The sequence below is a fragment of the Myotis lucifugus genome, unplaced genomic scaffold, assembly GCF_000147115.1.
Source record: "Myotis lucifugus unplaced genomic scaffold, Myoluc2.0 scaffold_955, whole genome shotgun sequence".
NCBI classification, from domain to species: Eukaryota; Metazoa; Chordata; class Mammalia; order Chiroptera; family Vespertilionidae; genus Myotis; species Myotis lucifugus.
Genome location: NW_005872003.1, coordinates 1 through 120678, shown reverse-complemented (window position 1 = coordinate 120678; position 120678 = coordinate 1). Strand labels below are relative to the sequence as shown.

The 120678-nt window shown below is 50.9% G+C and overlaps 1 protein-coding gene and 2 long non-coding RNA genes across 25 annotated transcripts; 1 reads left to right on the top strand and 2 right to left on the bottom strand.

The window, feature by feature from the left end:
- The first annotated feature begins 14939 nt into the window (after positions 1 to 14939).
- PTK2 (protein tyrosine kinase 2) lies at positions 14940 to 116319 on the top strand. Of its 23 annotated transcripts, XM_014448912.2 has the most exons (35): positions 14964 to 15064; positions 21169 to 21459; positions 22394 to 22703; positions 29513 to 29739; positions 32219 to 32385; positions 38622 to 38709; positions 41999 to 42078; positions 42855 to 42917; positions 44553 to 44607; positions 47446 to 47586; positions 48067 to 48144; positions 49278 to 49385; positions 50756 to 50873; positions 52490 to 52520; positions 55441 to 55493; positions 61090 to 61107; positions 64592 to 64648; positions 67211 to 67308; positions 68334 to 68418; positions 69371 to 69471; positions 72432 to 72547; positions 73255 to 73355; positions 76546 to 76635; positions 79426 to 79630; positions 94347 to 94458; positions 97592 to 97678; positions 100080 to 100217; positions 101009 to 101140; positions 108146 to 108208; positions 110964 to 111003; positions 111295 to 111401; positions 113376 to 113384; positions 114381 to 114536; positions 115089 to 115169; positions 115324 to 116319. In XM_014448912.2, the coding sequence occupies exons 3-35, from the start codon at positions 22604 to 22606 to the stop codon at positions 115534 to 115536; spliced, it is 3318 nt and encodes a 1105-aa protein (XP_014304398.1). In that variant the 5' UTR covers positions 14964 to 15064; positions 21169 to 21459; positions 22394 to 22603; the 3' UTR covers positions 115537 to 116319. The 23 variants fall into 23 exon arrangements, 21 of the variants coding, with proteins under 21 accessions (XP_023603487.1, XP_023603486.1, XP_023603482.1 ...); XM_023747718.1 differs by lacking the exon at positions 97592 to 97678 and having other exon boundaries at positions 14962 to 15064; XM_023747714.1 differs by lacking the exon at positions 108146 to 108208 and having other exon boundaries at positions 14963 to 15064.
- Positions 89100 to 90908, bottom strand: LOC106695219. The gene is made up of 2 exons (XR_002827229.1): positions 90430 to 90908; positions 89100 to 90038 (listed from the first exon to the last, which is right to left on the bottom strand). It is a non-coding gene; the product is annotated as an uncharacterized LOC106695219 (long non-coding RNA).
- Positions 95149 to 97609, bottom strand: LOC111824134. The gene is made up of 2 exons (XR_002827230.1): positions 95611 to 97609; positions 95149 to 95508 (listed from the first exon to the last, which is right to left on the bottom strand). It is a non-coding gene; the product is annotated as an uncharacterized LOC111824134 (long non-coding RNA).
- Positions 116320 to 120678: the final 4359 nt, after the last annotated feature.

The following is a 120678-nucleotide window of genomic DNA, read 5'->3' as shown; positions in this document are numbered from 1 at the left end:
GTTCCCGCTGCCCGGTCTGGCGGCGGCGGCCTGCGCTGGCCTGGGCAGTGGGCGCGGAGAGCGGCGACGCTGCCGGGGCCGGGCCGGGCCGTACGCGCTGGAGCCTCTGCCGGGTGGAAGGGGCCTCTTCGGCGTTCTGCTCGCGGGTGCGCACGCCCGTGGCTGGGCAGGGGCCGCTTCCCCCGGACCGGGCGCAGGGCCTCGCCCCGTGTGAGAGACGGGCGGCGAGGACGCCTCTGCTCTCGGAAGTGACCGCGGGGGGAGAGCCCGGGAGACGGCGGCGCGCGCCCCGCGCGGTGCTGGAGGTGCGGCCCCGGTGCGGTGGGTCCGTGGCGCGCGGGCCGCGTTTTCAGGCCCGTCCCGTCCCGTGAAGTCAGACCGCGGAGCTCGTGGAGGAAGCTGGTGCGTCAGGGCGGCTGGGAGCAGGCTGCTCGGGTCTGCGCTGCCCTCGGGGGGGACGCGCCCAGCCCGCTGCTCACCCTCGTGGGCACCTGTGCACCCAGCGCCACGGGGTGGGCGAGGTCGGACGTGACAGGCCTCCCCTAGGGCACCTCCCCGCGTCCCAGGCCTCCCGCCCAGTCAGCACCGGGAGCGGCGGGGAGAAGCCATGTTCCCTGCCAGCCCCACGGACCGCGGGGCGCCCAGGCACCGAGCGAGGGGCGTGGGCAGCAGCACGAGTCCTGGGCGCAGGAGACACTGCGTCCCAGCCTAGCGCGCTGGTCTGGGCCGGGGCTGGAGGCAAGTGCTGGGCCCCAGAGCAGGTGGGACTGGAGCCTCTTCCGAGGCGGGCACCCCGGGGCGGATGTGGACGGGAGGCCGGCTGTGGGAGGGGTTCTCCCAGCGCGAGGATCGGGATGTTTTTAATTCTGCACTCCATGCCCAGTGTTGGAAAGCACAGAATGCAATGTCCCAATTCTCCAAACTAGTCAGATAATTTTCTTGTTAGGAAGTTGGAGAAATTGTTTAAATAACAAAATTGTATTCTTAAAGTTAGTTCCTTTAAAAAAAGATGATTAGCTTCCCCAGGAGAAATTATTATACTAATTTATATATGTGGGGTGTGTGTGTGTGTGTGTGTGTGTGTGTACATACACTGTGACATGGTAAAAACAATTTTGAAAATTACTATCCTTTCTTTGGATGTTATTTGGATAAGAGAAATAGGATCTTAGTTCCTATCTCTATTAAATTCTATAAAATACTATGGAAACCTTTTTCCCTATATTTTAAAATTTATTGGTTTTGAGAAAATAATTAAAAATTGTCACTAGGACAACAAAAGATTAGATTCAAAGTGTTAATATATTATGTAAATCTTTAACTTTTGAAATTAAATATTTGCAGTTAAGACATTTTCTGCTAGAATAAATCTTGTTTTAAATTTCAATAGCATTGAAAGTTCTGTTCTTGTTATATTTGTGAAATTAGTTTTTTTGTTAAAAATGATAAGAGCTTATTTCTGTAGTACTTTATCTTAAAGCTTGTTTTAAGAACATATTGTCATTACTGTTTCCCCTTAAAAAAAAACCCCTAAATAATTAGCAAAAAATTGCTGTGAAGGTCTTTGAGACTTTTTACTGATGCCTGTATTAATTACTTAAAACCCCAATTAAAAATTTGGGCAAAGTAAGTGACCTTGAGTCAATAGTAATAAAGTCCAGGAAGTTTCTGAATGCAAATAAGCATTCACACTGCAAGTTGCTTGTCAGTCCTTAGAAGGTGCCATTTACGAGGCTGGAGAGCAGTTGCGCTGAGCTCTGGGTGCACCTGGGTTTCACCCTCTCCCAGTCACACTGAGAGTGATTTTTTACTTCTCTTCTGTAAACAGTATTTGAACTCTCTCTTTTTTTATTTGCCTGAGCATATTTTTTTCCACTGATTTTTAGAAAGAGTGGGAAGGAGGAAGGGAGACAGAGAGAGAGAGAAACATCGATGTGAGAGACATGTATCCGTTGGTGGCTTCCCGCACACACCCTGGTACATGCTCTTCCAGGAATCAAAGCCGAGACCCTTTGTGCTCTGGCCGACGCTCTAACCACTGAGTCACACTGCCAGGGCTATATTTTTTTAAAAATATGTTTTTATTGATTTCAGAGAGAGGAAGGGAGAGGGATAGAAACATCAATGATGAGAGAGAATCATTGATCAGCTGCCTCCTGCACACACCCTACTGGGGATCGAGCCCACAACCGGGACATGTGACCTTCTGGTTCATAGGTTGACACTCAAACCACTGAGCACACTGGCTAGGGCTATTTGAACTCTTTATTGCTCTTTCCACCAATGTTTTGTGTTTCTGATTATAAAACAGCAGAGGAGCCCCCTCTGTTCCTGTCTATAATAATTGGATTACTTTTTTACTAGGCTCTCTGATGAAAATAAATCCAGATAAGCATATATAGTTCAACTTTCCGTTTAAATGAATTTTTAGCAAATGCTGTTAATTATAGTCTGATTTGTATAGACACTATTGACATGGTTTATAGACGGAAGTAGGAAATCGATGTTTTGCCCACGTGGCACCATTCCCACTCTAGCAGCTGGAAGCCTCAGAGGGAAATCCTGGAGGCACCACCGCAACCTTTACCTGGTTTTAAGAACATGAAGGTGTTTCCTTACAGACTTTGTATTTAATTAAAATAATTCTACCCAAACTTCATGTACATTGCCATTTACTGTAAACTCTTTTCAGAACCTGAAAAATGACCCAAGTTAATACATGTGAATATTACCCAATGCTAGGGGAAGACATGTGACATCACTGTGTGGGACGCAGGCTGTCGGTAGGCGTCACTGCCTTTGCACAGGTGGCTGGATCTGGGAGAGGCTCCGCACTGGAAGTTACATGGGCTAAGCCCGGCGGGCAGGCCTGAGCCGAGTGCTGTGATGCTTCCTCTCCTGGACTCCGCACAAGGACCAGAGCTGTCAAGCTGTTCACCCTCATTTTGTAGATGAAACACTGCGAGTTTGGGGCTAGAGTAGCTCACCCTCAGAGTAGCTCACCCTCAGTCTTCCGACCCCAAAGTGGTGGATCCTCCTTGGCCATGCCTGAGGGACTGACCAGAGAAGGAGCAGCCTCTGAACACCCAGCCTTCTGAACACCCAGCTTTCTGAACACCCAGCCTTCTGAACACCCAGCCTTCTGAACACCCAGCCTTCTGAACACCCAGCCTTCTGAAGGAGGAGTCAGTGTGCAGGAGAATGACCGGGTCGGGGAGGGCTGAGACTGTTGTGTTTTCTGTTTGAATCTGATGCTTTGAGAACTTGAAGTTCTGATGTGGCTAGCATAGTGTTGGTAAACATTGTAATGAAATACAAAATTGTGTAATTGTTTTAAATTAGAATCAGTTAAATAAAAATGGGTAGTGCCTTGAGCAGTGACTGACGCTTATTTGTCAGTGGACGTGCCTTAGTAACTTCTGTATTTACGGAGTTTTGTCATTGGTGACTTTTGGGGGTTCGTGTTAGGAATACAGTTTTGTGGGAAGCAAGGAGTAACAGAAGGCAAAAGCAATTGCAAGTGTCACAAAAATAAGCTCTGTGTAGTGCTCCTGGTATTTCTCATCTGTAACACGTTGCTGCTCTAAAAATGTCTCAAATGACTGCTCATTTTCACCAACTTAGAATTTCCATCTTGTTTTTACCGGTTGACACACTCTCTACTTTATTTGGCATCAATGGACCAAAACCAAGGCTTAGAAGAACCTACAAAGTCATGCCTGCGGGCTGTCTGTGCCCAGCATCTCCTCCTGCCTTCACGTTCTAGCCTAAAGGTCCTGCCAGCTGGTGGCTTGGATTCTGCTGTGAACTTGGGGTGCTTGTTGTGTCTACTCATGACCAAGACAACATGCTCTTGTCTTTGCTGCACTGGAGACTTCCACGATTTTACATGACATATTGTTAGTGGATTGTGTATCTTCCCACGAGGGCAGAAACTGGTTTACAGGCTATTGCATGCCCAGCGTCTGATCTGACGCTGACTGTTGGAGAACTGTGTCAGGAGGCTGTTGCTGTGAAGACCCTCATTTAAAGACCACATCGGACTGGATTCCAGGGAAGAACTTTGAATCCCGATTCCAAAATGAACAATTTTAAATGAACGGTTTTACATTGAAATAGTTTATGTGGCTCCTGGACTTTTGGCTTTTGGTTAATGGCAGGAGAGTGTGTATGTGTGAGTGCCTTAGCACGTGTTCCCTGGTGGTTGTGTTTTGGTGCTGAAAATTGGCTAGCTTCTGCTAGAGTCAGGGCGATGGCCAAGTCTTGGTGTGACTAATGGAAGTGTTGTGTGAATTGATTCTCTGCCTAGCCTTAGATTCATATCTAACTTTAATACATTTTGTTTAGCCTTTTGTTCTTTCCTTTTTTCCTAAGAAAAAGGCTAAATAAAAGTTTCATGGTACGAAGTTGGGATTGGTGATGTGCCTATCCCAGATGCAGAATCAGGTGTACCTCTTGGCAGACAGAATGGTGTGAGCTCAGGGACAAGGACTTTATCTTATCCTTCCCAGATCGTGGGTCCCCACAGCTTCCTCGTTCTACTAGCAGAGGTGGGTGGTCAGTGCTCGGGTTGATTGGAGACAGTCTCTCCTGCTGAGGTCCTGAAGGGAGTCAGCTACGAAGCCTGGAGTAGATCACTTGGTTGTGGGGCTTTGTGGGAAGGAGGGGTCTTTACCATATGAACGTTGTTACACAGGTAGAGAAGAAGAGTGAGGGACAGGCAGGTGGAATTGAGTGCAATCCCGAAACAGTGAGAAGGACGTTTCCACATGAATCTCCCACCCCCGCCTCTCTGCCCCACACCCCATGATCAAGCTTTCAGTCGACCGCACAGCTCTGTGAAGGCGAAAGAGAGAAATGAGCTGGTGGGAAAGAGCTTCTGGGACAGTGTCTTTCTCCTTAAAATTGGTCAAATGAAATTAAAGTTAGAGTTCAGTCAGTCACAGCCGTGACCCATGAAATGTGCTTCAGGTGCCTGGCCCAGAGTAGCTGCTCAGAGAAGGCCGCCCACGATTCTCCTGGTGCCGCCCCCGCTGCTCTGCTGCTTCCTCCCGCAGCCCTCTCCGGGCTCCTCGCCTTTCCTCCCCCACCGGCTGGTGGTTTCTGTAGTATTACCACTTTGTGGTTTTAAATAGCCTGTTCCTGGTTAGAATGAGGTTGCATATCTTTTTGTACATTTACTGGCCATTCACTGTTTCTCGAAGTGCCCATATTTTTCTATTTAAAAATTGATTGTGGACTTCTTTATTCAGAAGTCTTTTGTTAGTTATATATTTTGCCACTGTGTCTTCCCACTTTGTCATATGCAGTTTCACTGACTCAATGTTTCTGTTGGTTTTTGTTGTTGTTAATCCTCACCTGAGGATATTTTTGCATGATTTTTAGAGAGAGTGGAAGGGAGGGGGAGAGAGAAACATCGATGTGAGAGAGACACATTAATTGGTTGCCTCTCGCATGTACCCTTGACAGGCATCAACCCAGGGACCCTTCAGTCTGAGGGCTGATGCTCTATCCACTGAGCCAAACCAGCCAGGGCTTGTTTTGTGTGTTTTTCGATGACTAGAAGTTCTTAAGTCCTATCAGTCTTCTCCTTTATGGTTAGTGCTTTTCGTGTCTTTTCCTACCCTGATGTCATTAAGTAATTCCTCTGTTATATTCTAAATGCTCCATGGTTTTGCCTCCTCCTTTAACTTTGTAATTCTCTTGAATTGGTTTTGGTGCATAGTAGGGAGAAGGATCAGTTTCATTAACGTGTGGTGTGGTTAGTCTTTTAAATTTTAGCCATTGTAATAGGTGTCTAATGGTATTTCACTGTGGTTTTAATTTACATTCCCCAAATGCCTAATAATGTTGAGTATCTTTTCATATGCTTATTTGTCATCCCTAACATCTTTGGTGTTCAAATATTTTGCCCATTAAAAATTTTTTTGCCTTAGTGGTGCATTCTTTATATATTCTGTTACAGGTCCTTTATCAGATACGAGCAATGCTTTTGTCTTATGCTGTGGCTTGTTTTTTCATTTTCTTAACAGTTTCCTGAAGGGCAGAAGTTACATTTTGATGATGTCCCATTTATCAGTTTGTTTTATGGATTGTGCTTTTTTGGTGTCATATTTAAGAAATCTTTGCCTAATTTTGGTCACAAAGATTTTCTCCCATTTCCCTCTCTGTAGAAGATTAGTAGTTTTAGTTTTTACATTGAGGCTTATGATTCATTTTGAGATCATCCTTATTTATGGTGTGGCATATGGACCCAAGTTATTTAAGGCATGGAATAGAAAAGGTAGCTCCCTTCAGAGAGCATTTGATTTTGCGTCAACCAGTCTGCGATCACCTGAAACCAAGGTCCAGGCCTCAGGGTCTGTGGCCCATCCAGAGCTGTAATTCCACTAGACATGGCTCACTTCTGGCTGCGCTCATCCTGAGTGGGATAGTGAGGGGGCCCTGCTTCTTGAGGTTGGGTTAGACACTTGGGGACCCAGCCTTTATTTCTGTCTCTTTCCTGCGTGCTGTGGGAAGGAAAGTTGAACATGTCAGAATTGGCAAGTGACTTCAGGGCAAAGGTGTTTCTGTGCTTGTTTATCTCTGGTTCCTGATTTCACTTTAATTTTGTCCCGTATTTCCTTGTTGTCTTGTCAGTTTCTGGTTGCTTTTAAGATTAAAGTATTCCATCCATCTTTTTTAAGTCTTTTTTCAGGTAATATGGTCTTTTTCAAATAATATAGCCTGCTGTTAGGAACCAAGGAAACTTTTTTCATTTCTACTCCAGTGCTGTCTCTCCTATAGTAGCCACTAGCCCCATGTGGCTATTAAAATTAAAATGAAATTAAGGTAAAAGTTCTATTCCACAGTCACACTAGCCCCATTTCAAGTGCTTGGTCCCCACATGTGGCTAGTGGCTACTCCCTGGGACACTGCAGACACAGCATTTGCATCACTGCCCGAGATTCTATTGGACGGCACTGGCTACACTGAGCATGCCCCGGGGACTGGCCGTGGCGCACTGGTCGCCTTGAGAACCACGAATACAGGTGTCCTTGTTGCGTAAAGTTTGACTTTCTCTGCACTCTGCCTGTGGCTAGAACAGATGATCGAGCCCCTTTATAAGCTTGGCGTGAAGCCTCCCCGTGAGGTGCGTGGGGGTTCTCAGCCTGGGCAGGTGGTGCAGTGAGTAGAAACCACTGAGTACTGACAGTTAGCTTCCAAATGTCTGCCAGTGTCGCTGAGATTGGCTGAAAATATGTATGATGTGTTGACTTGAATCCCTGCCCTTGGGGGTTGTTGTCCGGTAAATAGGCAAGTTGCCATGCCATGTTTCAAGTGCTTTGCAAAGCTGCCGGGACTGCCGGTCTTGCAGGACGGCTGCACCCTCTGTGGAGGGTCAGCAGGAGCTCGCCTGGGGGAGAGGGGAAAGATGGGGGCTGTTCTAGGGAGAAGAAGAGCACAGGCAAAGATAGATGGTGGAGGGAACGTGCAGATTGGTTTACGGCACCGCACATTAGCCTCTTGTATCAAGAGAGGGGGCCGAAACCACAGATGGAAGAAAATGTCACGAGTGGAAAACCTGGAAGGGTGCTCCCTCCCTCCATTCCCGCAGGCATCCCTGCTACTTGTTAAGAATGTATAGATGAGGGATGGCTTGGAACCTCTGTAGCCACTGCGCTCCAGTCCGAGAGTGTTTGCGGGTAGGGGCGGGGGCATGTGGACCAGGGCCATGCGGAAGCGGCCCCGCTGTCCCTCTCTGCCAGCTTTCCATGCTGTGGATGGGCCCGGGCACTTATGGGCACGTTTCTAGCCTTCTTGTCAATCTGGAACTTTTGTTGTGTTTTGTTAATCTTCACCTGAATGGACTTTTTCCATTGCGTTTTCAGAGAGAGTGGAAGGGAGGGAAGGAAGGGGGTGGAGAGAGAGAGAGAGAGAGAGAGAGAGCAAGAAACATCGATGTGAGAGACACATTTATTGGTTGCCTTCTGCACACACCCTGACCTGGGATGGGGAGCAAACATGCAACCTAGGTACATATTCTTTTTTTTAAAAAAATATATTTATTATTGGTTTTTTTACAGAGAGGAAGGGAGAGGGATAGAGAGTGAGAAACATCGATGAGAGAGAAACATCGATCAGCTGCCTCCTGCACATGTCCCACTGGGGATGTGCCCGCAACCAAGGTACATGCCCTTGACTGGAATCGAACCTGGGACCCTTCAGTCCGCAGGCTGACGCTCTATCCACTGAGCCAAACCGGTGCTGACAAGGTACATATTCTTTTTTTTTTTTTTTTTTTTAAATATTTTTTATTGATTTTTTTACAGAGAGGAAGGGAGAGGGATAGAGAGTTAGAAACATCGATGAGAGAGAAACATCGATCAGCTGCCTCCTGCACACCCCCCACTGGGGATGTGCCCGCAACCAAGGTACATGCCCTTGACCGGAATCGAACCTGGGACCTTTCAGTCCGCAGGCCGACGCTCTATCCACTGAGCCAAACCGGCCAGGGCAAGGTACATATTCTTGACTGGGAATTGAACCCACACCCTTTCGGTGCTTGGGCAATGCTCCAACCATTGAGCACACCAGCCAGGGCTGAACTTTATACTAAGGGAGTGACACTATATGTGTTTTTACGACTTCCTCTTTGCACTCAGCTCTGATCCTGAGCCTCACCTGAGGGGTGTACACTGTCAGTGTTCATTCATTGTCACTGTTGTATAATCTGCCTACAGTTGGTGGGCATTTGGCCTCCAGCCTTTTGCTATTGCAGACGCTGCTGTATATGTTTCCTGCTGCCCACATGTGTGCAGATGTCCAGCCCATCCGTAGGAGCACCATTGCTGGCTCTGGGCTGGCTAGTGTTCAGCGGGACTAGTTGCTGCCAAAGTGCTTGTACCAATTTGCTCCCCCATGAATATGGGAAAGTGACTCCTGGCTCCACGTCCTTGCCAGTAGTTTATTTTGTCTGGCTTTTCAGTTGTGCCATTCTGTTGAGTGTGTAATAATATCTACTGTGGCTTTAAATTGAATTTCCCTCATTACTAATGCTGTTGAGCTGCTTTTAATCTATTGGCCATATCTCTTCTCTGTTTTAGGACGGACTTGTGAGGTCCTTGGCCTGATCTCCTCTCGGTTTTGCTTCCTGGCGGTAGCCCTTCTTTCTGGGTGTGGACCTCAGAGTCCTTTGTCTTCCATTGTTTGGTTTGTCTTCCTTTTGACGTGTCTTAGAACGAAATTTTTAATAATAAAATTCTTTATCAATATTTTCTTTTATGATTAGCATTTTTTGTTTCATTTAAGGAATCTTTATTGGAGGGCTACATTTTGATATGAAGTATTTTTATTTAGTTCATAAAGCATTTATTGTTCTATTCAGTAAGTTCATTATGTAGATATACTTTTTAATTTCCATTCAGATTCCTGATAAGTGTTTGATAAATTACAAATGAGTGTATTTTTTGATATACCTGGTTGTGATTTATTTCTAAAATTGGACTGTAGTCACAAAATTTGTTGTGTATGAAACTAGTTTTTTGAAATGTTATCTTAAATAGACCCATGTCATAGGTCACTTTGGCTACGATCTTGGTCTAAGAAACTTCTGGGCTCTGAGCTACTTAAGTAGTTTATACCTTGGTTATGCAAAATTGACTTAAGTAATAGATTAGCCTAAGTTTTTAGTTAATAGAGTTTCTGATATTTTATTTCTGCCTCTGGAAACGTGCTGGCTCCTGGCTCAGGCTGAGGTGTAAATAGCCCTGTTCTACCACACTGAAGCTTTCGGAAAAGTGACCAGAAAAGAGACCACCTCACCTGCCAGTCTGTTTGAGCTCAGCTGTCAGGCAAGGGCTCACGCTGGGCCTGCAGCTGCCTTCCTTTCACCGAATTTGTTAATTAAGCTGTTTAATTTTACTTTCTTAGGGACTGATTTTTAAAAAAAGGAAAGAAAGAAAATTTTTGGTTTGTGATTATGCTGAGGCCATTTAGTCTAGTCCTTATTTTGGGTGTCCTTTTCAATTTTATTTACTTTTTTACAAAAAGTAATATTAATGTGAAAAATTATAAAAATTAAATAATGAGTCAAAAATTAAATTTTGTCCCTTCCCCAAGCCTCATGAATTAGTAATTGAAGGTGTCTAGGTAGCCTGGTGTGTGTAGAGGGGCAGGTCTGTTTAGTAGAACGAGCATCTCATCTGGAGACAGAGACCTAGGTGCACAGGTTGGCTCTGTGCCTTTGGTCATGGGACTTTCAACAAGTTGTCTAGTTCTGTGATCCCAGTGTCCTTACCGATCAGGTCTGTGCTCGTGATCTCAGCCCTTGAGGCTGTGTGTACAGTTACCATGTTAAGTGGGTACAGATGTGAAGTGTTGGCATTGGAGCGTTAACAGACTTATGTAGTGTTTTGCTACTGAAGGCAACCCTTTGTGCTAAATGTGTTTCCCGAGCTTGTCTTTGAGCTGTTCTGTTCAGTTACTTCATTTGTTCAGCATCTGTTGAATGCCTGTCTTGTAACAGGTACAGACCTGAGGGGACCAAGCCGGACACAGTGCACTGTGATGCCCACAGTGCTCATGTCATAGCAGATGCTCTGAGGACTCAGAAGGCATGTCCCCAGTGTTGGTCAAATTCAGGTGTTGCCAGACAGTAAACACTTTAGACTTTGTGGGTCACATTTTTTTTAGCCCTTTATTTTATTTTGTTTATTTTTTTATATTTTATTGATTTTTTACAGAGAGGAAGGGAGAGGGATAGAGAGTTAGAAACATCGATGAGAGAGAAGCAGTGATCAGCTGCCTCCCGCACACTCCCCACTGGGGCTGTTCCCGCAATCAAGGTACATGTCCTTGACCGGAATCGAACCTGGGACCCTTGAGTCTGCAGGCTGATGCTCTATCCACTGAGCCAAACCGGTTAGGGCTTTTTTAGCCCTTTAAAAAGGTAAAGATCATTTTTAATTCAGGACCTCTACAAAAACTGGCTGCGGACTAGATGTGGCCACCTCTGCAGCATCTAGCTGAGTGAAAGGACCTGGAGAAGGTCAGTGGACAAGGGGAAGCAGGAAGGGCCTTCCAGACAGAGGACACACCTGTGCAAGAGCGCAGGTGTGAGAGGCTGGGCTCTGGGATTGAATGTTTTTATCAAGTTGAGAGTACAGGATGGGTTGTGCAGAGAAGGCGGCGAAGTTGATATTATAGACAAGATCAATGCAATTTGCACTTGATTCTGATACAGAGAAGGGTTATGGGGCGGGAGTGTGGTTGGACTGGAGTTACAAAGCTCAGCAAAGGGGTATTGCAGTAACGCACTTTAGAAGTCATTAAGGAAACAGCTGCCCAGTGCCGCCTCACTGGTAAAGTGGCGAGCAAAGTTCAGAGGGTGCGATATAATTATATAATTACTAGTGTCCCGGTGCACGGATTCGTGCACATTGAAAGGAAGTTAATTAGAAGAAATATTTTAATATCACTATTCACCCAATAGAAGTGTCAACCAAATTCACAATAGACAATGACAGATTGAAACACACGTGTGCGATTGGTGCCAGTGAGAGCTTTATATGTATCGCGCATGCGCTGGTCAACTTAGCCTATTATATATGTAGAATAAACTTGCTTAATTAGACCAGCTTTCTGATTTAGCTAAACTTTTTCCAGTCCAATGAAGCACTCCAACTTCTCTTTCAGGTAATTGTCAGCAACACAGCAGTAAATATCAACACAAAGCAGATTATTACTGTAGATCACGCAGGGAGAACAAAGAGTAAAATATTGAACTGTAGCAGTGTTTAATCTGTGCAGTGAGAAAACCTTAAGTCATTTTCAAGGTCTACCAGTTCTTTTCAGTCGGGTCAAGTTTCTAAACTTTCTAAATCTCTGTTTTCTGGCTAATGAAAAGAAAATAGGATTCTACCGAATCTCCTATCTACCTACTCCAGGACTTCTGTGAGGATCAAATGAGATGAGGCATGAAAAACGCTTCACAGACATTTGGTTAAAGTGTAAAATGTTTGCACCTGGCTATAAAACAAGTCGTGTTCCTGGGCTGAAGAAACTGCAAGGAGGCTAGTTGCTATGGAGAGGAAGCCGGACGTTGCTACGTGATGTCATCACCTGGTGCCCACAGCGACTGTTTCTGTGCTGGGCTGGGCTGTAGCCTGCATTTTGTGCTATGGGGTCTCAGCAGCATTAGCTGCGATTTGGTGGGGTGTTGCTCCGGGGTGGTGGCGGAGTCTGTGTCCCACTTGGGAGAAGCCGAGTGTTGGTTTGTTGGCGCCAGGTCCATGGTGCCATTTACTTTTAAATGGCCAGTGCGTGATGGCAGCTCCTGCATTGAGCGCCTGCCCCCTGGTGGTCAGTGCATGACATAGCTACCCGTTGGATTAACGGACACTTAGCCTTTTACATATATAGATGTTGTACAAATAAATGAAGAAAGCCTCAATTAAGGGTGCAGCTGAGGACTGGGAGAGAGGTATGTGAGGCCTGCTCTGAGTTCATCTCCAGGCCCTGAGCTGGTAAGTTCAGGGCATGTCCAGCATGGCTCCCAGATTTCCTTTTGGTGATAAGTTCATGAAGCTCTCTTTGCTCTTATGCAAATGCTAGTGATTGAACAACAGCTTTGAGGAGGAAACATTTACTTCTAGATTCATGAGTCCCAGAAATCTTAAGGGACTTGTGTGAGCACGTGAGCTGTTTCCCTGGGGAGCGACTCGGGGGCTTTCATCAGATCATTGAAGGACGCCCACCCCCCAAGGGAGCCAGTCCTTGTTAGATGGTGGACACCTGGTGCTCTTCAGCGATTTGGGGCCGTGAGCAAAGGCTAACCATCCAGATTACAGGAGTCTTACTTTAAATGTAATATACCCCAGACTGCCAAGTCAAACGCAAACAGATGCAGCTGCCTCCTAAATTGAACCATCTCAACCGGCAATTAAAATGTTTCCCCTGCTCTCCCCCACCCTCCAAAGTCAAAACAAGACACGTTTTGGTACATGGAGGCCAGCCAGGTATTTGGGACTCTAGTTAGCATGAAATATTTTCAACACAGTATTTTACATTTGACAAAGCTAACGTTTATATTATTAGGCATATCTTAATAGTCACGTGGCTACAAGAGATGGACAAGTGTCAGTGTTAAGGGTAGGGCATGCTAACACACAAAATGAGTGTAGTTCCTCCTGTGGAGTTAGAAATGTGTGAGCAGTGAGTTGTGGAGCAATACTTAAATCGTGCTGTTACTGCGAGCCCTCCGGCGACACGTGCAGGAGCAGCAGTGGGCGCTCAGTACACGAATAAGTAGCAGGAAACCTTGGCTGTTGTGTGTCGTCTTGTAGCAGGCATTCTGCCGGGCTCTGAAAGTGACGGCCAGGTGAGATGGGCCCTCTCCACCAGGTCTCTCAGTCAGCGAGGGAGAGAGAAATCAGCCACTGATCACAGGCGGTCAGTGAGGCCCGGGGTAGAGCTGTCACAGGGCAGGGGGTTGGAGAGTCACCTTTCTATGACAGCTCAGTTCCCCATTTCTGAGTTCTTTCATACCTATTGCTTATTTTCCCATACTCTCCGATAGCCTGTTGGCCAGTTTCCCATGAAGTCAGTCACACAGACTCAGGTATGCACAGTTCCTGTCTGGGAGACCATTCCTAGAGGTCTCTGTTCTCCTTTGCCGCGCTGGGTACTCCTCTGCCAGGCCTCTGTTGTCCGGATATTCCTGTGCTCTCATCCTGGGCTTTTCTCCAGAGCTGGGTGTGTGTTTATGTTACCTCATCCCTGTATTTCTTGGCCGACTTCTTGTGTTGGTAGGTACATCACCCGGCGGTGGATCCCCGTAAAGAGGTGGCGCGGGGCCGTTGGGCAAGGGAAGACAGCCTCCACACCCTGCTCGGCCGCCTGCCCCGGCTGGGCCTCAGTCCCGCTCCTGGTGCGCAGCTGCCCAGGGGATTCCTGCCCTGAGCTCTTCTCCGTTGGAGCTCATGTGTTCTTTACCCAGGTCTTCCTCATATTTGCTTATGCTCCTCACACGTTGGTGGAGGCTTTCTCCAGGGGCTTTTTGAGATAGGATGCTTGGAAGTAAAGTGTTAGAGACAAAATGCGTGATTGAAACCGTGATTGATAGTGTGTCTAGTTTCTCTTTCCACTTCCTTTCTTCCTTTCTCTCCCTCCCACCTCTTTCCCATCTCCTTCCCGCTCTCCTCTGACATGGGTGGGGGGACCTGGGAGTTCACTGTTCACTGTGGACCGTGATTAGATCCACCTCCGTTTTGTACAGCTGGGCTGGGTGACTCAGTCCAAAGACACTGCTTTTTCCAGGGAATGACCCTCCAGCCTTCTGTCCGAGGGAGGAGGGTCACATGGAGGCATGGTGTTGAGTCCTAGCTGCAGCTCAACGGCCTCTTCCCTCAGCTCTGCCTGCAGGGTGCTGCCAGGGGAGCCTCCTGGGGCACCGCTGGGCCACTGCAGCTTCTCCGTGTTTCCACTCTGGCTTAGGGCCTGGCTTTCTTGGCCTGTAGAGTCATTTATATGCTTCCAGTCTTTGTATAATTTGTTCCCTCCAAGTTTTTTCTCCTGCTTTTTTTCTATTTGTTTTGGTTTCTCTCTTCCATGTTAGAATTAGAACTAAGCTTTTCTTATAATTTCTAAAATTTTGTTCCTTTCTTTCCTTTCAGTTCTCCCTGTGCTGTTTTAAAATAATTTTTAAAAATACCACTTTAGTATAATTTTAGTGGGAGGGGGTGAAATAGATGTGTATATTCTGTTGCCATATGAATTTGTGATGATTATATGTTTCAGTAGTTTTCAGTTCCTTCACATGTATTTTCTTAGCTAGGATGTAGGTTTGAAGACAGGAACTTGACGTCAGATTTTTTACCCCTCATTCCACAGAGAGCAGGTTGTAGTGAAGCTGACTGAGGTGGTGGCCACAGCCGGCCTCTGAGAACCCAGTGCTGTAAAGTGGTCTCTCATGTGCCGTCTCTCTTGGCAGGTTCTCTTCGCGGCTATGGAAGGAGGGAAGAGAAGCTAGGGGTGTTGCCCGCACTGTCACTGACGCCTTCCAGAGCTGCGGGGCCTTCTGACCGTGAGTAGCGTTCTCTTGCTACGCTTTGCCTTGGGTTTTTGTTTTATTTGATTTCCCTTTCACCTGCCCTGGGTGACTTTGACTCACAGTAGAAACAAACCAAAGGCATTGGTTTTTGCGGAGCAGGTGAGGGAAGAAGTGCAAGGTGAGCTGTGTAGTGCCTTCTGTGTGTACATGCGTCACACGTGTGTGTCTCAGATGGGCAGCCTTACCATAATGGTAACAATGCTACTAGTAACAGTAACAGCACATGCTCTAGAATAGTGCCTGGTGCACAAGGAACATTCTCATCACCACTGCTGCCTGCGTCCTCACAGTAACCCTGGGAGTAGGGTCACTTTTCCCGCTTCACACTTGCATAACCAAAATACAGAGTGTTCAAGGTTACTAAGCTAGCAGACGCCCAGCTCGGATGCACACTCCATGTGGCTTCAGCGTGTGTGCTCTCTACTAATAGCCATTCTCGTGGGCCTGGGGTGCAGGCGTGGCTTCGCTTAGGAGCTCTTCCCTGACACCCAAGCCCAGCTTTCTCCTCGGGCAGAGCGTGTAGCTCTGGGACCTCCTGCCGGTGGGGAAGACGCCGTGAGGCGCGTGCATTGTGCTCAGCACTCACACCCGGTAGCGACGGTGATTCCGCGGGCTCGTTCCCATTCTGACCAGAGGAAACAGCCCCAGAGAAAGGGGCTCTTTTGCAGTTTGTGAATTTGGAACTTGTCTTTTGCTCACAGGTGGCCAGTTGTAGAGCGAGATTCTGTCCTAGTCTGTCTGAACCACACTGCTCTTCCCCGTAGGTTAGTGGTACATTGAGGACAGACAGTTGATAGAAGATTCGTAAACCTCGCTGGGGGTGTTTACCAATATGTTGGTATGGAAAAAGCCTCATGAACTTGGACTTCCTGGGCCCAGAATTCATAGTGATTTATAATTTATGTTGAACTTGGCTTTGGCAGTGTCTTTGTCTTAGATGTCCGAGGGGCAGGGCCCTGGATTGTTTTTTTCATTTCCTTTTGAGGGTCAGTTCACTTTCCTCCTTTGTTCTTCTTTCTCCCCCAGACCTACTTCTATTTCTACAGAGACTAGGTATGAGGGAAAGGAAATTATGTCATGCGGTTTCAGTTTCCTAGCAAGGCCTGGAAGTGTGACTCCTGCTTTTCCAGTTCCTGTTCGGTCCTGGCTGCGGGAGGAGCCTGCTCTGTGTATGTGCTGGGCGAGGTGTGATTGTGTTGCCGGGGAGAGAAGGTCACAGCTCAGCTATTTGCTTCCCTTGTGGAACTCCCCCTCCTAGTCCATAGAATGTGTTTCTTTGTTCAACAGTGTGTTTTGTGTATTTGGGGGTAAGTCTGTTTCTGAGAGTCTTTGAGGGCAAAGATTGTATTTCATCTCTGCATCTTTTCTGCTTAAGCCACAGTTAGTTTTCATTAAATGCTGAACAAAGAACTGTTTAATGCTTACCACAAAATAAGTTCTCTTTTCTTAGTAGATCCGAACAATTTCTTCACATCCTTGCCAACACTAGTTATTTTTTGTTTTGTTTTTTAAATAGTGATCATCTGAATAAGTATGAGGTTGGTTTTAACATAAGAATTTTGAGTAGAATTAGAAAAGTGACTGCATAAATTTCTTGCTAAGTTGGAATAGTATCTGTCGATACCAATATGACAAAACCAAAAGTGTAGGGGAGGGCAGTTGACAAAGAAAACCGGCCACTGTGTAGCTGTGTTCGGAGAGAAGTTACTTATGTCTCCTCCTCTCACTGGAGCAAGGGATGGATCCGCACCAGATGCTGCTGCTGTTTCAGGAAAAGAGTACGGAGTCAGATTGTAGAAACAGTTTGCTCTTTTAAGCCCCCACAAGGGATAGTTTAAAATGTAGTGTTGATTTTTCCCTCTTCATGGCTGAGAAATGTAGGTGGTAGAAGGGACTCACGTTCACCACCAGGGGCCCTCCTGACACTAGCATGCCTTCCTGCGGGAGCTGGCCGGCCACAGCTGATTTCTCGCAGGCAGCCTGGAGGCCGCAGCCCCGAGGCCTCTCTGCTTCCGTGTCTAACAGAGAGGCGCAGTCCTCTGATACTGCTGCGGTTTGCTAACTAAGGTGAGTGCTCACACCAGGGATACACTGGATTTATAGGGGAAAAAAGAAAATTGATGAAATGCTCAAGTTAGTTAGGTGTGTACATGCATGTTCAATAAAATAAAGTTTTATTTGAGCAGTGTCAACATTAAAGTAAATAACTAGTTGACTCTCTTTGGATGGTTGTGTTATTTTGATCAAAAACAAAAACCCCCCTGTTTTATGACATACGTAGTTAGGTTGAAATGTTTGCGCGTTTCTTGGCATGCACTGTGTCATCATGCCCCTCCCAGGATATTTGAAAACCTAAAGTGGCATCTAACAGCTTTCGGGGGCTGTTTTTTGGGTTTTTTAAAAATATATTTTATTGATTTTTTACAGAGAGGAAGGGAGAGAGATAGTTAGAAACATCGATGAGAGAGAAACATCGATCAGCTACCTCCTGCACACTCCCTACTGGAGATGTGCTTGCAACCAAGGTACATGCCTTTGACTGGAATCGAACCCGGGACCTTTCAGTCCGAAGGCCGACACTCTATCCACTGAGTCAAACCGGTTACGGCAGGGGCTGTTTTTTTTTCTCTTAAACTTGATGACAAGTAGCCTCCCAATAGTTTCTAAGCCTGGAATTTAGCTTTGATCTCCTGTATGGCGAAACAATTAGAGATAGCCATTAATTAGCGTCTGTAGAAGTGCTCTGGTCCAGTGATTTTCAGCCTTTTTCATCTCATGGCACACATACTCTAATTACTGACATTCTGGAGCACACCAAAACATATATCTTATTTTTTGCCGATCTGACAAAAACAAAGTATAATTTTGATTCATTCACCCGGGACGGCTATTGTTATGTTGACTGTTGTCTTTTTAAATTTGACAATCTACGGGAAAAGAGGTCAGTGCTCCTGACTAAATAGTCAGGTGCTACCCGATTAAAACATTCCTGCAGTGCCCAGTGAAAGCCTCCGCTCTGGTTCCGGATTGTTTAGCGTAAGAACACGCTCAGAATTTCCTGCCTGTTGGGTATTGTATTTTCCCTTCCGGGTCACACACCGCAGCGTGGCTCCCCTCCGTGGCTGTGCTTATTTCCTGGGTGTTTTGATGCACTTCTCTGCCACCAGCTGCGTGTCCAGCAGGTACTGCACTGGCTTTGTCTGAGTTTGTGCTGGGGCAGGAATGCCGTCACCAGGGGACGTCCCCTGAGTGCAGGGTTTGGTGAACATGGGTGTTGCGTAGGCCCCTGAGAGCAGCTCGCCTGTCTCATGCCCTTTCTGTGGTGCGTCTCTCCTCTTTCTCTGTCCCTGTGGTCCTCCCTGGTTCAGTCGCTCCATAGGCCCAGCAGGGCCTTCTTCCTGACGTGCTCTGGAGACCTGGCAGCAAGCGAGGTCGGCGACACTGTAGGTGGTGGGCTAAGTGTGTGGTCTGGTCTGGCTGGGGTCCGAGTGCTGGAGCCTGTCTAGCTCTGCCACTGACCAGTTAGCTGTGTATTGGGTGTGCCCTTCATTACTCTGTTCCTCATTCCCTTCCCATGCCACGTGGATTACAGCACCATGGACCTCATTGGCTGTTGGGAGTGCTCATTGAGAAAATAGGCGAGGAACACAGACTGTGGAGCTGGCTGCCCGAGGGGGAGCCCACCCAGCTTTGCTACTTAGAAGCTCTGTGACCTTGAACAAGTTGCTTAGCTCTCTGCTTCAGTTTCTTCATCTGTGAATCAGGGTAATAGAATCTACCTTGTGGGATTGGCTGTTAATAACGAAATGAGTCAATATTTTGAAAATACTTAGAACAGGGCTTGGCATGCAGTAAACATGAGCTGGGTGTCGTCATTATATCGTCCTTGTCCTTGTATTTGTATTGTTATCAGTGTGGCTGTTAGACGACTTTGTGACGGACTCTAGTTGCTGCTCAGTAGTGATAGCTGTTGTCATCGTCCTCCTTGTCAGCGTGGACAGACGGGTTCCGGAGAGTCAGTATTCACTCAGTGATCCTCATGCTGGATCCTGGGGCCCGGCTTCAGGGTTCTGGAACTGATCCTGTGGAAACCGAAGGAGGGCTGCACTTAAGTTTTGGGGCAGTCAAAGTTATGTGTGGATTTTCTTTTTTTAGAGAAAGTGGAAGGAAGGGAGGGAGATAGAGAGAGAAACATCTTTGTGAGAGAGACATCAACTGAATGCCTCCTGCATACACCCCGACTAAGGCTGGGGATTGAACCTGCAACCCAGGTATGTGCCCTTGACCGGGAATCAAACCCATGACCCTTGGGTGCACAGGCCGATGTTCTAACCATTGGGCAGACTGGCCAGGAGTATGTGTGGATTTTTGACTCTGCAGGGTTGGTAGCCCTAACCTCGTGCTGTTCAAGGGTTCTGCTGATGGATGCTTTGCGCCAGGAGACAGAGACGTCAGGATGACTAAGGTTTGCGTCTGAGTATCTTTCTTGTAAAGAAAAGTCTTTTAATTAAGACCTGTTAAGTAGGACTTAGCAGAGTTGCTTTTAACTATACTGATACTATAAAGAGTTTGTTTTTAAAATTATAGAATTTTGCCCTAGCTGGTTAGGCTCAGTGGATAGAGCGTCAACCTGTGGACTGAAGGGTCCCGGGTTCGATTCCAGTCAAGGGCACTTACCTCGGTTGCAGGATTCTTCCTGGTCCAGACCCTGGTCCGGGCGCGTGCAGGAGGCAGTCAGTCGATGTGTCTCTCTCACATTGATGTTTCTCTTCCCCTCACACTCTCTCTAAAAATCAATGGAAAAATACCCTCGAGTGAGGATTTAAAAAAAAAAATTATAGAACTTTTAATGAATGATGACCTTTATAAATTAGTGTATAGAATTCATAAGTCAGAAAGCATGAAGGACTGCTTACTTTTTTTGCTTATGTTGCCATTAACTGTAGGCTATTCCAGTTTTTTTCAAGATGTCACTGGCTGGGGAATTTAAAAGCATAAGTTCTTAATAGCAAGAAGAACATACGAGTGATGATACACCACCAAGCTGCCTGGTGCCCTGGGCATTGTTTAGCTCTTTGGGCAAGTTGCTCGACCTTTCTGCACCTCAGTTTCCTCTTCTCAGTGATGGGGGTGGTCTTACATATAAAAGCACTGGCACAGGTGAGCCGCTCTACTGTGGTGGTGGCACCTGCTTCCTGTCCCCTCTTCCCCCCCTCCCATCTCTCTCTCTCACCCTCACCGTCTGCTCTTTTTTCTTAGTGACTTGATTGGTTCTTAACGTTTGCATAGCTGCTGCTTCCGTGGGGTCTGCTTCCTGGCCTGGGGGGGTTTGTGATTCCTTATCTGCGGCCTCTCTAGGCACTCAGGACCGTGCACATTGGAGGGATATGTGGATATCCCCAAAGCTTGACGGGGTGGGAGAAAGCCGTCAGAGACCTGGCTTCGTCTCTTCCTCACTCACCACACTCACTTGCTACATCCTGTAAAGCTCCTCGTCTGCCCCTGACCCCCTCCACTGCCCTGCCTTCACCCCAGCCTCCGCCACTGCTCGCTCGCTCGCTTGCGCCAGCCCCTCTCTGCACAGGTGGTGCTTAGCTCATGTCCCTCTGGAGGCGCGCGTGCGTGCGTGTGTGTGAAACCCCTGTCTTCCTGGGTAACGGGTGGGCTCAGTGACCTCTTCCTGGTTGTGTGACACTGTCTTCACAGATGTGCTAGCCCTGCTTTGGCTGAGAAGATGTGAAAATGAGATGTCATCAGCATCTAGTGAGTAGAACGCCCAGGACTAGTAGAGGTAGCTTTAGTTTTCTCTTTTGGAGAGTAGTCCTAGCTCTAAGAGAGACTTAGAGTTTGCGAGGGTGGTTAGTGCAGTCTCTTACTTCATGGTTCAGATGCACCCCCCCTGCCCCGCCCCCCCCCCCCCCCCCCCCGAGTCCTCAGGGGTCTGATCAGACTTCAGACTTGCTACTCCCAGGGCGGCAGTCGCCTGCTGTCCTGCTCTCCTCGGAAGTGGTGGAAGCTGGGCGCAGTTTCATGGATGTGCATTGATCTGTCTGCTGTCTCTTCTCTTCTTTTTCTAGCTTGCTTGCCTGTGTTTTTCTGGAGCCCCTTTTCTTCCCAGTGTTACCTGGGGTCAGAGTTCACCTGGTGACTGATGTGTTTTCACTGGGGCACATACAAGGTCACTTGAGCCTCGCTGCTGTTAGGAGCCTGACTGAAGCCTGGAGACAAAGCCATCATCAAGAGCAGCGTGTTAGACATGAGACAGACTGCCCGGGCCTCACTGGACACAGATAGGCCTCTTGTTCTCAGCCTTTGCTCAGCTCCTTTTCACAAGTTAGTGAACGCATAAAGCCTCAGTCACGTTCACAGTTAAGTAAAGCACTTGATTTTTTTGTTAGTTCGTGGGATTGGCTACTAACACAATGACGTGGATATTTGGAAACCTACGCTCAGCCGGCAAGGGTTCCAGGAGCCTGGCTACTCTGACCCTGCTGCTGCGTGGGGTGCTCAGAGCGCTGCATTCTGAGATGGCCTTGACTCTCTCTCAGCTTGGATGCATGAGTTTGCAGTGTTGCATCTTAAAGACGTTGCTAGTCAGCTTGTTTTCCGTCCTGCTTCTCCACTGTGAGTTTCTTACATTTTGAAGCTAAGAAAAGCGATCAAGCATTTGGATCCCTTGAGATTCCTCAAAGCTAATTCTAAAACAAGTTGGCACCCTCAAATTTCTGTTTCTGTATGTTTTCTAGATAGTTTTATACATTTACAAACTTACTATGAAAGTATCAATTTGGAAACATATTTTACCTTAAAAAGATTTGGGCTCCTATGGACATATATTTATTTTACAGCTTGTTTTTTAATGACAATAAGAGTTTTGTTTTCAAAATGATTCTTATTTTATCAAGGTAATTATTTTAACTGTAAGATCAGAATTAGACTGGAAAATGCCCAAGGCATGACTTTGAAAGCAGCAGTGGTCTGAGGTGGCCCGTGCAGACACGGGCTCTGTGGGGCTTGATCCGCAGCTCACCCAGTGCTGGGCTCCCGCCTGGCCCTTGTGTCCACAGGCTGCTGGACGAGCTGACGAAGGCTGAGATTAGCATATTAATAAGGGGCTGGCTGCTGGCCTCCCTCCTCCCTCCTCCCTCCTCCCTCCTCCCTCCTCCCTCCTCCCTCCTCCCCTCCTCCCCTCCCTCCTGCCCTGAATGAATCTAGGAACACAGGCCCGTGGGTCACGTTACTGGTGACTGGCTGGTTTCTTTCTGTTCGGTGGCCTAATCTGGCCAGGATGGTCTGTTTCAGATTGCGGAAGCGGGAGGAGACTGTAGCAGAGGCATTCTTCAGCGGCTGCGGGCTGCACAGGAGCAGCACCTCCCGGGTGTGCCTCGAGCTCTGAGAGACAGAGACGGAGCCAGGGAAGCTTGGTCTCGCGGATGGAAGCACACGCTGTGGGAGCGCAGACCTGGGACTTTGTGTGCGGACTCCGGGCTTGGTCTTTGTAGCACTGAGTTGATGTTGCTGGAACTGGCGGGCCGACAGGCCCTGAAACCAGCAGGGGCCGGCTGTATGGAGAAGAGCGGCTGTAGCCCATTCCCAGTGTGTTGGGCTAAAGGTATAAATAACCTAAAAATCGGTTTGGTTTACATTTTATTTACATTCACACTTTGCACTAAAACGGTAAAGAGTTTTGTAGAATTTATTTCAAATAGATTTACAGTTAAATTGAAGGGGAAATGAACAGTGATGTGGCATGGGTTTGCAGCTACTGCAGGGAACCAATTAGATAGCTTTTCAAATAGTAAAAGGATTTTTGTGGAAATGCATTTTAAGTGTGTAAACTATCTTTTTTATATGCTCTGTCTGTTGTCTCTTGAAGTTGTATGTTTTATTTTTTATTTTAATCAAGACATTCATATCTGTTCTATGATGTGGAAATTTTAAAAGAATAATGAGACTAATTTTAACTTAAATAAGACTATAGAAAAAGAAGAGTAGCGTAGATTTTCTTGTTTTAAAAGTTGGTTACCTTCACTCCCGTAAAGACGGCATATTTATTTAAGTTGACAATCCTTGGGACTGTCAGGTGGGCTGGTCATTAGGGTCAGCAACACTGAATAGACGGCTTTCCATTCTACAGTTGTCAGGGGCTTTATTTATATAAAAATGTAAATAGAAAATGTAGCATGTTTATTATAATATTTAGGGCAATATTTGGGGAGCATGCTTAGAAGTTAAAAATGCCATAAAATCCATGCAGAAATAAGACCAAAACCTTTAGCTGCTTTGCTCAAAGTAGGAGTGAATATTCAGCCTGGAGACAAGTCCTCAGGGAAGAAGTTAATGAAAGTATTCTTATCTTACAATATACTATTTCAATATTATGGGACTGAGCTTAGGAAGTATTGTTACAGGAGGCTCCTGTGCTGGTGAAGAGCGGTGGGATTAGAGAGGTGCCGCCGGGAGATGGCGCAGCACCAGGCCACAGCGGCATTGTTAAATCGCTCTCCTTTCTGAGGGGCCTTTCATGTTCTATGAGTTCTTTTCTAGGCTTTTAGGCATCTAACACATATGACACTAGGACTGTTAGAGTATGGTGCTATCTGAACAAAGCACCTGTCACTTTGTTAAATAATTAGGTATTCAGAGTAAAGATTTTGCCGAGTTAATTCAAGCTCTTGAATGTTAAAGGGCTTTGAGTTTGGGAACCTTTGAAAACTGGGTTTGGGAACCTCAGGACTGCCTATTGAGCATGACCAGTAATGAGTATTCAGGGGCAGAGTTCTGTGCTTGTGGAACATTTTGGTCTTTTCCTAGACCTGCTGGGGCGCGTTTGCATGGAGCCACCTCCATTGTGTGGTAGCGCCTGTTGGTACTGACCCTTCAGAGTAAGGCTGGCACCTCACTCACCAAGTCTGGGCTGGATCTCAGACCTACGGATCCAGTAGCAATGGGGTATGAAATGGTCAGCTACTAGGTTTTTAAAAATTCAAAGTGACTTTAGAAATAGGAACTTTGAAGAGAGATTGCAGTGTTTTTGCTCATCCTAAAGCAGTTGAATTGAAGCAATCTATTTTTTAAAATTATTTTTGCTAACTGACAGAGCAAATGAGTAGAAGCATTTTAAACTGAAATACCATCTTAATAAGAGGTTGGGGTTGGGCAAGAGATGGAGCTTACGTGTGTAGAGGATGGGAAGAGGGACAGCTTCGGGTCAGAGTCAGTCTCTGTGGGGCTAGAACAGGTGTTTGGGCGGAATGGTCCTGCTTTTGGGTCCTTCAGGACGAAGGAGCTAGTCCCCTGCCCCCTTCTGGGGGCTGAGCATGGTCCTGCCCCAGTGAGCTGTGCAGGCATCGGTGCACCTTCTCCCCGCCGGGCTGTGTACTCCCCAGGACAGGAAGGCAGGGGAGCTCGGCCTCATGCTGGTCAGTTGTTGTTCTGTGATAAAGGCAAAGATGGGGTGGGGCATAGGAACTGGCTGCACTGGTGTTGTCAAGTATAGAAGCTACTGCTTTTAGATAAATACAGATCTAAAGAATATACAAATCTGTTTGCAGTTAGACATCCAAACCTCACTTTGATTTTATCAGTCACATTAACCTCAAAAAACAGCAGTGTCCCAATTTAGGAGGACGCATAAAATACTTACTAGATCAGGCTAAAAATAGTGGAGCAGACCTATATTGTACTCTGAACTGAAACTAAGGCATCCTGGGAGCCCTCTGGGGTCTCCTCGGCCATACAGTTCGCTGTGCTGTGAGTGTGGTGGGAGGGAGCCCTCTTAGGTCCTGCCCTCGGAAGATCAGATTTTCACATGTTTAAAAGGACTTTGTTCTAACGAGTTCAGCCACGTCACAGTGTCCTAGCTTAAAGAGTTTAATTCGGAGTGTGGAAGAAAATGTCACGTCCACAGGCTGGGCCAGGGCTGAATGCAGAAAGCCCTTTGATAGTATCAGTATCTGCATTGTTTGTTTCATGTTTTGAAACACTGGGAAGGATTACAGAGGCGCTAGAAAAAAAGGCAGGTGAAAACTGACAATAAAAAAGAAGGTAGTTTCCTTGAATTATGAGGTGAGGAAAGCGGAGGCTTGAAGGAAGTTGAGGAAGGGGGCTGACGGGCTGGAGGAGGAGGGATTTCGGTGAAGAAAGGGCAGCTCTGGTCTGGGAAGAAGTTCGGGGTGCTCCCCAGCCTGGGAAGAGTGAGGAGGGTCCCCGGTGGTTGGTGTTTAGGATGCAAACGCTGCGAACCCGAGCTCTGCTCATGCCCCCTGGCTTCTGCTGTTTCCGGGTGCGCCGCTGCACGAGGCCCGGGTGTGGGGCGACTAGAGCGGTCGCTTCCCAGGGCAGGGTCCCCGCTCCCTGCCACTTCCTTTTCAGACTGTCCAGGCGATTGTGAGGGCCTACACATTTCATGTGGATTTTGACTTGAGACTTTCACACATACTTTTGTTTAAAATGATAATGAGTTTGGGGGATGTAAACGTCCCTCTTCCTTACATTTGCATTGGCCAGCAGACATGGTGAAAGACGTGACTGCGTATGGAAACACCGGGAGAGAGCTGGGGCCGCTCACCAGGTTGACGCCAGCCTGTGTCCCTCCCGAGGTCTGCTTGGTTAAGTTTTTTTAAGAGACAAAGTACTGCTAGAATATCATCTATTAATTTTTTTACTGTAAAAATCTTACTGTTTTTTAAAGTAGACTCATTGAGAAGATAATCCCAGACTGTTGAATATTCTTTGCATTTCATCTTCTATATAAGTTCATGATGGGATGGTATATTGGTGGCATGTTTTCAGTTTTGAAAAATCCATATTTTTTTATAGGGCAAGGTTTAAGAGGAAATTTTAAAGGACCATGTGTGCTGGACTCGGTTTTGGATTTAATAACACGTTTCAAACATACCAGAGGCAGTCATAGTGAGAATGGTGGCCTGTGAGTGTCACCGGAAAGCTGCTGTTTTGGGCTGGGCTGGCCTTCTGAAGCACTGATGAGGGGGTGGCCTGAGGGTTTCGGTTGGGAGAGCAGTCCTGCGTCGTGTGCCCTTTCCTCGGCCTGGAGAATTCAGGTCACCCTTCTTCAGCGACTCATCATCTGTTGACCGCTACTCTCAGCTCACAGGGAGGTTTTCTACTTGCACTTACAGATAAGGAACCTTCGTAACCAGAGTCTCCTAGTAGTGAGTGGGGGGCCAGGCACAGTTCTTAACATTATGAAGCGATGTGTTCCCCTCTTTAATCAGATGTTGCTCAGATGGCACTGCTGATACCTCTGAGTTGTACCGCTGTCGTGGCATTTCCAGCCTGTTCAGTTCGAGTCTCTGAGGTTGTGTTGGGCTCATTCTTTTAAATGTTTATTCTGCGATTGAGCTGAAGTTTTAGCTGTCTTGTGATCCTAGGGTGTCTTGCCCATAGAAAGTGAATAAATGGCTCAAGGCAGAGATGATTTAGTCTCGATATTCTGAGGATTGCACCTCACCAGTAAAAGTCTTCAAAGCCATAACAATTGACATGCTATTGTAATAAATTATATTCCCCATTGTGCTTTGCCTACATATACAGTTTTTTTCCCTGTTTTTTTTTAAATATTTTTTTTTATTGATTTTAGAGAGGAAGGGAGAGGTAGAGAGAGATAGAAACATCAATGATGAGAGAGAATCATTGATCAGGTGCCTCCTGCATGCTCTGCACTGGGGATCGAGCCCGCAACTTGGGCATGTGCCCTTGACCGGAATCGAACCCGGGACTCTTCAGTCCGCAGGCTGACGCTCTATCCACTGAGCCATACCAGTGAGGGCAAGTTTTAAAAACTTTACTGTGGAAAACTTCTGGTGAACCATATACTAACCACTAGGATAATGCATTCTGGTACTCCTCGTGGGGATTGAGCAAGATGAGGCACCCCCTCTCTCCTTGGCTTCCGGAACCCTGGAAGGAGGCTTGTGCCCAACCATGGCGGGAGCCTGGTCAAGAGCACAGGCCGTTCTCACACTTGGGGGCTCTACCTGATGGCTCTGTCTCTAGGTCATCAAGCCTCCTTCATGCCCAGGGTTCCTGTGTTTAAAGACAGCCTCTGCCTTCAAAGCATGAGACCAAAATAGAGACAACCAGAGAAAGCAAGGATGACACAGCAGGCAGCAGGAAACTAAGAGGAGACAAACAGGCACATCTCAGGGCACGATCTCCAGGAGCCAGGAGCAGAGCAAAGACCAACAGGATTCTTGAAAGTACATCAAGACCACGGCAGTGGGAAGTGGCAGCGCAGAAACCAGCTCGGCTTGGGAAGCATTGGGAGGTCGTGTGGAGAATTCCTCAGAACCTGGCCTGGAAGGACGAGTGGAGGGAAAGAAAGACATCGGGAAGGCAGATGCAGGAGGTCCAACATCCAAACAAGAAGAGCCCAGAAAGGAAAGGGAGAAGCGCATCCAAGAAATGACGCAGGAACGTGTTCTGGAACCAAAGGACCAGGGTTTCTGGATTGAAGGCTCCCGAGTGTGAAGCCCCGTGGCTGCCTCTCAGGCTGCCTGCCCTCCTGCCAGCCCTGAAGTGGCCTTCCCTCGGCTCTTACAACATGGAGTGCAGCTCGAGCGACAACTGTCAGTTTCCATTAGTGCTCACACAGTTGTCATTAAATCACGTGTGCGTGCGTGTCCTGAGTAGGCCGGAAGCTCTGAAGGGTAGGATTTTATGCGTACAGATATGTGTGTCTATATGAAATTGACCATCCATACCACACCTCGGTCCCAGTGCCCAGCTAGGCGTGGACTCCCTCAACCTCTGTAGGATTAGTGAGTGTGAGGGAGGGTGGCACATCATTTGCCTACAGAGGCATGAACAAATGAATGAGTGAAAAGGTGGGCGGAGCTCTAATAAACTGCAGCTGCTCTTGGCCAAGGACAGTAGAGCGCAGTGACGGCTCTGATGATAGGAGAGTGCTGTCCCTCAGCCGTGTTTGTGGCCCGTGACAAGTCTTCAAAGCAAGACGGAAGCCAGCAAACCCTGCAGAGCAGGGCGTGGTCTCCAGAGCCTGGTCTTCAGGTGCACTGCCTGGCTGAGTACCCTGCACCCGTCACGTGGCCACGGACAGTCGCTTCTCTGTTCCCACACCTGGAAGTGGGATGTAAAGTTATTCTGAGGATGAAGTGACTTCACTCCTAAGTAGGACGGGCCTGGCAGATGCTGTGCAGGTCAGGGGATAGCCCTGGGCCACCGCACTCAGTGCAGCCCTGTCTGCCTCCTGGAGGGCGCTTCCACAGGCTGTTTGGATTTTGCAAAGGGCCCTGGGGGAGAGCAGCCCCCCTCCCTCCACCCCCAACCTTTTTCCCAAAGGCACACCGACTTCTCCTGAGGACTACAAAGACTCAGTTTCTCTACGAGGTTCTAGTTTTCCTTCAAAGGTTTCAAAGAGCCAAAATCAAAATGTCCCTCATGTGTCCCCCACCCTCTCCCCCAGCCAGAAGGCAGATGGGGATGGACGGAGGTTTACTGCTCTTTCCACAGTCAACTTCCTGAAGCCAAGGCTCCTGCTTGCCCGCCCTCTTTCCCTCCAGGCATGAAGTGCCTCCTTCATTCTGCTGAGAGTTCAGGCACTGAGGCCTGTGATGTTCCTCAAACTGGATTAATCTCTTACTTCCTGCCCCCCCCCGCCCCCCCCAGCAGACAGTGTCTCCTCTGTGCTCCTTATCAGCCAGTGGGGCCCTTCCGGAGAAGGCAGTGGAGAAGGCAGCGTGTGGGCCACCTGTGGTCCCCTTGCCTCCCGGTGTGTGAGGCCCCTTCGGTTGCGTTGGGCGGCTTTGCTGGCTTTCCCAGCGTGAGTTTTGGTCTGGCCCAGGCTTTCCCTTTGCGCTCACATGCAAGTCCTGTCCTACGTTAAGACATTCGGTGGTTTGGTTTGGCGTGGTTTTCTGTTGTGAGCGTCTGACTCTCCTGCAAGGTGACTGACGAAGCTGGGGGGGGGGCGGGGGTTTGTTTTGCCTGCAGTTGTTCCTCGCTGAAGCCTAGTAAGTGTAGTGACTGCTCACTGAATTGTTACCGTGAACAAGGATCCTGTGTCTCAGGTAAACGTTTTCACAGTGGCAGCAAAGTTAACATACCTGGTGTTCCTGCGACACTTTCCCATCATTAGAGGCTCTGACGAAAAGGGGGCACGTTACATTGTTTATAGAGAACACAGTGGATTTTTGACAGAGTTGAGATAGGACTCCTGGCCTTTTAAGAGTTTGTATAATAAATATTATGCTACGGTGAATCAGGTCCTGCTCTGGGGGCGGGGTGGGGGTGAGGGAATAGTGACTGTCTTGCTGGCCTAGGTCTCAGTTCTCAAGCCCAGGGAGAGGCTATAAAACTGCTGTTCATGTGATCACCAGCGGGTCATCAATCAGTAGGCTTCAAATATCGCACGGTGAAAACCTTTTTTTTCTCTTACAGAATATGACAGGTACCTAGCATCTAGCAAAATAATGGCAGCTGCTTACCTGGACCCAAACTTGAATCACACACCGAATTCGAGTGCCAAGACGCACCTGGGTACCGGTGCGGAACGGTCCCCGGGAGCCATGGAGCGAGTGCTAAAAGTCTTTCATTATTTTGAAAGCAACAGCGAGCCGACCACGTGGGCCAGTATTATCAGGCATGGAGATGCTACGGATGTCAGGGTAAGCGCATTTCCTAGGAAACAAAGTCAGTGTGTGCAGGTAAATGTTAATAGCACTCACAAACAGATAAAGCAATGCTTCTTATCCCATATTACAGAGATGTTAACTCTTTCTTTATAGTATTCATTCTACTCATGTGTGCCTGACCAGAGTGTAGATTATTGTAAAATTTCTTAGGAAAATAATAACCGAATTATATATTATTTATATAATGCCATCGACTTGTTTTTCTCCCCTGGTTTTCTTTTTAATTCTTTAAAGGACACAAAAAACACAAAGCAATTAAAACAGCCTCTGATACTTATGAAATAAAGTTATTTTCTAGAAAGTGTAATTTTGAAGGTATTTGCATGACTCCAGCTAGGATAGATTCTTAAGTTGTTGACTGTCTTCTACATACCAGACATGGGCCAGGTTCTGGAGATAGAAGAGTCCCCTGCTCGTACAGCTCGCAGTCTGTTGGGGAGATGCCCATGACCTTCACTGAGTGCAGCAGGTGCTTCTCCATGATTCCCAGAGACGAGGAAGCCCAAGGAGGGGCCCTGGATGTGCGAGTAGCCTGGGCAGGTTTCCTGTGGGCGGTGTGTGAGAGTCGGTGAGCCTGTCCAGTCAGTGTTGCTTCTCTGTGGGGCTCCTGTGGGTGCCCCCGAGTCCTGAGGACATGGAGCAGCCTGGCGAGGGGTCACGAGGAAGGGCACTCAGAGATGCTGGGGCTTCTCCTGGGGTGCTGATGGCCAATAGAATGATAAGGAATGGTGTGTGCCCTGCACTTGCACTGTCTGGGCGTGGAAGACAGACATGAACGTAGACGTCTAGATAGACGGACGGGAGCTGTAGCCCCAGCAGGAGGAAGGAAGGCCGCACACTGAGCTGCTGTGGGCAGAGATGAGCCGTGCTGCTCAGGGTAGCGGTGTCAGTGTGCGCTTGGTTGTGAACTGGCAGAGCTGAGGGCACAGACAAAGACGCCTTTGTGGGGATTTGAAAGAGGCGCCAGCCCGTCCTGTGTAGCTCAGGGAGCTGAGTGTTGGCAAGGAGAAGCTGCAGAAGTCGCCTGAGAGAAATACTAGAAAAGAGGTCCCTTCCTCTAGGCAGACCCCCACCCCGGAGCTTGGGCCCCTGGCTGGGCACCCTCTGGTGGGACACAGCCTGCCCCGGCCTTCCGGGTCGCCCTGTCACAGATGCCTGGCCTTGAACCCAAAGCCAGATAGGACACTTTATGCCTAGCGTGGCTCCACCCGCCCTTCCTGTCCTGTGTGGGTTCTTTAGAAAGCTGTCCTTTCTCTTCCAGCCTGATCCTTTGTTCCCTCCCCTGACACTCTCCTGTGCTGGACACAGAGCTTGTCCCGGGACGGAGCAGTCTGACAGGGAGGTTGGCTGCGTGCAGGCACCAGGAGCGCAGCACATGACCTGCCTTAGTGTGGCCACTCAGGGTCCTCGCAGTGTTTGTATGTAACGTTCCCATCGTATGGGGAGGGCTGGGCGCTCCTTAATAGTGTCGTCGACAGCACTGTGCTGTCATGAAGAAATAGTACCCAGTGTGGGACTTTCAAGATGTGTCTTACATCTTAAGTTACATCATAGCTTCAGGTAATTGTGAGTTTTTAAAAACCAGTGGTTTTCTCTAATAGGCATTTATGTGTTAATAGCAGCATCATTTAAAAATGTATTAATGGCCTAAAAGCTTGGGAAGGCTTCAGGGACGGTGACAGCACACCCTCACACAGGGGCAGTGAGGGTTCTGTCATTCTCAAGTGAGTATCCATGTGCCTGTTCACAGATACACGTGCCCGTGACTTCACACCTGTGCAGGTGCAGGCGCGAGCCAGGCCTGCGCTTTCCTCGCCACAGGCCCAGAAACGGCCTTTCCTGAGGACTTGCCCTGCTGGCCTCTTTCAGAGATGACCTTCACCTTCTCTCAAACCTGGGCCACAGGTGTTAGAAGCATCAGCTGTGGGGCTTTGTTAGGTTGCTGCATATTAATCTGTGGAGCGCAAAGAGAGTGGTTAGGCCCAACTTCAAATAACCTTTCATATAGCATCAGTATTATCAGAAATATGAGCTTAATTGTATGTTCCCAAATGTGTGTTTTTTAAAAAATGATGTTAGTTGCAGCCGGGCCTCGAATAATATGCTGTCCTTGGTTCAGAAAGTGTCACGCCCCCTGCGGCCTGGTTCTCAGCAGTGATGCCAAGGAAGTGTGGCAAGGCGGGCCGGTGCGAGGGGCCGCAGACGGTGTTGTGGTTCCCATGCCTTGTTTACCAGCAGAGAAAGGGAAGAGCCTCTTTTAGTTTTAACTTTTCCCTGTTCATAAAAATGCTTTCTGAGGGAAAAAAGTCCGAGGTGAAATTCACTAATTTACTTACCTTGAAACGCTTTTACCAAAGGTTTCTGATAATTGATGAAAAGAAATGACCATTGCATTCGTTTTTAGCACACAGTTTTTGGTGTGTAACAGCTGCTTTTGTGGGGATGTTTTCAGGGCATCATTCAGAAGATCGTGGACAGTCACAAAGTGAAGCACGTGGCCTGCTACGGATTTCGGCTCAGTCACCTCCGGTCAGAGGAGGTGCACTGGCTCCACCTGGACATGGGCGTCTCCAGCGTGAGGGAGAAGTATGAGCTCGCACACCCGCCAGAGGAGTGGAAGTAAGATCACACGCCTGCTGCGGTCGCTCTCGCTGGCCTGTTTCCTGTGTTCAGTCACGCCCCAGAGGGTGAACGTGTGAGCTTTCTTTTCACACCAGTTGCCCTTGCGACTTTTGGGTGAAGTTGGCTGGTAACTGTTCACCAGTGACCTGTGCTAACTTGTGTTCAGTCTGCCTGGGGCACCACTGACTTCCGCCATGATGGTCTGTTGCCGCTCCCCCTTCCCTTGTTGGTGCTGCTTGTTCGGAACTCCACTCCGACAGCTCCGGCCCGACTCCCCCGTCAGTTCTGCGGCACCCTTTAGTGCAGCAGGACTTGATGCGCCCAGGAGGCCACACCAGCGACCTTGTCACTGGGCTGCATTGCCTGCTCTGTGGTCCGGGGCTGAGTAATGGATGTTCGCAGGGGGCATTACAGCAGGAAGGGACCGCCTGCCGTGGTCGGCAAACCGTGGCTCGCGAGCCACATGCGGCTCTTTGGCCCCTTGAGCGTGGCTCTTCCACAAAATACCACATGTGGGCGCGCACATACAGTGCGATTGAAACTTTGTGGCCCATGCGCAGAAGTTGGTATTTTGTGGAAGAGCCGGTATTTTGTGGAAGAGCCACACTCAAGGGGCCAAAGGGCCGCATGTGGTTCGCAAGCCGCGGTTTGCCGAGCCGCAGTTTGCCGACCACTGGCCTAGTACCTCGCGCTAATGAACTGGCACTTCAGGGGAGCTAGAGGAGTCCCCTGCAGTTGCGCTTCCCTGTTCTCACCTGGTGATGGTGGTAGGAGGTCTTACGTCTGACAGTTACACTGGAGAGATATGGCTTGTGGAGACAGGTCCCTTGTTTGTCGCCACTGTAGGAATAGAGGAGATTGTGACTGAAGCGACGGTCAGATGGCAGCAAGCTCCCTGTGAACATCGGCATCAGTTCTACATTTTCAGAGAAAAACTAACACGTTTAGGTTCATAAACCTCTAGTTGAATTAAATCTTGTGCCAGTTAGAGTTTATTAAAAAAATGACTTGTATTTTCAGATTTACCAATTAGCAGGAACTGAGTGAACAAAATATTCCGTGACAACATAGTTTGGTTGATTTACATCAATGGCTAGTGGAGGTTTGACCTCCAGCTGTTTAGTCTGTTAATCAAATAAGTGTTTTAAAACTTAAGACTATCTTTCCCTGTATGCTCAGTGGTTAGAGCGTTGGCCATGCACTGAAGGGCCTTGGGTTCAATTCCCAGTCAAGGGCATGTACCTGGGTTGCAGGCTCTTTCACTGGCCCTGATGTGTGGGAGGCAATCAATCGATGTGTTTCTCTCACATCGATGTTTCTCTCTGTCTCCCTCCCTCCCTCCCTCCCTTCCACTCTCTCTAAAAACATAAATGGAAAAAAATATCCTCAGGTGAGGATTAACAACAACAAAAAAAAAAACAAAATAAAAAAACCAAACAAGTCAGAATGCGTGAGCTGCAGGAACGCAAGTGTGTGGATGGATCTTAGCCAGACACCACTGTGTGACAGACGTAAGTCCCCAGACCACGCACTGCTGCGTCCGTTGGTTTTTTGTTATGTGATTTTTCCTCCGTCTTTAAAGATGACATGACGTGACATGCTGCTATAAAGTTAAAAGCAAAATAACCCTAAAAGTGCCGTTGGGAAATACCCGCTGGGGAAGACAGCATGGGCATATAGCTGAAGAGGCAGAGGGCAGTAGGCAGTCCAGAGCCCTGCAGGGGGAGCAGCCTTCCCCAACCCCGTGAGACCCCAAAGGAACCGGGGCTGACCTGGGCCTTCCTGGTGCACACGAGCCCGTCCCTGCTTCCTTCTCAGCTGGTCCAAGAGCTTGCCCACCTGTCATGGGTCCCTGGGAGATGCCAGTTAAGTAGCTGGTATTGGTAGCACCTGAGTCAGCCAGAAACGTTTAAACTGCGATGCCGTACCGAGTTTATAATGCAGCAAAGGGTGTTACGCAGTTTTGAGAGGTTTTTGTCAAACAGATTTAAAGTTTTATACTTGGATAATTAAATTCTAGATAACTGAATTTTGATAACTATTTCAGTTATTTGGAATCCCCTAGGTGGAGGGGTTGGTTTGGCTTCTCGGTGGGTTAATCAGTTATACTTAGGCTGTAGGAGTTTGGGGGGACTGGCGGTCCTTTCAGACGGTGAGTCGGGGCTCGGAGGGCCAGGTCCCAGAGGAGGCTCCCTTGGCATTTGAGAGAGTGTCGGGACTTTGCAGAGCAACTGAAAAAGAAAATCCTTTTCATTGTTGCCAAGATGTGGGCCACGTCCTCCTGTTCAGCATGTCCCTGCTCCCTGGGCTCACAGCTCACTCTGCAAAGAGGGTTTTCTCAGATCTTTGCAGGAGAAAACTCCTAGCTGGAGGAAAGGCGTCCTTTTCCGAAGAGGACAAAGAAAACGAGAACTGGGAGTGTAGGGCGTTTCAGATCGTATTTTGGTACAGTTTTTTTTTGTGTGTGTGTGCTCTTGAAATGACATTCCCTATGTGTCCTTAATTTGAAAAGCCAGTGTTTTGTTGTAATACTGAATTCAACAAGAGAGCTTAAAAAGATTGACAGCCATAAGACAGTAAGCAGGAACCTCTGACACGTTTGGAAGTGACACCATTAAAAACCAGGATGGACTTCTGAGTGTGCTGATTCATTAAACGTTCACGGATGCTTCTGCACCAGACACTGACCGACAAGGACGATGAGCTTCTAGTCTGTGCTGGGCAGCTGGTCTTTACCAGCCAAGCTTCCTAACCCAGTTTCATCATTCATCAAGGACGTGCCAGCTAAAATCACTGTGCACTATTGCAGTAAACAAACATCAGTGTGACCAAATGAAAAGGTTAGAAATGCCAGGGAGAATGAGGGTGTAGAGGAGCCAGGACACCCCATGCTGCTGGTGGGAGTGTCAGCTGGTACATCTCTTGCTTATTCACTGGCTTGGTGATATTGCATAAAGCTACAGTGTGTACAGTTATCATCCAGCAGTGCAGCTCCTGTGGCTACGCAGCAGAAAGGTGTACATGTGCTCCCCAGAAGATGTGCGGGAGTCTTCCTTATGGGAGAGAGAGAGAGAGAGAGAGAGAGAGAATATGAGAATGAGAATTCTGGTGAAATCCGTTTGTTTCAACCATTCTTGAAGCTTGGCTTCCTGAGCAAATAGGTTACTTTTTTTATGCTTAGAGGAAGAAAAAAATGAGTGTTTGGCATTATTCCAAACTAGAGGCCCGGTGCACAAAAATTTGTGCACTCGGGGGGGGTCCCTCAGCCCGGCCTGTGCCCTCTCGCAGTCTGGGACCCCTCGGGGGATGTCCACCTGCTGGCTTAGGCCTGCTCTCCGGGGGATTGGGCCTAAGCTGGTAGTCAGGCATCCCTCTGGCAGCCCAGGAGCCCTCGGGGGATGTCCACTTGCCAGCGGGGAGCAGGCCTAAGCTGCAGTTGGACATCCTTAGTGCTGCTGAGGAGGCAGGAGAGGCTCCCACCACCACCACTGTACTGGCAGCCGTCAGCCTGGCTTGTAGCTGAGCAGTGCTCCCCCTGTGGGAGCACACTGACCGCCAGGGGGCAGCTCCTGCATTGAACGTCTGCCCCCTGGTGGTCAGTGTGTGTCATAGTGACCAGTCATTCCCAGTCGTTCTGCTGTTAGGGTCAATTTGCATTATTATATAGGATAGAGGCCTGGTACACGGGTGGGGGCCGGCTGGTTTGCCCTGAAGGGTGTCCCGGATCAGGGTGGGGGTCCCGCTGGGGTTCCTGGCCAGCCTGGGTGAGGGGCTGAGGGCCGTTTTCAGGCTGGTCAAGCCTCCCAGTGGGGTCCCTCACCCCATGGCGGTGTGGCCAGCCTGGGTGAGGGGCTGAGGGCTGTTTTCAGGATGGCCACACCCCCTCCAGGGTGGTGGTCCCTACTGGGGTGCCTGGCTAGCCTGGGTGAGGGGCTGAGGGCCATTTTCAGGCTGGCCACAGCCCCTTCAGGGTGGCGGGGGGGTCCCTCTGGGTTGCCTGGCCAGCCTGGGTGAGGGGCTGATGGCCGTTTTCAGGTTGGCCGCGCCCCCCGGCGACCCAAGCTCCCAGCCTGTCCTTTTTTTCTTTTTCTTTTTTTCATCAGGTATCTGGGATTTATTTATCTTCTATAATTGAAACTTTGTAGCCTTGAGCGGAGCCCAGGTCCGGCCAGGGCAGGCGGGAAGCTTGGCTTCCTCCATCGCTGGGGGCAACCCAAGCCTCCTGCTCGCTCCAGCTCCGTGGCAGCCACCATCTTTGTGTCAGAGTGACGGAGTGATGGTTAATTTGCATAATACTCTTTTATTAGATAGGACTAGAGGCCCGGTGCACAAAAATTTGTGCACTCGGGGGGGAAGGGGGGGTCCCTCAGCCCGGCCTGTGCCCTCTCGCAGTCTAGGACCCCTCGGGAGATAACGACCTGCTGGCTTAGGCCTGCTCCTGGGTGGCAGAGGGCAGGCCCAATCCCTAGGTGCAGCCCCTGGTCGGGCTCAGAGCAGGGCTGATTGAGGAGTTGGGGCGCCGCCCCCTGTCATGCACAGAGCAGGGCGGATTGGGAGGTTGTGATGCCACCCTCAGTCACGCTCAGGGTAGGGCTGATTGGGGGGTTGGGGCACCACCCCCTATCACACTCAAGGCAGGGTCAATGGGGAGGTTGCGGAGCCACCCCCTGTGATGCACAGAGCAGGGCCAATCAGGGAGTTGGGGCGCTGCCCCCTGTCACTCACAGAGCAGGGCCCATCAGGGGGTTGGGGAGCTCCCCCCTGTCACGCACAGAGTAGGGCTGATAGGGGAGTTAGGGCACCGCCCCCTGTCACACACACAGCAGGGCGGATCAGGGGGTTGGGGTGCCGCCCTCTATCACCCACAGAGCAGGGCCGATCAGGGGGTTGGGGCGCCACCACTGTCACACTCAGGGCAGGGCCGATGGGGAGGTTATGGCTCTACCCCGTCACACACAGAGAGGGCCCGTGGGGGGGGGGTTGGGGCGCCACCCCCTGTCACACACAGAGCAGGGCCGATCAGGGGGTTGGGATGCCACACCCTGTCACACACAGAGCCGCAGGGCGATCAGGGGGTTTGGGCGCTGCACCCTGTCATGCTGATCTGGTGCCAGGAGGCCTCGTGGCTCCGCTGATCCCGGTGCTGGGAGGCATATTACCCTTTTACTATATAGGATAGAGGCCTGGGGGCTGGCTGGTTTGCCCTGAAGAGTGTCCTGGATCAGGGTGGGGGTCCCCACTGGGGTGCCTGGCCAGTCTGGATGAGGGGATGATGGCTGTTTGCAGCTGGTCACACACCCTTCAGGGTGGGGGTCCCCACTGGGGTGCCTGGCCAGTCTGGGTGAGGGGCTGAGGGCTGCTTTCAGGCTGACTGAAGCTCCCAACCGCTCCTTTTTTTCTTTTTTTTTTTTCTTCTGGGCCAGCTTTAGCTCTGGCTCTAGCTCTGAGGCTTCCGCTGCTGGTTTCTTTGCCGTTCTATAATCGAAACAATGTATAACTTCAGCTCTGAGATCCCAGCCGGCTATATTTGTTAGAATGTTTCAAACTGCCAGCTCAGAGGCCGGCAAGGCAGGCGGGGAACGTTGGAGTCTGCAGTCACTGGAGCAAGCAAGCCTCACGTTCGCTTCCAGCTGCCTGGCTGCCGACCGCCATCTTGGCTGACAGTTAATTTGCATAAGGATATGCTGATTAGCCAATGGGAAGGGTAGCGGTCATACGCCAATTACCATTTTTCTCTTTTATTAGTGTAGATAGTCGGAAAATGGAAACAACTCAAGTGGCCATCAGCAGTTACTGGCTGAATGGTTGTGTGTGTCACACTTTTCAGCTTTGAGCAAACTCCAGCTGCTAGATGCGGGCAAATCTCATGAACATGTTGGTGAATGAAGGGAGCCGGGCACGAAGGGTGCCCCTGTGTGAGTCCCTGTGGGTGAGGTCAGCCATGCGGAGCGTGCGAGGGCGCGGCCCCGGCAGCGGTGGGCGGTGGCTAAGGGCTGGAGGGCTGCTGGGCTTCTTGACAGGCCCTCTCTTGCCGAATTGTGGAGCTGAGGACACTTACGTGCTCGCTTTTGTGCTGAAAAATAAAACATTTACAGATTAGTTATATTTTAACTTATTTTTTAAATATTTCAGAGTAATTGGCAATGCCGTACACACCATCATATTGTAATTGTAGCGATGAATTGAGGAAATTACTGATTTCTAATTGTTCTATTTTGTGCATTATTTTTTAGGTATGAATTGAGAATTCGTTATTTGCCAAAAGGATTTCTAAACCAGTTTACTGAAGACAAGCCAACTTTGAATTTCTTCTATCAACAGGTATAGGAGGGTGATTTAATAGACTTTTTTTCTTTGAATTTTACTGATTACATAGCTTTATTTTAAGAATTAGATGAAATCTAACATTTGGGAGAATATAAGTTTGTCACTCTTAGCTAGTGAGAACTTAGGAACTTTGGACACTTGGTGAATTTTTGTATGCTTGGGCAACTCTTAACAGATAATTTTATGTGGAGACAGTAAGTCCTAGGTGACACAGCCGTCGTTCACTCTCTGATTCAAGTTTAGTTCACATGCTTGAGTGTCAGCACGCTCAGTAGATGCAGACTTTGTGTCAGAGGTGACTGCACCTGTATAACCTCAAAAGCAGTTTCCATAATAAGCCAGGATTGGCTTTTTTACACCAAGAGGAGCTTGCTGTTCGCACCTGACAGTATTCGTTAGGCAGTAAATACATGTGGCGTAAAGGAACCAACACAATTTTACGACCGAGTAAATCTTACTTGTTAGTATTAGTGAGCTCTGCCCTCAAAATGTCTAATGAATATCAGAGACATTTGAACTACAATTTTGCCACTAAATGCACTTTTATTTCTTAATCACTTTATTGAGAGTCAGTGTCTGTTCTGAGTCTGAATGACAGCACCCGAATGCCTTGGGCGTTCTGTGTGCGGGCGGCGCACAGGGACTCCTGTGTCGTGATGCGTTTCCTTGTGTGTTTGTTGTGCCCTGTTATTCTGTTGAACTTCACATCTGGGAATCCTGAGGCTCTAGACGGGGGAATGGTGAGCATCCCTGAGTGTTATCTCTTGTTATTCGTTCTGTTTCAGAAGAATCTGTATTTTTGTTGTTTTGGCTTTTTTATCAGGTTAGATATGAAGGAATCATGTTTAGATTCTCTCTACCACCATTCCCAGAGAAGCGGAGAGGGAACTTACAGTAACCTCCCTTACTGTTATTATTTATTCTGAAAGCTCATCTGTACTCCACTGTTCCTTGTGTCCCATGCTCTGGGAGGGTGTCGTGAGGAAAACCTGTCAGTGGACGTGGTGGGTGTGGGTGGCTGACTTGTTGGACATTGTTCCGTGGATGTAGAGTTTCATTTAAAGATGCCCCAGACGGGACTCCCAGTGTGAGACAGGGTGAATGATCACTCAATGTTTTTGACCCATTTTAGAATTTCTGAAAGATATTAATCAGCACACTGTAAATAAACTAGAATCTTGTTATAACTTATTCACTGGAGAGCAAGAGTCCATAAAAACAAGTTTTGACACTAAAGCTAATGGCTCATTCTAAAACAAAACTATTGTCTTACCCTGAAATAGAGTTTTCCCTTTGCCATATAGTATTTTATTCCTCTTTCTCTCTCTGAACTTGTACTTGTTAAAAGTGTGAATATTTGGTTGGTAACCTCTTGCAAGCAGTGGTGGCCATTGGTTTGAAGGGCTGCGTCAATGTTTAGTCAAGAAGTATTTGTATTGCCCGGCCGGCGTGTCTCAGTGGTTGAGTATCAACCTATGAACCAGGCGGTGACGGTTCCATTCCTGGTCAGAGCACACGCCCAGATTGTGGGCTCCATCCCCAGCGTGGGGCGAGCAGGAGGCAGCTGATCAATGGCTTTCTCTCATCATTGATGTTTCTGTCTCTCTCTCCCTCTCCCTTCCTCTCTGAAATCAATAAAAATATGTATTTTTTTTTTAAAAAAAGTTATCATATTAGCTGAACTTGTACAGAAACCATTAGCATTATTGAAATTGTTGGCTCTTAGGATGCCTGGTCTGACATGAAGTTGTCATTGTTTTGTCTACAGATATTTTAAGATTTAGATGAGTATGTCCGTCCCTTGGCTCGCAACACTGAATGGAGCACCATGACTTCACTCTGGTGTAGAAGCTAACCGCGCCTGGGGAAGCGTGCCTGCGGCCGGGCACACTGTTTTCTGTCGTCCAGTCTTACTTGCGGGCTTCGGGGTCTGTTGACAAAGTTGTTAGCTGACAGAGTACTCAGAAGAGAGCAAAGCAAAACACAAACTCTCCTGTGGGGGCCAAGGCACTGAGTTGACATATAGAATCAAGTATGGAGTAGTTTAGGGCTAATACTTTCTGTTACAGCCCTAGCTGGTTTGGCTCAGTGGGTAAAGTGTTGGCCTGTGGACTGAAGGGTCCCAGGTTCGATACTGGTCAAGGACACGTACCTTGGTTGCAGGCTCTTCCCTGGCCAGGCCCTGGTCGGGGCTCGTGCAGGAGGCAACCAATTGATGTGTTTGTTTCACATCGATATTTCTCTCTGTCTCTCCCTCTCTCTTCCAGTCTCTAAAAATCAGTGGAAAAATACCCTCAGGTGAGGATTAGGAAAACCAAAAACTTCCTGTTAGAGATGTGAGTGGGTTTTATATTACACCCTGTGCTGCATTCTATTGCACAGTAAAATGAAAAACTCAAATATAATACATGAATTTGGTTTTGATGAATGAAATAAAGCAAATGATTACATTTTCCCACCTGAAAATAGTGTTTAAGAATCATGGGATTAATCTTTAAGACAGCCTTGTGGTGATGTATTTTCCTCGACTGGAATTGATATTCTGCTGTGGGGAGAGTGGTCTGCTAATGGGAGAGCGGAGCTCTGTTTGGAGGGGAGAGCGTTTCCCTCCACGGAGGTTCCCCCGGTGCTTCTTAGCGTGAGCATCAGTGCAGGTGCTGAGCCCGTCATGGCCGTCGGAAGGAGGCGTATTCCCTGCTTCACCTGAACAGGTCCTCCCGCGGAGAGGTGCTCTGCGGTCGCGTGTACTCACTGTGGGAAGGCATTTGTAAAATTCTGTTAGATTCTCCTCTTTACGTGAGATGTTGAGCATGTTTTATTATTTTGCAGATGGATCACAGGTGGTGGGTAGGCGGAAGCTTGTCAGTTGCAGAGTTCACTGGATGTTGAAATATGTAGATGTTCCTGGTCTTGCACGAAGGTCCAAAAAATGCTGAAGTTTGAGTTAGAAAATATGTCCACTGCGAATTTGCATGGGAATAGGGGCTCCCCTCCAGCTTTCCCTTCTGACAGTAGGAAGGGTGTAGAGCAGCTCGAAGTTATTCTGACGAAGTTTGTTGTTTCTTAAAGTCCCATGTGCAGGCTCATAGGTTACACCAGCTCTTCTTAGGAGGAGAGGCTCTTGTTAGATCTTTCACTATTTTTTTATTATTCATCTTCATGTCCCGCATCGAGCGTCATTACTGACAGTATGTACACAGTATGCTAAGGTGAACATCTATTGAATGAGTAAGTCTCAAATGTACTTTTTAAACAGCATTGTTTTCCCATTCCTTCGTTGCAGGTGAAGAGTGATTATATGTTGGAGATCGCGGACCAGGTAGACCAGGACATCGCTCTGAAGTTGGGTTGTCTAGAAATACGGTAAGGCGCTAACTGCACAGTCTTTATGCATCAGTGGCTTTTGTTATTTTGGGAAATTACTCAGATATTTTCCTTTTCTCATAAAGATTATCAATAAAATATTGAATAAAATGTGAGCAACAGCTTGAGGACAATTCTCTTGCATGTCTGATGCGGTTGCCCTGTGATGGGGGCCTCCACCTGAGTGGGTGTGGCTCCGACTGTGTGCGGACCCTTGAGGGAAGGTGACGTTCAGAAGTAGTGAATGTAGCTGGTCCCTTACGGCTGGAATCTGTGCCTCGTCTTTCCAGAGAGTCAGACCTGCTTCCCCTTAAAGGGGAAAGGAGGCTGCTCAGTAGAAATGGTCTGGGTTGCCCTGGCCGGGAGGCTCAGTTGTTGAGTGTTGTCCTGAGCACTGAAAGGTCGCATTCGGTTCCCAGTCAGGGCACATAACCAGATTGTGGGTTCAATCTCCAGTCAGGGTGCATGTGGGAGGCAACCAATCAATGTTTCTCTCTCATGCTCTCTCTCTCCCTTTTTCTCTCTAAAAAATTAATAAAAACATTTTAAAAAAATAGTAAAAATTTCAAAAAAAGAAATAGTTCTGGGTTAATCCATTGTGCTTCATTAGGATGTGGGGACATGCTGTGAATTAGGTTCGTTCTGTTCGAGTACATCCGAATGTTTGTGGCTGAGCCACGGGATAGTTAAGTCCCTCCCACCTTACAGTTGTTATCATTGGACAACATAGACATTCTTTACACGTGTATAAAACTTCATATCTTTCCTGATTTTAGGCGATCGTACTGGGAGATGCGGGGCAATGCACTAGAGAAGAAGTCTAACTATGAAGTATTAGAGTAAGTATCACACGTTGGAAACGAGCCTTCTGGAAGCAAATATTCAGAACTAGCCCATTCTTCAAATTGTAGTTTTCGTTAGTTGATCTTTACTTGAAAGTAAATATTATTTAAAACATACTAGGAACTAATTTAGAAGTTTCTAGAGGGTGTCGGGGTAGGGGGCAGTACTTGATATCTGAGATGGTTGTCCACTCCAAGTTTTGGAGAAGGAGTGTGGGCAGGTGGGGGGCTGCTGATCGGGCAGCAGGCTGATCCAGGAGGGGAGACCAGCTTTTGCGAAGGCACAGAAACTCGATGAGATAACGGCTGGAAAACCGTCACTTTGTTTTGGATAGAACACCTTGCTCTGAGGAGACAGTTGGGTTACTCTTGATATTTTTATTCTAAAAATCAACAGATCCAACTTTAGAGAATGGGAAAAGCACTATCTAGAAATTTAAATTTTCACCCTGGAGTCACATCGGTGCTGCAGATTGGAAAAGATGAGAAATTAGAGAAGTAAATGGAAAACCAGGGGCTTCGTGAATGAGCAGATAGCTGAAACCAGGGAAAGTGTGTTATGGAGCCAACAAGCATATTATAAAGATGGAGTGAACCCCACAGTAAAGACCAGTCAGGTCGTAGAGGAGAGGGTTAGACTTCAGGTGTAGGATCAACCACATGCACTGGCGTGATTTCTGTATGACGCCGCTGACTTCCATGTGTTTTTAAATATTTTATATTCAGTTTATTTGTTTCCTTATGTGATTCTGAACAGAAACCTGTATTTCACTTTTCTCCCTGATCTTTTGTACATGCCCCGGGTCTCCTGACATTCCTTGCTGTGTCCAGGCTTTATTTCATCTTATCAGCACATGACTGCCACCTAGTGGCCAAAAGCCCTGGGCACTTGGTCTTGAAAGGAAAAAAGAAAGCTCCTTGCCCATCCGTTTCCTTGGCCAGAGTGCTGGAGCTCTTGTAATGCGATTGATTTGTAGCCTGATCTAAAGAAAGTTACCGGGTTCCGGCATTTTCACACCCTCAGCTTTTGTCCTCAGCAAATCCCTGAATCTCTTGCTTCCTGTGTGAGCCTGAGATGATGAACCTCGACTGGGTAAAGGTGTCCCTTACTCAAAAAGTTCAGTTTAAAAAAGAATCCGCCTTTAGGATTAATTCACAGTTTATTTTTTTAAACTCCCATAGTCTGTTCCCCTTTTGTTACCTAACCTGGCCCATCTGCAAGTACAGCACTGCCCCCTTGACATGGAGCTGGGAGAAGAGCAGTTTACCTGTACATTGCCGTTTCAAAGAGGCAATATTTAAAATGGGTTTCCAGTAAGTGTTCAAAGAACAAAAGACTTTCTACTAAAACCACATTGCATTGATGTCTTCTGCGTATGTGTAGATCAGCGGTCGCCAGCCTTTCAGACCTCACGGACCACCAGTGGTCCGCAGACCACCGGTTGGCAACCGCTGGTCTAGATGATGACTAGTCCTGTCCCTTCGGTGGCCTTGCTGGTGAGCTGGAATGTTGTGTCCTTCCTTCCTGGATCGCATGTGCAGGGATAAATAGGTCACACTCCTGGGCTCTGGCAGTAGTGTCATTCTGTTCATTGACTTGGTGTTACTGTTACAAATCTTTTTCTATTTCAGAAAAGATGTTGGTTTGAAGCGGTTTTTCCCCAGGAGTTTACTGGATTCTGTCAAGGTAATTAGAGTTCACTGTATCACAGTCAGATGGCCACTTACTCACACCCCCTGTGATAGGCGGTTTCCTCCCTCGTGTGTAAGTTGTGATGTTGTAGGCACAGCTTCCTGCTCCTTACTCTTCAAGAGTGTCAGAAGCTGTCACAGCTGAGGAGACAGGAGACTCGAGTAAGTGAGAGCCTGACGGTCAAAGGGAGGAGTGCACAGTGTCCTCGGTGGACAGACAGTGACACGTGGGCACAGTCTGTGGTGCCGTGGACAGGGCTGGACCAGGGCCACGGAAGGTGTCCACTCAGGTGGGGCTCTGCTGTCTGCTGGTTTGAGAAGTTGCTCTCCAGTTCCAGGTGATGAAATAAAGTGCTTTCTAGAGCAGCAGTGGGCGCTCAGTTTCATTCTTAGAGAAACAGTAATTCTCATGTCCGATTAGCAGGTGCCAGTGTGGGGTTGGCACTTAGTCAAGCACAGAATCCCCGGCTTAGGAGTCACTCAGCACTCCATTGTGGTCATCTGCTGCGTGCCAGGTCCCGAGCGTGGGCGCCAGGGAGAGTGAACCTGGTGTCTGCATGAAAAGTTCCCATCTGATACAGGCCCCTGTGGGCAGGCTGAAAAGAAGCAACCCATGCTCATGGCAGCAGCATTTACAGTAGCCAAGTCAGGGAGCAACTTCTGTGTCCATCGATGGATGAATGGATAGAGAAGATGCACACTCAATGGAACAGTACTCAGCCATAAAAAGAAGCAGATCCTGCCCTAGCCGGTGTGGCTCGATGGATAGAGTGTCGGCCTGCGGACTGAAGGGGTCCCAGGTTCGATTCCGGTCAAGGGCACATGCCTGGGTTGTGGGCTCGATCCCCAGTGGGGGGTGTGCAGGAGGCAGCCAATCAATGATTCTCTCTCATCATTGATGTTTCTATCTCTCCCTCTTCCTTCCTCTCTGAAATCAATAAAAATATATATTAAAAAAAAGCAGCAGCAGCAGATCCTGCCATGTGACAACATGGCTGTTCCTGGAGGGCAAGTGCTGGGTGAAATAAGTTAGAGACAAATACTGTGTGATTTCACTCCTATGTGGGATCTAAAGTCTAAATCCCAAACAAAACAGACCCAACTCATAGACACAGACAACAGATGGGTGGGTGCCAGAGGCGGGGACGGGTGGGGGAATGGGGGGAGAGTCAAAAGACACAGACTTGCAGTTACCAAATAAACGTCCCGGGATGTGACGCACAGCACGCGACTGCAGCTGAGGAGACCGTCTTGCATATTTGAACGTTGCCAAGAGGAGCTTTAAAAGTTCTCTTCTCAAAAAAAAAATTTGCAACTCTGTGAGGTGATGGGTCTAACCAGACATTGGGGCCATCATTTCGCAATATATTCAAATACTGAGTCATTGTGTGGTCTGCCTAAAACTAACACAATGTTATGTCAGTTATAGCTCATTTTTTAAAAAGCACACTTTGTATGCACTGTTAGCATATCTGTATTTAGCAGTCTGTTCTTTCTTTATTGGAAATTTTCTTTAGCATTACATCATAACCTTTTCATCTGGAAGCCCTAGGCATCCATTGTTGCTAGCGGCATTTGATAAGTATTCAGTTGACTGATATTAAATTATTTTCGTGTTGTAATTTCTGATACTCTGACCTAATAATACTGCTTCATTATTATTATTATTATTTTAGTCCTCACCTGAGGATATTTTTCCATTAATTTTTAAAGAGTGGAAGGGAGAGGGGAGAGACCCAGAGAGAGAAACTTCGATGTGAGAGAGACACATCAATTGGTCGCCTCCCACAGGAGCCCCAACCATTGCCAGGGATCGAGTCTGAAACTGAGGTCCATGCCCTTTGACCAGAATGGAATCTAGGACCCTCCAGTCCACAGGCCAACACTGTCCCCTGACCAAGCCAGCTAAGGCCATGCGGCTGCATGGTGAGGAAGTGTCACGTTCTGAGTGGTTTTCTCTCTGTGAATCTGTTTGAGATTGAATAGCATGCGGGGTAGATGGGATGCCTTGTGTCCCACGCAGATGAAGGGCCGTGTTTCTCTGCTTCCTCATACATTGATGCCAGTGAGCAGTGTGCTCCCACATGTCCGTGTGTGAGTCCCACCCCTGTGCTCACTGTGCTCCCACGTGTTTGTGTCTGAGTCCCACCCCGTGCTCTCCTTTTCAAAGCCCCTGCGTGAACATACTTTTCTCATATTTCTTCATGGAATTCCGTGATGGGACTTTCATGTCTGTCACCATCACACAGCCGTTCTTAGGGCTGGGGAGAGAGCTGGGTAGACAGACCCAGCAGCGTGCGTTCCTACAGACAGCCCTGCAGAGCCTCTTTGTGCCAAGCCTGCCGTTCTGTGACCGTCCTCAGCGGGCATGCCCTGGATTTCCCCTGCTGGGTCAAGAGTGTGGTTTTCTAAGGTTTCTGGTGGGAGATGCCAAGTCCGTCGGAAAGGCTGCACTGACTGCCCCCCTAGCAATGGGCCTGTGAGTGCCGCGGCTCCTCACCTGTGCCAGGTCCCTGTCACGGGCAGGGGCATGTTTTTAATGCCTCACTCTTTACATGTTCAAATGAACCAACGTTACCTTACACATTTCCATCTAAGATACAAAGCTCGGAGCCGCTGTACTATACACTGGAAAGTGGTGAAGGTGGTATTTCCGTGTCTTTGTATTTTATTATCGCTATTTAAAAAGAAACACAGCTCTGACGAGGATGGCATTTGCAAAGCTGTGACAGGTGCACGAGTGTGTAGGGAAGACCTCTTCCTCGACGTCAGCTGGTCTTGCCGAGCGCTTGCCTCATTCCCGACTCTGAAAGGTTTTGTGATTGTCGCGCAGGCCAAAACACTCAGAAAACTGATCCAGCAGACTTTCAGACAGTTTGCCAACCTCAACCGCGAGGAGAGCATCCTGAAGTTCTTCGAGATCCTCTCCCCAGTGTACAGATTCGATAAGGAGTGCTTCAAGTGCGCGCTTGGGGTAAGTGCGGCTCGGGGGGGTGCGGGCGCGGCCCGCTGGCTTTTCTTACCTGGTGTATCTACATTTCTGATGGAAATGGAATTTGTCACATTTCGAACACCAGAATGTGGGGAAATGCCCAAAAGGTGTATCAGTGTGAGTACAGTCATCTCTCTTGATGGCATGCCTGTGTTCAGTTAGACTCTATTCCAGCTGTGCAGGCTGTTGATAACCTGTTCCCGAAGGGCTAGTTTGCCCTGTTCAGACTGTCTTCCCAAGCAGCCATTAGCTTCAGACCCCCTGGAAGGAGCGCAGAGTCTCTGGCGAGGTTAGGGAGATGCGGATCGATGAGGTTATAAATACTTCATGTTGTTCGGTTAGACAGATGAATGGCTAGCTCAGCCAGCCTCCCATTGGTCCTTTAATGTGCCCCGGCTCTTTATCTAAAATAGTTCTTTTTCCTTCCGGTACCTCTGCCTTCACCTGTCTCACCTTCAAAAGTCAAGCTGGATTATTTCGGTGGAGCTGGCGATCGGCCCCGAGGAAGGCATCAGCTACCTCACAGACAAGGGCTGCAATGTAAGTCTGCTCTGGGCGCCCGGCCACTGCTGCACACGCCCCCTCACGTGGGCTGGCTGCCGGCCGAGGGCCGAGCTGAGGAATGGGGATTCGCTGGGTCTGTGGCACTTGTAGACGGAGCGAGGGAGAAGCCAGGGAAGGAGCTGTGAAAGAGCCAGGCCGGTGGCAGGAACCCCACGGCACCTGCCCCCTGGGCCCAGAGGAGAGTGAGCCTTGGGGCCGTGCTGCCCAGACGCCAGGGCAGGGGGCACGGGGGTACCCAGGGGCATCTCCAAAGACTCCTGTGCCTGAAAGCAAAGCTGTAAAGACGCTTTGCTGGGAGGAAGCTGAGTTTGAGTCCTTTGTGATTCAGAATTCCCGCTCCGCCCCACGGTGTAACCCATGTTTTGGGGGGCACTTGGCAGGAGAAGCTGATAGCTTGTGATGTGATAAGAGCAGGAGGCCGTAGCCAGGCCGGTTGCTTTGGATAAATGTGTCGGAATTGACTGCATGCAGAGGAGTCACCGATGAAATGCTGGAGGGCCACAGAAGAGGCCTACTGGTCTCCTGAGAAGTGAATTCCGCTTGGGAACTGAGCACAGGCCCTTGGCCTGTCTGCATGGGAAGGTCCCTGGGCACCGCCCACCTCCCGAGCTCCGTTCCACCCTGGAACTTGAGGTCTCGGACTCATGCAGGCTCAGGATGTGCTGCGAGTGGGTGGGCCCAGTCCCTCCCCGTGGGAACGGGAGCAGAACATTCGCTCCGACCAGGAATTTCTCATGGTTCTGTCTCCCCCTCCCTCCCCTGGGTGGCGAAGAGCCAAGTCAAGGACTCCCTTCTACTTCCTTCGCCTGTCTGTCTCCTTGCTCTGGTACCTGCGTGGCTCTTGGCCAGCTCCTGGGGCAGTGCCCCTCCTTGGCCACCAGGAGCACACAGAGCAGGCACATCCCAGGCCCTGCAGTGAGCAATGGTTCCAGCGGCTCCACCACTGCTCAGAAAGAGAAGCCCCTGGTGCTGCTGGGACAGTCCCTTCCCTCTGACACCCAGGCGTAGGGGAGGGCGTCCTCAGGAGAGCGGGGGTGGGACTGAGCCTTCTGGGATGCGTGGAGTCCGTCTTTGATGTGTGGTCCAGTGTGTGCCTTTTCTTCCCAAAGCCCACACATCTGGCCGACTTCAATCAAGTGCAGACCATTCAGTATTCAAACAGCGAAGACAAGGACAGGAAAGGAATGCTCCAGCTCAAGATAGCGGGCGCGCCTGAGGTACGGACGCTCACTGCCGCCGCGGGAGACGGAAGCGGAGGGGCATTTTAGAAGCCGCGGTGTTTGTAGGGCGAGGTATCCATGGGTCCTCAGCACTGGTACATTACAAATAATCGTGATTAAATGCCCCAAGAGTAGAACAGGACACAGATTTAAAAATCAATTGAGAGCATCATTGTGAAGATGATTGAAGATTAATGCGAATTACCAAGGCAATCAACTTCTTAAAATTATGTAAAAATACATGTATTCTGTAAACTGTTATTTCCCACACCACGACGTCTGGCCCCAGAGCCTGGGTTCTCCATCAGCGTGCGTGAGTGCACGAACGACAGGTGTGGCGTGGGGAGTGAGCACCAGACCAGTGCCGCCTAAGGTAGCCTTTCTGCACATGGACGGGGAACACGACGTGTGGAGGAGTCGGGCCAGCGCGGCGCAAACACTGTGTGTGGTGTGGAAGCATGTTAGGCGCTCATCCCTCCCCTGCGGTGCACGCCAGGCCCGGGGCGGCCCTCCTGGCCGTGCTCACCTGCACTGCTTCTCACCTGTCCTCCTTCCTCTCTCTCTTGGTGGGGCGTTTCTGAGGCTCTGGGAAATGCATTTGATTCTTAGTATTAAATGACATGATAAATATTGAAACCTTGTCGTAAATGGGGATTTCCTGCAAAGAGCTCTGGAAGTTCTTGTGGGGTCCTGTTGTTTTCACACGGTCCTTTGTACTTTCCCCCACGTAACAGTGGGTAGTGCAGGGAGGCAAGTTGCTCACTTACAGGGGATGGTAGGTGCTGCGTGAAGCAGCACAAGCCTGTGTTTGCAAGTCCAGCACAGCTCTGCGTGTCGCCTGGATCCACTCCACGGGGGTTGTTAGGAAGGCTATCGAAGCGCCTGTTTTCTGTTGGAAGGAGGGATGTCTACGCTCTTGGGCAGCACATACTTGAGAATAGTGACATTTCACTCATTCCCTTGCATTTAGAAAAGCTGTGAAGGATGGTTGGTCACATTTACTCCCCGTTAGTGTAGTTTCTGCAACAAGCCCTACCTTAGCTTGCTGGTCCTCTGCATTCTTCCTTTCATTAGAGGGTGCAGAGGGGCAGGCGTTCTGAAGGGGAAGACTTTTTTCACCTCCTCGTATTCTAGAAAGTGAGTCTCCATGTGAGTGATGCTTCCGTTTTCGTCTGGGTTTGCCTTCTGTCACAGTCTAGGAATAGCGTCTTAAATATCAAATTTCCTTTTTCCCTCAAACCTCAGGACCAGCCTGTTTCCCTCCCACCCCGTTTCCACGGCATCTAGCGATCTGATGTCACGCGCAGCTGTCCCGCTGGTGGTGGGGAGAACAATAGCGGCTCTTTCTCGGTCTGTTCCCCTTTTAGCCTCTGACGGTGACAGCACCGTCCCTGACCATCGCCGAGAACATGGCCGACTTGATCGATGGGTACTGCCGGCTGGTGAACGGAGCCTCCCAGTCCTTCATCATCCGACCCCAGAAAGGTGAGCTTCTGTTTCCGTTGGCGCGTGCCCACCGCGTTGTGAGACGAGCTGCCCCACAGCCTGGAGCCCCTTTCGATAGCTCTGAATGAGAACGCAGACGAGTGACTCAGCCCGTAAGTCTGCATTCTTGTTTTCCTAGGGAAGTGGCCCAGCTCCCGCCCAAGCGCTGGGTGTGAATAGAGCTTAAAGGAAGCTGGTGTGTTGTGAGCGATGCACTCGGAGTGTTCTCTAGGTGACCGTTAGCATTTTTAAATCAACTTTTGGGATAATGTTCTGGGTTGGTTTTTAGTTTCTCTTCTAATTCATGTAAATAAAACTCTTTGCTGTTTTTTCTTGTACATCTCAAAAGCTTAGAGCAGCCCAAGAACAAGATTAGTTCTAAATCATGAGGTAAAAGCAACAATTAGGATGAATAATTATCCTAGAGGGGGCTGTATTGCTTCAGAAATGGTGTGTGGGTTTTGCAAAGCAGTAGGAAGGGATGTGTCAGAGGCTTGGGCTCCTGAACATCAAAGAAAGCTTTCCCAGCAGGACAGTCGCGTGGTGAGTGCAGCGGGCACTGGGCTTTGGAAGTGTGTCGCCTGTGGCTCCAGTCCGAGCCTCTGCTGCCCTCTGTGGCGCCTCCTCTCTGTGCCACGGCGCTCATCTCTGAGCACAAAGTGTGGCCTGTCTTCTGTGGGCTTGGGGGGTCCACTCGCATGTGTGTGAAGGCCTGGGACTGCGCCTGTGCACACGTGTTCCCAGTATCAGTTCTTGTGTTCCCGTGGCTGCCACGGCTGCTGTGAACGGGACGCAGTCTGGGAACCCTGACTTGGAGATTGTTCATCTGTGAGAGACAAGTGACACCAACTTTAGAGCCTGGTCGGTGGCTCCACAGTCGTCCCCCAGAGCAGCCAGCTGTGTGGCAGGCGGACACAGGGTCCCCCCGGCATGCACCTGGTGGCGAAGGTGGCTCCAGAGGAGAGTCCGCAAGGGCTGGGTGGTGTGTGCCCACGTGAGCAGGCTGGGTGTACCGTGGAGAGTATAGAAAAGCATGAGGAGCCCTAACCGATTTGGCTCAGTGGATAGCGCGTAGGCCTGCTGACTGAGGGTCCCGGGTTCGATTCCGGTCAAAGGCACATGCCCAGGTTGTGGGCTTGATCCCCAGTAGGGGGGTGCAGGAGGCAGCCGATCCATGATTCTCATCATTGATGCTGCTATCTCTCTCTCCCTCTCCCTTCCTCTCTGAAATCAATAAAAATATATTAAAAAACAAACACGAAAAGCACAAGAACAGAGAGCCCCGGACCAGGAGTGGAGGAGCAAGCAGTGTGTGTGCACACGTGTGTAGACAGGAATCATTGGAACCTTTGTTGCTGCTAGTAAGCTCATTTATCAAAACGTAGAAGGTCCAGCCCTTTGTTATGGAGTGTTCACTGGACCATCAGGCCCCTGGTCTTTGAGAGCCTCCTGGGAAGACACCCTTCATCGTTTTGTCACTTTCACACTTGAACTTCCTTTAAAGGGCTGTTGCTGAGATACTTGAAGGGACTCATCCTTCTCAGCCCTGATTTCTACGGATGATTTTCCGAAGGGAATAGAAGGAACCTCACCATTGTCTTTCCTTTTTTCCCCAGAAGGCGAACGGGCTTTGCCGTCAATACCAAAGTAAGTGCTGCTGCGTGCACATTGTGACTCACTGACTAGAAACTGGAAATCACTGCTCCCTTCCCACCTGCCTGGCCAGCCAGGCCGCCACACTTCTGCATGGGGACTGGCAGGCATTTCCAGGTGGAAATCGAGCCGTTGTGATCACGTGATGTGTGTGGGTCTGATGAGAAGCTTCTTTGCTGTTCAGTAGGGAGCTCAGGAGCAGTCAGAGCGGCGAGACTGGGGCCGGCTAAACAGTTAGTCATCGCTGGTCTTTCAGGAACCTGGAGATAGGGACCATTCTGGCTATTTCACAAGTGAGAGCATTCAAAGTTATGAAGTAATTTATGTTCACTTTTTTACTTGTTTATGTCATTAATTTCATAGTCAATGTGTTGATGTATACAATTTTAAAAATTGATAGTAATGCCTAAAGAACTTACTTAATAACGTCTCTTTCTCAGCCAGTGTGCTGGGAACTGGTGACCAAATGACAGCTGAGGCTGGGGTACAGGGCAGTAACCAACTGCAGTTGTGCGCTGAGCCCAGGCGGGTGGGCAGAGCCCCGGGCCTGCGGAGGAGCACTCCCCTGGGGCCCGGGGCGAAGGGGCTCCCAAGCACCCCCTGCCCCCCCTGTTCTCCATCCACTGCACCGCCTCCCACGGCCCCTCCCGTTTTCAGCTCTTGTTCTCTTCTGTCTGGGCTGCCCCAGGGACCTCTGTGCGAAGTCCCCAAGACCACCCCAGGTTCATGATTCTCTGGAAAGGACTCCGCACATGGTCACAGCTGTGCAGTGGTCCAGCAAAAGGACACCAAGCCCCACCAGCATGGTGGGCACAGAGGTGACGTGCAGAGGACACCAGGACAGGCTCCCAAGAGCGCTCTCCCAGTACACTCAGCAGGACACCCCTGTTCCTCCAGCAACAAGGGAGAACATGTGAAGGGTTGTTGATCCAGGAAGCTGGTTAGAGACTCAGTGCCCATGGTCTTTATGGGCTCCTGGGCACAGACACACTCTCTGCCTGGAATGGACTAAAATTCCAGACTCCCTGAAGGAAAGCAGGACTTCTGGAGGCCCTGTTTTTTGGTGCAGTGTAGGCACAGCACTCTTATCCCCTGCCAGGGAGGGGAGGCTGGGAGCCCTCCTGAAACCCAAGTCCCCAGCACCAGCCACAGGCACCTCAGAGGACAGCAGTCCAGGTCTGTGGGTTAACTTTTTTCTGCTCACCTACTACCCACCTTTGTCCAGCTTTGCCCATTGTCCTATCCATTGTCGGCGCGTGGCCGTGGCTCTGAGGATAAATGCCAGCGTCCTTAGCCCGCTGGGCCCCGCGTGAGCACGCCCCTGCCAGCTCCCTGGCCTCGTGCCGCCACTCCCCACACTCTGCTGCTCAGCTGCATTGCACTTTCAGTTGCTGGAGTGCCCCCCTCTCGCTCCCGCCAGGCCTTGGCGAATGCCCTTCCTCCAGCCCCCTTGTTGCAGCCAGGCCTGCTCACCTCTCAGGTCTCACCCACCTCACTGTCTCTGGAAACCTCCCATGAGCCCGTCCTGGAAGCGGCCCAGTGTGCTTTCCCATAACATATCCCACTTCACCGTAGTCCTCAGACTCTGCAAATCACCTGTTTGCTCGTCCACAACCCCATGACTTCGTTGAAGGCCAGGGGCATGTTGTGTCCTAGCCCTGGGCGGTGTCTGGCACACAGTAGGCACACAGTCTGTGTGTGGGTGAATGGAGGGTGCTTCACCAACTCAATGATGTTTAATAAGTATTTATTAATGTCCCATATCAGGCCAGGAACTAACGCTCAGAGTATCTTCAATCGTGGAAAGTCTTTAAGGATGACTTTTGAGGATGAAAACACACAGGAATCCTAAGTGTAGACATAAATGTGGGTGGAGCAGGTGCTGGGTTAGAAATGGTCACAGGCACTAGAAAACCTGAATAAGTAAAGCAAAGGTCAAGTCTTAGAGCAGCAGCCCCCGTTGTTGCCGGTGACCAGGAAGCATAAGAAGGTGACTTTCAACAACAGACAGGCAGACCCTGGGGAAGGGGCCCGGGACGGAAGAAGGCAAGGCAGCCTCTGCCCACGCCCGACGTCCACGCAGGGGTTCCCGGCGGAGGCCGCTGCAGTGCAGAGGCGCGGGGCGGGATTTGTGGGAAGACAGCTTTGCCTGGACTTTTCTTAAAGTCACCGTCTTAGATAGAGAATTCCATAAACGGAGTTCAACTCTGTGGCTTTGTGCCGAAACCATTCATTATCCAGGTTGACAGTTTCACAGGGACTGTCCCGAGCTCCCAGAATTGATGTTATTTAAGTTCCAGTGTTTCCTAGTTGACATTCCGTATACGAGGAGAGTTTTATTCAGGACTTGCATAGCCAAAGCCTACATGTCTGGGAAAAGCTTCTTCTGAAGACTATAGGGTTCCTTTATTCTGTGTTTTCCGAACATTTTTAACTGAGCTATACTTTCATCTTTTAAATGTCACTAAAACCTTTGGCCAACATTTTATTTTATGTGGATAAATATGTAAAACACTAATGTTGGGCCATCTCCTGACACCAGTAGCCAGATATGTAAGCTCACCTCTTCCCGCCTGTGCGTGGCGATGTCTGCTCACTGCCACCTGCTCGTGCCTGTGCTCTGGGCGCGGGGGCCAGTCCTGAGCAGGGTTTCAGACTGTTGCAGAGAGCAAGTCCAGTTCCCGGTCACAGAGTCTTCCGTGTCCACCTGAAGTTCTGACCTTTAAAAAGTTAAGGCAGCTTGGGGAGGTCAGGGTTTGGGCAGTAGAATCCAATGTTTTCAAAAGCCCGTCCTCTGAAATGGGAGTCTCCACGGGAAATGGCCTGGTCCTCCTGGGGGTCATGGTGTGGTTTGAAGGCGTGATGGCCGCTTGGTCCTGAGCACGGCACTCAAGCAGCCCCCTCTCTGTTGCAGGCTGGCCAACAGCGAGAAGCAGGGCGTGCGGACACACGCAGTCTCCGTGTCAGGTAAGGGGCTCGGCCTGGAACCACAGGGCCAGCTGCGCAGGCTTCGCTCCCAGCAGTGCAGTAGGAGGCGGCAGGTTCTCCTATTACGACCGCTCCTTCGGAACAGCTCATGAGTAAGACCTGACTCCCAGCTTGGTCATTTTACCTTCGTTAAATAGGTGTGAGTATGGCTCAGAGGTGTTTTTGTAGATGAGATGTACATGTATAGTTCCAGATTACTCACGATTATATAGAATTCCAAGTTATTCTTCAGTTTTACTGTCATGTTAATCGTATCTACTGTGAACAGTTTTACTTTTGGAATTGCCATTATAATTTATCTTTGCAATTCAGCAGACTCGAACAGAATGTACTTTGCATATCATTGTTTCTGGAAGTTCAGAATATGTGAAACATTTTTAGATGGTTTTTGTCTTTCACAATTAACATAAAATGGTGTTTGAATATCGCTTTTTAAAAACTATAGTAAAGATAATGGCATAAGCATGATCTTAGCTGTTTGTTGGCATGATGAGTGTGGTGTACTTTCCTTGGTATGTTTTCAAAATATATGTGTCCTTTTCCCCATTGAAAATGTGAAAACAGGAACGGGGGGGAAGAAGCAGCATCTTGGATGGACCCAAGTTTGCTCCCTTACAGTACACATTATATATGTACACAAACACACAGGTCTACACATGTGTCCGCACACACACGTAACCTGTTCTTAGGTGTACGGCACGTTTCTAACGTATGTAACAGCTTCCTGACAGCTCTGGTATCTGACAGTGTGACTCAGGAGAAGCCTAGTTCCTGTTAGTGTCATTTGCCCTGAGTTCATCTCTCCTGAAGTTTAGTCTGTGCTTTTGCCTAGTTGATGACGTGGCTTTTTGTTTTCCAACATACACATATCATCTCTCCTTCTCTTGTTGTGCACACACATCCTACAGGCCCCTCCCAGGAGTGTTGTGCGGTATTGATGCGCTGAGCAAAGATACCCCAGCGATGCGTGGTGTGCGAGGGTGTGTGTCGAGCACCCCCTCAGAAGTCACTGAGCACTTCCCGCCAGGGCGGAGCGGGGGGCGGTGTGCCTGAGCGGAGCTGTGCTGGTGGGCGCTGTCCCAGGCCTGCCGGCTGCGGGGTGGCCAGCAAGTTACAGATGTTTGTAAATGCATCTCTGTGCTGGGACTTAGAGGAATGCATTCAGGTAGCGGGGAAGGGGAAAGGCAGGAGCAATCGGAGCGAAGTGAGAGTCCCTGTCTCCCGGATGATCCCTGCGAGTCGCTCACTGCGGTTTGTTCTGGACGCTTTCGGGGAGGTTTTCGGCAAGGGCCTTGGAGGCCCTCGGGTCCGGCTCCCGATGGATCCCTGGTTAGGTACTAGAGCTCCCTCCTGGCATTCTGGAGACGGCTAGCAGCCCGCACTCATACTTCATTGCAAAGGAAAGGCAATTACTACATCCTTAGTAAGACGGCTACAGTTGTGCTCAGTGTGTGGAGTTTATCTTGGACATCAACACCAGGTTTCTCTATAAAAATGAGTAAGATCTACAAAAATGTCTCATGTGGAACAGTGTGCTTCTTTGGGCACATTATTCTGGGCCTAGAGTAGGTTTTTAGCCTAATTACCAAGTGGGTTTTTAATTTTTTTTTTATGAAACTTGTGCGTATTATAGAGCACAGGTAGAACTTAGAACCCAGAGGCCGGTGCTTGTCATAAGGGGTCTGTAAGTGTGGTCACAGCGGGAGGGGGGCTTGGATCAGGACAGGGCTTCAATAAACTTTTAAAAATTGTTCATAAAATATGAGACACCCAAGTGTCATCTTGCTAAATGTATTGCTAATATCAAAAGGCCCCATTATTTATTTTCTTGAAAGAGAAAAACTTTAAAGGAAGGCTGGAAACTTTTAAAATGCAAATTTTAGAATTTGAACTCAAGGTTTCTCCCCTCTCCTAGGTGTGCAGCATGTTGTGGCTGCGTAGTCATTGTGGGATTTATTAAAACCAGCCTGCACGAGTCAAGACAAAAACATATTTGATACTTTTACAAGCAAGAAACCATACGAACGTATGGCTATTGTTATGCTTTTGAGTGTTTAATTTTTAAAACTTTTTTCATGAGAAACTTTATTCTGAGAAGCAGAGAGGGTGGCATTGGTATGCCCCTCCCGGCACTCACCAGCGGATGCTGCCGCTGGTCATGCTCTTTGCGGCTTCCACCCCCACACAGGTATTCCCGCAGCTGGTTTAAAGCACCGAAGATGTATTTCATCTGTAAATATTTCTAAAACGTAAGGACTCTTTTAAAAATATTTGCTGCAAGAAAATGGACAGTAATTCCTTAACACCACCTCCCCAGTGGGTGCGCAGACCCCTCTGATCTGCCCTCTGCCCGGTCACGCTCAGTCTGCTGGCGGGCGTCGGAGCAGCAGCGCTGCTAGAACGGCTGTCTCCGTCCGCCGGCCACCAGTCAGGGCTCCTCGCTTTCCTTTTCTGATGGCAGGTTGTTGGCTGAGGGCATGGCGTCATGCTGTCTCCCACACTCTGGGTCTGGCTGGTCCAGCTCTGTGATACTGTGCTGGGTGCGTTGCGCTCAGGCCCCTGTATTCCTGCATTTCCTCTGAACTGGGCGTTAGGATCCAGAAAAGTTTGATCAGAGTCGGGTTCAGTGGTTTGGCTTTTTTTACAAGACTGCATCCGGGTGATGCACATCCACCTGGCTGGCTGTCTTTGGCATTCAGAGCAGCCGATAGATTTGGTACGTATGATGCATCCATTATAAAGCTCCTGTGAGCGTGTCCTGATGGCTCTAGCAGCTACTGACCCCCATGCCACGCCTGTATTCCATCAGGGCTGCAGAGTGAGGACATGCGGCTTCCGCCATTTCCTTGTTGGTTCCTTAGCTGCGCTGTGTCTAAAGCAGCGGTTCTCAACCTTCTGGCCCTTTAAATACAGTTCCTCATGTTGTGACCCAACCATAAAATTATTTTCGTTGCTACTTCATAACTGTAATGTTGCTGTCATGAATCGTCATGTAAATATCTGATATGCAGGATGGTCTTAGGCGACCCCTGTGAAAGGGTCATTCGACCGCCAAAGGGGTCGCGACCCACAGGTTGAGAACCGCTGGTCTAAAGACAGCTTTCCCCAGCAGCTGCTCAGTCACACTGAGGAATGGTTCCTACTGCAAAGACTGTCTTTTTCTTTCCCTCCATCACCAGATTCTAAAAAAGTTGCCTCCCTCCCCAGGTGATGCTGTCCAGTGGGGTTCCTCTTTCTGAGCCTCCTTAGGAGTTCGTGGATTTCTAACATTGCTGAGGGCAGGGCTTCCCATGACCACCCAGGTTGGATGATTTGCCAGAAGGACTGTTTTTTCAGAACTCGGGGCTGAGATCAAGTTAACGTGGTTAGCACTGAACCATCACGTTAGGAAAGGAGTGGGATTGAGAGGCCTGGTCGCTTATGTGACTGAAGATCGGAGGACACACTCACCACGTGGACTGGCCTTGGCGTTCCCTGATGCTGCCTTAGGTGATGCTCCACTTCCCAGTGCTCCTGGCTTGTTGATGTCCATAACTTGTGGCCGTCTTGACCCTGACTTGGGCTCTCCCTGGAACCACACCTGACGTCCTCATCTTTTTAATTTTTTTAAATAATTCTTTATTGTTGACAGCATTACATATAGTCCCCCCTTTGCCCCCATTGACCCACTCCAGCCGGCCCCGCCCTCCCCGAGGCTGTCACCGCCCCATCCCATCTTTCTTGATGGGTCCCTGTGGGTTTGCGGTTACACTTTCATGCCTCTTCTGTCACATGTCACTGCTACATCTTAAAAGGCTGTGCTGTGTGTCCCTTGTTTGAATTCCCTGTGATGTGCCTGCTGTTGCCCTGCTCTACTCTACTAAATGTTCCTTCTCTGTTTCTCACTGTGCCGTGAGCTCCTGGAGGCTGGGAAGTGTCTTGTTGATCCAGCAGGTGCCTCCTCTAGAGATAGTTGACTTTCCAATGAGCTGTGAGTATGTGAATGAGGGAGTGAATGCATAAGTGATGCTGGTGGGTAGAGAGCTTTGCAACTTGTGTATTCAAACATCCTCATCACCAGTGTTTTTTGTTGAGGTAATTTGCATAAGTGTATACGACCGGTCTGTGAGTCTGTCTTTCTGATGATTTGGGGGAATTGCCCATAAAGCTCCTTCACAAATCAGGATTTGTTAGGCTGGTTTCTGCATCTTTTTCTTCGTGGTTGAATGTCAGATGTTCACGAGAATCTGGAATTATGTGTTGGTCTTTACTTTTCATCCTGTTTTGTTTTGTTTCAGTTTTGTTGTTTGTAAAGGTATCTGTACCTTCACTTGGCTGACTGCAGAGTCTTGCGATTCTCCTTATGTCTTGCTGGAAGTTTCTGTACCTAGTGCTAATCTTTGCTAAAATAGGAAATTGCATGTTAAAATAGTAATTCTTTTCCAAACCCAAGTTAATCATAGTAAGAAATGATGTGTCAATAGTCAAAGTATTGCAATTTTGTGTTTATTTTATAGCTATGTCTTAAAAATGTTTCTTTTGTATTGAAATAATGTTTCTGTTTTTCTCTTTCTCTCGCCTCTTTATAAAGGAGTGAGTCACTGCCAGCATAAGGCTAAGAAATCTAGGCGCTTTCTCCCTTTGCTCTTCTGTTCCCACGAACCTCGTACGGGTACTGCACTCATATTTGCACAGGCCGTTGTTAGCCACAGCGCCCGGCCAGCATCTGCCCAGATGCTGTAGATGGTCTCGAGCAGAGCGCATCGTGACAGGGTGTCTGCGTATGTGCTGCCCGGCCCAGCAGCGACGGGGCGAGTGTTTGCGGGAAGGTCTTTGGGCTGCTCTGTCGATAGAAGACTGTTTGCCTGCTGGCTGCTGTGTGCATGCATGGCAGGGCGAGGAGCGTCCGGCCCCACGTGTGGGTGTGGGTGTTGGAGCGCAGGCCCGCAGCTGCTGTTTGCACCGGGGTTTCCTGACGGGGCATGCGGCTGACGCAGGGAGTGGCCATGCGTCGAGGTGCTGTCCGGGCTGGAGGCAGCTGTGGAGGGATGCTGCGCAGCAGAGGCTGCCAGGCCACGTGGAAAGGGTCTCGGAGAGCAGACTTGTAGGGAGGGAGCAGGAGATTCTCCAAGTACCGGGCGGATCCAGATGGAAACTGGCCCTGTGAGGCGGCCCCTCGCGGCCTTGCGCTGGGCTCACCTGAAGAGCCGCCAGGGCTGCCCCTGCTTACCCTTGAGCATACACACCAATGACACTTGCTTCCATCTTTACCTGAGAGGGTCCAGATTTCCTTTGGGGGTAGGGGGGGTTGTAGCCATTTTAACACTTAATTGTGAGAGGCAATCCAATTAATTTTGTTCAGTGTGGTAGAGACCACCTTGAACTCTACCGCACCGCAGTGTAACTGTAATGTGTTGACCGCAATGCCTTAAGTCAAGTAAACACGCTGCCACCGTCTTTCGAAGTAGACCTTGGGGGGTAGTTTTTTTGTTTTCCTTACACTTTGATTTACTTGTCATTTTAATAGTGTTTTCCCTCTCTCTCCTCCTCTCCTCCCTCCCCCCCCCCTTTCTTTGCATGCCACCTGGATCTGCAGATGAAGTTAGTGGGGACGGTAATGTTTATTTTACATTCATGTTACTAATGTGAGATGGCTATTTGCTGATGTCATGTAGCTCAGGACTGAGTGAAAGGCAGGAGGTGGCTGTGTGACAGCACGTGTGCGGAATGCTGGTGTGAGTGCACGTCTCATGGGAATTGCTTAGGGCTTCGACATGGAACGATAACTCCATTTCTTCACGACGTCTCCCTGGTACATTTGACTTGTATATATTCATGGTGAATTTTCCAGGTTTTGTTATTCAAACCAAAGTTGTAGAAAAGTGGTCCAGACGTATCGTTCAACAGGACGTGTCCCCCTCGAGAGCACACCGCCCCCTAAGTGCAGGATCTGAGCCGTTCTTCGAGCTGCGTGTGGGGAGAGGGAGCCGAGAGGAAGGGGGAGCGATTATTCAGAGTCACACCCACTGAAATCATGGGGGAGGTGTCAGCTGTGGTGGTGACTGCTGTTTCCCAAGCAGCTGAGGAGAGCACCCAGGCAGCTGGAGGCTCCCTGCCCGCAGAGTCTCCGCTGTCTACCTGTGCCCGCCACGCGGAGAGGCAGCCTTCACCCACGGACACTGAGCGAGGGTGCACTTCTCCTTGCGGGAAGACGCACGGCTGCTGTCCCGGCCGATCTCACCTGTCTGTCGGGGATGGGACTGATCACTGTGCCTGACAGCAGAGTGCTTGAGGGGAAGATCTCAAGTCAGCGGGGCTGGAACAGTGCGTCCTGGGGCCTGCAGCCTCGGGGCCCTGCAGCCGGGCCGAGCGCACTTCTAGACACTCCTGGGAGTGGCAGGTCAGCGGCTTCCACTCAGGGATAGTTTCTGTGCGTGGCGATTCTCTGTTGTGCAGGTGTGGCCACTGATGACCCAAGGCCACCAGGAATTGAGTGGCCAGGTCTCAGGCTGCAGCCTCCGGTGCGCCCCTCTGCCCGTGCTGTCCTCAGCTGCCATGGCGATCCTGAGCAGAGGCTGGCCTCCTGTGCCCTCCCTCTGAGAGGTCTCCCCGCGGCTGTGCGATTGCGGAAGCACAAGTTAGGTCGTGAAAACGTCCTTGCGTGCTCCCGCATTTGGATTTCTAATGCTGTGAACATACAGGGCAAGTACTGTTACCCCCATTTTACAGACAGACAAACTGGGCCTATGCCTTAATCACTTAGTCCAGGTCAGGGGTCCACAAACCAAGGTCCACGGGCCCAACACGGCCCGCCTGCTGTTGTTATATTGCCCCTGGAGCTAAGAGTGATCATTACATGTTCTAATGGGTGGAGGGGAAACAAAAGTATTTGTCGCATTAAAACTATATGAACTTCACCTGCCAGTGTCCACGAGTCGGTTTTATTGGAACACAGTCATGTGGCTCATTCACATAGTGGCTGTGGCTCTACCCATGGAGTGTGAGCCACATAGATGAGCGTGATCAGCGGAGGCGGTGTGAGCAGCGGGTGGGCCTCTTACAGGAAGTTCCCGACCCTGGCTGGGTCACGTGGCTAGTGGACAGGAAAGGGCAGGGCGTGTCAGAGCAGATGGATGGAAGCTGTGAAATCAGTCAGTCCCCCTGAGTGGCTGAGTAACCTAGTCAAGTAACCTAGTCACTGAGCAGATGTTACCCTGTGGGTTACCCTGTGGGACAGATGACTCATTCACTCCCTGAGGGCCGAGGGAGGGGTGTCGGGAGCAGGTTGTTAGAATTGCAGATGTTCAAGCCAGTACGAGGGGAAAGGGCCACCGCTTCCTGCCAGCGAGCAGAGGGGGCCTGGTGACAGGCCCACCTTGTCTGCAGCCTCTCAGCACAGGGAAGTCGGGAGCCTGAGGCTGCCTGCAGCCCCACTGACAACTGTGAGGGTATCATGGCCACTGCCGTCCCCCCCAGACTCCAGGGCCTCGGGCTCTTCCGGTGCGTGTCCATGTGGTCAGGAGTGCCTCCCTGTCTCCCCCTCTGCTTCAGAGTGAGAGCTTGGCACTTTCTCTGCAGGTCTCCGAGCTGTTGGTTTCTGTACTGCTGTATGTCTTCGTATCACTTTTATTTTATCACATACTGTGATACCAAGCCTTTCAAATTATAATGTTGTCTGAGGTTTTAGAAGTCTCCATTTTTAAAAATTGTTTATTTCAAAATGGTTAACTCCTGTTTCTTACAAGAGCCCGAGTGGCTCCCTTCTGTCCCCACATTTCATTTCAGAGTCTTTTGTTAAGCTATCTCACACAAAAAAAGCAAAGCCATTGGCCTAAATCATGACAATTTATTGTTCTTCAGTATTCACTAAGAACAGACAGGGAGGAATACAGAAATAAAAGCTTGAAAGGTTTGGGGTAGATTAATTTTTTTCTTCAATCCTGTACGTAGTATTAGGGTTAGGGGAGACATGTAAAGAATCACATCCATTATCTGCCTGCATATAGAATTGATTTGATAAGTGTGTTAAAGAGAATTGGTTTATCTACTTTACATTCTGCCAGTTGACTTTTTCTTTACTTAATAACGTCTAATGATGGTTACAGGTGAAGAAATGGACTCTCCTGGGAACTCTTAGGTGTGCTCTCCGTCATTATGTAGCCGTGTGTGGGACAGCTAGAACCCTGGAGTGTAAACTGCCTCCGTTTCCTTTGGTTTCTATAATTTTAACATCGGAGTGAATATGAATGGCATCAGAGCAGAAAGAGCTCTTAGTTTCTCGTTTCTCTGGGGTTTCCAGCGGCCGCCAGGTCACAGTTTCAAACTGAGCCCCAGTCAGATGATGGTCCCCAAAGGGCTGACTGCCCCTTTCCCGGCCCCGCTTCCCTCCTGTGCACGGAGTGTGCTTGTCCCCCAGTGCGCAGCGGCCTCCTCAGGTGGTTCCCCCAGGACACGTGGTGGGTTTGTCAGTTGCTGCGCCATGGAGAGGAGTGAGGGGAACGCTGGCGCTCCTGGTCCTTATCTCAGAAAAGAACTCACTAACATGCGGTTTGACCTCATTTTATTCTCAGTGGGCCCATGTGTGCTCTTCACGTGTCTGAGTGAGAAGTTACAGGAGATACATTCCTGGGCTGCCTTCGCCCTGAGCAGATGAAGGAAGTCAGCCCATTAATCCCCGCAGGAGTCGGCTGCCATTTTTATTTCCGAAGGCGAGCACTGTGGCGCCCTCAGGAGTGCCGTGGGTGCATGTGTGCGCGCCGCTCCTTTGGAGACACGGGAGGCCGGGCGTGGTTGTACAAGAGCTGCCGGGGCTGCGGGAGCGCGGCGTCAGCGCCGATGGTGGTTGTCTCGTGTCTTCCTGTTTCCACGAGGGCGCTCTGTGTCAGCTCTGCCTGCTCTCTGAGGAGCAAGTCTGCCTTATAGCATAGTGGGCCATGGTGTCACTGTCACTTCCATAAGCGGCTCGTGTAGCAGTGGAGTAACTGTTTGAAGAATGTGTCCGCACAGTAGGGTCTAGGCAGGCCATTTCGCCTTCTCACGTGGTACCACAGGCCCGAGGCCAGCTGTGTAACCTCTCGCTGCCCTGTCCTTCCCTGCAGAAACGGACGACTATGCTGAGATCATCGACGAAGAGGACACCTACACCATGCCCTCAAGTAAGCGGCTGGCGGCTCGGCGCACATGCACAGGCTCAGTGTAGATACTGACCGTCCTTTTCCAGCTGTTTTCATGCCTCCTTGTGTGCACAGCTCTTCTCAGCCTTCAGGGCTCCACTCTGATGTGCCCGACACTCACGTGTCCAGTCAGTTTAGTTACAGGCTTGTCGTCACCTTGCTCCCTGGCTCTGGGATAGTATGATCCTCTTGATTAGAGTATTTCCTTCTACAGAGTCTTATTTAAAGTTAGAAAATCTGTATTTAATTTTTAAATGTGTCTGTTCAGTGACTTGCATTTCCCCTTGGAATTGTTGTTCTTTTTCCTTTTTAAAAAAATATTTTTATTGGTTTCAGAGAGGATGGGAGAGGGAGAGAGAGAGAAACATCAGTGATGAGAGAGAATCATTGATCAGCTGCTTCCTGCACGTCTCCTACTGGGGATCGAGCCCGCAACCAGGCATGTGCCCTTGACCGGAATTGAACCTGGAACCCTGCAGTCTGCAGACCGACGCTCTATCCACCGAGCCAGACCAGCCAGGGCGAATTGTTGTTCTTTATTGCCCTTGACTAACCAGCTAGAAAGCTGCTCTGATTCAGTGCTGCAGCTGGGGGAGGGGTGGGAAGCTGACCTCCCGCAGCCTGGGAATGGCAGCATCCCGCTTCTCTGCCGAGCTGCCTGCTGACGGAGGAGAATCTGGAAGCCCTGCGTCTACTTGGAGTTTCTAGTCCCAGATCTTGAATTGGAGATGCCCTTGAACTGTCATTCCCATTTTAAAATCGTAACCCTCCCTCTTAAAGAGGCCCATTATGGTCCCACCTTACAGCCTCAAAGGCCTAGATAATCCGAGTTGACATCCGAGCTGTGCATATGTGTAACAGGTTTGGGTGCTTTACCCTCTTTTGTAAATATTTTAAAAGATGCTCGCATTTACAGTTACTATGTACATTGAGGAGTGTTACCAAATACAGAGAAACCGCCGGCCTTCTGAGGCATGCGAAGTCCCGGTGGGCCCTGGGCCCCTGCCAGCCCCTGTGTTACGAGAGAGAGATGTGGAGCAGGCAGGCGAGAGCCACACAGATTCTGTGAACGTTTTGACTTGCGGTAGCAATTTGGGAAAATGTTAATTTTTGTTTAGTCATCTTGTTATTTGCACATTCCTGCAGAAAATCCAAATTTTTATTTGTATATTTCTTATTCAGAGTTGAGTAGTAAATGCCCAAGTGGCTACTTTCACCCAGACCCCACAAAAATGAGTTACCATAAAGGCGTTCATGACATAGGACTTGAGAGTGTTGTATCTACCACAGTGAGGTAACTGGATGGGGGGTGGTTTTTCCTTGTGTCTAGTCTTTTTTTTCCTCATATTCATGGTTAAAATATTTAACAAAGTGAATATTATTGACATGTACTCTCCAAGTTTATTGTTGTTAACCTAATTGCTATTAGTTATTTCTAAGCAAGGTCTTCAATTTTTCTCTCTCTTAATTGCAATACAGAAAGCTATGGAATAGATGAAGGTAACAGGATCCTTTCAAATAACTGCATTTGCTTGCGATTGCAACCTATGGAATGATACGGGATGTTTCTTTTATTTTTAAGCTATTTTTCATTGATTTACTCATGCTGTTAATTCAATAGAACTACTAGCTAAAGGGATTTTAAAGAGGAAAATCACCATCTAAATTTTGGGTTGAATTTCTGCATGATTTATAACTTGATAACCCAGGAAAGTTGTGTCATTCCATTGGTGATCACACTAATGGGGTGTGTGCAGTGAGGCTGCGGGAGGACTCTCCTGACTGGGAGAAATCACAACGCATCCGAAGTAGTGAATTGATTGGAACCGAGCTCCTAGGTCCCTGGTGGGCATTTCTTCCCGTGTACCTCTAAATAATTGGTTTTGTGTAAATCAATCAAATACATTAATTTGAGGCATATGCTCTCAAAAATATAAAATACTCATAATTTATGTGATGTGTTCAACCTGATTCCAAGTCATCTAATTTTGAAATTAATTTTTAGAAGCTACCTCTTTAAACTCTTTTAGCTCCAGGAATAATATTGAGATAGGGTTATAATAAAGTGGAACACTCTTAAACTTTTAAAACATACAGTTATTCACGACACATTTTTTTTGTTGCCTCCATAACTTACAAATTTAAGTTATTTGTAAGATAATTGCTTTAAATAACTTTTTTAGCCTTCATATATTAATACCTGAACTAATAGCACTTATTAATAGCATATAACTTAATATTTAGAGAAATTATTTAGAAAACTATCAAATAGATATAAACTAAATCAGACATTAAAAATATGAAAAAAATCTACCTGTAAGAGAACTCAGTGTTTTGGTAGTTTAATCAATGCCTACAGTTACACGAATTCCTTTAAAAATGCTGTTTAAGAGAATTCCACTGGGTTTAAAGTGTTTTCATAGAAAGATGTGCCACTGTTGACATTTTTACTCAGGGTGTTAATGAAAGGAACTGTGTAGAGTGTCATTTCCACATTTGGTGTGGTTGTACTTGTGTTTTTCATGTGTGGATCCTGTCTTGCAGCCAGAGATTATGAGATTCAAAGAGAAAGAATAGAGCTGGGACGATGTATTGGAGAAGGCCAGTTCGGAGATGTCCACCAAGGCATCTACGTGAGCCCAGTAAGTCCCGAAGCCTGGACTCCTTTTGACTGTTTAACTTTAAATGGCCTTTTGTTTGTCTTCGTAAGCCCTGAGTTCTTCAAGGTATTTACATTTGGCTTTTTAAAATTTTATTTTGTTTTATTTTTTTGCAGTTGGCTTTTTAAAGCTCATCATGTATGTCAACTTCCTTAATATACTCAAAAAAGACAAAATGGCAAAAGAGCTCCTAGAGTGCTGGCCTGTCTTTTATCCTTTATTCTTTCAGCCTCTGTCATCGGTTCTAGATTCCATAGAAGATTGTTCCATTGGCTGGAATTAACAAGTAGATGCCAAAGTGAACAGCAGCTCGCCAATATTCCCACCCACCTGCATTTTCAAGAAAAGAACATTAATTTGCTCCATATTGCCCTCCACTGAGATGTGAATTTTAAAAATTAGCTATTTAATAATAGCTTTATTGGGATATAATTCACAAACTATCACATTGACTCTTTCACATGTATAAGTCAGTGTTTTTAGCATGTTCCCAGAGTTGTGCAACCATCACCACAGGACATTTTAGGACATTATTTTTATTCCCAAAAGAAACCCCTGTTAGCAGTTACTTCCTGTTGCCTCTCTCCCCAGCCCTTGGCAGCCACACATCTACTTTCTCTTTCTGTAAATTGGCCTGTTCTGGACATTTCATACCAGTGGAATCATACGATGTGTGGCTTTTGTGGTTGTCTGTCTCAGCACGATGGTTTCAGGGTTTGCCCATGTCGTGTCATGTAGAACTTCACTCCTTTTTATCAGCAAATAACATGCTGTTGTGTGGATACACCACTTTTTGTTTATCCTCTCATCTGGTGGTTATTTGGGTCATTACCACTTGGGCTGTTACAAATAATTCTGCTATGGGCATTCACATACAGTTTCTTTGCACAGTTTTCCATTCTCCTGAGTTCACATCTGGTCTGTCAGGGCCAGGGTCCACCTGAGCCTGCCCTGCTGCAGGCAGAGGGCCTCACTGGCACGTGTGTGACGCTGTGATTTCCCAACAGGAGAATCCGGCTTTGGCGGTTGCAATTAAAACATGTAAAAACTGTACTTCCGACAGCGTGAGAGAGAAATTCCTTCAAGAAGCCTGTAAGTTTCTAGAAATTTCTTTGGAACTCCATTTGTCTTTATCTGTGAAATCCAGACTGTCTCTGAAGAAGAAAAATAATGTTTTGACTTTTATGAGGTAACTCCTTTTATTAATCTTGCCTTGCAAATTGATATCTGTATTTGTAGAGGCCGTATCTGCAGATTTTCCTGGGTAAGCCATGATGTTTGGGGTATGAACACAGATTGATTTACTGTCCCTTTGTGCTTCGGTACCTCGTACCATTGAAATCTTCGCCCTGGAATTGGGCAGATAGAGAAGTGGTCCCAGCCCACGTGCTGCAAGCCCTGGAGATTGGAGAGAGCAGGACAGGCAGTCCCTGGCCCCGCTGCTCTGGATCACGCTTCCCCTGACGGAGCTGCCTGGGGGTCTTCTCTGCTGGATGCGCACAAACGGAGCCCATCAGGCTCCCGCCCTCCTGCCCTTGAGCGGGAAGCCCTTCCTCCTCCCACATGTCCCTTCTCATCCGGCCACAGGCGTGGTCTTTCCTTCCCGAGTCCTCATCGCTCAATAGGCCTTGCTAGCAAGGTGCTGTTGTCGCTCCCACCGCCAGACTTTGAGCTCCTTGGGGACGGGGACTGTGTCTATTTTGCTCACAGAAGGCGCTTGGCGGTCATTGGTTGTATAAATGAACCTCAGTATTCTTCTTTCCCTGAACCCTGACCAACCGCTGCTTTCCGCTCTCCATCTCTGGGACTGTTGACCACGTGACAGTCAGTAAATGAATAAATCTGGAAGTCCTACGTGACTTGGTCAGTTGCCTAAGCATAGCCTGAGCCCTGTTGTGTGTCTGACTTCAGTACATGGGTTGGTAGGGACTGCTGCCTCAGCTAGTCTATTACTGCAGAGCGCAGGCCAGGAAAACACAGCCTGAGCCAGCCATCGCCCCCCACAGCCTGGCGAGAAAGTAACTGTGGACACTGTTCTCCTCAGTGACCATGCGCCAGTTTGACCACCCTCATATCGTGAAGCTGATTGGCGTCATCACGGAGAACCCTGTCTGGATCATCATGGAGCTGTGCACTCTCGGAGAGGTACCGTGTGCCAGAGCCAGCCTGTGGGCGGGCTGCCCCGTGTGCCATGATCTGGCCTGTGTGGGCGGGCTGCCCCGTGTGCCATGATCTGGCCTGTGTGGGCGGGCTGCCCCGTGTGCCATGATCTGGCCTGTGTGGGCGGGCTGCCCCGTATGCCATGATCTGGCCTGTGTGGGCGGGCTGCCCCGTGTGCCATGATCTGGCCTGTGTGGGCGGGCTGCCCCGTGTGCCATGATCTGGCCTGTGTGGGCGGGCTGCCCCGTGTGCCATGATCTGGCCTGTGTGGGCGGGCTGCCCCGTGTGCCATGATCTGGCCTGTGTGGGCGGGCTGCTGGCGCAGGTCAGCTCGCCTCTGTACTCATGCAGTCCACACTGGCTGTGTGATGTCCTTTGTTAAGAAAGGGAAGTATATGTTGTGTTCCCTGTGGTTTTGACTCGGAGGATATAGTACCATGTCCTCATCCTTACATTCCCCAGTCATCCCCTAGCTCAGGCCCAGCAGCGCATCTGCCCCGGCCAGAAACGTTAGGACTGGAAGCAACAGTCCTGACAAAAGTGGATCTCTGTTCCTCTCCGGTGCTGGGAGGGTGAGAGAAGCAGTGGCGAAGCAGTCCTGGATTTTGGTAAATCTGAAGGGTTCCTTAAGCTTTTTAGAATTCACATTAGACCCGCTGACATTAGTCACAATTTTTAAATATGAGTAAGTGTGAAGAGCTCTCCTTATTTGACTTTCTCCAGAACACGGAACTAATCACTGTTTACCATCACCTGGGAACTTGTTCCAAATGCAAATTCTTGTGCCCCACCCCAGGCCTGCTGGCTCCTACCCTCTGGCGGGACAGGGGCGGGGCAGGGGCAGGGCACAGCAACATGGGCCCTGAGCCCTGCTATCTCCTGCACGCCGGCCGCTTCGGTAGCCTGGCCTGGTTGGGGATCAACACAGGTTGATTTTTCAGATGCAGTTTTCTGCTCCTGAAAGTTAATGCAAACTTCGAAAACATTACACACATTCCTCGTTTTTTAAAAGGTCCCAAATAAGTTTTGCTTCTGATGAGTATTGGGTTACCAGCTACCAGGAACCGAAGTGTAGTTTGGTCCTTCCTCCGCTTTGCAGCATCACCCCCACCCCTGCCTTTGAGAGGCTCTTCTCCCCACATAGGCTAACAAAGTTTGCTGACTGGAGCATTTTAAGGCCCTACAGTGTCTCCCCTCCTCTGCTCTACCTTCCCATATTTTTGTGTTTTTGTTTTGTTAAATATCTTTTTATTGATTTCAGAGAGGAAGGGGGGGAGAGAGAGAGAGAGAGAGAGAAACATCAATGATGAGAGAAATCATTGATTGGCTGCCTCCTGTATGTCCCCCACTGGGGATTGAGCCCACAACTCGGGCATGTGCCCTTGACCAGAATCGAACCCAGGACCCTTCAGTCTTCAGGCCAACGCTCTATCCACTGAGCCAAACTGGCTAGGACTGTTTCCATATTTTTGTACAGTATTTTTCTGCTTTGCTTTTGAAGAATTTGCTAATTCTTTGGGATTAAAAAATGTTTCTCCTTTATATGTTGATTTTATAGAATTAGAGTATTCAGCTCCTCTGCCTTTCTTTGCTATGTTAGCATTTAGCTGAATTAACCATGACAGTGGTAGGCACCACTGAGAAACCCAGTGGGATAAATACCCAAAACAGGACCTGTTTACCTTTCTGCACCCAAAACTCCATGGGGGTGGAAAGAGAGGGGGACACTATTCCTCCCACCCTCCCTCCTCATCACCTATCCTCAGATCTGCCCGGGATGGAGTGGTGTGAGCTGACCATACTTGTGTATTGGATTTTTTTGAGAGGTGACTAGATCTTTTTGTTTTCTAATATTATTTAGCAACTAGTGCCCCAGTGCAAGGATTTGTGCACATTGAAAGGAAATTAATTAAAAGGTGGCTGGAGGGACGGGACTGGGTGAGCCAGGCCATACACACTCTGGAGCCAACCTCCCGAGGTCCCTCCCTGGTCAGTGGTAATGTGGCTCAAAGGGCGTCTGCGGAAGGGTGTCTGCAGAGTGAGCGGGGTCCCTCCAGCAGGTGGGGTCCCTCGGCCTGGCCTGCGGGGATCAGGCTGAAACCGGCTCTCCGACATCCCCTGAGGGGTCCCAGATTGCAAGAGGGCAGTTCTCTGGTGACGCACCCCAGAATTGGGCTCCCTTCTCTCTGGTTTTGGGGTGCATCACCCAAGAACCGCCACTGCCAAGTCACCGCAGCTCTGCAGCTCCTGCATTGAGTGTCTGCCCCCTGGTGATCATTGCAAGTCATAGCTACCAGTTGGATGGTCGGATGGTCGCTTAGCCTTTTATATATATACTAGAGGCCCAGTGCACGAGATTCGTGCACTCAGGGAGTCCCTCAGCCCAGCCTGTGCCCTGTTGCAGTCCGGGAGCCATTGGGGGATGTCTGACTGCCATGGAGGCGGGAGAGGCTTCAGCCACCGCCCCTGTGCTCACCAGCTGTGAGCTGGCTCAGGGCTTCTGGCTGAGCGGCGCTCCCACTGTGGGAGCTCACTGACCACCAGGGGGCAGCTCCTGTGTTGAGTGTCTGCCTCCTGGTGGTCAGTGCACGTCAAAGGGACCGTTCTGTCATTTGGTTGATTTGCATATTAGCCTTTTATTATATAGGATAGATATTTTGTGCTTTTATTCATTTCCTGGAAACATATTTCTGATTTTTTTCAAAAGTTTGTCTATAGTCATGAAGATTCCAACTTGACATAGGATTTCAAATAAAGAATGATTAACCATAATTTCTGGGCTAGGATTTTTGGTTCATCATGCTTTGCTATTAGGGAGAATTGAAGCCATTCTCACTGAGTGCATTTAGAGATGGGCAGCGTTGTGGTTGGATGTAGCTCTTTGGCTGTGGATTTCTGTTCTCCATCACTAATCCTTCCACTTTGTCTTGGTCACTGTCCCAAAGCTGCGGTCGTTTCTGCAAGTCCGGAAGTACAGTTTGGATCTGGCGTCCTTGATCCTGTACGCCTACCAGCTTAGCACAGCTCTCGCGTACCTGGAGAGCAAGAGATTTGTGCACAGGTAAGGTCGGGGGAAGGGGGTGGCTTTGTGCTACTTGACCCGGTGTGCAGGTGCTGTGTCTGCCCTGGCCCAGTGAGGTGTCAGTTTAGATCAGTTCAGTTTTCCTTCCACAAACACTATGGAGAGCCTGACCACGGCACTAGAGCAGCGAACACTACGTCCTGACACACACTGGCCGGGACCTTCCAGGACACCGAGTGTCATGAGCATCCATGGTGTCCTCTGGGATTTCTGATTATAACCTGGGTCTAGTTTGAATGCAAGTGAGGGCTTGGTATTGTGTTAGTGTTTGGTGATCTGGCATTAAAGCGAGCACATCAGCAAAGACACTGACAAGTAATGAGATGACTTTTATTTCATCCTGCCTCTGAGGCCAGCAGGGTCCGACCATGGCTGTGGGTCACTGTCAGTAATGCCGCTGCAAAAACGATTGTTTGAAAAGTAATGAGCGGCTTCATTATTGGAGAATGTGCTTTGCCATCATCATTCCAAATATTGATCATCATATTAACGAGTAAATATCTGCCAGAAGAAACATTTGAAATAAAATAATAGAGTGTCCTTTTTTTCAGTGTGTGGTAAATCTCCTGTTTGCATTGTATATAAGCTCTCTTTCAAAGTACCTATATGTCTTTATATAATATAGATGACTTGGTGGTTTATTTTCCTTGTGTTAAAATTTGTTGGCCCAAATTCTTCCTTATCAGGGACATTGCTGCTCGGAATGTTCTGGTGTCCTCAAATGATTGCGTGAAATTAGGAGACTTTGGATTATCCCGATACATGGAAGACAGTACTTACTACAAAGGTAAGATGGGAGCAATAAATAAGCAATAGGTTCAGGACCTTTAATGGGTGTTATTCCTTTAAAGCATTTCTGCTCGAACTTCGCAGCCCATGCCCATCACTCAACCTCTTCAGAAAATTTGTTGGCCCAAATTCTTCCTTATCAGGGACATTGCTGCTCGGAATGTTCTGGTGTCCTCAAATGATTGCGTGAAATTAGGAGACTTTGGATTATCCCGATACATGGAAGACAGTACTTACTACAAAGGTAAGATGGGAGCAATAAATAAGGTTGAGAACCACTGCTTTAAAAGGTATGTTTGTAAGAAATAGGCTCAGCTGATTGTTGACAGGTGTGAGTGAGTTCACAGGAGGGACAGCCTTCCGACAGGTGCAGTGCTGGAGCGCTGGTGTCCACGGGCACGCGTGGGCCTCAGCCTGACCGCCTCCATGTCACTCACAGCAGGTCACAGACAAGGACAGAATGTACAGCTTCTAGGAAAAACACAGGAGTAAATGGTATCTAGGGCTAGGCAGAGAGTCCTTGGACTCAATACCAAAACATCCATAGAAGGAAAAAATAGATAGATTGGACCTCATCAAAATTAAAGATCTTTGTTCTGCAAAAGACCTGTTAAAAGAATGAAAAGACAAGCCACAGAGTGGAAGAAAATATTTGCCAACCACATATCTATCCAACAAAGAACTAATGTCTAGAACAGGGGTCCTCAAACTACGGCCCGCGGGCCACATGCAAATACAAATATTGTATTGGTTCCCGTTTTGTTTTTTTACTTCAAAATAAGATATGTGCAATGTGCATAGGAATTGGTTCATAGTTTTTTTTTAAACTATAGTCCGGCCCTCCAACGGTCTGAGGGACAGTGAATTGGCCCCCTGTTTAAAAAGTTTTAGACCCCTGGTCTAGAATATAGAAAGAACTCTCAAAACTCAGCAGTAAAAAAAGAAACAAAATGGGCAGAAGAAAGAAAATGAGCAGAAGATATGAAGAAAGATCTTACTGCAGAGGATAGGCAGGTAGCAAATAAGTACATTATTAAAGAGGGACGTGCAGGTGACGACCACAGTGAGACCCCGTTGCACACCTATCAGAACAGCTGAAGTAAAAGTGGTGATGCCATCAAGTGCCGGCGAAAACACAGAAACCAAATTCCTGAAATCACTCGTGAGAAAGTGAACAGTGCAGCCGCTCTGGAAAAGAGCCTGCAGTCTTTGTAAAAATTATTTATTTATGTTAAAATACGTTTTCATTCGTTTCAGAGAGAGGAAGGGAGAGAGAGACAGAAAACATCAATAATGCGAATCATCGATCGGCTGCCTCCTGCACGCCCCCCCAACTGGGGATCGAGCCTGCAGTCCGGGCATGTGCCCTAACCAGGAATTAAACTGTGATCTCCTGGTTCATGGGTTGACGCTCAATCACTGAGCAACACTGGCTGGGCTATTTTTTGTTGTTATTTTTAATCCTCACCCAAGGGTATGTTTTTTTATTGATTTGAGAGAGAGAGGAAGAGAGAAACATTGATCACTTGCCTCCTGCATGTGCCCTGACTGGAATCGAACCCGCAGCCTTTCATGTAGGGGCTGACTCTCCAACCACCTGAGCCACACCAATGAGGGCAAGCGTTTTCGGATCCTTTGCAACCTAAGCATGCAACTACCATGTGACCCGCAATGACATCCTGGGCATTTCTCCAGGAGAAATGAAAACTTGTGTTCACTCCAAGCCTGTATTTGAAGGGTTATTGCAGCTTATTTCTTGTAGCCAAGGATTGGAATCAGCCCAGTGTCCTTCCTCCGTGGACACAGACAGACACCCGCAGCCCTGGGCGGTCCCAGGGCTCAGTGAAAGGCATCTAACACACCTCCAGGGCTTCGGCCCATGAGGTTGAACTGAAATCCAGCTCATGTGATTTTTCTTTAATTTGCCAATCTTGGACAGATTGACTTAGGTTCTTCAAATTATTATTGACCAAATGTTTTTATTAATAAATGTTTGTATTCTAGTGCTTCAGCTAAGGTTTGAATTATAAATTCCTATTATGCTATTAGTGTGTATTCTAATTATTACTACTGTTTACAAAGGCCAGTTTCTCAGTTGATGGACTCTTCTTGTAGCTCCTGGCTGCTCTCTTCCATATGCCTTCTGTATACTACAGCCTGAAACAACTTCAGCAGTGATCCTTTGTTGTGTGAAAAGAAAAGTCTTTGGTTGTGTATTCATTTTGGTTATTTGGTCAGATAACTGTAAAACAACCAAGTCAGCTTTCCCGTGTTTTAAAGTTTAGTTCATGTCCAGCTCAAATCCTAACTGGTCCAAGTCCTGGAATCCCAGTAAAGAGCTAACCCCTAACAGCAGGGTACGAGAGCCGGCCATTGTTTAGTGTTCGATGGGAGTGGGCAGCTTTGTGCACGTAGCCTCTCAGAAAGCTCAGCGCGTAGAGTCCACTGGACTTGGGGAAAACCACCCTGAGGGTTGGGTCCTTCAGATCAGTGCACAGCTGTAGAGCAGTTTGTCTGGAAGGAAGCAAACAGGGTTTGAGCTCAGTTGTCAAGAAGGTTCTGGAAGTTAAACGGGAAAGTGTCATTGGAAGGAATATAGTTGTCTCCTGACGCCAAGTCACCAGAGGCGTGCTCCCTCCGCCACAGAAGGAAAGCCAGGCTCGGGCTCGTCACCCAAGGCGCCTGAGCCTCATGTTCTAAAGAAAAGAGAACCTACCCGGACAGGTTTAGGGTTGAAGGTTATAGCTGACGGAGATAAGCATGCATACGTACTCTTTCCCTGGGCACCTGCTTCAGAGTTCCAGGTGGCTTCATGAATGGGAGGGGCTGTCTGTCCTTCGCAGGAGCTCCTACCGCGAGGGCTGCGTCCTGTGGATGAGGAGTTGCTTGGGGAATCGTGAAGCTGCTTAACTGAGCTCCAGCTAAGCCTTCTGCACGGGCTCCCTCTCCCTTTCTGCTCCCGCCTCCCCGCGGGAGGGCACCAGTGCTCCTCGCCCCTGCCCAGTGGAACCTGTCACCCTCCCAGGGACCTCGGGACATCAAGGGAAGGAAAGTAATTCTCCCAGAGAAACGAGGTTCAGGGCCCAGTGTTGAAAGCTTTTTATCTTGATACTAAAAATATCACAAGCTGTAACTGTTAGCGTCCTCAGCAGGTAACAGAAACTCACTGTCCAAAATTAATCTTCTAGCTTCCAAAGGAAAATTGCCTATTAAATGGATGGCTCCAGAGTCGATCAATTTTCGACGCTTTACCTCAGCTAGCGATGTGTGGATGTTTGGTGAGTATTTGACAAGCTTTGTGTTGTTCTGATGATGTTCCCCCGCTCTCCTAAATGCACTGCGCCTGGTCCGAGCATGTGGGTGGTGTCCTCTTGGACTCACTGGGCAGACAGCCGTGGAGCTGCACGCGCCAGCTGCCAGGTGTGGCTTCTGCGACGACCCCTCTGGTCCCTTCCGTCACTCTTCCCTTGCTTCTCCCCCACAGGGTGGTCGCCTCTGCTCCCTTCTCTCTCTGTCTTCTCGTTCATTCCTTTCTGTGATGGACTTGAGTTAACTGTCCCTCTGGCTCTGTGATTGTCCCGCAGACCCGGGGACCTAAGACCGAGCTTCCTCCTCTCTGCTGGACTCTCCTCCTTCCTCCCTTGTCTCAGGGCTTGAGGTTTGACCCTTGTCTCTGTGGTCCTGCCCCTTCCATGTCTGCTCTGTCCCTTCCCGCCTGATCCACTTCCTGCTGTGGGTCATTGAGCACCTCCCAGCTAGTGTCAGGGGCTCTCCGAGTCCGCACTGCACATCCGGTTTTCAGTTCCTCGCCTTCCAGTACAGGTGACGCCCCCTCCCCACCCCCTCCTGCTGTGGCTCCTCCCACCTGGAACACCTTATCCCGTACTCTCCCCCAGTGCGAGTTCTGTATAACCTCAAGGTCAGCTGAAATGCCCCTTCGTGAAGCTTCCTGCGGCAGGGGTGGCGTCCAGATGCAAGGACTCCCTGTCTCCGCGTCTTCTGCACTTTCCCTGTCCTAACACTCACGTGGAGCTTGCGCATAGTCTAATGTGTCTTCTCTGCTGGTATGTTTATGTACCTTTTCCTACAAATAAAAACAACTTCATCTCTATCAAGTGTGTGTCCTTATTTTCTCCTATTTCCCTGCTGTCGATTTAGTAACCGTCTAGTGCTCTCACCGACCCCAGGCTCAGGGAGGGCCTCTTCAGCCAAGTAGGAAGCAGTCCGACAGGGTCAAGAAAGGCTCTGGGGCCTGGCCGGTGTGGCTCAGTGGTTGAGCGTTGACCTATGAACCAGAAGGTCATGGTTCAATTCCCCATCAGGGCACATGGCTGCTTGTGGGCTCTATCCCCAGTAGAGGGTGTGCAGGAGGCATCTGATCCATGATTCTCTCTCATCATTGATATTTCCATCTCTCCTTGTCCCTTCGCCTCTGAAATAAAGAGAAGAAAATATTTAAGAAAAAAGGAAAGGGAAGGGAAAGGGAAGGGAAAGGGAAGGAAAAGAAAAGGGCTCCGTCCCAGGACCTCGCTCGTTAGCTGTGCAACTAGGGAGCAGGTTACTTACGTCAGAGATTCTAAATGCCTGTTTATTTCATATTTTAATGTTCCTGGAACTGGGCTGTGTGCACACCAGTGGCGTGTTCTGCACTGGGTTGCAGGGCCTGTTTTCCTGTGGCTGCCTTGCCTGCGCTCATGGGGACCTGGTCTGTTCTGTGCATGTTTCCTCTCTGGTCTGGATGAGTTGAAAGAGCTTTTTGGTGAGATGAAGACAATTCTAAGAGATGACAAAGGCTTGTATCATTTAGCTGGCAGCATTCCCCCTTTCTTAGTCATATAAAGAACGGTGCACCCTGCAGCCCGTGGCGTCTTAGACTTGAGGAAATGCTGTATGTAAAGAGATGGAAGGTGTGAGGGTTGAGGATGACGTGTGCATTCAAGGAAGGGTGTCAGCGGTGTGTCATGTTTTCAGTGTTGCCGATAGTGCTGTCCCAGTTCCGATGAGAAAGCAGCACGGAAGCGCTGTCTTTCCTTGGGAATTGTTGGGCTTTGGCTAATTCCAGGGTCTAACTCACGTGCTCTGAGAACATGCCGGGCCTCCTCTGAGGGACGGACCGTCTTAGGAGCTGAAGATTCGGACGGGAAGCCCAGCTCCCCTCCTGAGGGCAGCAGGTGCACAGTGTGCACTTCCGAGGAGTAGAGGGGAATCGGGAAGAGCTTTACAGAAGAACTCGCAGATGTGCCTCCAGAGGAGGGTTAGTGAAGAGGAAGTAAAGGGGCATTAAGTCGGAGAGCTCACATGAGCAAAGGCAAGTTTGTGCACCTTCAGGGTGGCAAGATCTCCAGGGGCCAAAGTGCCGGGTGCTGACCGGACTCTCCCAGGAGAAAGCTGCCCTCCCTCCTCGCCGGGCTCGGTTCCCTGGTCCTTCCCGGGGGTGGCCCTCATTTTCAGTTTGAGGTTTGGTTCATTTGTTTAATTTAAAGGTGAATGCCCAGTTGTTCAGACGATCCTGAGAAAGTGTGAGATTCTCAAGGGTAGGTTGTGAGACTTTCTGAGGTTGATCGTGGAGTCTGTGGATGAGAAGTTCTAGGCGCAGTGACTGACTTGTCAGTGAACAGTGCCATGTGCACCGAGTCCAGGACAGACACAGCTCTAAAGGGCTCCAAGTGTTCCAACTGCAGAATGTCAGTATCGGGCTTCCGTTGCTAGGCCGCGGGTCAACCGCTGCGCTCATAGCAGGTCGGACTGGCGGGCGAGGAGCTGAAACCCGTTCCACTGCCTTTGAGCTTACTTTTGAACTGTCCACCAAGCCAGGAAGTGGCCCTGTACTGCCAGGCCGTTTTCTAATAGGAGTTTTAGAGAAGAAAACGTCATAGAAAAATTACGGTTTTTTCTTTGGTAATTTAATGTTTCGTTATTCACATTATATTAAAGTCGTGCTGCTGTCCTACAAGAGTTCATTGAATGTGCTTTATTGAGCTGATTGCCACATCACACAGCTGGTGGTCTCGTGCTGACTCTGAAGCGATCCTGCTAAGTCCCCTGTTCTGTTCTCACCCATTTCACAGGTGTATGTATGTGGGAGATACTGATGCATGGTGTGAAGCCTTTTCAAGGAGTGAAGAACAATGATGTGATCGGGCGCATTGAGAATGGGGAGAGATTGCCAATGCCTCCAAATTGCCCTCCCACCCTCTACAGCCTTATGACGAAATGCTGGGCCTATGACCCCAGCAGACGGCCCCGGTTCACTGAGCTCAAGGCTCAGCTCAGGTAGGAGTGGGGGGAGAGAGGGCCGGGCTGGGCAGGCTCCGCTGCTCCCTGAGTGATAGCAGTCACGGTCGCTTTATCAGTGCGTCAAAGGCTGACCCTGTTTCTTGGGCAAACATAATTTTGAAACTTATTTTGCATTTATTTATACCGTGCAAGAGTCTTAAGTAGATTACATCTTCAAATCTTAATGAACTTCAAGTTATGATGAAATCTCTCTCCCCTAACTTCTCACTGACTTCGCATGGCATGCGAGCTCCTCGGTAATGTAGTCCTCGCTTGCCTGTCCGTCTCCTCTCACACCTCAGCCCCAGCCCTGCCCCTGCCTGCGCCCCGCAGCACCGCTCCCTGCCTCTTCTCAGGCCGCTCTCTCAGGTGCCTTCCCTGCCCTCGGCCCCCGATGAACCTGTGCCGTCTTTAGAACCAGCCCAGATGTCCCCTCCCTGAGGAAGCTTTCCCCCCAATCTGCCCTGCCCCCAAGAGGCAGCCACTCCTTTGGCATCTTTCCAGAACTCCTGTCATCACATTAAAAAGTCCATTTAGAGGCTCCGGCTTTGTGCCAGGCACTGCTAGACCCAAACCTTCAGTAGCTCCCAGTCCCCAAGAGGCACACTCGGACTTCTTGTGTGCTGAGCCCTTAGCCCTCTGCACAGAGGTGGCCCTGCCCCAGGCCTGGGCGTTTCTCATTGGCTTGTTGGTGTCTCCAGCCAGGCTCAGGCTCTGGATGGGCCCCACCGGGTCTTACTCATTTCTGTACCCTGGAGCTTAGGACCAGGCACCCATTACGTGCTCAATAAAAAGTTGCCTAATTGAATTGAATTAAGTCTAGATTAAGACTTAATACTTTAATAAGTAAGATACTTTAATATTATACATATGCTCGGGGAGCTTAATTTTATAACCAACCAGTGCCATGGTTTATTGTGAGCTGTGTCACCGTTTCATATTTGGGGTGCTTCCTTGAGGTTATGTGAGATTTTTTTAAATTTGCTGTCATTTAGTCTTTTTTCATAAAAAGTAGTCAATGTCAGGGTCCAGAAGGCCTGAGCTCATCCAGCCCAACCTTCACCAGTGCTTGAACCCTCCTTAAACCGTCTATAGCAGCGGTTCTCAACCTGTGGGTCGCGACCCCTTTGGGGGTCGAACGACCCTTTCACAGGGGTCGCCTAAGACCATCGGAAAACATATAATTACATATTGTTTTTGTGATTAATCACTATGCTTTAATTATGTTCAATCTGTCACAATGAAATTGGGGATCACCACAACATGAGGAACTGTATTAAAGGGTCGCGGCATTAGGAAGGTTGAGAACCACTGGTCTATAGCCTCACCTCCTCTCAGGCACTCAACCTGCTGGACAAGTTTCCTGAAAGGAGAATTCAGGCCCCTGGGGAGAAAGGGAAGGGCATCCAGGCAGCAGCTGTTTGCTGAGTGCCTGCCTCTCTGAGCTGGGCTGTGGAGGCCTGCCCCCGGGGTAAGGTCCCGTGGAGGAGACAGGAGTCGGCAGTTTCTGCCCTGCACCGCCCGCTCCAGGGCGCACAGCCACTCGCTCTGCATCTCACTACATGGAGGTCTTCAGCACTCCTAGACGGCCTGCTCCAGGCCAAAGTCGAGCTTCCTCATTTTCCTACGACTTTAGTGCACGCTCTCACCGTTAGGGCTGGATTTGAACGTGATTCCTGTTTTGCTCCTAAACTTGTTGGTTCCTCCTTGATCTTTCCCCACAACTCACAGATTCTGCCCTTGCAGTTTCTGCCCTCTGGTCCCAGTTCCATCTGCCTGCCTCCCTGACATCTTGGCTCTTGACCTTGCATCCCTGCCATCGCTCTGCACAGTGATGGGTTTCTACTTGGGCCTCTTCCTCTCTGTCTCCTGGGCTCTGGGAAGCACTGCTGGGCTTTGCTCCTCCCCCTACCCTCTCTGCCTCCCGGCTGTGCTGCCTGTTCTCACAGCCCCTCCACCTGCATTTGAAATGGCCGCTGGCCATCATTTTGTCCAGAGCAAAGCTGTGGCCTTCTCCTCTGGGCCCCTCACCTTCTGTTGTGACAGTGGGGCCTTTGTCTTCAAGTCCACCTGGGAGTCATGGGTAGTTCCTCGTTGCCCACCAGCTGACAGCCGGAGGCCTGGCCCCTGTGGTGCCTCCAGCCCCGTCCTCCTGCCCGTCCTCCCGCCCAGGAGAGCTCCTTAGTCCATCTCCTGCAGCATCGCTGTGGGACATGACCCTGACTCAAACAGTGCGGCCTTGACCTGCCAGTTCTTTCCGTCCTTTTCTCACACTGTGGCCAAGCTAACCCCGCCTTCTGGCCTGGACCACCTCCTCCCCCTGGTGACCCTGCCTGTCACTCTGGGCTTCTCCTGTGCTGGCTCTTCTGTGACTTCCCAGCTGACTCACTGCGGCCCTCGGAGTCTTCCGGGCACTGTGCTTGTCCCGTCCCCCATGTTGCCACACGGGCTGCAGCCGCGTTCAGTCCCACAGACACTGAGCCCCTCATAGCTGAGCCTGGTGCTGGTCACGGGGCAAGATGACTAGAACACCTTTCCTGCCCTCGAGGAGCTCACAGTCTAGTATGTCTCATCCCCTACTAGACTGAAGCTCCTTGAGGACAGGGATCGTCATACTCACCTCGGGGTCGCCCGCACCTCCGGCCAGGAGCCTAGGCAGGAGGGGGTCACACAGCCACTGAGCTCATTGCCCAGCGCATGCGAGGGCACTGACGTTCACCTCGGGCTGTTCCTTGAGGCAAACTAGCCCAGAAACTACCCAGGGTGGGTTTGTAGAACTAAAGATAATTATTTTCACACACACACACACACACACACACACACACACACACACACACGGTTCCTAGACTATAATTCATGGATATCTTCTTATGCACAATTAGCACAGGCCATTGAGAATTAGTTTATTCTGAATTGTCCTATATGAGTCAGAAATTAAATTTAACTTTGTAATTAAAAATGTATAATATTGCTACCAAAAAGGCCAGTGACATTTAACTATGATCTGCTAGCTTGCTTGGTCACTTACATGTAACAGTGTATCACAGTCATTAAATAGGCTCTTTTACTGAGCTTTTAAAAGGTTTTATTATATTCAAGATGCTTGCAAAGTAATACATTTGGAAAGTCCTTACCTCAGGGCAGTTAATAATGTTTCCCAAATCCCATCCTCCTCGTCCACCTTAAAAGAAAGTACTGCAGACACTCAGCAGGGTGCCCGCCGGACGCCGCCCACCTCGGGTCCTCTGTGCGCCCCTTCCTCGGGTGAATCTGGTCGGGCAGACTCAGGAAGTGCTCGGTCACACTGTCGTGGGTGGGTCTCTGTGACTCAGAGTCTGTCCTTACATCCTGGGTCTTACTCATGGGTGTGAACGCACCTGCACAAACTCCCTCCGCGGGGGCACTGGCGGGTCCTCGGGGAAAGTTTCTCTCCACGTGTTCTCTGGCGTTTTTGTGCTGTGTGACTGACAGCTGATATGTGCACTACTTTTCAATGAAAATGTTGTTTAATTGCTGATAAATTCAGTTAATTTTTTGATAGATACTATGCCAGGGAGACCACAGTAAACAGCTTTCGTATTTGCCCTTTGGGAGCGGACGTTCAGAGTCCTGTTCCCAGCTGCTCTGCCTGCCTGAGCGGCTCCTGCCGGCATCGCAGTGTCCGTGCTGCGTCCCTTATGGAAACGTCCTAAGTTAAGGTGCTTCTTACGCCCTTTTTAGACAAACGAGGGCAGTGAGCAAATAGGATTATCCGCTTAAAGCTCTATACCGTAATTTTTATACTTTTTAACTTTTTATTGACATACAAAGATGTGAACATATAAACATGCCAAGAAGTAAACGGCTTATTAAATTTTCACAACCAGGCACACACACTCCTATAACCAGCATCCAGAACAAGGCAAACGCTGCCAGGGTCCAGGACCCCCCCCCCCCCAGCTGCCCTCCCAGTCACGGTGCACCCCAAGCTCACGAACGTGGCAGGCTCCCCTGCCTGAGGTCACGTCAGTGGACATTCTGTGTGGACTCTTCTGTCTTGTGGGTTGGCTCATGTGTCACTTGGGATGGTCCCTGTTGTCGGTGGCTGTGGTGTCCGTGGGTGACGGGCACAGCTTACCCACTCCACTGCTGGGGGAGGCTCGGGTCCCTTCCAGTTTGGGCTGTTGCGACTCGTGCAGTGTGAACGCGATAATGGGCGTCTCTCGGTGAGCACGCGTTCAACAGTATCGGTCCCGTGTGTACCCAGGAGGCAGCCGTGTGCACAAGTCTAGTCAGTAGGTGCCGCCAGTTTCCAAAGGGGATGTGCCCACAAACTCACACACTCGTTCTCCAGCCCCAGCGTGTTAACCCGGGGCCATCACTCCTGCTCCTGCACGCGGTGTCCGCCAGGACAGCCGGCCAGAGGAGCTGAGTGGTGAGCAGGCAAATTACCTGAGCGTTGCTGTTCCAAAGACACTGGCCCGTGAAGTATCAGCCTCAGGGGCCCGTGATTCTGAGTGGGTCTCCTGTCACTGAGCCTGGGAAGACCTTTTGAACCAGCACCGTGTCCACTGATACAAGTCTCCATCGCTCCCGTTAATGGACTAGTCGTGAACTTCAAAACCGGTGTTTACTGAGCGCTCTGTGGGCCCGGCTTTGTGTGTGACCTTGACACGTGGTTTCCTCTTCGTCCTCACAGCCCTGGAGATGAGGCGGCGGCATCGTTCTCAGTGTGCTGAGGGGGTCAGGCAGCTGACCGCAGCCGGGGCTGAGTTCCAGGCAGGCCCGCCTGAGCCCAGGGCCCGAGGTGGCAGCTCTGCTCTGCGCCTTGGTTGAGACATGCCTAGAGGTTAAGTGCTCCACCTCATGATATGACTGGTGAGCACCTTGGTGATGTTGTTCAGTTAACAAGGAAAAAGAAGAGCCCGGCCGGCGGGCTCAGGGGCTGAGCATCACCCTATGAACCAGGAGGTCACGGTTCGATTCTCGTCGGGGCACAGGCCCGGGTTGTGGGCTCCATCCCCAGTGGCGGGCGTGCAGGAGGCAGCCGATCAAGGATTCTCTCTGATTGTTGATGTTTCTATCTCCTCCTTTTCTCTTTGAAATCAATAAAAATATATTTTAAAAAATAAAATAATTTTTAAAAAGGAAAAGGAGGGAAGCATACTTTACAGGGATTCCCACAGGGGTTTTACGTTTGTTTGAGTGTCAACCAAACAAAGACCCCAAAAAGCATGGCAGCATTCCTGGCGTAGGCACGGAGGCCCCACCCAAGGACCTCAAAGGGTGACGTGTCTCTGTGTGCTGGTTTCAGAACATTTGTTCTCTTCCTGATATTTGTTTCGCTGTCACAGCCCGTGGCCTCTGGAATCCCAGAAGTGTGGGAGCGGTTCGGAAGTGTTGGGGAGGCCCAGTCTGTCTGTGGTGACTTGAGGCGAGGCGGCGGCAGCCATGCCAGCGTGTGGCCGTCTGTAGTTACCGGCTGTGGATGCCTCCTATCTGCATGATACCAGGCTGTCTGCAGCTTGGGGGGTGGGGGGGGGTTATTGTTGTAACTTAACATTGTCATGTCCCTTCTTCGCTTTATCGAGCAAAGCTGGCCTCAGTCAGGGCTGCAACCTGCAGTGGCTGCAGCCACAGGCTCGTGTAGTGTTTTTCTTATTACATCTCAGTATCGTACCCAAGGGAAGGTACGCAGCATCTCAGGGCACAGCTATTTCAGCTCGTCTGTGAGGCTGCCCGTTCAGGCCAGCTGCACCTTTCGGGTCAGTGGTGTGTACGTGTGTGTGTGCGTGTGTGTGTGCGCACGCCTGTGCATGCCTCCTACATAAGCACAAGCTCAGAGAACACTTCCTGAGGGAGGTGTGGAGAGTGCTGGACCTTGTGTTGTGAAGGCGAGAGTGGAAAAGGCTGTGTGACCGTGGGCAAGTGACTTAGCTCCCTGTAAGAGCAGCATCACGAATCCCACTACACCTGGTGTTCAGGGTCAAGTGAAATCACCTGCGCAGCTCCGAGGGTGCACCGCTGCTCTGGTGGCAGTAGTGACGCCAGGGCTCTTTCTGAAGACCCAGAAGGGACCTGGGACGTTGGAGGACAGAAAAGCGGACAGTAGCCGTTTTGGAATTGGGTTGTTTGAATTTGAAAGTGTTCGCTGTTACTACCCAGATACCAAAATGCAAAGCATATCCTTTTGACATTTTATAGATGTCTTATGGAGACATGGATTTAAAAATTTTAATATGTGAACAGCATCTTATACAAGTTCTCTTCTCTTTTTTGATTCTTCGTTTATCCTAAAAGGTGGACTCTGAATTAAAAGCTCTAGGTTTGGTTAATGACTCAAGGTTACTTGTGCTTCCTTGCTGTGTGTTTTTTTAAAGTGGTTTTGTGTTGGCTTCCAAAATTCCTTTCAGAGGTGGAGTTAAACGCGTCCTTAGTCATCATAACCGTGTTTCCTTCTCGCTGCTGTCCTGCGGGGGCTCGGTAGTCCACAGTGGCCTCAGTTCCCCGGTACCATCTGAACGCGCCCCACCTGAGCTGGAGGGTCTGTTTTTGTTCTTGCTCCTTCACCTTCCAGTCATAAAAGTAAATAGTAAATCTAAATTCAATAGGAATTTCATGTAAAATTTAAATTGTTTCCACTAAAAATTATGTCCTAGTTGTTTCTCATCTAAGGATGATTCTTTTTTTTTTAATTTAAATTCTTTATTGTTTAAAGTATTACATAAGTCTCCTTTTTCCCCCATTGACCACTCCCTGGCCACCCCCACCTGCCAGCGCATGCCCTCACCCCCCTCCCACCCCCATCTGTGTCCATTGGTTATGCTCATATGCATGCGTACAAGACCTTTGGTATATCTCTTACCCCCTCACCCCCTACCTTCCCTCATAGTTGGACAGTCTGTTTGATGCTTCTATGACTCTGGTTCTATTTTTTTTAAAATATATTTTATTGATTTTTTACAGAGAAGAAGGGAGAGGGATAGAGAGTTAGAAACATCAATGAGAGAGATTGATCAGCTGCCTCCTGCACGCCCCCCACTGGGGATGTGCCCGCAACCAAGGTACATGCCCTTGACCGGAATCGAACCCGGGACCCTTGAGTCCACAGGCCGACGCTCTATCCACTGAGCCAAACCGGTTCGGCTCTGGTTCTATTTTTGTTCATCAGTTTATGTTCATTATATTCCACAAATGAGTGAGATCATGTGATATTTATCTTTCTCTGACTGGCTTATTTCGCTTAGCATAATGCTCTCCAGCTCCATCCATGCTGTTGCAAATGGTAAGAATTCCTTCTTTTTTATAGCAGCGTAGTATTCCATTGTGTAGATGTACCACAGTTTTCTAATCCACTCATCTGCTGATGGGCACTTAGGCTGTTTCCAAATCTTAGCTATTGTAAATTATGCTGCTATGAACATAGGGGTGCATATGTCCTTTCTGATTGGTATTTCTGTTTTCTTGGGATATATTCCTAGAAGTGGGTTTACTGGGTCAAATGGAAGTTCCATTTTTAACTTTTTGAGGAAACTCCATACTGTTCTCCACAGTGGCTGCACCAGTCTGCATTCCCACCAGCAGTGCACAAGGGTTCCTTTTTCTCTGCATCCTCTCCAGGACTTGTTGTTTGTTGATGATAGCCATTCTGACAGGTGTGAGATGGTACCTCATTGTTGTTTTGATTTGCATCTCTCGGATGATTAGTGACTTTGAGCATGTTTTCATATGTCTCTTGGTCTTCTTTCGAAAAGTGTCTATTTGGGTCCTTTGCCCATTTTTTATTGGATTGTTTATCTTCTTTTTGTTAAGTTGTATGAGTTCCCTATCAATTTTGGAGATTAAATCCTTATCGGAGATAACGTTGGCAAGTGTGTTCTCCCATGCAGTGGGCTTTCTTGCTTTGTTGATGTTTCTTTCGCTGTGCAGAAGCTTTTCATTTTGATGTGGTCCCATTTGTTTATTTTCTCTCTAAGGATGATTCTTACCCGTGCTGGTTTCAGCCACACGGGTGCTCCACGCTGTGTGAGTGTGTCTTATCGGTACACCGCCACGACTTGGTGCTGTGTGAAGTCAGCAAATTCCTAGTGAGACTAACCAGTTCACTGCCACGCATCCCAAACGGAAACCATCCCCACGCGCCACCATATTTTTAATTTAATTTAAAAAATCAATTTGCAATATTATAAAAATAATGTTCTTGAATATTTTCAGCTGAAAATTCTCACAAAAAATGATTTTAAAATTGGTCAGGTCTGCCACTCAGGGAAAACATTTTTTTTTTTAATAGAAGCGTGTGGCGTGTGGGGAAGGTCCGCCGCTTGCGTCTACAGATGCTTATGGCGTCTAGTGGGTTAAATATGCGTTTCATAAAACATGGTCCTTTGTCCCTGTGTGGCTTCACGGGTCCGTCTCACAGGCATCGCATGTCTGAGTTACTGTTGCCCGTTTCACTTAGCAGACCCGAGGCTTAGAAAAGCCCTGTGACTTGCCCTGGCTTGTGCAGCTAGCAAAGCGTGGACCCAAGATCCGGCCCCTTTCTCCTGCCCCGAGACCCCAGGGTGCCCTCCCTTCTGGGTCTGCGTGCTCTGTTCACTCCCCCTCCCGTGTCTCCCTGGTAAAGACCAGGTGAAGTTTACATTTCAGCTGTGGCCTGTATTTTTACTGTTACAATCTGCACGCGCCCTCAGAACCCACAGTGAAATCCTCAGACTATCCCAGTAGCTACTGTCATTCCTTCCCTTCCTTTCTGTCTGTTACCACTTTCATTCTCTCTTCACTCCATTTTGTCTCCAGGTTGTGATCCTTGGAGACATCAGGGAAGAGTGAGCAGACGTGAATGTCTCCCTTCCTCTCTCGACAGTGGAGGATCGGTGGTCTAGGTCAGTGGTTGGCAAACTGCGGCTCTCGAGCCACATGCGGCTCTTTGGCCCCTTGAGTGTGGCTCTTCCACAAAATGCCGACTTCTGCGCATGGGCCACGAAGTTTCAATCGCACTGTACGTGCGCACCCGCACGTGATATTTTGTGGAAGAGCCACACTCAAGGGGCCAAAGAGCCGCATGTGGCTCGCGAGCCGCAGTTTGCCGACCACTGATCTAGGTGGTCCCTGCCCCCTTCCGTGTGCAGAGGGACAGGGAAGTGTGCTTGGGGGTGGGAGGCAGGAGAAACATTGGCTCCGCATCACTTACAAACCACATGCACCTGCACCTGGAGGGGAGGAGCAGGAGCCTGGGCTAAGAGGAGGGAAACCAGCAGCTGAGTTTCCACCTTTCTCGCAACCCCACGTTTGCATTGTCTTCTTAGGGTGACCCAGGGCTGACCATAGCATGTGTCACTCTCAGTCTACTGAGGTTAGTCATCGCACGGCACGATGTGGACAGCCTGCCCCGCCTCAGCCCTTCCCACTCCAGCGGCCCTGTATGTTGCATTCATGTGTGTTAGTAACCTCACAAAGTAAGATTGTATATTTTGTGTCTTAAATAGTCTTTTTAAGGAAAAATACTTTATATTTAAGTCCAAACGGTGCTCTGCACTCTTTCCGAAAGACCTTGGTTAGTTGGCTGGTTGGTTGGCTGGTAGCTGGTTTTAGCAGGTAGTTAACTCAGCTGGTCTCAGATGGCAGACTCTCTCTCCATGGTGTGGGCAGCATCACATTTTATTCCGTTCTCTTAGCTTTCGCTGGGCTTCTGGGAACCTGCCTTATATGTGGGAGACTCTGAGGTCAGCTAGAGATTTGGGGCAGAATTTATACTCAGAATTTGAGGAACCCTCTGCCTGGCTCTCTTCTTACTGGGATTTCCCCCCTCACTTTCCACCTCCTGTGGTGACTCAAGCTCTGGTTCTTCAAACCAGCAAGATTGGGCCTGCTTCTGGCTAAAGGCCTTCGAAATGTGGGCCCCGCCCTGTGCCATTGCCTGCCTCTGCGTCAGCTTCCCAGACTGGCCGCCTGGGTGGCTCTCCTGCTCCCACAGCCACTTCCTATGTCCATAGTCCCTGCCTGCAAGAGGGTGGTCACATAGGCGCTACTCGAACTTGGCAGATACAAAGAGGTCACCATCTTCAAGGAAGATTTTAGCAGAAATGACTTCTTTAATAATTCTGAGATGGGTAACACAATGAAACAAAAGTACATTATTTCCTACCGTCTTCGATGCCTAATACGCAGAGAGACAGTGGTTTTAGTGATTCCGTGAAACGAGATGCCCAGTCTGCCCGGCCTGTTTGTAAGGAAGGAGGCGCAGAGGCAGAGGCCGAGGCTGCCACCCTGGCCGGGGCATTCACCCCCAGGTCAGCCCATTACAAACAGCCGTCCCGGCTCAGGCTGCCTCCAGCCTTGCACTCTGCACAGACCCGGCTGCTGCTGCTGCTGCTGCTGCTGCTGCTGTGTTAGAAGGTCAGCTCCATTCCTCTGTGGTGAGGCAGTGCTGGTAATTAGAAGAGATCGTGTTTCAAACTGATATTCCCATGAACTTGCCAAAGCAAGCCATTCCCTCTTGGCTTTTTCTTCCCATTTCTTGCTGCTGTTTCTCTGGACATTTTTCAGATTAGCCTGAGTAGCTGTGGATCCAGCCTGATTCCTGTGTCCACAGCAAATGTGATGTCACCATAAAAATGATGTTGAGGTGACCAAAGTCCAGTCTTCTACAAAAAAAGTTATTCAAGCAAATAACTTTTTAAAAGAAGAAATGTTGTAGGGTTTTTTGTTTCAAAGAAGAGTAGTATTCTCGGGAAAAAGGCTACAGAAGTGAAATCGATAAAAGCCCGTTGTCCCCTAGTAGCCTGTAAGGCAGGCGAGAGAGAGAACAAGTAACTCACGCTCACTTAGGAGCGTGACTGTTTTCCTCCCACGCTTTGTCTCTCCGTCCGTCCGAGCGGTGGAGAGGGCAGACCGAGTTCTCCTTTATCATTGAGGAGACAGGTAGAAACGGCCAGGCTGGGTGTGGGCAGCGCCTCACTGGGCCCTGTGTCCTGGCCAGCCTGACCGCTGCCAGCCGCTGTGAACCGTCAGAGCTGGGGATCTGTGTCCGTGTCAGTCTTGGAAACGAGGAACCTATTAGACCACTTTCTCGCTCTCCATGAAAATGCCTTCGAAGTGAAGTCATGTTTTGTTGCTCCAGAACGGAAATTTAATAAGCCCTCCCTGTGCCAGCTCGCCGAGGCCCCGAGACCAGGCCTCCCCGGGAGGGAGTGCTGCAGACGAGACTGCTCAGCGCGCCTCAGCCAGGGCGGCCCTGTCCCTGCCCTGGGGTCTTCGATGACTTCTGTCCGAGCCAGGGAAGTGAGAATAAAACTGACGCGGAATAAGCCCTCTCCTCTCCTCTCCTCTCCTCTCCTCTCCTCTCCTCTCCTCTCCTCTCCTCTCCTCTCGTCACTCATGGAAGTGACTGTCATGCAGCTGCCACGCAGTCCATGAGAGTGACGGCCACGGGGAGCCCACCACTAGACCCACAGGGCCGCGCAGGGCGGGGGCGGGGGTGAGGAAGGGCTGACAGCGGGTTCAGACCGTATGTTCAGGAGCCGGAGAGCCGGGGAAGCGAGGTGGTGGAGACTCCAGTGGACGGAACTGGGGAGGGTCTGTGGCCGGGACCTCTCGTAAGCTCCGTGGTTTTTGTGGGCACAGTGACTCTCTCCTCTCCTCACGCGCGGGGACCTGTGGATAAGCAGACACAGTTGCCGGGTGTTCTGATGGTTGAGTGAGTCTTGGCTTTTATTGTTTCATCTGCTTGCAAGTTTGAGACTGAGAGCCACATCCCAGGAAAGGAGTGAGGGCTCCATGCCAGTTCCCAGTCGGCAGCTCCGAGCTCCCAGTGGAATGTCTTGCTACTAAAAATACTGTCATTTGGGAAAATATGCTTAAATCTGACCTCCTGACATGCACATTCTAGCTTTTGCTCTGGTTCTTCGGCAGCAGCTGTGCAGAGTTCAGAATTGTCTCCCCATGCCCCCCAGTCCACCGGTGGAATCGTCTTCCACTGTGAAAACAGGCGTCCTATAGGTTATTTATATTCCCGACCACTGCGAGCAACAAAGTATGGTTCCTCAGGAGCGTCTCGTGGTGTTGTGGTGTGAGAATGGAGGGCTGAGGTTGGGGGAACTGGCTCCCAGCTGTCACTGCGTTCTTGGGGGCAAGGCTGGCCTGTTCAGTGGAGGGGACATGGAAGTGACTGTCATGCAGCTGCCACGCAGTCCATGAGAGTGACGGCCGCGGGGAGCCCACCACTAGACCCACAGGGCCGAGCAGGGCGGGGGCGGGGGTGAGGAAGGGCTGACAGCGGGTTCAGACCGTATGTTCAGGAGCCGGAGAGCCGGGGAATCGAGGTGGTGGAGACTCCAGTGGACGGAGCTGGGGAGGGTCTGTGGCCGGGACCTCTCGTAAGCTCCGTGGTTTTTGTGGGCACAGTGACTCCATTTCACCAAACAACCCGCGTGCCATAAATTTTCCCCATGGGGCCTATTTAAAATGGAGGCCCCCTTCCTTAAAGAGCATGTCACATGTGGTCTTACCATAGTTTGCTTGGGTTTTCCTTATTTGAAAAAAGGATTTTTTTTTAACTTGATTTTTTTTCTTGATTTTTGTGGACTTTTCGGTTGTCTTAAACTGTAGTTTTTGGAAATCCTGATTCCAGGGGTCCATTACTTATTTTGAGGGTCAGGTGATTGAGAGAAGGTGGCTCCTTTGGGGCCCGTGTCTCAGGCTGGACCCCTGCTCTATGACCCTCTGGCCACCAAGTGCACAGGAAGCTGGGTGCCGGGATCTGTGTGATCCGGGCATATGAGGGCGGGATCGGCCTAGTGGGAGCGAAAGTCAAGCAGACAGTCCCGTTTACAGAGCATCTCCCCAGGGTGACGTCGCCGGGGCCCAGCTGCCTGACGGCGTGCGCCTCCCAGCCTCGAGGGCGACGCTGCGTTCTTAAGTATTGAAGCTGCGTGTCTCCTCGGTCATGATGACCGAGCTGGAGCAAGAAGAAACCAGACCCTGTTTGAGGAGGGTGGATCTTTCCCCTGAAACAGGAAGCAGTCCCCTTTTTTAAAACCCTCCGTCGCGGGGATAGTTTGCTGACCCGGGCGCGCTGGGAGCTGGGCTGGGTGAGCAGCAGCTGCTTGTCAGGCAGGACTGTCTGTCTGAAGCGGCGAGCACATTCCCACATGAGAACGGAGCGTTGCAGTGACCTCACTCCATGAGTAATTCTGGGCGCGGACTCCCTGCATCCACCAGGCGGCTGCATTCCTAGAGCTCAGCCTTGCAGGCCTGGAGGAGAGCCGATTGCCACGGTGGGGACGAAAGAGTCCCAGACCTGCCGCCCACTGAGCCCGGGGACCCGAGTGCAATGGGCAGGGGGCAGAGGCTGGCTTGGCGGCCTTCTGGGTAGCTTCTGGATGGCAGAGAGCAGGGCCAGGACGCCGCCCAGCCGGCACAGAGGAGTGTGGGATGCAGCGAGGCCCTGAGTAGTCGAGCGGTGGTAAGTAGGTGCTGCTGTTGTAGGCGGGGGCCTGGCACCAGGTGTCTGACCTGTGGGTTCAGCAACCTTGCGGACCTTGAGTTCTGGCTGGGAAGGAATTCAGACAAGACCCAAACCACAGAGAGCATTTACTGGGTGAATTGCAGGGAGAAGTCATTCCCAAAAGAAATGGTCAGCAAACAAGCTGTGGAGGCAAAGGAAGGGCCTTGGAGCGGGGGCGCGAGGAAGCTCAGGGGACCTGCCTGGGTGGAGGGAAGGGGAGGCAGGCTGTGCTCCCAGGAGGGAGAGGCCCTGGGCCCTCCATCCTCAGGGCTCTCAGGGCGGAGACTGTGGGCAGCTCCCGGGAAGGTCCAGTAGCAGAGGCAGCAGCGTCCAGGTGTGTCCTCTCCGGCTGTGCTCTCCGCTGAGTGACTGGCCGGCACCAGGGCAGGGTCACTGTCCAGTGCAGCTGGCCCTGACGTCAGCGCGGCTGGGTTTGCTGCTTGTCTGGGCCTGGGGCTGAAACAACTGCTCCAAACACACGGAGATGTTACCTCGTGGGAGGGAAGGTCAGGGGTCCAACCCTCATGACCAGCGATTTGCTAGGGGAGGGAGGTCGCCCTGGGGCTGAGGTCCCACCCAGCAATTGACTGTCCCTTGCTAGGCCACCTGGGCTTTCCATCCTGGTGACCTATACTCGCCCATCCTCTTTGCTCTGCTCATGTCCGTCTAACTGCCTACATCACTACTATCCACAACCCTCAGCTTAAAGCAGCTGGTATTCCAGAAGTACTGCAAATACTGTCACTGTTTCCGTATTTTCCTGAGGGGTGCATACTGGATAGCTGAAAGCGAGTAGGAAACAGCAGTATACGGAGTGATGGCCAGATGGCTGAGCTGCCCCATAACATGCTGGCTCCCGCGTGACCGGATTCCCACAAGGAGTCTGTCCTGGGGCATGTCTGTGTGGGTGAGGTGCCGGGGTGCTCGGGGCGATTCTGCTCTGCTCCACACACATGTAGGCACACACATCCATCCCGCCTGGGCGTGTCTTTGATCTCCCACACTTCTCCATGTCTTCCCAGCTGTCCTCTGACCTATGGCTGGGCTGCAACTGGGCTTGCAGTTTGGACTCAGCTATTTTTGAGTCATTTTGTGAAGAGTCAGAAACCTGATCCTCTTTCCCACTCTTGATTGCCATCTACTGTGAGCCCGTGTGCTGTGAGACAGTCGGGTGGGGCTGGTGTGTGCTGGCTGCCCGCGGCTCCCTTAACCCCTGTGTTGTCTCTGCAGCACAATCCTGGAGGAGGAGAAGGCTCAGCACGAGGAGCGCGTGAGGATGGAGTCCAGGCGACAGGTCACCGTGTCCTGGGACTCCGGAGGGTCCGATGAAGCTCCGCCCAAGGTAGCAGCAGCCCCCACCCAACTTGCATTCCTCCCCTGACCTCTGCGCCCCTAGGGGGGAGGGGGCGGGGGCAGCTGTCTGGAGAGGAAGCCATACCTACAGGAGGTTCTGGGAGGTTCTGAGAGTGACCCGTTCACTCCAGCAGTGGTTTCCTGTCTGCTCCTCGGTGCGTGGTGCGCTCAGGTTGGACTCATTTGCTGTGATTTAAAATGCTCTTTCTGGTCTCCCACCCTCCTCCTCCTCCCCTCCCCCAGCCACAGACTGAGCAGCCTCCCTAGGGAGGCTTTTCCTTTGTTGGCAGCAGGGACCTGCTCCCGTCAGGTCACGTTAAAGCAGGAGAGGGACTAACCCCAGGCCCTGAGTGCTTTCCGTTTCAGCAGGAGTCAGTCCCACCCGCCTGCTCCTTTGGGTTGGGTTGGATCAGAGCCTCTTTCTGCTGGCTGGGGTGTTGGTAAGGGAACTCACGCATCATCCTCGGGCCTCGCCTGCCCACTCCCCTCACACCTGGGCTCTGGTGCTCCCCGCCCCCCTTGGCCTGCTGAGCTGAGCTGAGCTGGGGGTGCCCCTTTGGCTCTGCCAGGCTGTATTTTCACACACTGGCTCAGTCGCCATGAACAATCCAGTCCAGACCATCCTCTGAAAGTAAATGGACAGTAGGGTTTTCTGCAATTAATAACCTGCGATTGGGTATTTCATTGGCTAAGAATATAGTAAGAAACTGTGACATTCTTTATTTCATTTTCTTTTTGAAAATGTTTCGAAATCTATGAACCCGAAGTGCTGTTTGGATGCCACCCCGGCTTTTACCGTCTGCCCGAGAGCTTCTCTTTCCGTGGTGGTGCCTCCAGTTGTGCAGCAGTGAGCACTGTCGCCCATTTGACGACGTCTGGGGACTGGCACAGTTTCCCAGACTTTCAGGGGGGAGGGTTCCACAGTGCACCCTCCTCAACAAATGGAGACCCGAGGCCAGGCAGGAGGCCCGCGGCGCCTGTCTGATGGATGTCACTGTGGGCGACTTAGTGTTGGAGCCAGGACATTTCTCCGTCTCACCTAGTTTAACAACAAAAAAACCCTCATTGCCCCCAGAACAGCTGTGCGCCCCACTTCCCAGCCTCTGAGGCCCCCAAGTTGTCTACAGTGTTCCTGTCTTACCTCGGGACAGCTGCCAGAGGCCAGGGCTGGGGCGGAGGTCTCCCAGCTCACAGCGGGCTCTCCGCAGGGGCAGGCTCCCTCCTGTGCCAGCCTCGCTGTGCTCCCTGTGGCCAGGCATTCACACTTCAGCCCCACAGATGGGCGCCAAGTAATGCACCCCACACCCCCAAACTCACAGAGTTCCAGGCCTCTCCCACCTGGGCACGGCCCTGTGTCTCACGCTGGGGGATGTGGAATGTGCTCATTCGGCCGAGTTCTGGCAGCTGTGCTACAGGCTCGTGGGTGCAGGAGGCAGGGCTTTTCCTTCTGTTGCCGAGTAGAGAGACCAGCTCTGCTTCCGTTTTTAAACACCCTGCTGTTGTGGAGGTGCTTCCAAGTGCCTGTTTTAGGTTCTTTCCTGTCATCAGAGATGGTTCTGCCTTTCACACAGGCCTCCGCCAACCGCCCCCACTGCCCCATTTCATTCCTGAGCCTTTGACTGGGACAGACTGCCATGTCCGTGGCTGGTTTCACTGCCCCAGACAGAGTTGAGGAGTCAGTTACTGTGTGGCCCCCAAGATCAGAGTATTTACTCCTGGCCCTTCAAGAGGAAGCTTGGCAAACCCCGGACAATGTTGTCAGGGCCAGAGAATCACTGGCAGCTGTTTCCAGGCAGCGCTGGGGGACGGGGCTGCGCCTGGAAGCCTGGGTTCCTGGAGAGGAGAGCCGGCAGGTGTGCTGTGCGGTTCAGGTTGTGCGTTTGGTAGACATTTTCTCAAAAAAGAAAGAAGCAAGACTGTCTCGCCAAGGAAAACAACTGATAACATGTGTTTCCAGGGATAAATTTTGCATTTTCAACCAAAAATTTGAATCTTGAAAAATATCTCTGTCACCTTGATAGTTGTGCAGTTCTCAGCCTCTCTGCTGAGCTCAGGGTGGCGCTCACAGTGTGCGGCGTTTTCAGGTTGTACGATGGCGTGTGGACACTGGGAAAGCCCGTATAACTCAGTTCTCCGGCGTTTCCCAGTGATGAACGTGAGCGGTGCGTTCACAGCCGAGAGGCGGCAGTGGCTGTGATGTCACAGCTGGCGGCGCAGTTTCCAGTTCCGTGTGGCAAGTCGCCTCCCACTGCCGAGTCTAGCTGTCGTACCAAAAAGCAGCCGCCACAGTTGTCCCAAGAAAGGATGAAAATGCTTGAAGTTCAGGTGTCTCACCAGCAGAGAGTTCAGAGCGGGGAGTGACTTCAGAGTTGCTCGGTGCCACCCCCACTTCATAGGTGAGGAAGTAGAGGCCAGTCTGCCGCTCCCTGTCCCCGGCCACCCACCAGGAAGTGGCCGAGCAGGGTGGGTGTCCAGCGTCACTTTCCTTCGAGGCCGAGTGGTGTGAGCATCTTCTCACGTCTGTGCTCATTGGCCGTCGCACGGCTTCCAGGTCCACTCAAGTCCTCTGCCCACTGTTGAATGGAATACTTGCCATTGTATTGTGGGGTATGCCTCTCTCACCAAATAGACGGTTTGCAAATATTTCCTCCCATTCTGTGGGCTGTCTTTTCACTTTTCTAATGCTGTCGTTTGCAACACAAAAGCTTTGAATTTTGATGAAATCTAGTTTATGTATTGATTTGTTTTGTTTTGTTGCTTGAGCTTGTGGTGTCATAGCCAAAAAACTGTTGCCTCCCCCACAGATGTGTCCTGTTTTCTTCTGGGAGTTTCACAGCTTTAGCTCCTCCATTCAGATCGTGGCCCATTTGAGTTCGTTTTTGTGTATGTTGTGAGGGAGGGACAGCTTCATGTGCTCACGTGTGGATGCCCGTTGTCTCAGCGTCATTTATTGAAGAGACTGTTTCTAACCCCACTGCGATGTCGGTACCTTTTATCATTCTTTCCAAGTAAACTCTTTTAGAGAAATACCTTCTTCTATCATTTTCAATAAAACAAGGGTTTATGATTTACCAAAGTGATCAAATACCCATTCATGTGATGCTCTGTTGGTTTGTTCACAGCCCAGCAGGCCTGGTTATCCTAGTCCGAGGTCCAGTGAAGGGTTTTATCCCAGCCCACAGCACATGGTGCAGACCAACCATTACCAGGTACGCAGGCCTTACCGAGACAAGATCTGCTCTCTCCCCTTTGCACGGCTCGGGGGCGGGAAGGGCGGGTGTGTTTGTGTTTTTATCTGTGTACTTAGGAGTATGTCAAGGGGCATGTTGTCCTGACATTCGTGTGGGGCTGTGAGCACTCACCGCTCTGAAAGCAGCTGGGGCAAGTGTCCCATGGCCCACAGTTCCCAGGCCGGCCCCCTTCCCCCTGATCCCATACAGTACAGGGCCCCGTAGGCATGCGCTCTGCAGAGCCAACTCAATGGGCATTTCTCCTGGAAGCCAAGAATAAGATTCAAAAGTGCCTTAAAAGCCAGATGAGCCCTGGCTGGTGTGCTAAGTGGTTAGAGCATTGGCCCATGCACTGAAGGGTCGTGGGTTCAATTCCCGGTCAAGGGCACATACCTGGGATGCAGGTCAATCAATCCCTGGCCTCAGTCGGGGAGTGGTGGGAGGCAAGCAACTGATGTGTCTCTCTCACGTCTGTGTTTCTCTCTCCCCCTCCCTTCCCATCTCTCCTCCTTTTCCTCTCCCACTCTCTCTAAAAATCAATGGAAAAATATCCTTGGGTGAGGAGTAACAAAACAAACAAGAAATCCAGATGAGTTGCCACATGGGCAAGTGTGGAAGGAAGGGTGGGCTTGCAGACAAGTAACCTGCACAGAGAAGTGAATCCTTGAGAGAAGGGGCCAGAGCAGAGTCAGTCGTGGTTGGTTCAGATTTCTGAGAGAAGGTGTCAGCTTTTCTTAAGAGGCAGGAAGCCGGGGCTCAGTGGGCACTGAGCAGGGGTCGGACCCAGCATTGTTTCGGGAGAACATGGCGGCTCAGAGAGGAGCGCTCAGGTCCTGAGAGCTGGGTCCTCGCCCTGTGATGGGCGCACCGGCCATGGCGCTTGCCGGCTGGGGCTCTGGTGCGTGTTTGTTAGTGGTGGGTGTCCCCTGAGGACAGGGACTCGCCTGGCCTTTCAGCGCCGGCAGCAGTGTGTACAGTGGAGACCAGTGAGTAGAGGACAGGAATGAGCAGCCCTCCGCTATGTGAGTGGGAGCAGCTGCAGGGTCTTCCCTGGCGGTGCGTCAGGTCCTCTGTAGCCTGAAGTGCTCCTCTGGTCTGACATGCTCGGTGTGGAGAGAATGCCTTAAGGCATCCCAAATCTCTTTGTTGTGACAATTCCTAACGCTCCTTGGCAGTAAGATGTCCTTTCTGACCAACTATAGTGAGGGTATAAGCATTTTATGTTTAGCAGAATTTTTACTATTAAATATTGGCTTCAGCCGAAACCGGTTTGGCTCAGTGGATAGAGCGTCGGCCTGCGGACTGAAAGGTCCCAGGTTCGATTCCGGTCAGGGGCATGTACCTGGGTTGCGGGCCCATCCCCAGTGGGAGATGTGCAGGAGGCAGTTGATCGATGTTTCTCATCGATGTTTCTAACTCTCTATCTCTTTCCCTTCCTCTCTGTAAAAAATCAATAAAATATATTTAAAAAAAAAAGAAATGTTTAAAAAAATAAATATTGGCTTCAGTAAATGGAGAGAACTGTCTGTATGTCCCATTTGACAGTTTAATTCCATGTTGTCGGGATGGAGATGGCTATCAGTCAGTGTCTGGAGGCCTAACAGATACACAGAACCCCTGCTGAAGGCTGTGTGGCTATTGGCTGTTCTTTATCTCATTCAACATGTGACTGAGAACCCGGCCATGGTACCAGCCGCATGAGCTGCGGGAACTAGTGCAGGGTCCTCCTGTCCTCTCTGAGTGAGGGAGGGAGCGGATGAAGCCTCTCATTTCCTCCTGCCTGACGCTCTTCTCCACGTCTGGCTGGCTGTCTCCTGTCGGGCTCATGCATCTTCGTTAGAACTTGAAGATTGACTCCCCACCCCCAGCCCTTGTTCACCAGGGCACAGCCTTTTGGGGCTTAGTCTGTTGGGTTGGGCAGGAAGGGGTTCCATGGCAGTGCCTGGCCAGCCTGTGGGCGGCCTCGGAGGTCTGCTCCCAGCTGTCGTCAGTGTCGGGTTCTGACTGCCGGGCGTGGCCTCAGTGCAGACTCCCCGGGGCCACCAGCATGCCTCGGCTGGACCTTCCTCCCCCTTCAGAGCCGACAGTTGGTGAGGATCTCTTGATCTTCACGAGTCAGTCTCCCTCCCTGCCCCCTGCTTCCCTCTTGCACTCTCTAAGGAACCTTGAGGTCACAGGTCCACTCCCGTCTCAGGTTCCGCATTTATGTCCATCTGCAAAGTCCCTTGGCCCTGTGAGGTGACCGCGAACTGGACGCGAGCAGCTGGGGCTGTCATCGGGCCCCACAGCATCCTCTAGTCTAAGTTATCCCCTCTCCCGTGGGCGCAGACTCTGCAGAACTCGTGTGTGCAAACCTGACCCACCCCTCACTCGCCCGCAGGTCTCTGGCTACCCTGGCTCCCACGGAATCCCAGCCATGGCAGGCAGCCTGTACCCGGGGCAGGCATCCCTCTTGGACCAGACAGACTCGTGGAATCACAGACCCCAGGAGATGTGCATGTGGCCGCCCAGCATGGAGGTAAGCTGGTGCTCTTAGGCTTCCGTTTGCTAACGGACGAAGCTTTGCCCGAGGTCCCTTTTCCTCCTGAATCCTGGGGTGTCGTGTTGGTGACCCACTTCTCAGGCCAGGATGCTCCTTTTCCTCGATGCTTTCTGGTGCTATGAATCCTTCTCATTAACGAGAGGAGAGATGCCACCAGCATTAGCCCGTTGGTTTGGAAGGCAGACCCTAGACCAGTGGTTCTCAACCTTCTGGCCCTTTAAATACAGTTCTTCATGTTGTGACCCAACCATAAAATTATTTTCATGGCTACTTCATAACTGTAATGTTGCTACTGTTAGGAATCGTAATGTAAATATCTGATATGCAGGATGGTCTTAGGCGACCCCTGTGAAAGGGTCGTTTGACCGCCAAAGGGGTCGCGACCCACAGGTTGAGAACCGCTGCCCTAGACTAAATGGAATAGGCGTGGAGCCGAGGCAGAAGCAGGCAGACAGAGCTCTCAGTGCTGTGGCCTCTGCCTGGGGCCCTGCTCCCTCCCAGACCGTTTGCGCTGTCCCCTAGGACTGAGCACACCTGGGCACGGATGCTCACTCACCCCTCACAGCGTCTCCCTGCCTGTGCGCTGAGCGTAGCGATGGTACTTTCTAAAGATGCTTGGCACGCGGCAACTCGCAGCCTCCAGGAACATCGCCCACAAGCAGTGTGAGCCAGCCTGTCTCCACCACCCGGCTTCCTTGTGGGAAAGACAGGGAAGAAGTAGGAGCTTCACAGGTAGACCTGAGAGCACCTGCCGTTTCTGCCCTCAGGACCCTGCGGCGCTGGACCTGCGCGGGATCGGACAGGTGTTGCCCACACACCTGATGGAGGAGCGGCTGATCCGGCAGCAGCAGGAGATGGAGGAAGACCAGCGCTGGCTGGAGAAAGAGGAGAGATTCCTGGTAACTGCATTTTCGGAAATGTCCTTCCACCCTTAGCCCTGCTGGGGTCTGTGGCAAAGGTTCCTCTTTTCCAAAGCAGGAGAGCTGGCTTCCCCTCCGGTTCCTGAAACTGGCAGTTGTGGGTGTTTGCTCTCCTGGAGTTGCTTTTCCAGTATCAGTTTCTGAGGGTAGCAGTGGCCTTGTGGGCTCAGAGGTGTGAGCACTTCTGTGGCTTCTGTGTTACCACCGAATTGGCAGAAACAGCTCCCCGAGGTGTCAGCCTGCACACGGGCAGCCCGCCTGTCTACTTCCGTGATAACCTGCTGCCCGCCACGGACAGCTGCCTGTCGTTGGGAGCCTGGTACCTCGTTCCCGTTGAACTTGTCGTTGTGCATTCCTGTGTGTGCAGACGCAGTCGGCAGTTAGGAGTTTATCTTGGATTTTCCGGGATCTATCACCTGAATCTTGTGGCCGGTTTCCGTGGATTTTCCGAATGCACAGCTGTCGCTCTTTAAAGCACGTTCCACTTCTCTCCTGGGGTGTCTCTTGCCAACTTTAGTATGAAGTAGCTCCTTGCTGGCTTTTCCTGCTTTTATTTTTAAAGATAGTGCCTCTAATAGTTTTCTCCATTAAGTATAATTTGGTATATTTGTGCCTGTACATTTTAAATATATTGAGGTGGTGGTGGTTTTTTTAAGAAAACTTGAGCCCTAGCTGGTTTGGCTCAGTGGATAGAACATTGGCCTACGGACTGAAGGGTCCCAGGTTCCATTCCAGTCAAGGGCACATGCCCGGGTTACAGTCTTGATCCCCAGTGTGGGGCGTGCAGGAGGCAGCCAATCAATTATTCCCTCTCATCATTGATGTTTCTATCTCTCCCTCTTCCTTCCTCTCTGAAATCAATAAAAAAATATATATTTTAAAAAAGGAAAAGAAAACTTTAAAAGGTTTAACATGAGCTACCTGGAGGGCTTTGCCTGGGTTTATGCTGGTCCTGCATCCCGGGATAAGTCCCTCCTCCATCATAGGTGAGCCCTCTTCTCAGGCCTGGTTTATTTGTGTGGTGTTTCATTGGGATTTAGAATTGATGCTCATCAGTGAGAATAATTGGTTTCTTGTCATCGTTTATTGGCTTCAGGATCAGCACAGTGCTGGTTCCTAAGGTGAGTTGAGTGATTGCCACCCTACAGATTTGGGTCTTCGTTAGGTCCATGTCGTGGGTGGTGGGGCTGAGAGCAGCAGGCAGTCAAGACAGGGCTGCCTCCAGTGACGGGACTGAGAGCGAGGAGACGGGAGCAGTAAGCATTCCTTCCGCCTGGGCATTTTAATTGGGATTTCTGCAGCATCGTCCCTGCCACAGCCACAGTGATGTTCCTAAAATGCAGGTCTGATCCTGAGTCTCTGGTGTAAACTCTGCTGGAGCTACCCCATGACCCGCCCATCCTCCTCCTCGCCCCTCCTTTCTTCCTGTCCTCCTGGGTCAGCCTCCGAGCACTGAGGGGAGGGACAGCCCCCAGGTCATTGGGGAGGCTGAGCAGCTAAAATGACAAGAGCGACAGCCCCAGAAGATCTGGGGAGGAACATTCCAGGGAGAGGGCACGCCAAGTGCAAGGACCCAAGGCGAGCTGGGAAGGAGCCAAGTATGTCTGAGGGTCGGAAAGACTACCATAGAGGCCAGAGCGCAGGAATGAAGGGGGACAGACCACACGGGCCTCAGGCCATGCGGGGGCGGGGGGGGGGTGGCCAGGGCCTGGCGGTGGTGGGAAAACAGAGCATTTTGGCACTCAGAGGGTCCTTGCCATCCTGACTCTCCTTTCAGACAGCATTACGAGAAAGAACCTAGACTTCGGAGAATTAAAAATCCTTGTTACTAGGACCCTGCATTGTTTTCTCTCTCTATGCTTGAATTTCTTAGCCTGTGAAGTACTTCGCGCCCGCCATACGGTGCGGGTAATGCTTTCCTCATAGAGGGGTGAGGGTGACATGGAAGCAGTGGAGGGAGGAGCCCCCATTAATTTTCAAAGGGCTTTTTTCTCTCTTCCTCAGTTTGAGCTCCATAGATGCCATGGGCTGTGTTGATGAGAACCTAGACTCCTAGGTCATGTGTCACAGTTCCTGCTATGACACAGCGTTCCTGCAGACAGTCCCAGAATGCCTTCCCCGCTCCTGACCCCAGGCTAAGGAAGAGGAGGAGTAAGAGTTCGGCCACACTCAAAGGGTTTCTGCAGAGGAGCCCTGAGGGGATTGCTGGCTCAGGAGCTGCAGAGCCTTTTATTGGATTGGTTGACTGTTTTAGGAAACCTTCACTCTCTCTTGTTAGCAGGTAGCTAACAGCCCCTGGAGTGTGAGTGCCCTGTGTCCCCAGGATGCAGAGTCGTCAGTGCCGCCTAGGCGACCTGGCTTGTCCTGCTGTCCGCGAGGCGGGCCAGCCTCTGGTGTCGTCCGAGCTGCTGTGCGCCTGCTACCCTGGCTAAGTAAAATAAAATCCACTTACTAAAAAGGGGAAATTTTCAAAAAGATATACGACATACAAGCCACACTTTTTTATTATGAACTTCAACAGACCTAACACTATTTCAGATTGCTCTAGAAATTTCTAAAGATTCTTGTCTTCTGTTCTGTCTCCTCCTGGCCTGGTAACAGATCATTTCTGCCCCACCTTGGTCCTCAGACTGCTTGGGGAGCAGTGCTGCCCCCCAGTGACATCAATTATGCAGCCTGGACAAAGAGTCAGGTTTCTACTTGAAAAATTAACTCTTAAAGTTGCTTTCTCAGTCATAGTTACCAGATTTTTTCAAATAGATCCCACTTTCAGGACTCACACGATTGCATGGTCATCTACATATATAAAAGGCTAATATGCTAAGTGTCCATTGACCGTCCGACCGGTCGCTGTGATGCACACTGACGATCCAGGGGGCAGGTGCTCAACGCAGGAGCTGCCGAGATGCACACTGGCCGTTTACAAAGAAACGGCACCGCAGACCTGGTGCTGACAAAGCAACACTCGGCTTCCCCCAAGTGGGACACAGGCCCCGCCACCACCCTGAGTGACACCCCACCAAATCGCAGCTAATGCTACTGAGACCCCATAGCACAAAATGCGGCCCACAGCCCAGCCCAGCCCAGAAACGGTTGCTGTGGGTGTCAGGTAATGATGTCATGTAGCAATGTAGTGACTAGCCTCCTTGGAGTTTCTTCAGCCCAGGAACATGACTTGCTTTATAGCCAGGTGCAGACATTTTACACTTAAACAAATGTCTGTGAAGCGTTTTCCCTGCCTCATCTTATTTGATCCTCACAGAAGTCCTGGAGCAGGTAGACAGGAGACTCGGTGGAATCCTATTTTCTTTTCATTAGCCGGAAAACAGAGATTTAGAAAGTTTAGAAACTTGACCCAACTGAAAAGAAGTAAGAAATGGTGGGCCTTGAAAATGACTTCAGGTTTTCTCACTGCGCAGAATATAGTCAAACACTGCTGCAGTTAAATATTTTACCCTTTGTTCTCCCTGGGTGATCTACAATAATAATCTGCTTCGTGTTGATATTTACTGCTGTGTTGCTGACAATTACCTGAAAGAGAAGTTGGAGTGCTTCACTGGGCTGGAAAAAGTTTAGCTACATCAGAAAGCAGGTCTAATTAAGCAAGCTTATTCTATGTATATAAAAGGCTAAGTTGACTCGTGCATGTGCGATACATATAAAGCTCTCACTGGCACAAATCGCATGCGTGTATTTCCATCTGTCGTCGATCGTGAATTTGGTTGACACTTCTATTATAGACAAAGGGTGAATAGCGATATTAAAATATTTCCTCTAATTAATTTCCTTCTAGTGTGCACGAATTTGTGCACCGGGACACTAGTTGTTAATAGTAGTTCCTGCCTTTCCTTGAGGACTGTGGTGTGCCAGGACCCCTGGATGTATGTGTCCGTTAGCACACGTTCGTGCAGTGGCAGCCTCTTGCCTGAGGTCACACAGCCGGGACCCGCAGCACCTGTGCGTGGTCGCAGGCCCACCCCCTTCTCCCATCCCAGCTCATCTGGTGTCCTTTCCGAGCCAGCAGAATGTAGGGCTGTGAGAGAGCTCAGTCCCAGGCTGTTCCCAGCACTCCTCCCGAGTGGGCGTGCCTTACAGACAGAGCGCCTTTGTTCCTTATTTTTGTCACTACGCGCACAGGAGTTTTCTGATGTGATCCTGGGCTCAAGACAGAAGTCTAATTTTAAAGTGAGGACGGCTGCCTCCATAAAGCCTGCTTTGTGTCCTCAGGCAGGAAGTACATATTTGAGCTGTTTTTCCTCTCAGGGCCGACCCAGGACAGCCCGTCAGCAGACCGCACTGCTGCTCGTTCTGGCTCTGGCTCTGGCTGTGGCTCTGGGCCAGGCCACATCCCCCTATGCTCTTCCTTACATCAGGTGCAGGCTTGAAGGCGAAGTAGTATAGTTCAAGGCGGCGGGACTTGGAGGTGAAAGTCTGAATTTGAAGTGTTTAGAGGGATAGTTAGTGATGGGGGAGTCAAGACCGAAGTGGACCTGTGGGTGGCCGTGTCCCTAGGACCTCAAAAGAGCCTTGGCAGTCACTGCTGCTGAGTAGAGGGAGTGCGCGTGCCCGCTCGCAGGAGCCTGTTGGTAGCAGCTCCTATGTGGTGCCAGGGTCTGGAGGGAACCCACCTGCCCCTTGACGGTGAAATAAGCAAGATTCACACAGCAGGTGCTGTGCTGCCTCACGTGGGCAGCCAGGGGCAGTCTCGCAGACGGGCACCACCGGGTGCAGACACACGGGCGCACATGAGTCCGTCCGTGAAGCTCAGCCACTCGTCCCTGTGGCCGGGCGGAGGCAAGTGTCCGCTGGGCAGGGGCGGGCGGGAGCCTGCTGGGTTGTCCTGATCTGGGTGGTGTGTTAAGCAGGGACACATACATGAAAATGCACATCTGTACACTTTGTCATAAATGTTGTACCTAATAAAAAATAAAAGATGCGTGCACGATGGGGAAAATAGCCAGATAGCCCCAACGTTAGGTCTGTACCTGTTAGTGTGTCACTGGAACTGCCTCCTTTATCGGACCGTTCCTGTCCTCAGGTCTGGAGTGTCCTGCGGGGGGAACGGGAGACTAGCCTCACCCGGGAGCAGAGAGAGCCATCTCTTCTCTCTGCGGCCGCTGCTCCAGGCGGGCCTGGCTCTGCTCAGGCGCTGTCGGCCCGCGGGGAGCTCGGTCATGTCCACTCACTCACAGCGGACGCACGTGAAGACCTTTCCCTTACAACTAAAATCCCGACTCTGGGAAAGTACACCTTAGGGAACTATTAGGTATAAAGAAATAAAAATATGTCATTTCATGTGATTTACATGGGAAGAAAATAGGTAATTCTTGTAAGTACATGAAATACAGCTCCTTAGTCTGTCAGCAAACCATGAACTCAAGTTGCTCTCATCGCAGTGAAAAAGGAAATAGAATGCCTCCAGCAGGTAGAAGGTGCTCACTGATGCCTGTGACTGAGCGAGCGCCGGCGGGCCTGTCTGCCTGCGGCGTGTTCACTGAGCACCGGGCACATGCGTTGCTGTGCCAGGCACACGTGGGGTCCGTCTCACGGGTGAGGGTGGGTTGGGGGCGTCATGCAGGTGGCTCTTCCCCACCTGTTGTCCCGAGCTGCACCAGCTAATGGAGACCCAGGGGGAGCCGCTGCCAGGGCCTCTGACCTCATGGCCGAGCGTCTAGTGAGAGAAACAGGTGTTCTCTTCCAGAAAGGGGGGCGCGCCCCAGCAGCGTAGCATTTTGTTCATGGAGTTGAGTGACAGCACAGGGGGACCTAGTGGGAGAGAGTCAAGCACACCCAGCAGGTAGACTCACTGCCGGAAGCAGTTTGGCAACTTATCCCAGAACTTTCCAAATGTTGAAACCTCTGACTCAGTAATTCCCTTCCCAGAACTCTGTCCCGGGGAAGTGATCGGGGTTTAGCTAGGTGTGTACACAAAGGCGTCCCCCACAGCCTGCTTACACCACTGAACGTGAAAACGGCCCAAATGTTCCACTAACAGGAGAGGTGTTGGTCTATTTGACACCTGATGTGGCGATGACTTAGTGATTCAGTGAGGTTGGAATTCTGTGGCGTTGTTGCCCTTTTGTGCATTTAGAGCAGCGGTTCTCAACCTGTGGGTCGCGACCCCTTTGGCGGTCGAACGACCCTTTCACAGGGGTCGCCTGAGACCATCCTGCAGATCAGATATTTACATGACGACTCATAACAGTAGCAACATTACAGTGATGAAGTAGCAACGAAAACAATTTTATGGTTGGGTCACAACATGAGGAACTGTATTTAAAGGGCCAGAAGGTTGAGAACCACTGATTTAAAGGAAGAGTGAGACCAAGTCCTTTCTCCATCGCCCCCAGCCAGTGCTTGTGGCCGCGTCCTGGGCGCCGGCCCTGCCAGGTGCAGAGCTGCACAGCGGGCTCGCAGCAGCTCGCTCTGGTCTGGCGGGGAGCGATCACTGCCCGGTCACAGGGCTCCCTGGGAGCAGTGGGCCCAGGAGGGTGGCAGTGTGGTGGGCGGCGCGCTGGTGGCTGGAGGCTGCCGCCCGATGGTGTGGAGCCAGCCTTTATGCTAGTATTCGTGAAGTTTTTGTACTCTTACCAGTATTTCTGTTACACCCACCGTTCTCCATTTGGGTTCCGTATTCTGGGTGCTTGTGGGAAGCTTACCGGACTGTTGCTGCTGGTGCAGGGCCAGTCTATGCAGCTCACTCGGCGCAGGACGTGCGCTGCGCCTCTTCTCGGTGGTTCCCTGGTGCAGAGGGAGGCTCGCCTGCTGCTGCGAGGAGCGGCCGGGCAGCTCTGGGGCGGGCCCAACCCTATTTGTGAGCGAGCGGCTTTGTGGGCCTCCGGCCAGGGATTGTCGTCTCTGGCTTTTGAGAATTTTTCCAAAACTGGGGACCTATCTACTCTCCTTAGTCGAGGACAGGTGTGTTGTAAAAGGAAGGAACTTAAGAACCCAGACTGAAGCTGTTTGGTTCTGTTTTCACTTCAGAAACCCGACGTGCGGCTCTCCCGAGGCAGCGTGGACAGGGAGGACGCGAGTCTCCAGGGCCCGGTAAGCAGGACGTGGGCTGTCGTTTTCTTGTCATGGACCCAGCCGTCCACTCTGGGTGAAGTGGCTGTTGTAGCCCCGCACCCCTGTCCCTGCTCAGACACGGAGGCCTCCACCCGCCACCAGTGCCGTCTCCTCCGTGGGCAGCTGGCTCTGCGCCCTGAGAAGCGGGACACGCACTAACGTTGCTGCACGTGTGTCCGCTCATCCTCATGCTCTCCCTGCACGCTCGCAGCAGTTCCGTCCCAGCACTGGCTGCAGGTGAGGGTCTCCCTCGGGTGCTGTCAGGGGAAATGCCTGGCATTCTCTTTAAAGAGCCGCTTATGACTCATCTCAATGCCTTTAGAACCTGCTAGGACTCGTCCCTGGGCTTTGGGAGAGCAGTTAAAATTGTGTCGTTAGGACTCCATCAGCAGGTGTCTGGTTAAAATAAACACAGGTTTCTCTCAACGCTTAAGCTCCCAGTGAAAAAGGAGCCTTGCGCCTGCCAGGTGGCAGACGTGTTGGGCCAGTGTCCACCCCAGCGGCTCCGTGAGACAGAAGCCATTGGCTGACATCGGGACACGCACACAGGCCGGGAGCTGTCCCATCTGAACGGGATGCCAGCTGCCCTGAGGTGGGCCTGGGAGGCGTGCTCAGTGTCAGCCCGGGAAGGCGCTAGTGCGGCGGGCCCTGCAGGCAGGTGGGCGTCCTTAGTTCATGAGCACGGAGTCCGGTGATCCGCCCGCCACCTGACACGTGCCCCCTTCCTCCTGTGCGACGAGCACTCTGTCCTGGATCATAGAGCGAGGCTCGTCCCGGGACCTGCTGCGAGGACATGACCAGAGGGGCTTGGTGAGGAGGGAGAATGCTGGGCTCCCTGGGACACTGCACAGACAGTGTGTGGAAGGAACGAATAACTGAGGAGTTAGGCCGGCTGAGGGAGAGTCAGAAACACTCCGTGACACGGTGACACGTGAAGGGGCCACGCGTGACCTCGTAGCACTGGCTGCACCAGGCCTGGGCGACAGGAAGAGTGGGTCGTCCTGGTGCGGGAGGCAGTCCTGCAGGGTACTGTGCTGCATGTGTCCTGTCCCCACACTGCGTCCTCAGCACCCCCACCCACAAGTGGGTCAACCGAGGCTTGTGGAAAATGCACCCAGAGTTGCCCGCTGCAGGGTCAGACGCCAGGCATCCAGCAGGCTGGGCGGTCTCTTCACTTGCCGCATGCGGTTTAGGCTGTGGCTGCTTCCTTCCTGGGGCTGATGCACACGGGACCATGTCCTCAGCTCACGGTGGCTCCGTGGTCTGCCCCCTGCTGGCGCCTCCGACGTCAGGCTTTGAGCAGGTGCTGAGGCTGCTGGACAGCCCTTCGGCTGGAAAGCAGTGGGTTCTCCATCGGCCTGAGCTCTAATGAGCACTGAGGACTGGCCAGGGGACATGACCCCATCAGTTTGTATAAAGAGTAAAACAATCTGGATCCCAAACTAGGACCCAGGTTGGCAGCACAATTATTTTGTGAGCTGTTAGCCTCAGTTTACAAATGGGAAACGGAAGCCTCTCACAGCTGAGTGCGTCCTCCAGGGCCCCAGCTGGATACACGTCCCACCAGAGCCACAGTCACTCCATCGCGCTCCGAAGGCAGGGGCTCCCGCAGGCCTGCCCTTCCGGGCAAAGCTGTGCAGCTGCCTAGCACAGTGCCTTATGCCGGCACTGCTGAGTACATCCAGAATGTTCTGAGAATAGAACATTCTAGTTTGTTGAACTTTCCTGCTACCTAGGAATCAACCAGAACATTCTTTGTGTTTCAAACCTTTTAAAATGTGTGCGTGTTACGGCCGGGTCAGCACAGCCATGTCTGTTTCTAAAGTTTGGGCCGCTCACTCCTCCGCAGCTGCTCTGGCCACCTGGGCTTCTCACACCTGCGCTTCCCACCCCAGGTCTGCGCAGAGGTCACGTTCTCAAGGGCCTGACCTTCAGGTCCCTCCAGCCCCAGCTCCTTTGTCACTGGGCCCGGCCTGCTCCTGTGCCGCTCCCTCCACTGCTGTGGGCCCAGAGCAGGCAGGTATTAGTCGCTCCCGCAGGTGAGCGGCAGGTACAGGAGTGCCGCCCAGAAGTTCCCGGCTCCGAGGGCTTGGCGTCTGCGTGCTGCGCGGCGCGGTGCACATTGTGTGCACTTTAGAGGGGGCCTCTAGGACAGAGGGCAGCTGGATGCACATAGACCAGCCAGGTGACCACTGTAAGAGCAAGGACAGTCTCTCCGCAGCAGGACGCGTCTGAAGGTACTTCTTTGCCTCGAGTGGCCTGGGGGAGGTTGTCATAGTGATGGCCGGCCTGCCACCAGGAACTGCCTTCCCAGCTGGTCCCGGCACACACAGGGCTTCGGGAGACGAGGACAACACGCACCTGGGTGTGTAGACTCCCGGCGCTAAACATCATTGTCAGGACGGCACTCAGAGGGGGCAGAGCTTTCCGAGCGCAGAGCCGGGGCAGGGAAGCTGACCACCACATCCGACACCCTGGCGGGGGTTTTAGGATTGTAAATGGGTCATCGCTGTCCCCAGGCTTGCTCTGTCGCAGCTCTTCTGTCCCCCTCTGGTAACATTCCTCGCTTATTTCCTACCCCCTCCCCAGCGGAGGCCTACAGCAGCCGGCCCCTCGTCTTGGTGTTTGGAGCCAGCATTCAGCACCCGTGTTCCAGGGCGGGTGGCAGGCGAGGGTGGGCGGCCGTGACCCTGCTGTGACGCTGCCGCGCTGACCAATCTTTCTGTCCCCACAGACTGGAAACCAGCACATCTACCAGCCGGTGGGGAAGCCAGGTAAGCGGAGAAAGAGATTATATCAAGAATGTTGTATAACATGGAGGGAGCGGGGTTTAATGTATAAGTTTCTGAGCTTTGGAATACCTCATGGTTTTCTATCACTGTCCCCTCTACAAGCCACGGCGATTGTGGTGGCTCCCAAATGCAGCCCATGCCGAGAAGGCTGGAGAGGGAACCTCGTACCAGGCACCAGTAGGGCTGCACATGTGTGTGCGTGCGTGTGTGTATGTATGTATACATGTGCTCTGTGAAGGCGCATTACTTAATGAGACTCGTTCCCTTTTGCAGATCCTGCAGCTCCACCAAAGAAGCCACCACGCCCCGGAGCCCCCGGCCACCTGGGCAGCCTTGCCAGCCTCAGCAGCCCCGGGGACAGCTACAACGAGGGCGTCAAGGTGGGCGAGGAGCTGGCTCTGCTCGGGGCTCTGGCGGAGGAGCCTGTGCTGAGGGCGGGGCCTGGGCGGCACCGCCGTGGGCTGCAGCTTGGGGGGGTTCCAAACCCCTCTGAGAGGCAGGAACACGCTTTACCAGAAACTTACCCATTTCTCTCGGACAGACCTAGGGCCTCACTCAGACCCTGACTTTCTAAACACGTCTTCTCTCAGGCAGAGTGTTGCTTTGGGCGAAAGTGCTGGGTGGCTTCTGGTTTTAAAAACTAGTTAAGTCAGGACACGGGCGACCTGCAGGCCAGTCTCCAAGCTTGTCAGTGGCTGAGGGAAAGGGCCGCCGTGTCCCCCCGAACGGCCTTTGGAAGGCGGCTTGCGCTGCACAGAGCCGCCGGACAAGGGACCCGAGGCTCAGGCGCTGACGCCCAGGAGCTACTTCATGGCTCCAAACCTTCCCTCCCTGCCGCCCGCCCGGGGCAGGAGCAGGCCCTGGCGTCAGGGCTCGCGGGGCCCTGGGTGAGGCTCTCCTCTGTGGTGCCATGTACGGGGGTGTCCCTGTGCGGGACCCGGCGCTCGGCGGCCCTGCTGGCACCACACCAGGTGTCCTCCAGGAGGAGAAAAGAGGACACAGCCCACAGCCCTGCCTAACGTGGGTCCTTGACACGTGAGCGAGGGCGGAATTGGGTTAATGCGCGTCGTTCGTTTTCATAAGCCTCGGAGCCAACTTCCCAGTGGCTGGTGTTACAGGGACAGCAGCGTGAGAAGTAGATCAGATGCCAGCCAGGGGCCCTGACTGCTCGCTCTCACCGTGGCAGTGGCGGTAGACAGGCGTGGCATAGGAAGAAGCCCTCACGTAGGGTATTAAGCAAGTCAAATCCCACCGGAATAGCGTGTGTCCTTAATGTGGGAGCAGGGTGGGCGGTGAGTGGGAAGTGTGCGTCCCGTCCGCTGGCCAGCAGGGCGGCGCAGGCTGTCACATCAGCCGAGAGCACGACTGGTCACAGAAACGCTCGACCTCAGCTGGGTGGAGCGTGACCCGTCAGACGACCTTGAAACCAGTAACAGACGTCGTCCCCCTGTCACTTGGAGGTGTCACGGCGAGGGTCCCTCGCGGCCCCGGGACCGCTGTGGCAGGAGTGGCAAAGGCAACGCAGCAGAGGCGCGGCCCTGCCTGCTCCAGCCGGTGCTGCTGGCGGGGCTCTGCCTGCGGCTCCTCGGGAGCCCCTTCGCCTCGTCCCGGCCACACGGGTCCTGCCCTCCCAGGGCCCTGCAGGGCACTGCAGCCCCGGGGAACCCCCTCGTGCCCCCACAGCAGAGGGCAGACAGTGGGCTGAGACGTGCAGAATCCTGAACAGCCTGGGCTCTGCTTCAGACAGTTGTGAGGAGGGGACAGGGCCCCACTTCCTGTCAGCTTTCCTGGGGTCGCCTGCTTCAGGCTGCAGAGAAAAGCATTAAGTCAACTGACGAGTTTAAGGAACCGAGCCATAAGACTTGCTTCAAAAGAAGGGTTTCTGTTTTTGTTTTTAAAATAGGCTCCTAATGTCTTTAAGCCCAGCCCGGTCCACGAGTGCACTGTGTGGTGCGGCCCCTTTCGGGGGCTGGGCTCGGGGCAGGGGTGCGGTTCCTCTGAGTCACTCGGAGGCCCAGGGGCCCCAAGCATCCTGCTCCCCCCTTTTTGAAGGCCCTGATCCTTTTGGTTCTGGCACAGCTGACAGGTTTTCCTTCCGGGCTTTGCATGTTGTTTCCGCGATTATTTTGTGGAAACAGGCGTGTGCGTGGCAGACCCACTGACGGCGGTGCCTGGGCGGTGCCGCGGCTCTGCCCGGACGCAGCAGCTGAGAGCCGGCCGACGGGCTCCTGCTCCCCTGCTGGCCCGCTCGTGTGTTAACGGGGTTTGTCTGCTGCCTGTATTAATACTGTTTTTCTTTTTTTCCTCTCTCTGATAATCCCTCTAACCTTTCCTCACCTTCCGTTCAACAATAGCCGTGGAGGGTAAGCACATCTTGTCTGTGTGTCTGTCCAGCTCTGTATCACACCCAGCGCTCTGCATGTGACTGGACCGGAAATCGGGGGGCTTAGGGGGCTCCTGTGCTTGGTTCATATCAGCAACAGCATTTGTAGTTCCCAGAGCGAGCAACAGGAGCCCCTCTGCAGGGTTGGACTATGGTCCTTTTCCGTCTCAAGCCCAGATGGGGACCCTGAGTTCCAGGCTCCCTGGGCAGAGGCGCCCGAGGGCTCAGAAAGGGCGCCTCGTGCTGCAGCCGAGCCCACGCAGCAGAGTCTCGGGCCCAGACTGTGCTGAATTGAGGCTCTGGAGAGACGCAGAGCTGTGCTGTAGGGCCCAGGGCAGCGTTTACTGTTTAAAGACCCTGGGAGATTCCCCAGAGGCCTGTGTAGCTTGGTGCCCAGTGCGGGGCAGCCACCTCACGGGCCCCTGCCTATGAGGGCTGAGCCGCCGCTCCCCGGAAGCGCCGCGTTGGGCTCCGGCACCAGCCGGCTTCACCTGAGCTGCGTCTGCAAACATGGTGTCCGCTCTGTCACCTGCCGGGAAAGCTCCCCACTAGGCGGCCTGAGGTGCCGGCTGCGCCATGGAGTCGCTGCTGCAGAACTCAGGCCACGTGGGCGCTGCTGGTCCAATGCAGAGCGCTCGGCCCCTAGCAGCCCCCTGAACGCCCGCGGGCACCGTGTGCACGCTTCCCTGGGTGAATGATTCTGGGGCATCAAATCGCTTCTCTGGGAAAATCGGGCTTTTTAGTGTCGTGTGTGATTCCACCTCATTCCTTTAACTGAGCTCAAAGTCAGAAGAGGAGGACCTCATGGATGTGTCACTCGGAGTCACGTCAGTGTCACCCTCAGAGTGCGCTTGACACCATAGAACAAGAGAGTCCGTCTCCAGTCTGCTTTGATCTCTCTTAAAGACCCTCCCTGACGAGCCCCGTGGCACGCGCCCTCCCGGACGCAGAAAGTGACTGGCTTCTGTGTTGGCAGCTGCAGCCCCAGGAGATCAGCCCCCCACCCACGGCCAACCTGGACCGCTCCAATGACAGGGTGTACGAGAACGTGACGGGCCTGGTGAAGGCGGTCATCGAGATGTCCAGCAAGATCCAGCCCGCCCCGCCCGAGGAGTACGTCCCCATGGTGAAGGTAAGGCCGTCCCCGTGTCCTCACCTCGGGCGGCGGTTCCTGCCCCAGCGCCGGGGTGGGATGTCCTGGAGCGCAGGCGTCCCACAGTGGCTGCCGGGCATCAAGACTGGCCAGCGAGGCCTGTGGCCGTCCTGACACCTCTTTGCCGGCCTCCTGGGCCCTAGAAAGTACCTGGGGGAGAACGGGTTCAGGGAGCACTCTGAGGAGGAGTGTGTCGCCGCCCTCACCGGCACTGGCAGGAGGCACGTCTGACCCCGGAGGGCAGGCAGACGGCGGCGTAGTGGGGATGGGGGTACCAGGTGACAAGGAAAATGGGGCTCCAGCCCTGCTCTCCCGGACCTTCCTCACGCGAGTGTCTGCTCCGCACCCCGCGCCCCAGGGCAGTCGAACCCTGGTATCAGATCGGAACCTTTGGGGGGAACTTGCCTCAGAACTTAAAAGGTGGGGCTCAGGGAAAGAGGGAAAGAAACACAGAAATGTCGTAACTGGAAGGACAGCTTGGTGCTGTGTGTGAGGCCTTGTATGACCTGACTGTGTGGTCCTGTCTCTTAGGAAGTCGGCCTGGCCCTGCGGACGCTGTTGGCCACTGTGGACGAGACCATCCCTGGCCTGCCGGCCAGCACGCACCGCGAGGTAGGCCCGGCTCGCCTGCTCTGGGGCTCGTGGGCGGGACGGGCGGTCCACGCTGCTGCCACAGAAACTGGCCGGGCTCCTGGCTGTGCAGGGACCCTCCCAGCTGAGGCGAGCCCCTGACCGGCTCCCTGCGGCTCCCCTCCTGTGCCTCCAGGTCGAGATGGCCCAGAAGCTGCTCAACTCGGACCTGGGCGAGCTCATCAGCAAGATGCGGCTGGCCCAGCAGCACGTCCTCACCAGCCTGCAGCAGGAGTACAAGAAGCAGATGCTGACGGCCGCGCACGCCCTGGCCGTGGACGCCAAGAACCTGCTGGACGTCATTGACCAGGCCAGACTGAAGATGCTGGGGCAGGCGAGGCCGCACTGAGTGGAGCCCGCGCTCCCGACACTCCCGTGCACCAGCAGCAGGGCCGCCTCCGGGGCAGCCCCGACGCCAGCGCTTCTGACTGACAGCTGGTGGATGATCTCTCATGCGTTTAACCACATTTTGATTTGGGCTCATTTTTTGTTCTGTTTCTTGAATCATGGTGTTCAGAAAAGTCCGGATCCAAAATGTGGCATTTTTTTAAGAATGAAACTGTCGGGAGAAGCTGTTAGGGTCGTGCAGAGACTGTGGTAGGAAATGGCCAGACTCGCTGGAAGCGAGAGGAGGAGGGGCCCCAGGACGGTGTGCGAACTGGACCCCGCTGTGGGCAGCACGCCCTTCGGCTGCGCGCGCTGCCGCCACGTCACGGAGGGCCAGGCTGAGCGCCGTGCCTGGAAGACGGAGGCATTTTAGAAAAAGAACCACAGCCCTTGCGCCTCGGCCTCCTGCTCTCACGGCGTCTGGGAAGCGCGGTGGGAACAGCTGCAGACACACGGACTCTTCACCAGAATAACGTGCCAGTTTCGTAGCGATGTTCTCAGCGGCCCTGCGCAGGCTCTGAGCCTCCCGTGCCCTTTTCTATAATTTATACAGAAAGAGGAAAGCCATGCTGACTGCTCAGCCGCCGCCGGAGTACTAACCTTCCTCGTGTGTCTTCCCGGGGGCAGCAGGCCCTTGGAGAACTGCACCTCCCTGTAGTTTGCTGGGGGATATAAATTATTCTCAGGAAGAATATACTGAACTGTACAGTGACTTTGACCTATTAAACAGGTGTTACCAGTAAGGGCTCGGTGCAATGGCCTTTCTCTTTCTTTTCCTTCAGACCATTGACAGGTTTCCAGATGACGTGTCAGGTGAAGTCACACGGGAACGCTCTCAGTCATTGTGTCCGTTCCCTCTTTCCTGGCCTGCAGACCAGGGAGCGACGGCACCCTGTTCACTGTCCCAGCAAGGGCAGCCCGGGCGGGCGGGGCTGGTGTCCTGGTGTTCCAGCCTCAGGGCCGCCCTCCTCCTGAGGCCACTGGGAGGCGTGGTCTCCCAAACCCGCCCTGGCCGTGGGCGGGGCAGCTAGGACGGGATCAGGGCGCCCAGATGGGGGGCTTAGAGGAAATATCCGGGTGAATCCGGGTTTCCTGTGTGCACACCGGTTCCTGCAGGTTTTGTGACGTTGACTCCATCTGGACCAGGTCGGGCTGCCATCCTCTGAGCTCTCCTCTGGCGTTCCTCGGCCTCCGAGTCCGTTTCCTCCTCTTCACAGAGGCCACAGGGAGGCTAAGATGAGCGGGGTCCGAGGTGAAGTGCCCCGATCGTGACCAGGCTCGCAGTGGGGCCGCCCTGTGGACTGCGGGAAGCTTAGCAGCTTGCCTGGCCTCCACTCGCTAGCAGCCAGGGCCCTCCTCCCTCCCCGCTGTGACAGCCATACCTCAGGGCTCCTCCTGGTTGGCATGTCCCGAGTGGGAGAGAAGGCCCCTCCCAGGAGCTGACATCATGGCATTGGCGATGCCTGGAGTCCAGCTGCAGTGTGCTCTGGACCCACCACCTTTCTCAGGATACAGCAGCTGAAACTCAGCTCACACTTCCCTCGTCTCTTCCCTATTGAATGAGCACGGTCAGTCCTCATCTTTACTTGATCTTCTCAAGTACCTAACATCAGCAACAAGCAGCCCTGGCGAGGGCGCTCGGCGGGCAGGCATCGGCTCGCACACAGGGTTATTGCTGGGTTCCTGGCCAAGGGCACACAACAGGTTGCAGGGTCGGTCCCCAGCCTGGTTGGGGCACATGTGGGAGGCACCAATCAACGTGTCTTTCTCTCATGGCTGTTTCTCTCCCCCCGCCCCCCCAACTCACTCCCTTCCACTCTTCCTAAAAAATCAATGGAGACAATCCTCAGGTGAGATGTGAGCTGCCAGAGCGATGGTTTTTTGTTTTTAAACATTTGCTTAAATTCCATAAGATTTCTTTAAATCCATAAGAAAGCCCAGTCATGACAAGTGACAAAATGAATGGAATTATTTGGTTTTTATACTTGATTCCCATTTAACGAATCTCAAAAGCCCAAAGCGCAGTAGGAGGCCGCGCCTGTCCTGCCTCCGTACCGACTGCCCCTCCAGGTGCGTGTCCCAGGGTGATGCTAGGAACTCAGTCCTGTTGGAGGCGCTGACTGCCTCCTGGCGCTCCCAACATACTGTGTAATAGGTACATTAGTTACCTTAGCCCTCTATCGGCTTCACCTGCACTGCTTTTAGAGCCCGTCTTAAAAAAGACGGTCATTCCTGGATCTAATTCTCAGTAGATTCTGTAATATTCCTGGAAGTGCCTATTAGCATTTGAGTTATAAAATGAAGTCAACCTTCCAATCTAAAGTTTGTTTGGCTCAGTCCTGGCCCGTTTGGCGTCGGCCTGGAGACTGAAGGGTCCCAGGTTAAATTCCAGTCAAGGGCACATGCCCGAGTTGTGGGCTCGATCCCCAGTAGGGGGCGTGCAGGAGGCAGCTGATGGGTGATTCCCTCACATCATTGATGTTTTTCTCTCCCTCACCCTCTCCCTTCCTCTCTGAAATCAATAAAAAAATAAAAAAGTGTATTTGGCTGAGTAATTTGACAAGGGGGACGTGGGCTTAGTTTTCCATAAATTGAATGAACTATTTTGTAGCTCTAAGAGTTTGACATAAGTTTATGTAAAGAAGTGATTTTTTTAAAACTTCCATTTTAAAAACATTTTATTGGCAGTGGTATAGATGAATTAATATTTTTATGTCCCCAAACCTTTCTGAATATATCGGACGACACATGGTGGCTCTAAATAAGAGAACATTCAATATAAGTCTCAGAAAATGCCTTTCTGCATGAGCCAAACCATCCCCATGGCTGTTGCTTTATAATAAACCCTGAAGTTGTAGTGTGAGGCCTCTAATATTTTTCTTTTTCATATTTTCTTTTTGGCTTTTTTCAACATTGATTTTTAGAGAGAAAGGGAGAGAAACATTGATGTGAGAGTAAAACCTCTATCGGCTGCCTCCTGCACACCCCCAACCAGGCATTTAACCTGCAACCTGGGCATGTGCCCTAACCAGGAATTGAACCAGCAACCTTGCTGAGCCACACTAAAGCAGTGTTCCTTTTAAACGTAGTCTGCCATCCACCTGGAATTGGGCTTTGATGCATCTTCCCCATGTGGGTGTCCATTGTCCCGGCACCCTTTATGGAAAAGTCCATCCTGCTGGCCCGAGTGGCTCAGTGGTTGGGCATTGACCTATGAACCAGGAGGTCATGGTTCAATTCCCAGACAGGGCGCATACCCGGCTTGCAGGCCCAATCCCAGTTGGGGGGCGTGCAGAACGCAGCCGATTGATTGATGGTGCTTCTCTCCCTCTCCCTTCCTCTCTAAAATCAATATAAAACCCATAACACATGTTTAAAAAGAAACGAAGGGCCTCGGATTGAGCGTTGTGGGCACGATGACCACAGGGGGGCGCTGTGGCTCCCCAGCGTGCTACCTGTCCGGACCGCAGCACCCGATGTGCAAACCCGGGGCTGACCAGCGCGGGGGACCCTGCAGTCTTAGCATAGGGACCCCAAACTACAGAGCAGTGAATGTGCCAGGGAGAGAGACTGGGCCCCAGGGGACCCGCGAGTCGGTCCTGCGGGGTCAACATCCGCGTTGGAGGAAGGCCTGGAGGAGCAGGCGGCGCGGCGGGAGGGGTTAGCGCCGGTCCGGTCCGCAGGGCGTGGACCCCATTCGGTGGGTTGAGTGGACCGCCGTCTGCGGGAGGCCAGGCCAGGGGCCTGGGGTTGTCTTCGTGGCTGGTGAGCGCTGGCCACGCAGGGACAGGGGAGGAAGAGCAGGTCGGGAGGGGGAACTGGGTGTGACCGTGGCCCTGGAGCTGCGGGGGTGGGGGCTGAGGGTGGCTGCGGTGGGAGCGGTGGGCGCTGGGGGACAGTCCCCGCGGCGGGTGGGAGGATCCCGCGGGACGCGGGTGGGCGGGCCGGGCTGCGATGGCGCCTCTCCACCAACAGGGGTCGCGCGCGTCCTTGGAGTCGGGGAAGCGACACAAAGAAGCGCCCGGGCGATACTCTGTTGCCTGACCTTCCGCACAGGAGCGCGGGCCCCACGCGGAGCTCGGAAGCAGGGCTCCCGGCGGACACGGAACGGCTCTCCCCGGTGTCCAGAGGCCACAGGTCACAGGAGCAGCCGCGGGCGAGGCGTCTGGGTCGCTCGGGGGTTTCAGGCCGCCTTCACCCGGTGGCACACACACAGTCAGTCTGAGGCTAACACCAAAATATGTGTGTTTTTTTGCCGATCTGACAAAAAAAAAAAATAGGTATCATTTTCATTCATTCGCACCAGATGGCCACTGTTCTGTCGGCTGTTGTCATTTTGTTATTTGAGAGCCTAAGGGGAGAGAGGGCAGGGCCCTAGCAGGCAGGGAGCGCGCTGTCACAGTTCTCGCGCCGTGGCTGGAGGTTCATGGACAACACGGACAAGAGTCGTGACTGGCACGTGAAAATGTCTCCCTTGTGAAATGCCGCGAAGGCACAGAAAAGTACCCCAAACGAATGCAGGGGGAGGGACGTGCCATCCCGGGGAGAGTGACCTCCCCAGCCCCCCAGTACCCATCAGTCTGACGCTCATGGTAACCACTACCTTGTCTTTACTTTTTACTGTCAATTGCACAGCCCTGAGCCTGGGTTTGGAACCTTTTTTAAAAAAATATATATATATATTTTATTGATTTCAGAGAGGAAAGGAGAGGGAGAGATAGAAACATCAATGATGAGAATCATGGATCGGCTGCCTCCTGCACGCCCCACACTGGGGATCGAGCCCACAACCCAGGCATGTGCCCTGACTGGGAATCGAACCGTGACCTCCTGGGTCATAGGTCGATGCTCAACCACGGAGCCACGTTGGCTGGGCCGGGGGTTGGGGAACCTGTGGCCCGTGGCGTCTTTCACCCAACACTGTGGCCGGCGGGCAGTGCTGAGCCGGAGGGGCTCGCTGTCAGGCTGACCCCTCTGTGGACAGTGCGGCTCCCTGAGCTGTTCCCTGATGACATGCCGCCCAGGCGCTCAGGCCTGTCCCCCCCCCCCACCCCCGCAGCTGTGCTCTGCCCTGCTAGGCCCCCGAGGCCAGCGCTCCAGGATG

Excerpts from the sequence above, each read along its gene's own strand:
- PTK2 (XM_014448912.2), top strand. The coding sequence starts at position 22,604 with ATGTTGCTGGAACTGGCGGGCCGACAGGCCCTGAAACCAGCAGGGGCC. Across the intron at positions 111,004-111,294 it reads CCAGCCGGTGGGGAAGCCAG|ATCCTGCAGCTCCACCAAAG; the intron begins GTAAGCGGAGAA and ends TCCCTTTTGCAG. Across the intron at positions 115,170-115,323 it reads CGGCCAGCACGCACCGCGAG|GTCGAGATGGCCCAGAAGCT; the intron begins GTAGGCCCGGCT and ends CTGTGCCTCCAG.